This window comes from Homarus americanus, unplaced genomic scaffold, assembly GCF_018991925.1.
Source record: "Homarus americanus isolate GMGI-L3 unplaced genomic scaffold, GMGI_Hamer_2.0 scaffold6317, whole genome shotgun sequence".
Taxonomy (NCBI): Eukaryota; Metazoa; Arthropoda; class Malacostraca; order Decapoda; family Nephropidae; genus Homarus; species Homarus americanus.
In genome coordinates this window covers 967,567-1,111,745 of record NW_024730668.1, presented here as the reverse complement: position 1 = coordinate 1,111,745, position 144,179 = coordinate 967,567, and the positions used below count along the sequence as shown (strand labels likewise).

General features: G+C 38.4%; 3 protein-coding genes across 8 annotated transcripts; 1 reads left to right on the top strand and 2 right to left on the bottom strand.

The window, feature by feature from the left end:
- Nucleotides 1-23,318: 23,318 nt before the first annotated feature.
- LOC121867157 (tigger transposable element-derived protein 3-like) lies at nt 23,319-45,913 on the bottom strand. 4 transcript variants are annotated; one of them, XM_042366917.1, is made up of 4 exons: nt 45,873-45,913; nt 37,857-38,150; nt 31,371-31,487; nt 23,319-27,862 (listed from the first exon to the last, which is right to left on the bottom strand). In XM_042366917.1, the coding sequence occupies exons 2-4, from the start codon at nt 38,118-38,120 to the stop codon at nt 25,685-25,687; spliced, it is 2,559 nt and encodes an 852-aa protein (XP_042222851.1). In that variant the 5' UTR covers nt 38,121-38,150; nt 45,873-45,913; the 3' UTR covers nt 23,319-25,684. The 4 variants fall into 4 exon arrangements, with proteins under 4 accessions (XP_042222851.1, XP_042222850.1, XP_042222852.1 ...); XM_042366916.1 differs by lacking the exon at nt 45,873-45,913 and adding an exon at nt 45,613-45,842; XM_042366918.1 differs by lacking the exon at nt 45,873-45,913 and adding an exon at nt 38,752-38,770.
- A 22,999-nt stretch (nt 45,914-68,912) lies between these two features.
- On the bottom strand, nt 68,913-117,910 carry LOC121867156 (cullin-4A-like). Its single transcript, XM_042366915.1, has 14 exons — nt 117,450-117,910; nt 107,134-107,313; nt 106,012-106,201; nt 103,018-103,206; nt 102,359-102,505; nt 89,842-90,028; nt 87,490-87,682; nt 83,808-83,944; nt 83,031-83,195; nt 81,678-81,845; nt 77,640-77,795; nt 75,820-75,990; nt 74,566-74,718; nt 68,913-71,242 (listed from the first exon to the last, which is right to left on the bottom strand). Exons 1-14 carry the CDS (start codon nt 117,691-117,693, stop codon nt 71,147-71,149), a joined length of 2,376 nt encoding a protein of 791 aa, XP_042222849.1. The 5' UTR covers nt 117,694-117,910; the 3' UTR covers nt 68,913-71,146.
- A 623-nt stretch (nt 117,911-118,533) lies between these two features.
- LOC121867155 (ORM1-like protein 2) lies at nt 118,534-142,507 on the top strand. Of its 3 annotated transcripts, none has more exons than XM_042366912.1 (4): nt 118,534-118,667; nt 127,401-127,630; nt 133,385-133,536; nt 136,073-142,507. In XM_042366912.1, exons 1-4 carry the CDS (start codon nt 118,568-118,570, stop codon nt 136,206-136,208), a joined length of 618 nt encoding a protein of 205 aa, XP_042222846.1. In that variant the 5' UTR covers nt 118,534-118,567; the 3' UTR covers nt 136,209-142,507. The 3 variants fall into 3 exon arrangements, with proteins under 3 accessions (XP_042222846.1, XP_042222847.1, XP_042222848.1); XM_042366913.1 differs by lacking the exon at nt 118,534-118,667 and adding an exon at nt 122,658-122,811; XM_042366914.1 differs by lacking the exon at nt 118,534-118,667 and adding an exon at nt 123,614-123,668.
- Nucleotides 142,508-144,179: the final 1,672 nt, after the last annotated feature.

Here is a 144,179-nt window from a genome sequence, read left to right as displayed (position 1 = left end):
GGGAATTCGAGAAGGTTCGGCTACTCAGCGACAAACGGCGCCTGTAGAGGAATCCACTACAAGCCCACTCCCATGGAAGCACACACTCACCGCCCAGTTGATTTGAATGTAATTTTTGTCATTGCGTGAGTAGCCACGTCTGGCAACTCACGGGTATATAAACCCCTGCGAGGAGGAGATTCAGCCTTCCTTGACGCCCTCCAAATTTGTCTCAGGTATGTAAGCCAGTGTTCCCCGATATAGCCATTCAGTTTAACTTAGTCAATTTTGTGAGTATCCGTGTTCATGTTGTAACAGTGAAATTGTCATTTACTCAGTGTAAATGTCGTCTGTCGTTGCTAGACGAAAGATTGTTTGTGATTGAGTCATCATCATGCCTTCCCTTGACGCTTCTCCAAATTTATCTCAGATCCAGTGTGTGGGTTATTTGAACACCCCACCGACTGCCCAGAGTCGGTGGATACCTAACAGTTAGCTGTAGTGGACGATGTCGCCGACTCGGCAGGATTCAAATTGCTCCAGTCTGCATTCTGGGAAGTAGATCCTAGGCTCTCGCCACGTGTTAAACTACCACCAATCATAACAGCGGTCGTCAGTTGGAGACGCCAGTGTTCTACCCTGGGACACTCCTGGAAGTTATATGGTCCACAGTGTTTGTTGTACTGTATATGTTTGGGGATAATTAACGGAATATAATTATCCCATGTTGGGTAGTGAATCCATGTAAATTGTTGGTATCAGTAATAACGTGTTGTGTTGTGAGTGCATCCTCCATATGTACTAACAACAGTCTAGTGAAGGTATCAGATGTAAGTTTGTCTTGTAATGTAATGTAATGTCATGTATCACTAGTAATGTTGTAAGAAGCGAGAGTATCTGATTGGAGTTGCAGCTGAGAAGCCAAGGAGTTGATCCTGGTAGCTGTATGTAATGTACCACCAGTAATGTTGTAGAAGCCAGGGTATCTAAGTGAATTGCAATGGAGTAAAGCCAAGGGGTCTGAACCTTGGAGTTGTATGTTAATGACATCTTTTTCCCTACTTTGATTTCATATTAATAAACCATTTCTTAGAGAATATTAGGGGTATTTCTTTTTCCCAGTATCCACCTTTATTTTGTCCAAGTGACCTTGATACCAGAATTACAGTACCCATGTGCCTACCCTAGCCATGCTACCAAAGGTCTGAGGTGTTGAAGGAACTATGAAATAAACTATTTAGACAAAACACTTGAAGGAACTAAGACAGAGAGAGAAGTATAAAATAAGAATATAAGGGAGGAAGAAAATCTCCGCCCTTAGTGGTGGCAGCGTGTTTGCCGCCCTTAATGGTGGCCTCGGTGGTTCAGTGGTAGAGCCCCCGCCCTTACACTCTGGGCTTTGGAATGGGCTGTATATCTGCCTTCTTCCATTCCGGTGGAAGTCTCTGTGCTATCCACGAAGCATTGATGACTTGTAGCAAAGCCTCGTGCCCGGCTTCTCCGGCATGGGAAAGCATGGAGTAGGTTATCCTGTCGGCCCCTGGTGCTGTGTCCTTGCTTCATTTTATCGACTTCTGGAGTTCTTGCTGGTTGAAGGGTCTGTCGGTGTCATCTTCAACATTGCAGGCCTCTTCGATCATCTGGAGTCTGGTCTGTCGCAGACGCTGTTGTGTCTCCTCCGCATGTCTCGGTCGGTTTTTCGTTGCTGCTCGGTCGGAGAAGAGTTTTGCAAGTCTCTCGGCTTCCTCTTCTGGGTTGGGATGGGTTGGTGGTGGTGGTGTTGCCTTCCCAGATGCCCTTCGGATCTGGGCCCACATTTTGCCGAGGGAGGTGTGCTCGTTCAGTTCGGAGCACCACTTGAGCCAGCTTGCACTTTTGATTTCTTCCTTCTCTTCCCTGGTATCCTTGACTATGTCTTGCAGGAGATGGCTGTTTGTGTAAATGGGATGTCTTCTGTAGTTTCTTCGGGCCATGTTCACTCTGTGGTTGAATTCTTTCACCCTGGGACAGTAGTACCAGTAATCCTTGTACTGTCTTGATGTATGTTTTGTTTTTGGAATAGCCTCTTCTGCCGCTTGGTGAAAGGCCTCGACCAACTGTTGGTGGAGGGTTGTCTCGTCCATTGGTGCTGCACCAGCCGGCTGTGATTTGGCGCGCCTTTTAGCCAGGTGTTTCCTATAGAGTTCCCAGTCCGCCTTTTGGGTATTGTATCTCCATCTCGGCGGGGGGTGGAGTGGGAAGTTTGTTCACGTTCAGTGTTGTTAGGGTGGCAAAGTGGTTGCTGGTCAGCGTGGGGTGTAGCTGCCAGGAGGCCGAAGGCTGTAGTGCACTGGAGACGAAGGTTAGATCTAGCCTTCCTCCCCTAATGCGGGTGGGCTCTCGGGTGTTTAGAAGGATGATCTCGGGTGTGTCTTGAAAGCTGGTGCATAGGTGTAGGCCGTCTTCATTTGTGGGGCTTACCGAGCTTAGGAAGGGATGATGTGCATTGAAATCCCCTCCAATGAGTGTGGCGTGGTCAGCGGTCGAAGCGAATAATTGAGTCACCTCCAGTGAGCCCCTTGGGTTCTTGTAAATGTTGTGGACAGTTATTTCCCGTTCTTGGAGGGTTACTTTGACGGCCTGTGTTTCAATGTTTTCCCCACATGGCAAATGCTGCATGACCTCGGAGGAGGGTATGCTCGACTTGACCAAGATCATACATCCTCTTGTCGACGCCTGCGTGAAATGCCTCCTGTATGTCTTGTAGCCACTGAATTTGAAACAGCGGTGTTCTTGTAGGAGTGTTTCTTGTAGCAGTATAATGTCAAGCTTGTCCTTGGCTGCTGCTTCTTGCAGGAGGTGTTTCTTGTTTTTGATGCCCTGAGCATTCCATGAAAGGATGTTCAGGGGGCTGGTGTTTTCCACCACTGTTTCATCAAAGACTTCTGGTGATCCTCGATGGATATATTCAGGTCTGATTCCGACTGGATCAAATTCATATCGTCTTGTTCTGTGGTGGTTTTTGCCTTCTGGGCCGTGGTTCGGTTCAGGGGAGCTGAAACGTCCAGTTTCTTTCTGGGAGCTGACGGTATCTTTGGTTCCCTGGTGGCCTTTTTCGGTGTCGAGTGACCTAGGCTGTCACTCGTGTGGGGAGCCAGCATGGTGTCGTCCACTGAGGTGGCTGGAGCTGTGGCGACTTGCCCGGGGACGCTCCCCATGAGTATTTAGAGCTGTGTAGGCTGGATCTTGTGGCCCAATAGTCCAATTAGGCCCTCCGCGAAGGTTGTTAGTACCTTGGCTAGGTCTGATACTGTATCATTCCTTCTGGTGCCTTGGTGTGTGCTTTTTTTTTCTTTTTCGTAGTTGTTGTCGTTGTCTGCTGCTTGGGGGTCTGTGGTGTGCCTGTAGGGAGGCCAGGAAACTGGGCTGCACTTTGGGTGTTGACCGGTTGAGGGGGTTGGCTTTGTTGTTTTTGCTTTTGGGTTCCCCACACGAAGGTACTTGTTGGAGCTGGTGTGCAAGCGGTGGGGGCCGGTCTTGCTGCTGGTCGGTTTGCCCGGACCCTCTTTGTCCTCTCTGAGCATCCAGGGTTCCAGGCGTGGTGTTTGCCCCTGCAGTTGGCACACTTGGGGGCAGTTTTTTCCCCATTCTTCAACTTGGTGAGGCAGGAGTGTGTGCCGTGCTTCTGCGCACAGACGGCGCAGATTTCCTTGTATGTGCACCTCGTCTGATGGTGCCCATATTTCTGGCATCTGAAGCACCGCAGGGGCTCCGGAACAAAGGGCCTCACTTCGTAGATCCCCCAGGTTTTGAGGTCTATGGTGCTGGGTAGTGGACCGTAGTGCGTTATGAGCACTTGTTTTGTGGTGGCCGTCTTGACGGTCGTGGGAGAGCATCTCTCGGCTTTTAGGATCTTCGGATGGTTCTCCAGGGGTTCGAGGGGTAGCTCCTTTGGGTATCGGAGGACTACCGACTTCATCAGTTTCTGGGCGGGGTCCAGCTTGGTTGATGCAACGGTGGTGGTGTTTTTCAGGTAAGTGCCGAGGGTGGTGGCGGAGTCCTTGTCTTCGGGGTGAATAATCATCTCCCCCTTTAGGTTGGGCCGCACTGAGAACTTGGCCAGTGGATTTTGTTTCTCCATCTCTGTGATGGCGGCATATGTCGTTTTCATGTCCGTTTTCGAGATCCGGAATTTTGGCAGTGTCGTTGGGGGCGAGCTGGTGCTGTTGATGGGTGCCCCTTGGGCTGCTAGACCGATTTCGTTTTCCGAAAAAGCATGTCGGCGTTTTTTGCTTTCAACCTTCGTCCAGTTGTCGTCCTCAGTGGCGGTGGCAGTGGTGTGGATGGCGTTGTTCTTGGTTTTCAGGGCATCGTGGAAGGCCCGCAGCTGGTCCGCTTTCTCTGTGCAGAGCCTGTCGTGGTTCGGGTAGTCGTGTTGGCGGTTCAGGCGGGGGTCGCAGTTAGGAGGGCGTAGGCACTCCATAACCGGTGGTTAAGTGGTGTTTTCTTCTTCTTTGGAGGTTTTCTGTTGTTCAGAGCCTGCCTATTCCGGTTGAGTAAGTAGCAGAGGAATTTCAACACTCTCCACATGCACTTGATGGCCGGGTGGTCGTAGAGTGGTTCCTGAGCTTCTCTTCCGGAGCCCCGTTTGGGGAAACCTACTTCCTAGTGTATATGACTGCTCACTTATAGACGTGAGCTAAGTGTGCCTATTGTGTAAGGATGAGGATTGCTACCCTCTTTCCAGGTGGACCTGCACGATCACGGTTTTCCTGGAAAGACTCGGCAGAGGGATGGGTTCTTGCTCCAACCCCCTTTCGTGTTCACAATCTCCTGGGAGGGAGGTGAACAGCTACAGGGGGGGTCCGCAGAACGAATACACTTTTGAGGGTGCAGGTCCCTAGGCTAGAGCGAAAAAATGAAAAATAGTAGTAGAAGGAAAAGAGCTCAAACCACGTCGGGAATATCACGCTATTGCTGCTCTCCAGCTGGAGTGTGGGTCACTCTCACCACCAGTGGGGAGGGCAAACTAATGTTCGATAAACCGAAAATGCTTGTGAGATGTTGTCGACGATGTTAGTGGCGGATGGTCCTTTCAGGAAAGTTGGCCAACAATGGCAGCTCCGGGTCCGGCAGTCGAGTGACCTTCACGGTTCAAGTTTAGAAGCTCAAAAAAAGTTGTTGGTAGCGAAAGGCAGAGCGGGGAAGATGACAGAGAAGGTGCAGGAGGTTAGGAAGGGAATTGTAGTGGGAGAGTTAGTGCAGTGGCTTTACACGACTGCGTTTATTTGGTTAGCGCATAGCTCACGTATTTGGTTTTGTCTGTGTTGGGTGTGTGATCCTCGGGTCACCACTCCTCCGGATTGTGTTAGTTCCAAGTTTAGAAGCTCCAACAACTTTCCCTGAATACGAATTCGCAACTTTTCGATTTACAACAGGTACCTACTTTACTGCTAGGTAAACAGGGACCAAGGGGGCTAGGAAGAGTGTCCAAACAACTTCCGCTTGCCCGGGAATCGAACCCGTGACATCTTGCTTGCAAGGCAAGAGCGGTACCGCTTCTACCACCTTCACGGCTGTTGTTGTTGTTGAAATTGTCGGACCGTAGTCCGACACGGGCCCTTGCCTATAGGCGGCCCGTTCGGTGATTCCGGCTGGAGCAGCCAGACAGGATTGGGATTAGAGGTTGTCCTACCTGTAGATATGGAAGGATACTGCAGGTTGCAAGTGAGAGCGGACCCCCGATCAGTGGACGCTTACCACCAACCCCCACTCTTGGACGTGGTCAGTTTCGGAGTGGCGCGCCCCCCGAACTGGGGTCTGCACTTGTTGGGAGAGGATACTTTCTAAGCTATCTGGGTGGTGGGTATCGTGTGATGACCCGGAGAAGGTGGTGAATGTGGTTTGTTTGGGCCTTTCGGGTTAGAGTGGCTGCTGGTGTTGTGTGTGCTTCTTGGGAGTTTTGAGTTCTGTTTCGGAGGCTTTGTGTGACTTCGCAGTCGAGGAGATAGTGTTCAAGTGGGTTGGCTGCTGGCTCCTGACAGTAGGTGCATTCCATGACGTCATTTCCGATCATCTGCCAGGAGCACTTGTACCCTAGTCGTAGTCGATGAACACGAAAGGGAGAAGGAGCAGAACCATCCCTCCGCCGAGCCTTCCTGGGAAACCGTGATCGTGCGGGTCCACCCGGGAAGGGGGTAGCATATCCTGTATCCCCCCCCCCCCAAGTAGGTACACTAGGGCTCACGCCTATAAGTGAGCAGATTAGATAGACACTAGGGAAGTAGGCTCCCCTGACGGGGCTCTGGGAGAGATACACGGGAACCACCTTTCGACCATTCGACCGACAAAAGGCGGTGGGAGGTGTTGTAATTCCTGTGGTAGGTTAACTCACCCAGACTAGGTAGGCTACCTCTCGAATTTCAAAAGGTGGCTTGTCCACCTTGCCCCCTCTACAATGAGGGCACATAGGGTAAGGATATGCTCCCTTGATGGGGATGTAACCGAACCGCGGAAGAGCTCACTAGCCGAACTGCTCGGTGCAAAACTACTAATTAAGATCACGAGCCTTATTACAACCAAGGATTCATTCATCGCCCTCTGCCTGACAGAAGAAGACGTTGACTCCCTACTATCGAATGACAGCATAAAGGAATTGAAGAGGCAGCGATTAGAAGTAGTAATCCCACCACAACTAAGAGCCAGGAAGACTGTAGTAGTTAAAAGACTGGACAAGACCATCACAGAAGAATCGAGCGAACAACAATTGAAACGAGACCTGGAACTAAGAAATCAATGGGCCAAAGTAGAGAGGTAGTTAAACTACCTAAACTATCATCTATGCTGAAAATTAGGTTTCAGGACATAGGAATGGCACAAAAAGCAATACAGGAAGGATTCTGTCTCTCCTACTACCATATAGGCAGCAATCAAGTTGAAGAGGAAGAATTTTTTCCCATCACGCCTTGCTGGAACTGCTACAAATATACCCACTTAGCCACGGACTGCCAGAACAAAAACACAAAATACTGTTCCGAATGCGGGGAGGAGGGACATACATTCCGGGAATGCAAAAGTAGTGTAACTCCTAGGTGCCTTAACTGCCAAGGGAACCACAGAACACTGGCAGCACGCTGTCCAGCAAGGAAAGCGATTGTAAAGGAAAGGAGGAAAATTGAAAAGGAAAGAGCACAGGAAAAGCAAAACAGGACCTACTCGGCTGTAACCAAATTAACAAAGGAAACAACTAAAGTTCTTGAAAAGGTAGCCTCACAACCCCCAGCTCAACCTATAGTGCTCAACCTGGGAAGTCAACTATCGGTTAAAATCATGACGGCAATAATACACGCCCACCTCTTGAATATTGCCAAACCAGGATGCTTTGCTAAAAGGGTAAAGGAAATGTTTGCGGCAAATAACCTCCCAGACATGGAATTCCCCAACGACGTCCCCTCATCAGAAATCTTCAACCTGATCTATAAACCAGCGGAAACCACCAGTCAGGCGCAATTCACCCAATCACAAGCCACTCCCGCCAACCCCCCCAATCAGAAAGTAGCGAAGAGGGAATGGAAGAAGATGAAGAGGAGCAGGAACCCATTTCACAACATGAAACTGTTATACAACCTGAACAAGCATTCGTATATAGCACCCCTAAAAAGACCAAAATGGGAATTGTGGCTCCACCACCGTCACCAAGAAAAATGACTAAGAATCAGGACCTCGGGGAGGAAACCGGTATCAGATTTTACACCTGCTCAGCCCCCCAAATACTCTCAACCGAGAGACTACTGGCGGAGATAAGGGAAGGAAGAGTAAAATATACATATACAGATACGAATATGGAAGATCATCATATAGAAACACTAATAAAGAGAAGAAGAATCCTGACCAAATATAATAGAATAGAAAAGGTGGAGCAATTCAAATACAGTAAAATTCGCCTCGGCCTGCATACGGAGAGGAGGTCTTCAGGAGAACATCGTTCATCCAAAATGCCGCAAACAAGCTCGAGACATCACCATTCATAATCAACAGACTTAAAATCATTCAACATAATGTCCTGGCCTGGACACATACAAGAGCTCACGAATTATACAACATATATCGTACCCTAGACCCAGACGTCATCATACTAAATTCTCACGGCAGGGATAATTCAAATAAAATCAAAATATTTAATTACACAGTATACCAAAAAAACAGCCAAAATCCTTTACAAGATGGAGTTGCCATAGCAATTAAAAGAAGCATAAAACATAAAATCCATGATACATTCCAAGAAAACTTTCTGGCAATAGAAATTAACAGCACAACGGGTCCAATCATAATTGGCACCTGCTACCTCCCTCCAAGACGACCAATTTTTCCAATAGCAGACATGCTCAGATTGATGAGGAGGAACATACCTGCCTACTTTCTGGGTGATCTCAACGCTAGACACCGCATACTAGGACACCATACCAACAACGCAGTTGGCCGGGTCCTGAACACGCTAGTGAGCCACGGCAACGTGGTACACCTCGGACCGGAATTCCCCACGTACATCAGAGCAGGCCACACAGGATACCCAGATCTCGTGTTAACAAATCAACACCACCACCTAAACATACTACTCGAACCCGGCCCAATATCCACTAGTGATCATCTCCCTATCATAGCCACACTCTCCACAGTCCCAATACAGATCCCGGCTAGGCTAAGATTCAACTATAGCCGGGCTAACTGGGAAAACTTCAAACAAGAATTAAATAACCCGCAACCCATACAATTACACAACGGGCATACTTCTCTAATAGACCAATCACTGGATATATGGTATGAGCACGTCGGCCAGGCCATGGAACACAACATACCCAATACCACTTCCCGAACATTACCACACCCTCAATAATCACACCAATCAAGAACCATACAGACACAATTTAGCAACCTAATTAAACTAATCACACAGCAAGGATGGACACCGGAATGCAGAAACATATACAACATAATAAACGAACAACTAAAAAAGATATCAAAAGAAGCATACAACAGGAACTGGCAGAAGCTGATTTCAGAAACGGAAGGAAACTACCATAAACCGAACCAGTTCTGGCAGAAAATAAAGCACTTAATAGGAACCTCAAGCAACGAGTCAAACTATATAATAAATAGTAATCAAGTCAAATTAACAGAACCAACCGAACAAGAACCAGAATTTAGATCTTTCTGGAGTAAGATTTTTCAAATCACCAACGAAGAAAACTAAAACTTTTGCATGACCACAGAGAGGGAAATATCCAACCATATGTCGCAAATAACCCATATTTGGCAACCGAGACCCACGATCGACCTGAATACACTGGATGACATGTCCCCACTAAACAAACCAATCACGGTGGACGAAATAGTAAGAACAATCAATAACTTTAAGAACAAGACTCCTGGAGTCAGCAAAATAAATAAACTCATTTTACAGCAATTACCAAGCAACATGGTACTTCTACTAAGAAATATATTCAATGCATCCATAGCTTCAGGCTATTACCCAAAGAAATTCAAGATAGCAATTATCAGACTGATACCAAAACCGGGAAAAGCCCCCACAGCAGAAGAAAACTACAGACCAATCTCTCTCTTAGAAACACCGGGAAAAATTTGGAAAAAATAATTAACCAACGATTAAGAACACACCTGGAACTGGAATACAAATACAACCCTAGACAACACGGATTCAGGAAACACAGAGGAACAAACACAGCCATAGCCCTTATATACGAAAGTATTGCAAACACAATGCATAATAAAGAACAGTGCAACATAGTTTTAAGGGACGTGGCAAAAGCGTTCGATAAGGCCTGGCACTTGGGACTTAAATATAAAATAACCAATCAAGAACTCCCTAACAACTTCACTTCTCTACTGTGTAATTTCCTGGACAATAGAGAAGCACACATTATAATAGGCAATCACAAAGGCCCAAGCTTCAGACTTTACAGTGGAGTACTACAAGGAAGCAATTTATCCCCAACTCTTTATACAATCTACACTTCAGACATGCCGCCACCAATACACGGTGAATACATCGCATATGCTGATGATGTCACCCAGATCATACGCCATCCAGGCAAGGCCAAACAGATGATGGCATTAAAAACAGCTCGCGCCATAATACAAATAAATAATTACGAGAAGAAATGGAAAATAAAAACTAATACACAGAAACTAAAAATCATACACATTTCAAGGATAAACCCACCACCAATCACAGTAAACAACGAAGAAATACAATACTCAAACGAAGGAAAAATACTGGGGCTAACAATAACAAGAACCGGAATAAAGAAACACATAACAGAGCGCAATGGAAGAGAAAATACAACTACACCTACTTAAAGCACTTGTCCGCCCCCATCTTGAATACCCGCCAATACCATTAAACACGATCAGCCTTACCAACCAATTAAAACTTCAGGCAACACAGAACAAAGCCATCCGCAGAGCCTCCAAACAACGTCCCCCATACACAACCAAAATTAAAGAGCTTCACGAAAAATACAATATTTTACCACTGAACATAAGAACATACAGCCAAGCACAGACAGTATGGTACAAACTAGAAGTAATGGAAGACGAATTATACCATCAACTAAAAACAGAGGACACCAGAAGATCACACAGCTGGTGGCCAAAAAGTCTTCTCCATAACCCTCAAGAGCCAGAACTATTGTACACTAAATAGTACACAAAAGATGAGAGTATTCTACTAGTTACACAAGGACCTAGCAGACCTCTCCAACTTACACAATTATACACCACAGCATAAATAACTTCTTGACGCCAATAAGATAAAAGATGAGAGTTTTCTACTAGTTACACAAGGACCTAGTAGACCTCTCCAACTAACACAATAACAAACACCCCCTTGCTAGCTGGCTTAGCCTCCTCCCCCCCCCCTGTTCCCTTGAGCTCAGGCGACCTCTTAGTGCGGCCTTCACCACAGCCAATCAAATCGTCTCTGCTAGGTGGATAGCCCACCTGCTCTTATTCTCTACTACTTTACTTCCCGTTTCATAACTTTCCTTCTACCTTACCTCTTCTCTCCCTTCCTATGGCAAGCCATTGCCATTTTATCTCCATTATCATCATCATCACCACGCTCTTTCTACCTACAGCCGCAGCAAGCAACACCTCATCCTCCACTCCTGCCTGGCGGTCCTAGCTCCCGCGAGTATGGCGACCCACAAACTGAGCACTCTCACCAACCAGCTCTCTCTACATCACGCTTGTAACCACTCTGCCACTTCCCAGCACCAAGCTGCACTGTTATTCCAATACAACATGTATACAGAGAGCACATTGTGAGTTTCCTTTCCCCATCCCATCCTGAGTGCGAACCCAACACCCCGAACCACACAGTATACGTACAGTAAGTGGGCCGGGCGCAGGGCCCGTTGTGCAGCTGCATCGTGCAGCACCGTTAGTAGGTAAACAGGCGGCGAGTTGAGAGCTTTAGGTCGCTGTCTCAGACGTTCACAATAACGGAAGCAGTGATGCTGTCCGGACGAACGTAACTCTACTGACTGATTATTCGTGTTCTGTCCTCTCGCCATAATATAGTTTTTCTTATCTTTGACTGGGGTGCTGCTGTATAGAAATGAACATTGTGTATAACAGCAGAAATCTGTGAAAAGAAAAATATTCAAGAGGGACCAAGAATAAAAATTCAAGGTTTATAATACTGTGACCCGTGAATGGTGAGATGGCATCAATTTCCCTGGTGGCTTTGCTATTGGTGGTTATCACTCTGGCCACAGAGACACACAATTCTAAACTCCAGTGGGACGATGACAGCAACAACAATCAAGGACGACTCTCCGCACCCTACAACCAACACCCAATGCTTCGTGCTGACCGTAAACTTGTTTTCATCAATAACAAGGCATATGATATGTCCGCTGACCAGCAAACTCGGGCGTGGGATCTCTATCTCAAGAAAGGCTCTATTCCCGACCATCAATTTTTTAACAGAATTTCACATATGGACTCACTTTCGACAGCCATGACGGCACCAGCTGTCGATATACCAGACGACAACGCTGTTGCCCTTGATCAAAACAGTACACAGGAAGCAGAACTGCACAAGCGAGTAAAGGCCCAGGATAGTGAGGTCGGCGACCCCATCGTGGGAGAAGGTACGTTCCGTTTCGTGGCCAACCCAGATAAAATTCACCTGATCGAGGTAGTGGATAAGGAAGAGTTACAGGAGCTTTATAGCACGACTGTTGCACCTGTGGTGGCCACGGAGCCGAATGTCGATGTCTCCACCGTCCATTATGAGGCTACTCAAGTGTCTCTTCTAACCTTCATCTGGACTGAACTGATAAATCTCGGGGAATTGCTGGGTCGAGAGGTGGTGGGTACTGTTTCCGACAAACTGTGGTACTGGTGGAAGTCTCTTGTGAAATTTGTGCAGGCCAGGGGAAGGCGATCCATCAACCACCAGTCTGCAGAACTTTAATTTACAGCTTCATCGCCTCCCCGTCGTCATCTCACTTAATACTATATACTGTATACACTTCATTAATTATTTCCATTGCAACGAATGCATCTTGAATTTCTGAATAACTTGAGGAAATACCACAACGAGTGAAACCCACTGCCGAAAAACAGACAACTCGGCACTGCACTGTACTTCAGCAACGAAGTTTTCAGCTGGCCGAGAAGCAGTGTCGGGTATCAGACACACAACAGGTAGTTAACCGCCGTGCTGCTGGACAGACTTTCGTTCAAAACTGTTGCAATATTTTTCTTAGAAACTATCTGGACATTTCATGAAAATAAGTATATGTGTATAATAGCAGAATAAAATACTTGTTACTTTCAAACTTTTTTAGTTAAACCATTAAAGTCGGTTAAGATAGTTATTATGATACTTTATTAAAATTCAATGGTTTATTCCGAGTGAGGTGCATCCTATGTATTGATGCAGCAGTACAGCACACAACAAATTCTGAAGTAAAACAAGGTATCAGCTTGAAAAAGTACAGTATTGTACTGCTGAAAATAAGGTCTCTCTACATCACGCTTGTAACCATGCTGCCTTCCCAGCACCAAGCTGCATTGTACATCCAATACAACATGTATATAGAGAGCACATTGTGAGTTTCCTTTCTCCATTCCATCCTGAGTGTGAACCAAACAATCTCATACCCCACAAATGGTGACTCCCGGAGATTCGCACTCACACAGGGTGGAGGAGAACTGATCACGCTCCCAGTCTTCAAGCAACATGGAAGACTGGCTTATCCACCCAGAAGCAGCTCTCATCGGCTCTACAGCCACTATCTCTACACCGCAGGTCAGACACCCTAGAGCAGCTCTGCTACTCTAAGCAGACAGTGGCTCCTCTTCCGACCCCAGCACATCCGTCCTGCCTCAGACGCCGACCCCGGCCCAGCAGTAACCCCTGCCGCCCCTGATGCGGCCTCTGTTCCTGAGTGCGGACCCACACACTCCTCTTTTCTCCCTCAGGTACCCCCTGCTAATGTCCTGCACCCTGCTGCTGTCGTGGACCCAGCTGCTGTCACGAGCCCTCATCCACTTCTGCTGACGCAGCCCCTGCTCCTGACCCAGGCCCACACACCCCAGCAGGCGCATCTGACGACTCTGTACCTGCCGTGAGGGAAGCACAACATTCATCGCCTCCACACACCCTTATTCTCCCTCTCTACTCCCACAGATATTGTGTATCTAGACAGTTGTCCCCAGCGACCGGCTCATCCACGCCATCGCCGTTGTCTCACATGAGTCATGCACCGCCCGTTCTGCCTCACATGTGCTAAGCAACTCTGCAGACAACAAGTCTCCTACACCGCCTGGAGGGAAGGGGGAGTATTGTAGTGGAATTCTCCCCTACAAACGCTGTTTGTCGCTGCCTAGCCGACCCCACCAATTCCCCAGTGTATGCCTCGTGGTCTAGGTCAACCAGCGCCGCCATACATCACGGAGCGGGGGTCAACTGCTAAGCCACGCCTACCCCCGCTATTTAAGACCTGACCTCGTGGTGATCTGCCTCATTCTACACTCAGCTACTGGACCAGCAACATCTCTCTCAGCTCCTCACCTAGTCACTCCTAAACACTGCGCTGTACAACAATATATATACAGAAAGCGCATTGTGAGTTTCTGTCCTACCTCATTCCTGAGTGGATACATCTACATGTACGTACGTCTGTGTGCCCATACAACTAAAGAGAATTGACAACTGGCCACATACAGTACGCTACAGTATCGAGGGGAAGTTTTAAATTGGATAAAATCATGGCTTACCGATAGAACGCAGAGGGTCAGCATAGATGGTGTTAAATCTGAGTGGGGCCGTGTAAGCAGTGGGGTTCCCCAGGGGTCAGTACTAGGCCCACTCTTGTTCATAATCTACATAAACGATCTAGATACTGGGATCAGCAGTGACATAAGCAAGTTTGCGGATGACACCAAAATAGGGCGGCAAATTAATTCAGGGCAGAATGCAAATGCATTACAGGAGGATCTAAATAAACTGCAGGGGTGGTCTGAAAAATGGCAAATGAAATTCAACACCAGCAAGTGCAGCGTACTTAATATTGGAAGAACAAATACTTATAATGTATACAGCCTTAACAACATCAACCTAGAGAAGTCGACTTGTGAAAGAGACCTAGGGGTACTTGTAAGCCCGGACCTACGGCCTACAAAACAGTGCGTTATTGTTCGAAATAAGGCAAGTGTTGGGTTTTATAACTAGAAGTGTAAGTAACAAGAGTGCAGAGGTCTTATTGCAACTATATCTTGCGCTAGTCAGGCCACACCTCGATTATGCGGTTCAGTTCTGGTGCCCCTATTATAGAATGGATATAAATTCACTAGAGTCGGTGCAGCGAAGAATGACAAAAATGATTCCGGGACTAAGAAACCTTCCATATCAGGATAGGCTAAAGAAACTTAACTTGCATTCCCTAGAAAGACGAAGAGTGCGGGGAGATATGATAGAAGTATTTAAGTGGGTGAAAGGAATCAATAAAGGGGATATAGATAAAGTTCTTATAATATCCGAGCAGGATAGGACTCGGAGCAACGGATTCAAGCTTGGAAGTTTAGACATCTGGTTCACAAATAGGGTGGTGGACGAGTGGAACAAGCTTAGCAACTTTGTAGTAAGTGCGGGAACTCTGGAAAGTTTCAAAAGGAGGCTAGATAGATTCATGGATGATAGAGAGTGGTAGTAACTCTCGACAGGAGCTGCCATGCACAGGCCAACCGGCCTATTGCAGACTCCTTATTTTCTTATGTTCTTATGTACTGTAATAAGAGGCGCTTTGTGTGACCCAGTGACCTGCTTGGTGAAGCAGAGGCAGCTTGTCACCATTACACATATCGCTCTCCTCGTCATTATCCACCCGTATTTAACCATGACCACAGTTCATCACCTCCCAGTGACTGTATACCAGTCATCATTATAGGGTAATTGCGTCATGTAAGAGTATATGAATAATATTAATACACAAGTCATAACATACAAACCTAACGTGATGGAACGCCTGACCTCTATTAGGAGGCAGACAGCGACACACTGGCAACCAACTGTATTTGATGCGCTCTACTGACAAAGTTCATGCACCGAGTGTTTCAAAACTCATGGGGCCATTATCGTTGCCTTGCCCTCCGGAAGTTCTGGTAAATTTCGTACATATTTTCTTTTAATGGAGTTGTACACACAGATCACTAACCCACATCACTTCGTTCACCGAAGACTCACCGAATCCAGGAAATAAACTCACAAGAAAAGAAGTCACAGAAAAAAGGCACGGAAAAAACCTAACCTAACCTACGTGCAATGCCATCATATATATATATATATATATATATATATATATATATATATATATATATATATATATATATATATATATATATATATATATATATATATATATATATATATATATTTGGGTGGACGGAAATAAAGTCCACAGGAAAAAAAGTCACATGACTTGTACACATTGACAACACAATAGATATATATATATATATGATGGCATTGCCCGTAGGTTAGCTTAGGTTAGGTTATTTCACTGCCTTTTTATTTGTGACTTTTTTTTTTCCTGGATTCATATTGTGTTGTTAATGTGTACAAGTTATGTGACTTTTTTCCTGTGACTTTATTTCCGTTCACAAACTCACCCGCCACCATACACCACCTCACCCCCCCCCACCACCACACCTCAAGGATTAGAGATCTCAATTATGTCCTTAAAACATGTAGTAGGTAGCTATCAAACAAGGGGGTACTACCGCCTGGGAAGATATTGGAAGCATCATGCCTTGTTTCTTGGTAGACCCTGCTGCCATATGGCATCACAATAATTGTAACCAAGTACCCAGGTTGCTGAATTGACTTTTTGCCTCATTTACAAACAATTGCAGGGTCTCAACATGCATACTGTATATCGTTTCTCATGATTTTTTTATGGTTATTATTATTATTTTTTGTTATTTTATTTTATTAATTTTCATTAATTATTATTATTATTGTTATAATTATTATTATATTTTCGCCCACAGGCCCTGATTAGGGTCAGTGACCTGTGCTCGGTGGGCTAATCCCCGTTAAAAAAAAACGCCCACCACCCAACCCACTAACCTCTCCCACGACATAAATCCATACCCATCACTTCACCCACTATCATACATCACCCCACCCACAATACATCACCTCATCTACCAAACACTTCACCCACCTGCCATGCCACCTCACCTACCACCCCCACGTCTCACCCACCGCACGCCACCTCACCTACCAACCACCATCTCTTTCACCACACACCACTTCACCCACGACATGTTTCCATACCTATTACTTCACCCACCACACATCAACTCCCTCACCGGGGGTGGATCCAGGCAGTGTTGCAGTGCCAATTTTTAAGGTACCGGAGCTGTCAAAATAATTTCCGTTTCCTAAACCGCATCTATTGATGCACACACATATATATATATATATATATATATTTATTTATGAGAAAATATCCGAGATATGATGTTGGGAACACAAATACGTACAGGTAATCTGTTGATTAATGGTTGGGATGCATTCTTGAAAACAGATCACTAAGCGAACAGAAACGAGAAATAATATCCTAAACAAGGAATAACGAGGAATTATATCCATGATGATGGCACGTAATTGTGTAGCGGAGTCACTGATCGGCCAACTCACCACCCAGTAACACTCAGAGCGGGTGAGGCTCAGCTATGTTATTGTTCAACATAATTTTGGGTGGATATATGCAAATTTCTTACAGGTACTCCTCGACTTACGACAACCCGGACATACGACCGTCGTGGTCGTGTAAAATATTTTTCACATTACGTATTTTCGAGTCCTGACGTTAGTGATCGTGCTGTGTACTGACAAAATTTTCGTTTGTAATTCCCTTTAAAATGGCTGGCAAGCGTAAAGGAGAGAGTTCTCGTGGTGATGAGAAGAAAAAGAGACACCCATTTTAGAATTTCTATGTATTATTTTCGACTTACGACCTGGTCGTTGGAACGGAACCCCATCGTAAGTCGAGGAGAGACTGCAATCTTTTACATGCACACACAATTGTTCATACAGAATGTGCAAAAAAAAATTATCATAAGGTCAAAAACATAAAAGGAATAAACAGATCTTATATGCTTAGTAGTTAGCCAACAGAGCTGGGAAAAGGAGTGGAGAGCAAGGAGAGACATGAGGGTCTCTCAGCTGTTCTGAATTGAATTGAAACAGTTTATTTAGCCAGAAAAACACAGATACAGAGTGGTTAGTGGTTAATAATAACAGTATCAACATGGCTGAGCCAGTTGAGAACCTGAGCTCTCTTTTAGGCACGTGTTCTGTGAAATGATTGCCAAATACCAATGCAGCATTTTTCCTTTTCTTTTATTTTATTTAATATTATTTTTACTTATTCCTCACATTTTCTGGTACAGTATACATGCAACTCAGTTTATCCAGCTGACATGTGTGGCTGCTAAGGAGGGAGGGAGAGTGCGGCTGTCCAATAACTGCCTCAATACAGACATTCACTTCTCACACATACACACCCATGCTCTTGATTTTATAGTTCTATAGTACAGTACAGTGGTCCCTCGGTTAACGAACACAATTCGTTCCAGAAGGTCGTTCGTTAACCGAATCCATTGCTTCAATGGGATTTTGGGTAATTGGTTCCAGCTCACAGAAAAGTACATACAAAGTAAAAAAAATGCAGTAAAGTACACTTGCTTTGAGGTGTGTATGTAGAAGGTTCCTGGTTGATGATGATGATGGGAATTAGAAGTGGGGGTGGAGGAGAAGGGAGAAGAGAAAGAAGTGGGGATGGAGGAGAAATCACCTATCAGGGGACCCATGCTTGATGCAATAATTTCACCAATAAAAATTTTAGTTCTCTTGGTGTAATTCAAGATTATTTTCTTTAAATCAACACTGCACTGCGCTATATATTATCAATACGTTAACTAAAGTTCAGAATGACCAATAATTTCAATGAAAACTGCAAAAATATTCAAGACACCAACAAAATAGATGCTCTCTCCACTGTTTTCAAAGCCCAACTGACGCCTTGTGACCGACTCACGCATCTGATGGGTGCACAACAAACTAGTTCCCTATACAGTACTGCATATATTATCAATATGTTAAATAAATGTTAATGTGACTAATAATTTTAATGAAACATGCAAAAATATTAAAGAGCACAACTTTATTGATATTTACTCCATTGGAATCGAATGTAAACATAGAACAGATTACTGGCAGACTAGCCCATCAGCTGCAGCTCACAACAAAACGTGATTTTCGTAAGGATTTTGTTAATCAAATTTTTGTTCGTTAACCGAATTGAAGATTCTTATGGAAGGTAATTCGTTAACCGAGGGACCACTGTATACTGTACATACTATAAAACTAGTTTAAAATACTGTACTGTATACTGTAAAGCATTAAGTACAGTATTTTCTCTATTTCTAAACCACATTACAGTATTGTAATGTTGCGCACTTGGAGCACAGAATCCCAAGTTTTTCCAACTTCCCTCCCCCAAATTTTCCCAGCAAGTTGAAAATTGCTCAACCAAAAATTGCAGAGCATTAAACAGCAAAGGATGTTAAGAATTTTAAATTGCTAAACTGAAATACCACTAAGTAAATGACAGACACCTGTATTTTTATTTACTATTTGGAGTGAAAACGTCTCATTTTTTTGGCTTTTGTTAAAGCATAAGCATTAATGAAGCTAGTGATGTATAAATCACAGAATAAAAAAAATGTGGAATAAATACGCCACAGAACGAAGATGCCCAGACCACATGTGAGTAGTGATGACAGGTCCCATAAGCTCAAAATATCTCTACCTACAGTGACTATTTTTCTTTGTTTCCTATACTGTTCTCCCAACTCTACCAACTATTTCGAACTCTTTGACTATCTCACTTCTTGCCATGAGTCATTGCTATCCACACACCCAAACACCGAGATCCTCTACCTAGGGGATTTCAATGTACATCACAGAGAGTGGCTTGGCTCTGCAAGGGATGACCCAGGTGGAGCTGAGGCACTCTCTTTTTCCTTACTTAATGATTTGGAACAAATAATCAAACACCCTACATGCATTCCTGATCGACACGATCAACTTGCTAACATTCTTGATCTTTGTTTTACCTCTAACCCCTCAGACTATTCATACTCAATTTTTGCCCCCTTAGGGTCTTCTCATCACAACCTTATTTCTATTAAATCAAACTGGGCACGGCCACCTCCCCCACCCCCCTCTAAACGTCAACTATGGCACTATCGGAGGGCAAGCTGGCAATCCTTGCGAGAATTCTTCACCGACTTTCCTTGGGATGAATGTTGCTTTTCCACTCGGGATGCCTCAGTATGTGCTGACAGCATTGCTGGGGTTATACAGGGCGGTATGAGTGCATTTATCCCATCTTCTACCAAAACTTTCACATTACAATCATGGTTTGATCGCTCCTGCTCTCTTGCTTGCAGGGTGAGAGATAGGGCATATCGAGCTATGAAACTATCTCCTTCTCCTAGTACCCACACCTCTTTCATTACTTCTAGGAATCGTTGTAGGGCCATCCGGAATTTTATTAAAAGAAAGACCGCTGTCCTGACTAATTCTTCCTCTAGTAAATCTTTCTGGTCCTTAACTAAAAACATCTGTAACAACTTCTGCACGCCTTCTTTTCCTCCCCTCTTCCATCCCAATAACTCTTTAGCCAACTCTCCCCCCTGACAAAGCCAACCTCTTTGGCACCTTATTCTCCTCTAATTCCACCTTAGATGATTCCCACTCTATCCCTCCTACTGAACCTATGCACTTTCCTATAATCTCCACTCGCAGGGTTGCCGGTGCGTTATCCAGGTTGGATGTGAGTAAGGCGCATGGACCGGACGGAATACCCCCTCATGTTCTGAGGGAGTGTGCTGAAGCCCTGGCCCCTGTGCTTGCTCGCCTCTGCCTCAAAACCAAAACTTTTCCTTCTTCTTGGAAGCATGCCTTGGTTCAGCCCATCCCGAAGAAGGGTGACCATTCTAATCCCTCTAACTATCGCCCCATTGCCCTAACTTCATCCCTCTCTAAGATTTTCGAAACTATTTTGAACTCCCATTTTCTCCGTCACCTTGAACGCCTTTCTCTTTTGTCGGATCACCAGTATGGCTTTCGCCAGGCGAGATCTACTGGTGATCTGCTCTCCTATTGCACCCATCTTTGGTCATCCTCTCTTAGGGATTATGGGGAAACTTTTGTCGTGGCCCTCGAGATCTCCAAAGCATTTGACAGGGTATGGCACAAGTCTTTGCTATCTCCAACTTCCCTCTTTTGGTTTCTCTCCCCCACTTTGTTCTCTCATCTCTAGCTTCCTTGAGAATCGATCCATGGCAGTTGTTGTCGAGGGATCGATTTCTCGCTCTTTCTCTACCAATAGTGGCGTCCCACAGGGTTCTGTTCTTTCACCAACTCTCTTCCTTCTTTTTATCAATTATTTACTTCACACTACAACTAATTCTATCCATTCTTACGCCGATGATTCTACTCTTCACTCTTCCTCACATTTTCCCCTTCCTCCTAACTCTCAAACTAGATCTGTTTCTAGAACTGATATCATTACTTCTATCAATGCGGATCTGAGCAGCATCTCTGAATGGGGAGATACAAACTTGGTTAAGTTCAATAGTAACAAAACTCAATGTTTACCAATTACACTTTGTAAATTAGACGATCTCCCACCAATTACATTTCAGGACGCTATCATCCTCCCAAATTCTGAAATAAATATGTTAGGCCTCACCATTTCCTCCAATATGTCCTGGAAATCACACATCCTTAGTATAACTAAAGCTGCCTCCCGAAAGTTGGGAATGCTGTACAGATGCCGCAGCTACTTCACTCCTGAGCAGTTGCTCCAAGTGTATAAGGGATTCATTCGTCCTAACTTGGAGTACTGCTCTCATATCTGGGGTGGCTCTTCTTCGGTCCAACTATTAAATAGGGTGGAATCAAAGGCATTTCGTCTTATTAACTCTCCTCCTTTAGTTGACAATCTCTCTCCCCTTTCTCTTCGCCGCAATGTTGCTTCACTCTCTCTCTTTTACAGGTACTTTAACGGGCAAAGTTCAGTGGATTTGGCATCCTGTGTACCGCCAGCAAGGGCGTGGGTTCGTAACACACGTCTTGCCCGCGGTGCCCACCATTTCTCTGTGGATGTCGGTCATACGAGAATAACCCGTTATAGTACCGCCTTCTTTCCTCACACAGCCAAACTGTGGAATGCTCTGCCTTCTTCTGTGTTTCCATGCTCTTACAATCTGTCTCACTTTAAAAAGCTGGTTTTCCGGCATCTTCGTGGTGTAGATTAATACAGTATAACCTTTTTTTCTATATTTTCAATTTCTTTCCGTTCTTTTTTTTTTCGCCCCCCCAGGCTCCATTGTGGGTCGTTTGACCTGTGCCGGGGTGGGCTAATTCCCGTAAAAAAAAAAAAAAAAAGGTCATGGAGACTTAAAAATTTATTGCGTGCTCGAGAGGGGTACAAAACAAATAAAAAAAAGAGCAAGCAAGTACTGTGATGAAAGCAATGAGATGATGTTACTAGGCCATTTGGAAAAAGTTCAACACAGATGAACTGTACAATGTGTGGGGCTTGAATCTGAATACTAACTGCTGCTCAACTCTTATTTCTTGTTCTTGTAAAATCATCATATGTTTTTCAAATTATTTTCCTTTGCTGATTCACATTCTCTTTAGACTTTTCATATACTCACCAGATATAATAAAACATAGTAGTACAGGATGCATCATTAAATAGGGTTTTAAAATACAGTACTGCTCGCATTGTGGGAATTGCAGAATGGGAGAACGGATTATATTTGGTAAAGTATACTGTATATACTGTAATGGAAGTATTTTATGCAAGACATATGATATATTGTACAATGATTAATGGGATTACTTGACCCTTGAAATAGAGGTACTGTACAGTATTTAACCTAAGGACTCCAGCTTGTTTGTTGCAAATTTAACCCCTACGCCCCGGTTGACATTCGGGAACGTTCATCTAGGGTGCCCCGGTTGACGTTCCGGAATGCGTGCCTTTTTTCGCCGTTGTGTGAATGCCCAGTGCGGGTTATTATGTTCCAGCATGACTATTTGGTGGTCACGCCACACGCAGGGTAGCATTGGTGTGCTCAGTGCGGTTAGAACACATTAGCCTGTCGCTATGGAGAGTCGTTCCTCAACCTCTCATGCTAAAGTAGTGTAGTATTACTGGAAAATAATGCTATGATTATGCTATAAATGTATTTATTTGTGGAATTATTATTCTGATAATTATTTATATGCATTACTTGCTATCCCAAACTCAAAGACAGCCAGACAGCCTGGTGACAGACTGCGTGTGTATTGCCGAGCACTTTTTATTAAAAATAATGCAGATAAAATAAATTCTAAATGAATACTTTACTATAAATAAATATTGATTCAGTAAATATGTGCATTACTGGCCATCCTGGACACAAAGGCAAGCAGAAAATGGTCTCTAAGTGTGTAGTGACCACGAGTGCTCCCTGTCAAAACAAGCTGTCCCATTATCTCCCTCGCCACTGCGACCCCAGGTAAGTTTCTAAAGGGTCAATATATAGTTTTTCTTACCTTTTTTTATTGTTTTATCATTTAAAAAGGTTGAACATAATTTTTGGAAAAGTTGATTTATCTTGATTTACCCCGCATGAGGGGTATGGCCAGCGACGCCCTAGCCCGAGGTGTAGGGGTTAAATATAGAAAGATCTGTTAGGTACATTTTATATACAGAACTATAGAACTGTACCCGAAGTCCTTTCTAGGATGTGACTTGGCTTTGCTCTTAATGGCTATGTAAAAACTTACATGAATACTGATATGGAAATCCTCAATACAGAAGTAGTTTAAAATAGAAGGCTCTTATAATATACAAACACAGAGAGCTATTTCTTATTTCATATAAAAGAATTAAATACATTGGTGATTTGTCACATTAGATATAAGCAGAGTTGTTAAAAGTACAGGACTTTGATACTTAAGTAAAAGTATTGTTACATTGGCAAAATATTACTCAAGTAGAAGTAAAAATATCCAAAGATCAATGTACTCGAGTAGAAGTAAAAAAGTATCTCATTCATAAAGTACGTACTCAAGTACTGAAAGTAAAAAAAGTAACAAGAAAATTATTAATTGTCTCAAATATTAAAATCCACTGTAAATTACAAAAAACTAGTTAAGTAAAGATAAAAATAAAAGACAGCATTACACATGCTTTTTGCAAATATTTATATTGAGATTAATCAACAACTGATTCTCAAAATTATGGCTGTCTAATCAGGATCTTTTAGGCCTAAATATAAGCCCAGCATAACCTATTAAAAGAGATATGTTCAGCCGCTCTTCTTCCTACAATCCATCGCAGGGATAGTGAACAGGCTGAAAATATATCCATCCAACACTACGATCACTTTCTTCCTTATCCATACAAGTTTCGTCGATGTGGACTTATGGTCCGTAGACTGTTGTCTCTGCTCGCATTAGATTAGGATACAAACCTATCTGGCATGTATCTGAGGTGTAGGATGACCCGGACTTCTCTTCCTGTAAACTCTGTATCTGCCCCAGCACTAACACCCTTCAACACTATTTGCCTTGACTGTCCCAATGTCAGGGACCTCCTAGCACAGAACGAGTCACTAACCACTATTTGTCACCACCTACTTATTCGTAATAATTTAATTTAATTCTTGTACGCTTCCCACACTTTGGTGGGTTCTAACTCCTATTGTCCTCAAATCATATCAATATTGTCTCTATATCATAAGTCATAGCATGTCCTGCGAGATGAGTACCAATGTATTAGTGTCTGGCCACATGGTCTTGTGACTAGGTCTGCCGTCACATAATGTCGGGAAAGACCTCAGTAGCTCCTTCAGTTGAGGAGTTTGTGGATGAATGTTGCCTCTAGAGTGACTGATTCTGACTAAGACTCACAGTGAACTGTCCCTCTAATTGGGGTGTGACTGTCGTGATGTCACTTTTCAATTCTAACTAATGAGTAGCTGAATTTTTCACACCATGTAACATTTGATGGGTACTGGGAGGAGGGGCAGTGCTACTTAGTTATTTAAGCAGAATTTTAAATACACTCAGTCTGGCACATATGTATAGATACAGGCTTTACATCTAAGATGGAATTATGTGAAGCATTTTAGAATCACAGCCGCTTTGAAATTCATTTTTGGTACAGGTATTTACAACGAGCAACTGACATCTAATGGGAAGACCAAGCCCCTGAAGGAAAGATGGGGGAGAAGAGAGTGGATTCAATGGAGGATAAGAGGATAGGCTAGGTGAGGTGCGTGGTCAAGGTGCTAATGGACACAAGATCAAAGGGAAAGTCTGCTGTCATGGCCACTGCCACTTGACCTGACCTGACCTGACCTCATGTCACCTCACGAGACCTCTAGGTATGTGACCTTGTGGTGTCTTCCTACACCCACACCTTACCCTTCACGGCTCCACCCAGGCAACTCATTTACTATGGTTAATAATTAATTAATAAAAATTAAAAAAAAAATTATTATTAGTTTGTCACAGACATAAAAACTCTTTGTTTGGGGCATGTAATGAGTAATGATTTTTGTTTTTAATTATATTAAGAGTAAAAGTATTAGCAAATCATATTTAAGTAAAACTATTAGCAAATCATATTTAAGTAAAACTATCAGCAAATCATATTTAAGTAAAACTATTAGCAAATCATATTTAAGTAAAAGTACTGTACTAAAAAATTTGAGTACGTATACCCGTACTTTTTAAAAATACCCAAAAATGTTACCCGGTACTTGAGTACAGTACTCAAGTAAATTTATTTTGTTACTTTACAACTCTGGAAATAAGAAAAACACCATGGCACAACTTACAAAAATATACATGTGTTTTGTTTAAAATTTTTATCTACAGTATATATCAACATGCATTATTCATGCAATGTAGCTGCGAATTTTTTCAACAAAATTTGTACTTGACAGTCAACATCACTGATCATTGTAAATATTTTGTAGGATGATACACTTAACAAAATGAAAATTATGATACCTGTACAATATATACTAAAGTGTCCATAAAGCATCATTTTGGCTGCATGTAATGATGTAGAGGATTTGGTATTGTGTAATAAGGTACTCCGGGGTTTTCCAATCTTGTATCTGGCTGCCGTAGGTTCTGTGTCATGTTTGTTGGGATTCCCTGGTGATGCAGTTCAGCCCCCGTATGGTGATTAGTTACAGGAAGATTGCGTAAATCCGCTGGTATTGCCAATGGATCAGTTTTTATGTCATTCCTGCCCTCATTTCCACCATCTGGATGGACAGGTCTAAAGTTTGACATCTTTACAGCCCTTAATTCTACAAGTGATGTTCGAGAGTTATCCTGAGGAACTTCCTGTCGGTATTCTGGTCTTATCACATCTTGGCGTAGCAGCTCTTGCCTTTGCATGGGATGCTCAAACTCTGGTCTTGCTATTTCTTGTCTCGCCAACTCCTGACCATGCATATCATGTCGTTGCATCCCTAAAAGTTGATTATGCATATTTGTTCTGACCCCTTGTGTTGGTGTGGAGAGGGTACTGTGTGAATTCTGAGATGGTGCCGGTGACTGTGCTGCCTTCTTCATTTCTTTTTTAATTTTTTGCTGTTGAAGTTCATCTTGCACCTTTTGAATGTAGTCCAGCTTTTGCTCATGGGCCACCTGTTGTGCTAATAAGCTATGAACAGAACTTGGATCATGTAAGGGGTCAGATTGGAATTCACTTCTCAAGTCAGGCCTCGTTTCCAGGATCATATCATGATGAATAGCTGACTCCAGTTCTGAAAATTCATCAAATAATCGCCCAGCTTGGTGCTGTAAATATTGCCTCAGAACGTGGCATGCAAAAACTGCTTCACATGCCTTTGGTGGAGTAGGAACATTTTCTACTATAGATTCGATATGTTGGTTAGGTTGCTGGTTTTTAATGTTTGGATTATTAAACACATTTGAATAATGTGGATACTGAACAATGTTAGTGATCATTCCTGCATGCGAGTTCAAGGTTTGGGTTGGTGCTTCCTCATGTTCATCAATATTTAGTCCATCATCAGACAATACAAATGCATCAAAGTCTTGTTGGCTAATCCCAATAGGAGCATTAACCTGGTCATTAACATTCAAGGCATCTACATCTTTACTAAGTCCAGCTTTCACTACTCCTTTCACTATGGTTTCAGGACTAACATGTTTCCAAGCTTTGTAAATCATAAAAACAGCATCCAAAACAGATAAATTTTGAGCCAGTAATGGTGGCTTCAAAATGCTGTGGTTAAACATATTTGTATGATTCATTTGATCATTTGCCTGTGCCTTTGACATAACATAAGTAACTTGTTGGTGTCTATACAAGGCCTTAAAAGTGTGGATGATCCCCAGCCTTAATGGCTGCAAAACTGTTGCTGTACCTGGGGGGAAGAATGTTACATTAATGTTGAAAAGATGTAGATTTTCTGGATGATGGGCTGCTTTATTCAACAACACTATTATTTTAGTTCTCTTTGAACGCAGTTCACGGTCCCATTCCCGTAGCCAAGAGGAAAAGAACTCTATTGTAATAGCAGCTTTGGGATGATGATGGAAAGGCACTGGAAGAGTAAGGGAATTAAGTGACTGAGTTTTGCCAATCACTTCTACGGGTCTACGGTCAGTACCAGCTAGATTGCATGCTAATATAACATACAACCTATCACTTCCATTTGAAGTTCCTTGTACCATATATTCTGGTAGGGAATTATAAGTTAGAGGAATTTCATCAACAACCCATACATTCTGAAGAGTGTATTCTTTAGTTGCTTTGGTAAACATGTATCTTCTCCAGTGGTTTCCAACTTTTGTGACTGATGGAGCTCCATCTTTGTCTTTAAATCTTTTAAGAGTTACTCCATTTCTATCTTTCCATCTTCCAAGCCATCCAGCTGAAGGTTTAAATTCTATTCCCATCTCATTACCAATTGACTTTGCCTTTTCCATAAGAATAGGCCCAGATATGGGTAAGTCTTCCTTTTTTGCTTCCTTATACCAGTCAACCAATTTTTGTTCCAATGCACCAGCTTTACCAAGTCTGCAACGTTTTCGATCAGGAGTGGCAAACCTGTTCCACTGTGACATAATGGATTCCTTGTTCTTCATGATCCGAGAAACCTGGCTCTGACTTACACGAAACATGGAGGCGATTTTACCTTGTGGTACTTTGGGTTCATGGTCAAGCATTTCAAGGACCTGTAAAAAAGAAAAAATACCACTGAATAAATATATACAGGATAAGTACAGCTCCTCCCCGACTTGTGACGGGGTTAGGGACCCAAATCCAGGTCGTAAGTCGAAATGGTCGTAAGTCGAAAATGCTTAAATAATACATAGAAAATCTAAATTGGGTGTCTTTTTCTTCTCAGCACCACAAAACTCTCGCTTTTAAGCTTGCCAGCCATTTTAAAGTGAATTACAAACGAAAATTTTGTCTGTCTACTGACGTTGGACTCGAAAATATGTAATTTGACAAAATTTTGGTACGGCTGAGGCAGGTCGTAAGTGCGGGTGGTCGTAAGTTGAGTAGGTCGTAAGTCAGGGAGGAGCTGTAATATCCCCGTTAGCCGGAACACTGAAATACCTGAAATTGAAACTGGTTCAGAATTGGGGTCTGTGAACGAATTTCTGAAGTTGAAAATCAGGTGCATTTTCTGAAAAATTATGAGAAAATTCCAGAAGATCTCTCCAAGAAATGTTTTTCCTGGTCTGGAAGCAAATTCTGAGGTTGAAGATCAGGCGCATTTTCTGTAAAATTCTGAGAAAACTTCAAGAAACTCTCCAAATTTGTTTTTTCTGGGTCTGGGAGAAAATTCCAAGGATGAAGTACCCTGTAATATGTAATTCTGGAGAATTCCTAGAAACTTTTCCTGGGACCTTGAAAAATTTTGGGGATGTGGGATATTTCCGGGTTTGAGAGAGTAGTCTCGTTACCCAGAAATCTTTCATCCCCGGAAGAGCTCTGCACCAATTGTTCTGGCTAACAGGGATATCAAGTACTATATCTATAGTTTTGCTGACAGCTAGACTTTGATACTGTATGTGAAAAATGTCCCTGCTCTCCATTTTCTCTCCATTCAAATTAACATTTATATCTCCCTGTCACCCTTCCTTATTTATATTAATAACTTTAAAACTTATTCATTTACATTTACAGTACATTAACTTCCTCCAACTGTACACTCTTCCAAATATATTTACTAACATTAACCGCTTAGTGTATTTCTGAAAAACACATCGTTGCAGTAACATGTGTCGTCAGCACTTGGTGACCGGAATCATCTACCATTTGCATCCCCTATTAACCAAACATGCATCCTTCTTCATGAACTAACATGTATTAAAGCACACACAATGAAACAGATCTCTCCAATTGCTACTCCATTATATATCTTTTACACATGACCAAACAAACATATATATAGAAGCCAAGACAACAAATCACAATCTAAGAATAGTCTTATGCCCAGTAGATTAGTACATAGGTGGCACTGAAGGTCAGGCAAAGATGTAAGGAAACTAATATATGGATGGTTTGGGAGATTCAAGATGCATATGGCTGGAGGGGTAGAGGGAGGTCATGATGTACAGTATATAGCTGCTGGGGTAGAGGGAGGTGATGATGTATGTAGCTGGAGGGGTAGAGGGAGGTCATGATGTATATAGATGGAGGGGTAGAGGGAGGTCATGATGTATATAGCTGCTGGGGTAGAGGTAGGTCATGATGTATGTAGCTGCTGGGGTAGAGGGAGGTCATGATGTACAGTATATAGCTGCTGGGGTAGAGGGAGGTCATGATGTATATAGCTGCTGGGTAGAGGAGGTCATGATGTATGTAGCTGGAGGGGTAGAGGGTCATGATGTTTATAACTGGAGGGGTAGAGGGAGGTCATGATGTATATAGCTGCTGGGGGAGGTCAAGATGTATATAGCTGCTGGATAGAGGAGGTCATGATGTATATAGCTGGAGGGGTAGAGGTCATGATGTATATAGCTGGAGGGGTAGAGGGGGTAGCTGGGTAGAGGTCATGATGTATATAGCTGCTGAGGTAGAGGGAGGTCATGAAGTATATAGCTGCTGGGTAGAGGGAGGTCATGATGTATATAGCTGGAGGGGTAGAGGTCATGATGTATATAACTGGAGGGGTAGAGGGGAGGTCATGATGTATATAGCTGGAGGGGTAGAGGGAGGTCATGATGTATATGAGCATGATGTATATAGCTGGAGGGGGTAAGGGAGGTCATGATGTATATAGCTGGAGGGGTGAGGTCATGATGTATATAGCTGGAGGGGTAAAGGGAGGTCATGATGTATATAGCTGGAGGGGTAGAGGAGGTCATGATGTATATAGCTGCTGGGTTAAGGAGGTCATGATGTATATAGCTGGAGGGGGAGAGGTCATGATGTATATAGCTGGAGGGGAGAGGAGGTCATGATGTATATAGCTGCTGGTAGAGGGAGGTCATGATGTATATAGCTGCTGAGAGGGGGAGGTCATGATGTATATAGCTGCTGGGTAGAGGGAGGTCATGATGTATATAGCTGCTGGGTAGAGGTCATGATGTATATAGCTGCATGATGTATGTAGCTGGAGGGGAGGTCATGATGTGTATAGCTGCTGGGTATCATGATGTATATAGCTGCTGGGTAGAGGGAGGTCATGATGTATATAGCTGTGGTAATGGGAGGTCATGATGTATATAGCTGCTGGGTAGAGGAGGTCATGATGTATATAGCTGCTGGGTAGAGGGAGGTCATGATGTATATAGCTGGAGGGGTAGAGGGAGGTCATGATGAATATAGCTGCTGGGTAGAAGGAGGTCATGATGTATATAGCTGCTGGGTAGAGGAGGTCATGATGTATATAGCTGCTGGGTAAGGGAGGTCATGATGCATGTAGCTGGAGGGGTAGAGGGAGGTCATGATGTATATAGCTGGAGGGGTAGGTTATGATGTATATAGCTGCTGGGTAGAGGGAGGTCATGATGTACAGTATAGCTGGAGGGTGAGGGAGGTCATGATGTATATAGCTGGAGGGGTAGAGGGAGGTCATGATGTATATAGCTGCTGGGTAAAGGGATCACGATGTATATAGCTGGAGGGGAGGGGAGGATGTATAGCTGCTGGGTTAAGGGAGGTCATGATGTATATAGCTGGAGGGGTAGAGGTCATGATGTATATAGCTGGAGGGGTGAGGGAGGTCATGATGTATATAGCTGCTGGGTTAAGGAGGTCATGATGTATATAGCTGGAGGGGTAGGGAGGTCATGATGTATATAGCTGGAGGGTCATGATGCATATGGCTAGAAGGAGGCCATGATGCATATGGCTAGAGGGAGGTCATGATGCATATGGCTAGAAGGAGGTCATGATGTATGTGGCTAGAGGGAGGTCATGATGCATATGGCTAGAGGGGTAGAGGGAGGTCATGATGCATATGGCTAGAGGGAGGTCATGATGCATATGGCTAGAAGGAGGTCATGATGTATGTGGCTAGAGGGAGGTCATGATGCATATGGCTAGAGGGGTAGAGGGAGGTCATGATGCATATGGCTAGAGGGGTAAAGGGAGGTCATGATGCATATGGCGAGAGGGGTAGGTCAAACACATATGACTGGAATAAAACTGCAAGGAAAAAAAAAATACAAAAAGAAGTTTCAAGGGTTATTTCCCAATGATTACACTTATAGAAAATATGCCTACCTTCACTTTAGCACCGAGTGTCAGGTCCTGGCGTCTCTTTCTCATGAAGTTGAAAGCTATCGCTACCTGTGCTTCACCATGAGCCACATTCCTTTTTGTTCTACCTTTTTTCTTTATCTGAGGGAAAATAAGTATTTGAATTGGGACACACTTAAACAAGAATTATAATCATTAAAGCTGGGCCATAAAGAATTGATCTTCCATATTTCCATGTGTAAGAGGTTACTCAGAGGGCGTGATAGGGGTACAAACCATGTTACCATACAATGAGTACTGCTAATACTACCTCTAATCAAAAACATTACCCATTCTACTAGCTACATAAATAATAAATTATATCTAAAAAAAAGAAGATAACTACCTTTTGAAAATGCCAGATATTAAAAAAAAAAAAAAATTTAAAGTTAATACAAAAATTAGTAAAGAAGTGTAAAAATCTGTGGCAAATTTAAATATGAAACAGTAAAGGGCTTTAAATGTACTTCTGAAAAACTCCTTTTATTACATGAATATTATGTGAATACTTTGTGTGATTTAAGTCATGCCTAAGGTATATCACAAAATAAATTTGTGCATGGTATGGGAATTACTGTACAGTATACTTATTCAGGGCCCCTTAGAGGGTGGGGGAACCTGGGATAAATCCCCAGGGCTCAGGCCTCTAGAAGGCCTGGGAAAACGGTGATATAAATATTAAATATATATGTAAAGTAGTTAATAAAATTAAATGGAACACTAAAAATAGGTACGTACAACAAAAGTGTTATACAGTAGATAGATATTATTAATCGTTCAAAATCCAAAAGGGGGCCCATAAATCTATCTTTTCCAAGGCCCTGGCCAACTTTCTGGTTCCACTGTATAATAAAATAATAAACAGAGTGTTTTTAAATTTGGGTAATTTCAATTACTTGATGGACCTTTAGATTTTGGGGAATACTGTACAATGAATATCGAAATAGAGCAAGGTTAAAATAATGGATAAATCTCTATGCATTGTCGCTTGCGATGGACAAGAACATAACCTAACCTAACCCCGAGCAAGAGATATTGTAAAAAGATTTATCTGTATGATTAGCCGCAGTTAAAATAAAGGTCTATTTCTTTTATCATTAACTATTAACCTGCATATAATAAACATGATGATGCTTAGGAGTTAACTATCATTTGACTCCCAATGCATGAGGGCCGGATCCAAACCTCAAATTTGACCGATGCAATCTTTCAGTCTTTATAGTTGCGGTTAGTCCAGATTAAAAAAAAAGTATATGGAATTTTACCCCTCATTCTACAACACCGTATTTTTAATTGTTAATTAGCTAATATTTACTTAAATAAATGTATACCTATAGTAGTTTTATTGATTTACAAAATACAGTGATATCTCTGCTAGCTGGAACAATTGGTACAGAGCAATTCCGGGAATGAGAGATTTCCAGGTAACGAGACGACGCTCTCAAAGCCGGAAAAAAAAATCCCCCATCCCCGGAATTTTCTCACAATTTTCTGGAAAATGTGCCCTTGGAAAATCGTCCCCAAAGCCGTAATTTTCCCGAAAATTCCAGCTTTGGGAACGATTTTCCGATAAAATTTCAATTCCGGCTATCAGAGAGTTCCGGGTTTGAGGGATTCCGGCTAACGGAGATATAATTGTACTGTTTATACATTACATAGCTTTGTAAAGTGATTATGTACAGTTAACCCTCACTTTACGCGGTCCCACATTCTGCGTTTCCACGTTTACGCGGTGCCCTGCCGGAACCCAGGATGCTCACATTCCGCGGTGTGTGTACCCCTTTACGCGGAGAGCGGCTGACGAGCCACGCCATTTTTGGATCCAAACCTCCCGCCATCCGCCATGTTGTGCAAGCGGCGCGAACATGGTGCGCACAAGGTCGCCCAGTCATCAAAACATTACCAGTTCTTCACCCGCCACCCACCACAGCCGGCCCAAGTCAGTGATAGTGATAATTATGGTGAGGATATGGACTTATATGGACTTTGGGGAGTTTGACAAAGAGGCCCTGCAAGCCTCTGTGGTGGATAGTGATACAATTGATACAAGTGACACAGGTGAGGGCCAATAATCTGCCCTCTGCCTCGGAACCAACCGCCCATCCCCGTGTGCCCAGCCATTTTTTCTACTAATGTAAGTGTTAAAAAACCTAATATTATTGATATTTCTCTTAATTATTAATTGTGTGTGCATACCATCATAAAGTTAAGATAATATTTTTACTACAACATAGTTGTGTGTCGTCAAAAAGTGGAGTTTGGGGATCGGCCCGGACTCCATTTCAATTAATCCCATACAGTATGTTATGTTATTCACTTTACGCGTTTCTCACTTTACGCGGGACCCTCCGGGTTACATTAACCGCGTAAAGTGAGGGTTAACTGTACATGCCAATAAGACGATTCCCAGATAGACGATTTTTTACCACTCGGAAGATTCCCACTTGGACAATTATAGCTAAAAATTGTCCGTACATCAAAAATTCTATTAGAAACTCTGTTTATTATAGGAATATATTATGAATTATATTTGGATGAATGAATAACATGTATTGGAATATATGAATTATGTACAGTATATTAAGAATTTAAAAAATATACAAAATTTATACAGGTACAGTAAAACCTCGATTAACCGACTTTCTGATTAACCGTCAATCCCGAACCCCTAATTTTTTTTTTTTTACCGGGGATTAGCCCACCAGGGCACAGGTCACTGACTCACATTGGGGCCTGGGGGTGATAATGTAATAATATTAATATTGATAATGCTAATGATGATAATAATAATAATAATAATAATAATAATAATAATAATAATAATAATAATAATAATAATAAAGAACCAAAAAGAAATGCAAAATGAAAAAAAAAATCAAGAGTGGGAAACAATGTACCTGTATGTATGTTGTGTTGTCAATAGTAAGAGAAACAATTGAGACCCTGCAATTGTGCGGAAATGAGGCAGAAAGTCAGATCAGCAACCTGGGACTTGGTCACAATTTTTGTGATATGTTCTTTGACTTTTCCATTTTTTATTCACGGTTTCTGTGCTGGATCATATTTATTTACTAAAGTGGTTAATGTTTTAAAGCAAATTCTATTGAAATATGAATGGCAAATGAACAAAAATGAATAGAGGGACTTAAATGAGGTAGGTTAGGGAAAGGTACTTTGAAAATATGTGTTTTATTTCCGTAGACTTAATGTACTATTAACCGACCTTTTGGATTATACGCCGGCCCCTTCCCCCCATATGTGGTCGGTTAATCGAGGTTTTACTGTATTAGTAATGTTTTATTATAAAGATGACAGAACTGACTGTTTCCTCCCAAACTCATGACTTAACTAAGTGACCTCACTATTTCCATCTGTTTTAGCTTGTCAACCTGACTTACTGATAGGATATACAAATACTTCACTTTTTCATGAATACGAATACAAATACTGCACAAGTATAACATAAAATTCTTTCAATACAAAAGAATAATATTTAATTATCAAATCAACAACAATTAAAATAATAATAATTAAAATAATAATCTTCATTTGTTAATCCTAATATAATTCATATTTTATTCCTATAATTCATTCACGTTAATATATTTAATACAGTGGCTTACCGTGGTTGCACTGATGAGGCATGCAGAACACCCACATACATCAGTTATCAAATCAAATATCAAGTAGGATATGGCCTTCCTCTAAATAAGGGTTGTCAAGCTTTCATTAACACCTAATTTCTTAAATTATATCAATGGCATCTGACAAAGTATCTATTATAAATCATTAAATAATGGGTGCAAAAATACTTACAGCAAAGGAATACTGTATTAAGCTTTCAGTGTGATCTACAGTAATTTAGAAATAAAGTTGTTAAAACAAATGACTAAGCATCATGCACAATGCTGGCCCTGTGTAAAGTTGCCAATGATCTTATTGCTGAACATTTAAATAATTAGTAAATACTTTTATTTTCCGGTATATGAGCCTATTATTATTTCAAGTAAAACAGAAAACTGAATACTTAACTTTCCCAAGTGAAAAAAATATAACTGAAAGCGGACTGTAGGGTTATTTAGAAATTTTAAAAATAATAATGTGGACCAGTTTTGTCCAGCCGGCGGAGAGCCACCGCAGGTCTACATAGCCTCTCGACAAGTGAATGCAGTTTTCGAATTGCATGCATTTGTACCCATTACATTTACAGAAACCTTATTAAATAGCCACTCTTATGGAACAACAACTCTTAGGTAATATAATACAGGTATTACCGTATAACACAAGACTTCATGCTTATTAAGGGAAAAGTATTAAATTTGACTAAAATGGCTCAAATTCCTTATGCTCGAACACAATAAAGTTCATTTTAACATGTTATTGAAAGGATGATTAAGTCTACATGTCCATTGAGGGCATGCGGCTTATCCTTCTGCATGCATTGAGGGACACTGAGTCTCCTCGACTTTCCTGAGTGAAAACTGTGAAGACTAAAATTAAATCTGTATTACTGAAGATACTATTTAAAAATATATTTTGCTTTCTACAAGGCATACAATGCATGCCTTGCATTTATTAAGAGTATGCCACCAATTTAATAATATATTGCTATAATAAATACTGTACAGTATTTCTAACAGAATTTGTGATGTATGGACGATTTTTAGCTATAATCATCCATATGGAAATCGTCCAAATGGGATGGCAAAAATCACACAAAAGACGATTGTCCAAATGGGATAGCACTTTATAGTACAGTATGTATACAGAAACTGACATATGCAAAACACCGCACACACACACACACATCAATAAGCATTAAATGTACATAGCAAGCTAATTATAATACAGGTACAGTGGGGTATGCTATAACGAACGGATCCTACTACGAATATTCCTATAACGAACGGTTTTACCTATAAAATTGAGAATGCTATAACGAACGAAACTCCTACAACGAACATTATTTAATTTTTTTTTTTCTAATTTATTGTTTTTTTATTACAAATATTAATGATATTCTTTATTTCAGGGGTTTAGATGCATATTTATGCACTTTTTTACAATTTTTACAATTTTATATTATATTTTTCAGTGTTAAGTGGTTGTATTTGGGGGCCTGGAACGGATTAATCCTATAACGAACGAATGCTATAACGAACAAGGTTCTAGAACCAATTAGATTTGTTATAGCATACCCCACTGTATGTCATAATTCTTCATAATGTCAACTTGTTCCATCCTAAGAGGATGTACTTTAGCAAACTTGTCCACAATGATGTTCACATCAAGCTCCATAGATTAATGAACATTCATGAGAAGAAGTCCATTAAGACTCCTTATATTCAGTACACTGACGTCACCTCTCACATCACCCGAACTCCATCTGGCGGAGGTTACCTTTGACAATGTCAGGTAACACATTCGCCACTTTAGGTTAAAACTCCCTCAGATATAAGTACTGTAAACCCTATATATCTTTGCCCTAGGTACAAAACCTTAGTGTTACTAATTCAGCAAACCAGGATCCCAATGTAAATATTGCTTCAGATACACTTCCAACCTTAAATTTATGCTGATAAAAAATAAAACTATCAGTGATTCTACAGTAGTTGTGCACAGAAAAACATATAAGGAAGCCTTTGGCCCTCGAGTTTAGGCCTTAATTTGTGTTTCTTAAACTTAAATCTTTGTCACAAGTTCACAAGGTGGCTAAGTAAATGACCTTTGTTATGTTTATTAAGGCTCTATAGTTATTATATACCAGATTAAATATCCCCTTTTTTATGCATATAATATACAGTAGTACAGTAGCACATACTGTATATAGGCCCTTCCCTCTTATCATCTTTAGGCCCCTCAAAACCTTAATCTGGCCCTGGTTACCTGACACTGTCAAAAGTGACTGCCGTGTGATGCCTCAATGGGGAATCCCGGCTGGAGTTCAGGTGATGTGGGTCAGGAGGTGATGTGAGTGTAACCTTACCTGTGATGTTACCCAACCCCCAGGCCTCGCTTCGATTATCCTATCCCTGGGTACAGTTTGTCAAACCTGCCACTCCGGTATGGAGAGTGACAGCTACGGTCAGAAGCTGGTGGGCCAAGCAGGTCAACACTGACAATGAGATCAAGTTACCGATAGGTCAATTATTTGACTGATGCATATACCTTTGCATAGGTCAGAATTTTTTGAGTGATGAAAGCGCATCGGTTGCATCGGCCTGTGCATTATTAAGGACAATCTAGATGAAACACAGCTCAAGGTATTTAGAAACTTACAAAACATCAGTAGATCACCTTCAGATTAAATACCAGCTTATTTCACCTTAAGATTAGCCACCCGTGAGCTAACCTATCTTAACTTAGCCTAATCTAACCCCCTCTGGTAGAGTTGAGGTGTTTAATCATTGGGTGAAATAAGTTGGAGGGGGTTAATCTTTATGTGATTCCCTCTAGTACTAGGTTAAGTACCTTTGTTCTGCCACGTCTTGCTCGTTTCTTTGGTTGTTCATCCAGTTCTAGCACCCCTTCATCATCTTCTGCATCCCCTTCCTCCTTCTGCTCAACAATTACCTCCACTGAAAGACAGGGCTCTGAATCTTGGTTAACTATGGCCTGTTTCTCTATGGGAGCTTTGGGCGGTGGTGTAATAGCTTCAGGATGGGTCATATGCTGTAGCTCTGGGGCCTCTGACAGCAAATTCATGGCCATATTCCCATAAGGTTGAGAATCCATTACTTAGGTATTCCGTATACTCATCATTGCCTGAAATTTTTTAGAAATAAGTAACAAGTTGATATGAATAAAAAAAAATCAAGTGAGAACAACCCTTTTATCACTAATAAGAATATGATCATAATTTACTATGCTATCTGGGAATTGGGTTAAATTTATGTAATATATCTTTTGATATGTTAAATTTTATTTTTAAACAAGCAAGATTAAATGTTTTTTGTAAGTCTTTCTCTACCATATAGACCTACCACAGCTAAGCTTTAGTATTTAACCTAACTTAACCTATCCTACTAAGTAACACAAAATAATTACTATATACTTTTATCATCTGTTATGCACTGTTGGCATGCACTGGCTCTTGAATGTAACTGAACCTGCTCCATTGCTGGTCAAGTTTGGTCTTGAAACAGCTCACACTCGGTGCCGTCCCAAAATTCTCTGGCAGGTTGTTCCATGAGTTCACAACTCTCACTCCAAAAAAGTAAGCCCTCATAGTTTTATGAACTTGCGGCTTCTTCAACCTTGAGCTGTGACCCCTTGTGGGACAAGCGTCCGCCAGCTCCCGGTAAGAATACTTGACTGAGTAGTGCCCTTTGAGATATTTATACACCTCAATTAGGTCCCCCCTTACCTGTCTGTAGTATAAGCTTGGCAATTGAAGGAGCTCTAATCTCTCTGGGCAGCTGAGGTGCCGAAGTGCCGGCACCAGTCTGGTGGCCCTCCTTAGGACATTTTCAATCAACTGACAGTCCCCAGCATATCTCGGGAACCAGACGGGGTGACAGTGCTCCAGGCGGGGAAGCACCTCGCTCCTGAAGATAGTTATGAGGGATGGACCACCTAGATATCTGAACTACCTTCTCATAAGACCTAATAATTTGGTTGCTTGGTTCACCTTCTCACAATGGCCCGAGAATTTCAGTTCATTGTCAACATACACACCGAGGCCCTTTTCGCATTTAGTCTCAATTAATGCAGTTTCTTCGTTCTGTTGGGACATATGATATGCCTGCTTACCGTTGGTATGTTCCAGGTACATCCTCTTACACTTTGTGACATTGAATCATAGCAGCCATTTCTTTGACCATTCTTGAAGCTCACAGAGATCTTTTTCTGCAGCTCTTCACAGTCTGCTTGGTTCTTAATTTCCCTAAATAACTTGGCATTGTTCACAGACATTTGTATGGAGGAGTGTACAGCTTCTGGCATGTTATTTATAAAGCAAACAAACAACAGCGGGCCCAATACACTGCCCTGTGGTACCCCGCTTGTCATGGGTACACATTACGATTTTTGTCCAACTGTTAGATAAGGTAGAATCAAAGGCATTTCATCTTATTAACTCTCCTCCTTTAGTTGATAATCTCTCTTTCCTTTCTCTTTGCCACAATGATGTTTCACTCTCTCTCTTTTACAGGCACTTTAATGGGCAATGTTCGGTGGATTTGGCAGCCTGTGTACCGCCAGCAAGACCGTGGGCTCGTAACACACGTCTTGCATGCGGTGCCCACCGTTTCTCTGTGGATGTAGGTCACACTAGAATAACCCGTTATAGTACATCCTTCTTTCCTCACACAACCAAACTGTGGAATGCTCTGCCTTCTTCCGTGTTTACAGTCATACAATCTATCTCACTTCAAAAAGCCTCACCCTCATGGTACGTTATTTACACCTGCCACATCACAGCTGATGTTGCGCCTGTGAGAATGCTATCTTAACTCGCCTATATCTAGAAAACTAAGCACTTACTCCAGAAAATGACTATTAGTTAAAGTAATCACCATACAAAACTGTCTAAAAAAACTATAAATAAATAAATAAAATTACCGAACTGCTGATGGCCACGAGTCATATATTAGTCCTATCTTTACCTAACCTTAACTAACTTCCTAATCTGTGCATTGTCGTTTCGATTTTCGTACTTACTATCATCCAAACAACATCTCTAGAAAAAATTAAAGATTTCAATCCAATATAAACTGTACTAAACACACCCGATGAGATTGTCGTTGGTTTCTTGACATGTAAACAAAGATGGCAGATGCTACTGCATAGCAGACGGCGAGAACCAAAACATGGTCACCACAAAAGATCCGAAGGCGCCAAAATTACAGTAAATATTGTATTTTTTGCCTACGAGAGGATGTAGACGTGAAATTATTGCCATATAATCAGTGTTTGCAGTGGTTTTTACCCCGTTATTTCTCTTTTCTTTTACGCCTTGTCCACTAACAAGTAATTTATGGTCGACAGATAGACTAAAAAGAAACAATACTATAATGTTGTTGCCTCAATTGGTTAAAATTCATTTTAACCTTCTCGCCAGTTTCTATAGAATGAGTTAATATTTTGCTATTTGGACTTTAGATATAAGTTATGGTACCTTTCCACCTTCTTGGATAGTTGAATAATTTACCATACATTGCCCCTCAGAAAAATCTGCCAAGTCGCTGCATGTCATCAATTTGTTTACAACCGACCCACTCAGTCCGGGCATACTTTCGTTTCCACTAAAAACATAAAATTACACTATAACGCTTCACCAGAGTTGCTTTCATTGGTACCAGATATCAAAATAAGTACTTTCTGTTAAATATGGCAAGTGGTCCTGGGGGTGGAGCCCCCCGGCTAGGAAGACGTTAAAATGGATCTTTACTCCTCAATTTTATTACTCAGTATTATCCGAACAACATCTTCTGAAAATTTGGTGCAATTTCATAAAAATGGTTCATTCCTACTGTATAAAGTGCACTGATGATTTAATCATTTTGCTAAAGGTGTGGAGGTGTGCTGTTTCCCGTAGAGGATATTTTGCTGTGACCGGCTTAGTTCCTACTAATGCTACTTTATCTTGAGTGTGCTCTGATTGGCAAAGTACTTTCTGTTTAATATGATGGGGAGGACCACCACCCCCCCTCCAGTTACCAAGTTAGGTTAAGTTAGGTAGGTTTCTTTGGTTGATTAGGTCGCCTCTTTTATAATGATAAGAACATATGTGGAAGAAATGAACAAAATCAAACAACTCCTTCTGGTGGTAGTGGTGGTCTCAGACATTACCATACGTATTTTTTAATTTTTTTACAAGTTAGGTAAGGTTTTCAAAGGCATGTTTGCTGTTCTTTTCAGTACTTTACCCAGTATTTTCCCTCTACTGCCCATTTTGAACAACCAATATTGCTGGTAATTGGGGAGGTCTTATCGGTTAAATTTATTAAAATACACTACCAAAAAAATATACTGTAAATAGAAATATCAAATTCCATGTTCAACCTAAAACGAATCTTTATCTCTATTTTTGGTAATAGTTTCCATGCACAAAAGCTACACAACAACCGACTCACGGCAAAATACTGTAAAGGCCAAATGCCGCCAGAGTCAAAGTCATATATAGTTCTTGCGTTGTTTGCCAGTAATGGATGATTAGCCAATCAGAGTTAATAAGAACTTAGCCAGTCATGGTAAAATATCCACTACCGCTGTTTCCTAAATAAATTCAAAGGCATTATTTTCATTACCTTTCACCCACCACTGGGCTGAATTTCTATGCATTTGGATAAAGATTTGAAAAACCTTAAGAAAATAAAGTACACTAACTGTACATGATCATTATGAATTTACCAAGAGATCAGGGAGAAAGACTAAGTATATACAATATTAACATTCCTGCAATAAACATATTAACATTACTCATGTTTTCTTCTGTAGGGTGATATGAGAAATTAAATACCGTAATGTAAGGCTTATATGGAAGACTTCACAGCCACTTCTCCCATCTCAGTAGCATTAAGTTAGCCCACGGCAGGTGTTATGTTAGGTTAAGGTTAGGTTAGGTTAAGTTAACTTAACTTACCTTGAATTTTTAAATAAACACTTTTTAAAACATTTGCTATAACTACAACAGTGTCCCCTATAAAACACAAGTGAAATTGCAACATTTTTATATTAATTTTCTATGAAAAATCAGCAGCTGTGAGGTCGTAAACAATGACCCAATGTAATGTAAGTGAACTAATAGCACTAAACTTTACCACGATAATACAAATTATATTCGGTTAAAACTAGTGTGTTTATAATCACATTTCCTGAACATCAGAATGTCCCATATCAAACTCTAGCTACACCTTTGAAATGAGAGAAAGGAAAATTGACGGTAAACTTGCTTTTAATTGCCCTAGTCCACAATGGCCACAAGATTATGTTTTTTGGTGAATTTCATTCAAAATTAATCAAAAATCATTGGAAAAACATTATTTTGCTATACTAATATAGCTCTCTTACAATGTTTGGGGAGTCTTTTTTTTGGGGGGGAGTTTGCCGTTTAAACCCAACAACCTACCCTAACCTTATCCCCCAGGTTTTGCCATCGGAACCTAACAACCTAACCTAACCTAACCTGGGCCTTCACCCCAGGCCCCAGTGGCTGCAGCTGTGGCTTTGCTCCAAACCATAACCTAACCCATCCCTAACCTAACCTATCCCTAACCCTAACCCAATACAACCTAACCCCCCAAATTTAGATTTTGAAGCAAAATAGGTAAACATTGGTTTGGAAATATAGTGGATGAATGGAACAAGTTACCAAACATCATCTTTAATTCGAATACGCTGGATAGTTTCATACATAGGTTGGATGGATATATGAGCAATAGGGGTTGGGTTAAATGGGACTGCCCAGTATGGGCCAATAGGCCTGCTGCAGTTTCCTCCATTCTTCTGTTCTTATGTTTTGCCATCAGAACCTAACCTAACCTGGGCCCAGTAGTCTCCAGCTGTGGCTTCACCCCAGACCCCAGTGGCCACAGCTGGGACTTTGCCACAGACTCTAACCTAACCCACCCCTAATCTAACCCCCACTTTTTGCCATCAGAACCTAACACTAACCTAACCTGGGGTGAGATCCCAGTGGCTCCAGCTGTCCCCCCCCGGACCCCCTAGGTTTTGCCATTAAAACCGGTTGATATTCGTCCATTGCCTGTCCACAGGTTCCCGCCATGTTTACCTGAGGTTATACTCCTCACTTAGAGTCAGTTGTCTCCTCCTTTCCTCCTTGTATGTTAGGTTAGGTTAGGTTAGGCAGGTTGGTTCCTTTGGCATGAGAATAGGCTTTTTTTTGTGTATTTTGGTGTGTTTTGCTCAAATTTTACCTCCAATTTTCTGCAAATTAGCTGTTTCTGTTAAAAACTAAACTGTTCAAAAATTTTGGGGAGCAAAACCGCTAATTTGTACAAGAAATGTAAGTCAGATTTGAGTAAAACATTGAAAACCGTACCAAAGCCCAAGAACAGCCAATGAGCGAATAGTTACCTCAGAACCTAACAACCTAACCTAACCTGCATCTCGGTAATCATTTGTTTCCAACGAAAATGTCATACTGGGTAGAAGAAAAGTGTTTTACATTTATCCTCTTAGCCACTGATCGTCTGAACTACAAGATAGATACCCTGTATATTAAAAAAGCCATAAGTTGTGGAGCAATTAAAGGCAATAATACCATATTGACTGCCTCTTGCAAACGACATATTGCTCAACAGGGTGTACCCATTTCGTCACCACATTGTTTACCCGTTTCGTCACCGCGTTCATTTCAATCAACATTTCAAGGGCAATACATTCCAGAAAATTCTTACACAATTAATACATCAATATATGCACAATAATTTCACCAAATTTGCCAAAATAACTGTTGTTTGGGATAGAAAATATACAAAACACCTAGTTTACAAAATTGTATTACAAAATTATGCCTTGGCATAACAATACATTGAATCATGCAAGACGAAAATAAAAAGTAACAACGTTATTACTCATGCAAGCATCTCACTTAAACAATTTATTAAAGACTAAAACGAAACCAAAATAAAAACACTGTTAATACTCATGCAAGCTTGGAAGAGAATGACAATTTTTTAGAAAATTAAAAGTGGTGATATCTTTTTCTTCATATTCGTCCCACGGCTTCCAGAGACAGTCTTATTTGTCATGATTTGCTTTCTTGTGCACGATTTTAGCTTCCGCTCAGCAACTAGTTGCAATTGCAAATCAACCAAGGTGGCGAAGAAGAATCACCTTCATTTGTTCTGTATTTTGTTTACCAATGTTTTAATCGTTTTCTTTATTAAATAATTAATATTCATGTATAATAATGACAATAATTCTCAAGTCGTCTGTATATATGTGTAATTTCTATTCGTGTAAAATAATAGCTAACAATTTATCACTCTAATACCAGCAAGCGACTAACGGTCTGTTAGTGGTGACGAAACGGATTTAATATTGGTGACGAAATGGGGTGTATCCTGCCGGCGGCCATATTGTGATTGGCAAAAGAGGCTAGTCGCGGCAGTGTCCCGCCAGTCACCAGCTCATAGGTGCACATATTTCTCTTTGTATACACAACATATAAAATTGCCAGTATCATGTGCTGCTTATTGATGTGCTGCTAGGTTCGACAAGACCTTAGATCCCCATCTTACATTTCATCGGTAAGTAATTTCTTAAATGATATAGAACTTTCACCAGTAAGTAATTTCTTAAGTGATATAGAACTTTCATCGGTAAGTAATTTCTTAAATGATATAGAACTATGTATAAAGTGGAAAAAAAAACGATCATGTGGCAAGCGTGTGTAACCAGACAAGAGGGGTTATATTAAAGGATTCATTCATAAATGACGAGTGTTATTCTTAGATTTTAATTTCTTTGAGCTATAAAAACGACCTGCTTCATAGTAATATCAGCCATATAGCATTCAGTATCAATACATGCAGTGAAAATTTATATTGTTTCTTAACATGAAAAATTAAGCTTATGCATATTGCCAGCCATGTGCGGCATGTCGCAATAAAGATCATTGTGTCTCAGGATACTATATATTTTTTCTTAATAGCTTTCATTCTAGAAGTAGTTTTTCTCTCTTAATTTACAGTTTTCCTAAAGATGAGGCCTTAAGACAGGAATAGGTTCGGGCAACAAGTCGTGAACATTTTGTTGCATCTAAGCATACACGTCTGTGCTCAAAGCACTTCAGAGACAAGGACATGACCGAACATCTTTATCATATGTTCGGCTTCGTAGTGGAGCTGTTCCTAGTATATTTGAAGCTTATTCCAAACATCTACAGAAAAATGTTAAAAGGAAAAGAAAATCTCCACCTAAACGTGTCCCTACTTTGGTTCACAGTCGAGGTAAAGATAACCCCTCTTCATCAGTTCACATCAACGAAACTACAGTAACTGAACATATTTCACGTGAATGACACGCTAAAAAGAAAACTTAGTCACAGAGAAGCTTAGCTTGTTAACCCCAAGAAAGAAAATCAAAGTTCTAAAACAGTCTAAAAGACGTCTCACGAAGAAAAACAGTGATTTAAAAAAATGTAATATCTAGCGCCATGGATGAAGGAGACAGGCTGATGAAACTTAAGGATTAGCGAGCAGCGTTCACCACCCCCTAGTTGTGAGGCAATTAAAGGCAATAATACCACATTGACTACCTCTTGTGAACGACATATTGCCCAACAGGACAAATGAAGCAGACAGGCAGTTAACTAGAACTACAGCGAGCAGCGTTTACCACCCCCTCCCAGCCTCCCTGCTGTCAAACTCGCTTATTGGCATCATGTTATCCTACGTCAATAGAGAACGATAAAACTACAAGAACAACCATATGCTTATAGTACAGGAGGGGATCAGTATACAAAAGTAAGACATTGACCGAAACAAGGAGGACTACACTAAAAACAGAAAATCTTACTTTGGCAAACGTCACAGGTCGGACTCCAATATGGCGGTCCGTAAACAAAGGCAGGCATCTTATACACATCCCAATATACTTATTCTACACCCTCCGTGGTCTCTAAATATGTGCTAATTATTTAATTATTTTACTTTATTCTAATAGCATGTAATTTGTTGATCAGCCATATTCTGATGTAATTGCGTAAAATGCGCAACCGAGCTGGTGCCATTGAGCTACAAAGATACAACCTAAATACAACTTTGTTTGTGCACCTGCAGAAGTGCACACAAGGATAATAATTACTAGTGGAATGCCAACAGCCATCCTGACCAGAATCCCATTACATCATAGTAAGTCATATACAATCACCAAGGTCACGGTCAAATAGCCGATGGTTATTCGGGAGGCCAGCCTGGTCAAATAACCACTTCGACGAGATAATTAAGTCAGTCTTAACCGTGTAGATAGAATGCACTTTATTTGTTGAACTAAGACTTCTAAATACAGTATTCCAAATGATGTGCAATATGTCTTATGATGCGAAGGAAGTGTTCATGTATTTCAAATACTGAATTATTAATTAGCACATCAGACCCTTAGCCCATTTGTTTAATAATTCATGACTTTTTTTTGTAACACCAGTACAGTAGTTAAGGTAGAGTGCCTATAATAAGTGTATTATGTGTTTTTCTTATTTGTTAAAATTATATTTTCAGAGAGTAAATGAGTATTATTTCTGACAGGAATAATGATGTAAGAATATCACTTAATTCTTATAATTGAAGCTGCAAATCCTTACCTCAGTATAGTACCTGTAAGGTGATTGAAGAATATGTATAGTAATAATTAGGGAAACTGGGTAACTATTGGCTTGCTGGAATACATTTTATATAAGAACATAAGAAAATAAGGAGTCTGCAATAGACCGGTTGGCCTGTGCATGGCAGCTCCTGTCTAGAGTTACAACCACTCCTATCATCCATGAATCTATCTAGCCTCCTTTTATAACTTTCCAGCATTCCAGCACTTACCAAAAAGTTGCTAAGCTTGTTCCACTCATCTACCACCCTATTTGTGAACCAGTTCCTTCCCATCTCCCTCCTAAACCTAAACTTATCCAACTTAAATCCGTTGCTACGAGTCCTATCCTGCTCGGATATTATAAGAACTTTATCTATATCCCCTTTATTGATTCCTTTCACCCACTTCAATACTTCTATCATATCTCCCAGCATTCTTCATCTTTCTAGGGAATGCAAGTTTAGTTTCTTTAATCTATCTTGATATGGAAGGTTTCTAAGTCCCGGAATCATTTTCGTCATTCTTCGCTTTACGTGAATAAATAGGTCTTGGTGTATTTTCAACTTGCACCTTATTGGTTGAACATATACAGTACCTGACATTATATTATTTTGATGTTCTGCATGTTATTATATTGTTTTTAGGAGTGAGGTACAGTATTTATAGTGGCAGACCCCGAGTTCTGACCGCCCGACTTACGATCATCTGCACTTGTGAACCAGGATCCCAATACAACTACATTAATTGCATAAAATTGTAATTAAAATCCCATTTTTTACACTATTTGCAATATTCTATATTGTTTAACAACACTATTTACATTATTTGTTATGTATGGGACATTAATGTTGTTTGTAATCTTTTGTGTGAATATTATATTAATGTGAGTTTTATGAGTCATGTGTGATTCTTGATAAGATCTTCATGGACTATTTTTAATACTGTATACAGTTACATAGTTTGTGAAGATGAAAAGTCTTTTTTTTTCTTCTTTTTTAGAAATTTACCTGTGACTTTTTCATACCCAATTCCAAAAATACCAGTCATGGTTACAAATATATACAGTACAGTACTATATAATATGTGTAGTGTGTACAATATAAATACTGTACAGTATATGTTTTATTATGCAGATCTTGTATTCTGAGGGATTCCTCCACTGTGTTATTATCAACCCCAATATGAAACAAACAGCCATAGCTTGGTAGCACAGAGTAAAATTGCTTGACTGGTAATTTTGGAAATTGTGAGATTAAGCTACAATTGTACAATCATGTCATCATGTCAGGGCTTGAATTTATGTTGGTTAACACATCGATTCTGGATGTACAGTACTTACATGGGTTAGCTGCATACTAGTAACTGTGCGTGTGTGTGTGCTTAGAGTGGAAAAGCAGATTGGAATTAGAAAATGAATCAAAGGTGAATCTGGAAACTGACAGTGACCTAACTGCCATGGAAGGTGTAACTGAAGTGGGAGTTAGTTGTGACAGGCAGAAAATACAGGATAAGCATAGTGTGTCAAGCGTTAGGAATGAAGACAGAATTAGGCAGCGAGAAAGGGACTATGAAGGTCATCAAACAAATAAGGGAGGCTCATGGTGTTAAACTGTGGAAACTACAGGCAGCTTGGGATGCCTGTAGTAAATGGCAAATTGAAGAGCATGGAAATCAGGTCTAGCAATTTAAGGAAGAGCATCAGGCATACATTGAACAATTAATGAAAGAGCATCAGGCACACAATAAACAATCAAGGAAAGAACATCAGACACACATACACTAAACAATTAAGGGAGGCCCATGATGTTAGACTGACGGAACTACAGGTAGCTTGGGAATCCAGCATTAAACGGGAAATTGAGATCCATGAAAATCAAGTCAGACAATTAAAGAAAGAAAATCAGGTTCACATATAACAGTTAAAAGGAAAAATATCAGTCACACAGTAAACAATTAAGAGAAAAAACATTACATAGTAGTTACCGTAGACATTAAACAATTAGGACAAGTGCTTATGGATATAGAAGTAGCATACCAATCCAGAGTAGATACATTAAGACAGCAAGGTAGCTCAGGTAAGATAATTTATCACAAGGCAGAGCCGTCAATTTCCAAGTTCAATTGAAAACAGGGTAGTGATGTTAGAAAGTGGTTAAGGGAAGTGGACCAAACCCTCAGACAAATGGAGGCTGATGAGGTAGAAAAAATAAGAGTTTATAATAAGGAATCTCATAGGCCCTGCAGCAGATAGAGTATATTATGCGAAATGATTGTGGGTAAGCGTAGATGAGCTGACAGGCTATCTGAAGCAAGTCTACAGACCCTGGTTAAATGGTACCATTGCAAGCCTTAATCTATTGAAGAGGCAGCAGAAGGCTAATGAAAGTCTCCTAGAATTCTGTGATGCAGTGTTAGAATTAAATGAAATTGTAGGTGAGTTTGGTGGGAAGTGTGATGACCTGATGTAAAACAGTTAAAACAGGCTCAAAGCTGTGAATAGCATATACAAGAGATGCAAATAAATATGGGGAAAAGCTTGTATGAGTGGATAATGGGGCTAGAGAATGAAGAAAGAAGGGTGGAAGCATTCGATAATTGGACACAGAGCCAGTTCCCAGTCTTGGTTGGTGGATAACAGGTAAAGATCACTCTTCAAGGTTTCCCCCACAGAGTAGTGGAGCGATTCCAGTTTATGTCCCATCATTAAGGCAAAGTATGAGGTAAAGTCTTGTAGTGGAGTCTTACCTCAGCATTTGTTACAAGATGATTGTCATTACCTGTTATGATTTTAAGGTGCTATTTTATATTACATTATGTACCTGATGAGGGGGACCACTCAGGTTCATCTTTCTGTGAATATTATAAAGGTGTAATTTAACGAGTCATTTGTGACTTGAGATTCTCATATAGCATAAATTCTGTATAAGTATTTGTGGTAATACTAATTCTTGTAAAAAATTACATGTGACTATTCATTGTAACCCCACTCCCCAATACACTAGCATCTATCATTTCACTGCATTTCCCATCAAAACCCCATAATAAATAAGTAGTAGGCAGCTATCAAACAGGGAAGTACTACAGCTCGGGAAGATATTGGAATCAGTGACCTGTGAAAATTATTATTATTATTATTATTATTATCCCCCCCCCCCCACCCACCAGGCCCTGACATAATGAACAATGATGGCCATTTACCAGTTTCCATACTAGTGCAGTTTTTTGGCCATTATGAGACTGTGAAGAGATTTCTGTTTGATTAGCCAAGGTGTAATTCTTGATAGTTGATGACTTTAGTATTTCCAAGCAAACCTGTCCCATAAGCCACACCCCTCTTCTATACTAATAGCTTATTAGTTCATATAAAATTTTAACTAAATGTGTTCACAATTGGTAAGCAGACCTGTTATTATCTAAAATAATGTTTAATATCTGAACTATCAAAATGCCGATGATTTCAAGGCATTAGGCTGGGTGGGCTAATACCCGTAAAAAATGAGAAAAAAGGAGATGATGTTAGAAAACTTTAAATATTTATCATTTAAAAGGTTGATATAAATACTCGCTTGTACATGCACAGTCCGGGGGGAGGGTAAGACACTCAGGGGAACCAAGCAGCTATTTGTAGCTGTAGACGAGGGGCAGGGCTTATGGGCCAGCTTAGCGTGGAAAGGGTAAGTGCATTTATTAACCAAGAATATTCACTAAAATATTTTAGGTGCTGAAGTATGATAATACATCATAACAACAACGATGGCTCACTGCACAAGGAGGAAAATGACATGTGGACACAAGCTCCAAAACCTGCATTAGAAAAAGTCCTACTGAAAATAGGAACTGCAAAACTTTTTCTTGAGACCATCATAACTTTAAAAGATTTCAACAGTCTTCAGAAAAGAAGATTTCTAAAGGTTGCTAAATGCTGTGAAGGAGAGATGGCAAAGAAAGGCCTCTGCCAGAGATGTGACCAATTAAGCTTTGAATTTTAGTGCGCCAAGCCAGAAAATAGCTGCCTAAAGTGGTTGAAAATGAATTAAGATTATCCAATTCAAATAATGTTGGTAGTGCTTCCATACCAATTCGCACTTCCCTTTTGTATGTATCTTCCCACATAGAATCTGCCAAAAAGCCTAAAATATTGGCATTGTGTCCAACAATAAGCGATTGCCTTTGGAATTTCAATTTAGAATTCTGTTCCACAGCAGTTTATGGATAATAAACTAACCTTCTTAAAGTGGGGAAAATACATCAGACCTGACACAACTCTGGCAGAGATGGAGGGCAAGAATGAGTAAAATAGACTATTTAAGAGCCTTGGGTTTTCTACTACAGTAATTCCTTAACCACACCTTCTTGGTCCTACACTGGGAGAGCCTTTCATAGATGTTGGTAGCATCTCCTGATAACTTATCGACTCCTGTGACAAAAAAAAATTAAGGAATGGTCCCGAATGTTCAGTACAGTATCTCTGCAATCTTAAATCATGGAAAAACCAACCTTTGTCACAATGATTTTATGAAATACATGCTACTGAAAGCTTTCATTTTCAATACTTTCTCGACTGTGTCAGTTTTAATAAACTGTGTTATGCTGCCCAGAGGATGGTTTGAGTGTGGGAGGAACTATTTTTTGTGCATAAAATATGTGTATGTATTTTATGATATGCTATGTGTCAGTTTTAGCGTTCGTCATAGCAATTTTTTTTTTTTTTTTTTTACATGTACTCGTAATTGAAAAAAAAATTGAATTAGGCCCACCTAGAACTCACGTAATCATTTAATCCTGAATCACTTCATTTATTTACAGGAGAAGTTTGGTGTTCATAAATCAATCACTTAACTTCAAAAACCGCTAATAACAAACTTGTTTATTACTATTACTAAGCAGTACTGTACTCAATGTTTACCGCCCTGCCGTTTGTGGTTGTCCTCCAGGCTTCAGTGTTATATCTCGTTTCGCAATAATTTTGTTTAATTTTAGGTTTTCAGGAATGCAACCCCATTGTTAAATGAGGGATACCTGTACAGTATTTTGAATTCAGAATACATAAATCTGTTGTTGGTCGAGGGCTCTTCAGTGGGATGGAAAGTCATCATCATCTGTATTTTATGGTCATGTTGTACAGTAGCATCCACTCATGTCCTTTTTTTTTTTTTAATTTTGCTACCCACACAAGTAATAGCCTCACCTAATGGTTAGAAAATCTTGATCACAAGACAACTATGTCAAAGCATGGAAAATGTGTAAAGGGGAGAGATATGAGGTGGTACAAAATCTAGACACAAATCCAATTTGGTAATAAAACTCAAACTTCCAACAAAGTTTATTGACAAGAACATCTGACAGAGGAACTGTTAGACAGTAGACGAGTATCAAGCCACGCAGCTTACATAACCACATTTAGTATCCCATCTTCAAAGTACAGTACTTCCCATTGGATGGCAAAAATAATGACCTATACAACTATAATTAATTTTTATATTAAAGTCTCACCACTCATTTAACAAGAAGGCTAAAAAAAAAAGAAAAAGAAGCTAAACTAGAAATAATAAAATTGGTGTATCTCAATCCTTTAACAAATCCTGGCTGCTCCTAGTACTTTAGTGGCATTGGCTAATCGTTCTAAACTTTCACTTGCTGTAAGAACTCTGGTCAAAAATACAATTTATTAACTACTGAAATTTACTGTCAAGATTTCACTACAAATAAGAAAACAGTTTTGAAGTGCTTGACATGGAAATATCCTCCATAATATATGAAGTATTTTACAATATTTACCCGTGAACATTGTTTATTAAGTAACTTACTTAATAGTGACCCAGCATCTTTTTTATGTTTCATTTTTTAAAAGCATCACACTTTCCTTACAGAGTAACTGAAAAAAAAAAAAACAGAACTGCAATACATGAAATATAATCCTTTGGATAGAGTAGTCTTGTTAGGCATACAGTAATGTATTAGGTTTCCATCCCTAACTGGTAATTAACTTATGAGCCATTATTTTTTCATTTAGCTTTCCTGGAAATGTCTTAAAATCACATGTTTTGGTTTCTGACATATAATTACACTATACAAAATGAAGAATTTAAAGCATTGCAAATACCTGTATATGGCACATTCTTGCCAAATACGAGTCACCCATTGTAAATGTCCTTGTGAATGCTTGTTTTCAATAATTTCTCTCAATTTTATTACCATGAAAAAGGTAAGCATGCACATACATACATACATACGAGGGGGACCTTGTATTAAAAAGTTCTTGTGCTGTACAGTGAGGTTTGTTTGCTCACCTCATTTTACACCAAGATCTTCATTACAGTACATTTTCCTTTTCTGAATTTTACTGTGATGATCTTCTCGTAGCATCAAGGCTCACCTCAAAACATTGTGCTTTTACAATAGTACCCTGTGATTAAGGTAACCAGAGAGTTTAATCTGTATACAGGTACTGCATAAAAACTTTCAAGATCATACACTATCAAAGCAGCCATACTCTGATCACAAACCACTGTTTTAAATATACTATTAACAAATGCAAATACAGGTATAGAAAATAGCACCTTTCATGTTAAGTTTTAAAAGTATAATTCTTGCTGTAATTTGGTCACCATTCAAGGAACAGCAATGTGAACTGACTTATAATCTTCAGTGGGTTTTGTTATGAAGTGTTTGGAAATCAAATACCCTGTACAGTATTTAGCGAACATTACATTTTAAAATGCTCTTCTATGTTCCGTTAATGTGAACAACACTGGGTTTCAATTGGGTTAATTTTCTTTTGGCTTCTGATGAAAAAAAATTAAAAAGTTTTTATGGACAGATTGTGTGGAGTATAAGGGATCTTGAGTTACTAACTCTTTCATTATTAAAAAACAAAAGAAAAAAATACAGGACATCACTAATGACTCATATTCTTCATTCTTCCTAAAATCAGTCACATGAGAAAACTAACAAATAATTAAATTTTTTATTACATCTTTCTTTCCTCCCTTACCGGTTCTAACTTAGAAGGAAAGCTAAGTGTTGTCGTCAAAAATTGCAACACTTATAAGTAAACTCAGTGCATGCATTTGGCAATACAGTAGTTCAATGTGACATACCCTGATGCCTTTAAATCTAAAGTAAAAATAACCAGATTATGCTTGTTATCAAATTTGTCCCTGCTCGATGGGTGCAAATGTCCCTGTCTGTCAAGTTTCAGGAATATTTGTTCAGTCTTTCAAGAATTATTGTGTATACTCACTACTGAAAGTATCTGCAAGGTGGGGTCCAATAGATGTCAAAATGAACAATATGACTCCTGTCATCTCGGTAGGGTTGTCAAAATCCTTCAGCTGTTGTGTCATATTGTCTAGCAAAAATTTTTGCAGATACTGTACTTCTTGTAGAGTGTACATAAAGTACTCAGAATAGTCCACACACACACACACAGGACTTTAATGCTGGGATGCACGCAATGTGCACTTTCATAAGATTCCACAAACCTGTTCCCCAAAATGATTAGGCATACTTTATTTTATTTTTTTCAACTAGAATACCTGTACATGGATCACAAGGCCAATTAGCAAATCTTTAGACAAAAGAAATCACACTTTCCGAATCTCATTTTAGTAAATACAGAATTTAAGATAATTCAATTTTTTTTCAAATATCCAATTACAGTATATGCTTTAGTAACTATAAATTGTTTATGTCACCACAAGTTTAGAAGAAACATAAGACTACAGGTATTGCTTCCTTTCATCATTTACTTGGGATAAATTCTCCTTATCCATTTGATACTTTTGACACCTATGACAATGCAAATGTGAACACAATTCACCTGTACAGTACAGTACAGGTATATCTAAACCATCCAACTTTTAGATGTTTTCCAAATATGAACTCCTCATGAATTGTGACAGAGATGTTCGAGATTTTCTTGTGTACTGGCCAGATGTGTGTTAAGCTAAACCCACTTTGTTCTGTCACTCAAAAGCTTTTTTCCACATTACCTACTGTACCTCCCTCCCTACCACAACTCGGCTATCCAGTTTTTGTCATTTGTAAGCACGAGTTTGACTCTTCTTTACTGTATGGGTATTTATTAGTAATCAGATTCAGTTAACGATAGGAATAAGCAGCAGTAAGAAATAAGTAGCGAACATTGCTGAAAGAGTGATGAGGGTTAGGTGTCTATATCAGTAAATATTGCAGTTAATAATTAATGGATACAGGAGGCAAGAAAAACTGAAGCCACAATATGGATGCCAATATTCCTCACTTTATGCAAGAAAAGTTGTGTGTCCATTTTATGCTATATTATCGAGTTCAATGCTACTGAATTTACAATAGTTGAAGGATACTGTATTTGTCAATGAATTCTGTTTAAAATTAGCTGCAAATTTTGAAGGATACCCACTCAACCAGTCTGTTCAAAATTATGAATGTGACCTCAGATCCCCAAAATATAGTCGTACCTGTATTGACAAATTTTGGGTAAATACAATACCCCAGACTGACAACAGCATGATAGACGACAATACCCTGACAACCAAAATTAGCCAATTATTTGATACGAACAGTATTTTATCTCTCTCTCTCTCTCTCTAAGTAAAACCTTGATAAATCGGACTTCAATATATATATATATATATATATATATATATATATACACACAGTGGGGTATGCTATAACGAATCTAATTGGTTCTAGAACCTTGTTCGTTATAGCATTCGTTCGTTATAGGATTAATCTGTTCCAGGCCCCCAAATACAACCACTTAACACTGAAAAATATAATATAAAATTGTAAAAATTGTAAAAAAGTGCATAAATATGCATCTAAACCCCTGAAATAAAGAATATCATTAATACTTGTAATAAAAAAACAATAAATTAGTAAAAAAAAAAAAAATTGTTGTTTAGGAGTTTCATTCGTTATAGCATTCTCAATTTTATAGCTAAAATCGTTCGTTATAGGAATATTCGTAGTAGAATCCATTCGTTATAATACCCCACTATATATATATATATATATATATATATATATATATATATATATATATATATATATATATATATATATATATATATATACTTTATCATGTAGGTCTGTACAGTACTGTATATTTTTCGATTAGAATAGGAATTAACAATTATTCACATTTTCTGCCTCATGATTTCTATACTTTTTTTCTTACCTTACACTTTTTCAGTTCCTGGTTAGGTTAAAAAATTATGTTTCAAAAAATTATTTTACAACTAAACACATAATACCTTCATATCTCATAATAATACGAGCAGAAAGTATCAGTCAGATTAATTATGTGAAAGCCAAACTAATAAAGTGATCTGTGTCATTGATGGGGTTAGGTTCCTGAAAAATCCATCAGCTAAGTGGAATATCTTAGACCGGATCATAATAACATAGGGTTCAATGGGATATGTTCCCAGCCAGTTCCCAAACACACTTGTATCACCGACAAAAAAATTCCTACACCCATAAAAAAAAAAAAAAAAAAAAGTTAACAACACTCACCACATCATATTGGATAAGTCTGGTCATCATCACATGTCCCCTTCACAGCTAAGGGGACTCTTGTAGGTGGAGTGGAGACGTCACTCTGACTCCCACACAGCCTCTGGAGAGGCCGACACAATCACATGTTCACGAAAACTGAAAATATCACTTCACAATCACCATAACACAGTTCAATCTAAATGTTAGTGTTGTTCTCTCATTATAAGAAAAAAAGAGATAAGTACAATGTACATATAGCCAATGATGCTGAACGATAATCATGGAGCTACGCAATAACAGGCAGATGCGATCGAAAAAGAACCAAGCGTAGGACTGTAGTGAACGGGTTGACCATGTGGCTGTGCACGGGTAGATGTTGCCGCTGTTGACAACTGCATTGCTGGAATCCTTGCAAGACATCGATTAATTTGAGTATATACAACCCACTAGAATACAAAAAAAAAATTCCAAACAATGCAAATCAATAGATATTTGATGGTTATTGTTAAAGTACTGTACTGGGTAATTTTTTTTTATCACATACGTACTACAGTACAGTATAGCGAAATGGCCTTAATTCATGACCAACATTAAAGCAGAATATCGCTGAATGGGACATCGTTTATTGAGGTTTACCTGTATTCTAGGCACAATAACTACCTTCATAACCTCAATTAGTATGTTTTCAGCCATAAACTATGGTTGATTGTTGTTGGTAGAGACTTCTGAATCTAATAAATAAAATAATAGTAGTATACATAACATTTGAATAAAAATAAAACACGTAAAGAAATAGAGAATATTAAAACAAATACACACTGTGGCCACGTGGGTATTGCAGAGATGTGGAAGCCCTTAAGAGCCTTAGGAGAATAACATAGTGGGAAGTGAATAGTGCGCAGATAATAAAATAAAACCCTACAGTAATTGTCGGGTATTGTCTAATGCAGACCCTGCAGTAAATGATGTCAAAGGGTCAATGAGAATATATATAGAGATTTAATGTAGGAAGTTTTACATAAGATTTACACTTACTCCATTTTCAATGCGAGAATTGAAACATCAATAAACACACATAATTTTATAACTTTACTCAAAACTTTGTTTTTTCAAGCAGATACTTCAAGGTGTCTGGTACAGTACTGTATACATACAGTATTTCTATCTAGATTATAAGTGGTAATATTAAGCTTTATACTGTAGTGAAGTTTCCTTATATGACTTGTCCAAAAATTTATAGGCTACCTGCATAGTATATAGATTGCAGTACTATAAAATCAACCATCAATATCATTACAGTACAGTACCTTACTACTGGTAACTGTATGAAAACACTCTTGAAAAGTTCAAATAAAATTGAATTCTACTTTTTCAGTATTATGATCAAATATCATTATGTAAAGGATTGAGCAGATCATTTTGTATGTGAATAAGGTTTATGGCAAAATACAAGGCAAAAAGCACATTAACATCTAACTTTAAGCAGGCAAAATATATTCTGGGAAAGCTAATTACATCTGTACTGTATAACTGTATTCCATGATTTTAACTTAACTAGAGTAGAGTTCACCTGAAAAATTTTGTATTGATGGTTTTAATTTCTAGATTATCAATATAATGTTACTCTTTTATTCATAAAATATTGAAATTGCTTGCAAGCCACTGCAGTAACTTCCTTATATCACCACTGTATGTGTTGACCTGAGTTTGGCAGATTCTATACCATTTATTCACCTTGCAATATGACATTTACTAATTCGATACAGACTCTCATTAGTACAGTCGACCCTCGTTAATTCGGACCCATTTAATCCGGATTTCGGATAAATCGGACGAAATCTGAATTAAGCGAATGACTGTCCGTATCAAATTTCTGGTTCTGGGATTGTCCCAGTTGCAATTGGGGTTGCAATTTCAAATTCTGTGTCATTACTAAGGAATAACGAAGTCTCTGGTGCACTGCACTCCAAGATTTAGAGAAAACGGAGGACTCGGGCGTCCTGAAACGAGAGAAAACGGACTCCTATGACGGGGCACTCAAATAAACATACAGTGAGTTCTGCTATAACGCGTGTTTTGATAACTCGAATTTGCTCTAACGCGATTTATGAATAGAGGAACGATATTTGTATAACGCGAACGCTTGTTTGCTGTAACACGATTTTTGCTTACTAGTTCTCCAATTTTGTGGTATTAACTGTGAATATGGTAAAGAAGAATATCTCCAAGAAGCGTTCTGGTGATCGAATTCCCGGTGATGATCGTAAAAGAAAGGATATAACACTTGAAGAGAAGCTCGATGTTATCAACCTCAAAATCACCCTTCTCCCCCATCAAGTTATATTCATATTTTTTCAAGGTAAAGTGTTACATTTACTGTATGATTTCATTATTAGATATGAATGTAACATTTATTTAGACTGTGCTATCCTTTGTGTTAGGCTAACTACTAATTTTTTTTCGATGTCGAGTAGTAATCTGCATCTAACCCTATTTTCTCCATAAGCCGTGTTATTTCTATTACGCGATTTTCTATAACACGATATTTTACAAGAACACAACTATCGCGTTATAGCAGAACTGACTGTACACATAGCTACATGTTTTGTGGACTACCCACACTGTACAGTATCCTTTTCATCACTTTTGTAATAAACCTAGTCATGCCTATGTGTGTTTCTGATAATTACCATAACATTATATCTTTAATGGGTCTGGATGAAAGCGCTTGTACAAACACAAGCACGTATCTAGGACGTTAACCAGCGCATGACTGTATAATGCAATATTAACCCCTAAATCGGTTAATTCGGACAATTGGCTAAAACGGACACCCTTCCCCCCCTATTAGTCCGTTTTAACGAGGGTCGACTGTAATATGAAGCAAATCACATTGGATTTTAATATAACCTATACTAATGGTAAACAATTCATGTTCTGACAGTGAGTGGCTACAGTTGTTCTTTAATGCATAACTATTTCCAAGCCCATCACAATAAAAGGCACTAATCATTTTTTTTTACCTTGATAGAAGACATGATGAAACCTACACTATTTTTTTTTTTCATAATTTCTACACAGGTGAAGAAGTGAATCAGATGTAACAGATATGATGTGGCTGAGAGCAGTATGAGAGGGTAAATAGGAAGCAGAGAAACAAGAAAATAATATGGAAAGGAAAGCACTGTGCAGCAGAAAATAGATTAGAATCTAAGTGATGCACAGAAAAGGATGAAATTTGGAGTTAAACACAAGGAGGGAAAGGAGAAGACCAAGAATATGGATGGATGGATTGAAAGATGCACTAGAGATGAGGGGACTAGAATTTCAGGAAGTGGGATGGTGTGCAAATGCGCAGAATCTGGCAACTTGATTTTCAGAGTTAAAGATGTGTAGCTTATGGTTGATATTGACTGGCTTGTGTGAAGCAACATGGGTAAATCAGATATGGACCTTGTTGTGAAAGAGGAGTACCATAACAGAGCACATCTTTTACAGGAAAAGGAGAAAAGAGGAGAGAGAGAGACACTCATTATGACTCACTGAGAGCAATGTGAAGTTTAGGGGTCAATCAACCTTTGTTACAGGACACCACTTTTAATATTCTATTTGTCTAATTCCAGACGATTTTATGCAGCTCAGATAGACCCCCCCCCCCCCATAGACAAGGTGTTAAATATTCCCTTCAGGGTACTTCTCTGGGTAAAGGTCTCAGAATTGACCACCATGTGGAGCCCATGATGGGGTTTGTATGTGACAAAGGGCCAAAACTCAACTTTTAGGGGAAACAGGTCAGAAAAGATGGAGAACAAAGGCCACTCAACAAGATTCTTAACTAATCTTCACTGGGATGGAGTACAATATGGTAAACGAATGAAAAGCTTCAGAACCAGACTGCTCTCACTGAATAACCCAACCTGATTTAGCCAGCTAACACCTATTTTCAGCTAAAGAACACAGAAGAACCCATAAAAGCCTTTAAAAAGATGTTAAACTTAGGTCTGTTTAATCTTGTTTGTTTTCCCAGTGCATCCCAAACCCGTCTTCCAAAATAAAACATAAAATTTCTTTTAAAAATGCCAGACAAGACCTGCAGCACTCCTGGAAACTGACAAATATAATGGACTGAGTTATTCACCATGAAACCATATACTGTACATAAACAACTCAAACCACACAAAAACAACAAAGCAAGAAATCTTTTACTTGTAATATTATTGCTGGGGATTGTGTAGCCCAAACTTTCCAAGTGTTGAAAATCAATGAAAAAGGCACTCATCTCCATACTAGGTGTACCTGATTATGACATCCAGACAGTGTTAGTAAGTGGCTGGAACTGGACAGTTCTGTTAATGGCCACTTTAAAACCAGATCTTCAGTTGCCTAAAGCAATGTAACCTTCTATGTGATATAATTATCAAGTGGCAGCCTTTGTTTCAGTCTTCCTTTTTAAAGATAACAGTTGCACTAGGATTTTCCTCATTCTGCAATGTAAAGTAGTTAAAGATATGCTGATATTAGCATTCAGCAGCTTGTGGATGACTACAGCCCCTTGGAAGGAAGGTAGTCAACCATAAGGTTGTTCCACAGCAAGAACACTGGACAATTTATTAATTTATTGCCGAGTGTACAAGGGCCATTATACATGGATGGAACCCAATCCCCAAACAGGTCTGAAATTGAACATGAGACATTCACTTGGAAGGTGAACACACTACCATCTGATCTAAGAGAAAGTATGGCTAATTAATATATTAGTTCCAAGCCAAAATTTGAAGGACTTACTGGGTTTTCAACTTTTAAAAGTTAATGGGCATACGAGTATACTGTACATAAACAAATTTCTTAGTGTAAGGTGCCAGATCATAAAATCTCTGAAATTAGGATACAATTATAAATCCAACGAAGAAAGGCATAATGTTCAAGAGCATGAGTATAACTCATCACTTAAATTTAGGCCCTGAAATAAGGTAATCCACATCTTCCAAGAACATGCAACCCTATGAAGTAAATGATAGCATTATCTATTTTTTTATAAATTTCACATCATGTAAATTTAGGCTATGCAATTATAAGTTGCAAATACAACTTTTAATTATTATTATAATAATAATAACAGCAATTTGTTAATGAAAAAAAAATTCTGAAGGAACTGCATGAAGCCTTTATTGGCAGGTACTGTACTGCACAGTATACTGTATTTACGTGCACTGTCCACCCAGGATGGGTGCACTGTACAGTATTTTGCTATGTAGAAAACAGTGCTAATCCCATTGGATAGTGTTCTTCAAATACCTGTACATGTAGAACATGCCTTAAATCAGATTTTTTTTTTTGCAAAATTAGAAAGCTTACTAATTTTTCAAAAAATTCATACTGCTGTGCCATATTTGTTTACAAATCTGTCAATCACTTGATTGTCAATAATTATTTCCAGTTCTGGAATAATCAGAGATACAATTTAAGACACCCAGAGCTACTAAAACCACCCCCCATGCACACCTCTCAGTCCCAGACCAATATCATGGTGTGAAGGTGTGAAACAACTTACCCCCACCCATCCAAGCATCCTTCCTTTAAATCATTTCTTAAAAAATATCCATTGTCTTAGGTATTCATATTTTTGTAATGCCTACTTTAAATTTCTACTTTTATTGTACCACCAAAACCATTATATCAGAAACTGTCATGTAGATAGATAGAAATTACCACTGCAATAATTATAAATTTGCTGACAAGACATGATACCGACAGCTCTTATTTCACCTTAATACAACCCATGTTGTATTGCTTCACTCCCTTATCATATTAATGTACATCAACTCCATTGTAAAATATGTATATACATACTGTATTCTTATAATATAAATGTAAAAAAATTAATAACAAATAAATAAATAAATAAGGAAGTGATAACCGTGGAAACATTCTGTTATGTTCATACTACCACTGTTCCAGATGATACTAAATGCTACATAATACTTCCTTGAGATAAATGTACAGTATATACAGTATATAACAGGTGCCTTCAAGAGAGCTCAGGCTCTCATCTGGCTTAGCCATGTCATTATTGGTATTATCATTGACTCTGTATCTGTGTTCTTCTAGTTAAATAAACTGTTTCAATATCAATATAATATAATCATTTCTTGGAGAAATCATGAGTTGAACTGGGGGGGTAGATAGGTGGTGTCTGGAGTGAGCTGCCAGCATTGTCATAGTAACCAGACACCAACACAGCCATGAGCACAACCTAACAATAGCACAAAAAACCTAAACATCATATGAAGTCCAACGCCATTTACGCATTTTCCGCCCTTTAAGGGTTAAAATGATAAAAATTTTCTTCCTTCAAATATAAAGGATCTATGCAATACTCACAGACTTTCAAACTATAAACATGTATAGGTACAGTATTAATAAATATCTGGATTAAAAAACATACAGCAAACACATTATTGAATTTTGTTTTGATTTCTCAAACAAAACAGTAACAGTACTCTCTGCTTGTATTCCAGAGAATAGTTTAATTTTGATAATGACACCATACCATAATCATTGATACACAGTGAAATTTTAGATGGCATAAAATCAGAGATATGATGCTAAATATCATAGATGATACAAAATTCAATTTTAGATGGCTGATACATTTCTATTAGAGAAAATTGTTTGAAAAAACTTTTAAGACTTACCATTCCCCCAAAGCAAACATCACCCATTTTTATGGTTACCCCTGTCCATAGTCATTAAGAATAGTTTCAATTGAAGGTTTAACAAACTGTCAGACATAAACTCTAGCATGGAATGTGTACTGTACAAACATGTGCAAGTTATAATAGTCATAAATGTGCAGACTAAAAAGAATATGAAGCCCAATTTCAGAACCTGTAAGTACATCACTAAATTGTTTTTTTATTTGTTTAAATTTTGATCATAAAAATGTGTCTTCTGCAATGACAGGATGAACACAAAAGAATTGTTTCAGGATAAGCAAATAACAACTTAGATAAATGTTCATCAACTACATACACTAACATTCCATCATTCTGTTGTAATTTATTACATAGGGTTTCTGGACAAGGGAAATTTTCAGACTACCAGTTCTTTCCTACAGCCTGGTGCCTATTGCTGACAACACTAGCAATGCTTCTCATCTATATTAGAATAATTAGGTTAAAAAGGTTGGGAAGGCCTTTGGTCTTTGGCTGTCTAGCTCTCTCACCATTGGTTTGAAATTACTTGCTGGGGAATCATTTGTGACACTCATCAGAGAAGGTATTCATATGTACAACATTATTGGAGAAAGAGAGAATAAAAATGTATGGGTAGTGCAGCAGCAGGGGCACAACCAAACTGATTAAGTTTGATGAGGAAGCAACATCTTTGCTAATTCAGTCAATGGCAAGCCAGTATTATCAGCACAAAGGGAGCCTCAGGAATCAGAGGTTGGGGATTTTCACTCCACAGAATATAACAGAGTTGGGCTGGTAGAGTGTAAGAAGTTTAATATATTATTTGGTTATTTATAGCATGGTGCCAGACTAATGGAGAGTACTGCTGAAATGAACATTTTAAATTGCCTTCGGTGTGTTTGTTCTGCATAAATTTTAAGTATTTACACCAATATACTATTACAAAGGACATTCAATCACTGAACTATAAGATTCAATTAAACACATCTGTTTTATCCAATGAAAGGTATGTAGCTGCAAAATTTTTGGCTATTCACAAGCAATAGGCCAATACAGTACACACACACATACTACAGCAGGCACTGGTAAAATTCTTTGTGAAATATTAACTTTTACAATCAGAAATATTATTTTAACTCTGAAAATATTTGACAAAATAACTTAAAACAACTCAGTGTCACACTCACAACATACAATACTAACAACAAATGTCTTTCCCATGGTAAAGAAGTGTGCTAAACGACCAAGTTGTAATTACCATTCATTGCAGAATTCAGTCTGCATAAAACTTAAGTACACGACAGGATGCACTTAAAAAATCCGAAATGCTTGGGACCAGAGCCATTTTGGATAACTTTAGGTCATTATAAAAAATCCTAAATACATGTATTTCACTAAGCACCAAATAAATTACTGTATGATAATTACAAACTTAATAACAAAAACAATTGTTGTGCTTACACTGTATGACTCACACACCTGGCAAACCGACATGCCTTAACTAGCTCTACTTTCTCCTGGATACTTAATAAGTGGCGCCTGCACTTGTATCCTGCTTAGTGTGTGCTCCAGTATTTGAAGACATACCATAATTGGGCTTTAGTGAAGGCAATCTAATACCATAAACATATGCCCAGTGAAGATAGCTTTGTTTATTTACCTCTGCAGTCAGCTGAGTGTGCTACAACGGCATCACTCGGTGGGTCAGCAAACTAGCTTGAGCGCGGAAAATTAACAATAGTTATATCACTCAAAATTTTCTTCGGATTTTTTAAGTTTTCAGATAAGTGATGTTTGGATTTTTGAAGCATAACCTGTGTAGCACACTACTTTTGTTTTGTCCACCCAAGGTAGGACTGAAATAAAAAATTACAATCGACAGTAATATAGGTATTTCCTTTAGCCAGAACTCTCAAATACTGGTATCCCCGGGTCACAGAAGAGTTCCGTTCCTGAAAATCTTTCCGTAACGCAAAGCCATTTTTCCCATATAACCCATACTTTCATTTAAAAGTTGAGATGCTTTCCAGAAAAAAAAAATTGAGGTCCAAAAATGTGACACAAGCACATATAAGTATGAAATTAGATGGTTTTAACCACATACAATGAGTCATTCATGATGTAACATGATAATAAATGAATAAAATGCTCTAATTTTACTTACTAGAAACAATGTTGAGTGCTGCAGAAGGTGGTGAGGTGAGGTTGTGGGATCAGTTACTGGGAGTTACCTCCTTAAAACATCAAGTTTAATGTCCAATTGAATTTCATTATGGAATCTTTTATCACCACTGCTTTCACTTAAACTTATGGCCTTGAATAAGGATACACAGGAACACAGACACATAACTGAACACAAACTGGAAGAATTCAAACTGAGCAGTGCCAATTGTTGTGGCTGCTACCAACTGGAGAGGCAGGAGAGCGGAGCCAGCATTTACACGAAATAAATGTTATAATTTTGGTGAAATTTTTAGTTCTATTTCGTGATTTTTTTATTTTGAAAATATTAATAAATTAACCAAAACTCCAAAAGGGCAAATAAAGTCCTAAACACAGATGCATAACTGAACACAAGCTGGGGAAAGAACTCTACCTGAGCAGCTCCATTGTTGTGGTGAATGCCGGCAACTGGGGAGGTGAGCGGCCTTCCAACCACCTTGTGGCCACCACAGATGCATTCACACAACATTTTTTACTATTTTTTTTTTTTTTAATATTTAAAAATAGTTTTTTTTTTTAATTTGAATTTTTTTCAAAATTCCGTACGGGTGAAATTTTTTCTGTAACCCAAAATTTAAGTCTAAACTTGTAAATTCCATAACCCGGAGGATACTTATACCCAGAATTGAAATTGGCTCGTAATTTTTGCAGAAAAATTCTCCCAATTCCAGGTCTGTGAATGAGTTTCTGAGGGTGAAAATCAGGTTAATTTTCTTAGAAAATTCCCAAAAGTCTCTTCCCCCCCCCATTTTTTTCCCTTGGCCTGGGAGCAAATTCTGAGGGTGAAAATCAGGCACATTTTCTGGGAAAGTCTCAAATTTTTCTCTCTAGGCCTGGAAGAAAATTCCGTGGATGAAATAATGCGTAATTATGGAAAATTCCTGGAAAATCAGGAAACTCTCTCCAATTTTTTTTCTTTCAAGTTTGGGAGTAAATTCCAAGGAAAATAATGTGTAATTCTGGAAAAATCAGACTCTCTTAATTTTTTCCAGGTCTGGGAGCAAATTCCAAGGATGAAATACAGTACAGTAAAGTGCATTTTTTGCAAAATTCTGAGAAACTTTTCCCAGCACCCGGAAAAACTCCAGGATGTGGGCTTTTTCCGGATTTGAAAGTCATCTTGTTACCCCAGAAATCTCTCATCCCCAGAAAAGCTCTGCACCAATTATTCCGGCTAACAGGGATATCACTTTCATAAGCAACATGGAAGTACAGTACTGTATCACTACATTTTACTTTTTATTAATTGCGATTACCATAAGTAATACGGGATTTTACTTTGAACTTTATTATCAAAATATTGAAATTTAATCAAAACATGTATCGAAAGATAAGTTGTTTCACAGAATATTTATGTTTGTTAAATAGACTTGTTTTATAACTGGAATGATTAAAAACTCTTAACTGAGTTCTGTAAATGGGTACAACAGTAGGTCTGTATATTTTAACTCCAAACAAAGTACATTACATACAGTACAGTACTCAAATGCTGTTACTTAAAGTGTTAAGAGACCCCCTGGAGAAGATTCGAGTATCTAGTCTTCAGCTTTTCACGTGTGGCCTGGAGAAAAGAGCACAGAGTTTCTGCTATATTGTACATAACTTTGTTAAATTTTATTGTAACAGTTTTTTATCATGTTTTGTTACTCTAGTAATTTATTTGCCAATTATTACAAACTGTGATATTAAATACCCCAAATTATTGTAATGGTGATTTAAAGATAATTTTATAAATATAGTGCATTTTGTTCTCTTGTGAGTAAGTCAAACATGTGCTGCTAATGTAAAGACAGTTTGAGTATAATGCATCAATATTTCACAGGCTTTTAATAAAAACCCATACAGTACTAGTTAAAAATAATCTGCTTGTGAGTATAACTCAAATTTAGCGAATATACAGCACGCAATTAAGCACAATCCTTTCTCAGTCAGTACATGACTGTTTTCATACACAATTTAACCTTAAGTTAATACACGGTCTTTGCCATTTTGAAAATTTTTGCAATGCAATATGAATCACAATCTACTTACAGATCGCTTTTCAGGGGATCCTTACTAACTGCTGCCTATTATTAAGTACGTACTGTAATGCAATGGTTAACCTCAAGTCACTCAGAAGGTTGTGCCTTTTGGTTCTTTCTTTGGCCTCATTCACTTCAACTCATTATCATCTGAAGAATTACCGACTTCCCAATCTTAATTACATCTTTTGTTGTTTTTGCCTCGTGTATATATAATGAGAAAATGCTCACATTTCCCTCAGCTTCTACCTATTAATCAAGGATAATTTGCTTCATAAATATGACAGTTAAACTGCTTCACACAATCTCGATGTGTGTGGGTGATTCCACTTACTGATATTTAAGCATCCAGCACAATTAGCTTGAGAAGAAAGGTTGATATATTTTAACAATACACATTTCAACTTTGTATACTTGGATATAAACTAATGTTTAGCCTTTAACCCCCAGTACAGTAAAACCTCGATTAACCGACCACATATGGGGGGAAGCGGCCGACGGATAATCCGAAAGGTCGGTTAATAGTACATTAAGTCTACGGAAATAAAACATACATTTTCAAAGTACCTTTCCCTAACCTTCCTCATTTAATTCCCTCTATTCCTTTTTGTTCATTTGCCATTCATATTTCAATAGAATTTGCTTTAAAACATTAACCACTTTAGTAAATAAATATGAACCAGCACAGAAACTGAATAAAAAATGGAAAAGTCAAAGAACATGTCATCACAAAAATTGTGACCAAGTCCCAGGTTGCTCATCTGACTTTCTACCTCATTTACACACAATTGCAGGGTCTCAATTGCTTCTCTTACTATTGACAACACAACATACATATATTGTTTCTCACTATTGATTTTTTTTTCATTTTTTATTTCTTATGGGTCTTTATTACTATTATAATTATCATTATTGATATTATTACATTATCGCCTCCCCAGGCCCAGATGTGGGTCAGTGACCTGTGCCCGGGTGGGCTAATCCCCGTGGAGAGAAAAATAAAAATAAAAAATAAAAATTAGGAGTTCGGGATTGACGGTTAATCCGAGAGTTGGTTAATCGAAGTTTTACTGTATGTGCAAAATAGGAAGGCAAGAAGCATGAAACACCCACAGATGGTGGTCATCATCCCTACAGCTAACTTCCACAGATGAGGGTTGCCGTCCCTCCAGCTAACCTCTACACATGATGGTCACTGTTCCTACAGCTAACTTCCACAGATGATGGCTGCCATCCCTACAGCTAACTTCCACTGATGATTGCCATTGCTTAAGGGTTAAATAAGTCTCTCTCACTGCACTATAATATATATATAATATAATATATATATATATATATATATATATATATATATATATATATATATATATATATATATATATATATATATATATATATATATATATATATATATATATATATATAATATATATATATATATATATATATTATATATATATATATATATATATATATATATATATACATATATATATAAGCATATATATGTTATATCTGTTGAAGAATGTTCTGTCATATTTCTGTGTGAGCATAGTCTGTACTCACCCTGAAGATGTGAATTGCACTCTAAAGTCATTGGGGAACTTTCGTGTTTCTTTTTCCTTGTGGTTATCAGTATATATATATATATATATATATATATATATATATAATATCGTAAAGGTAACTGCCAAGTACTAAGAAGAGCAAATTTGGCTGCAAAACACAAGTGTAATATGGCATTTATATTAATCTGTTTCGTTCACATCTACAAGTAATTACAAGTGCCCAGTAGGTATCTAAAAACTACAATACTGTACTGCAGGCACTCTTTGATATATCATACATACTACTGTAGTTACAAAGCCTCCTCACCTAGAAATGTATTAATTTTTAGTGTTATAATTTACCTTTAAGGTGCAGTAATAAAATTACTCATTACCACTGCTTAACATCAGATAAAAGATAAAAAAGTCAAAGTTCTTTTTGAAATGTCACAAATGTTTAGGTAGCTGACTGATTGTGGCTGATACATAAATTACCGGTACTAAAACTACTGTATCTTAAATTTGTACAAGTGCATAAAGCTGCTGAGAGCCAATTCAATAACCAGGCTATCATCATACATAAGACACACAATGAAGAGATACACTAATTTACTTCTATAACTCCTTATTTCATTCCAAGTAACTCAGATGTTTCACTGCGATTATGTTTATCACTAAATTGAAAAATAAATAAATAAATAAATAAACGAATTACCACACATTTTTTTCTGATTATTCACAAAGCACTATCTGGATGCAATACACAAATGGCACACCACATGGGCTAAATTTAATAAGGTCCCCAAATAAACTTGTAACCATAACTCATGTTCAACAGTCTTAACAAGTCCCTCTGTCCAGACATCCAAAGAGGAAATGAAAAGAAACTTTTATGTTATTGGGGGAAGTGGGTTAATGATGGCTAAAGCATTGTCAATGACTCCATGGATCGGTGCAAGATGAGAATGATGGTTCACAACCACCACAAGGTTGTTTCAATGCAGTACGAGTGGGTGGAGAGTTATGATGAAATGCTGCCAGGCCACAGCACTCAGGGGCTACAAAAACACAACAGGTTATTGCCCCTCTTTCTAGCAAGAAGTCCCAACATGATATATAAGACTCAGTTTTAAGGTCTTTCTGACATCTGATGAAGCAGCCAAGCTTAGTTCCAGATTCTCACGAGGTTTGTAAGATGATTATTCCTCATAAATAAAAGTGTAAGAATGCACCTAACCTAAGGCACAAAAATACTGTCTACAAATAGCATTAAAATGTTCATTTAGCCGTGGTCAGGGAGCGAAATTAATGCGAAGAATCACCGAAATGCTACTGCAGATGAGTTTTGTCTATTGACAGGTGCTAAGTGACTGTATCCAGTTAAGGTAAGTACTAATTTTAATGCCATTTTTGTTGAAAGGGTATTTCTGTATTTCAACTTATGTCAACCAGTTAAGTGCATTCTTACATGTTCACTTATGAGAAATATATCATTGTATGAACTCCGAGAACCTGGACCCTGACTTTAAACAATGTATAAGATGGTCTAATAGCTATTTTGCCATAACAGAAATCTAGAAAAAGTTGTAATAATCTACATTACCATAATGCAGCCATGGTTAAGCACACACAAGTAATTTATGAAGGTCAAGAGATAATACCTGATTTAACTTCCTCTGCATACATTTCATGTACAATATTTTATTCATGTAGATGCTACAACTCAAAAAATTATATCCAGTGATTAAGCATTTATATACCTGCATCACTGACATTATAAAGATTTATATATAGTTGTGGAGCTTTATGCTTATGTATCCTGTTGCATTAATTGTACTTGTATATTTTATTTGACTTTCAGAGAACTGTCATCAGAGTCCATATTTCAAAGTTTAGATAACCTATATGGATAGGGCCAAAATGAGCATAGAAATATGAGCAAATACAAGGAATTCATCCTTAATTACTCTGTAATAAGAAACTGAAACATAATAATGTAATCATGTAATGCAGTCCTGTTCCAATAATACCAAAGAAAAATTTATTTTTCATGGTGTTTTCCCTTCAAGAAAACATAAAACTGGGTTTATCACTTAAAAGTTCAAACTTAATGATGTTGTTCCTTCAGTAAATAACTCAAAAAGGGCCAATCACTTTTCACCATATGTGCTAACTTGTACACTGGGGGGCAGTGGGAAGCTTCAAAGACCACGTTTTGCAGACGGGTAAAGGCCTCCCATTCAGTAATATTGCAACATTGTCGAGAGTGAGTTTTTTCTATGGCAAAGAAGTGCTGCAATTGATTTTAACAGTCTCATGGCAATTGGGAACATGTCAGCTAAACAGTCTACAAAGTGTCACATTCTGTGATGCACAGTAAATATCACAATCCATGGCTCCCAACTCCTATCACCGACAATTAGAATGTCAGAGGCAAAAATTAAAGTTATAGTGTAATAGAAATATCACAAGGATACCAGGAGTAAGCATTGTAGTGGTAATTATGCCACATAGTTGTAGGTATTAGGGTTGTCCTTGTCTCGTTCCATGTAGTCACGGTCAATGAGAGACTCTATCCTCTTTTTCAGGTCAGCAGGCTAGAAAAAAATATTTGAACAGGTTAGTGCAATACAGGAATAAAAATGAAGTTCATAAATACAGTATACAGTCAACCCTCACTTTACGTGTTTACACGTTTACGCGGTACCCTGCCGAACACGGAATGCTCACTTTCCGCGGTGTGTGTACCCCTTTATGCGGAGGGCGGCTAGCGGTCCTCTTGCGCCGCGCCATTTTTGGATCCAAACCTCCCGCCATGTTGTGTAAGGGGCGCGAGTAGTTGCGCAGTGTATGTCTTTGTTGCGTTATCGGTGACGTCATATGACGTAGCGGACTGTGACTGGGCAAAGCATCCTTACCTCCCTCCCCGCTAGCTGTGATTGGTTTAATGTACTATGACGTGCCCCGCCGCGGGAGCATTCAAGCCCCTTGACCTACCCGCGTCAGTTACACCCCTCCCGGCTACACCGTGTATATCGGTATCCATTGTTCCATAAGAATGGCTTCCACCGGACCACCACCACCACAAAGAAACCTTGCATTACCTGGACCCAGCCGCCCTAAGCCAAAGAAGACACGACGTTCCTTAAGCTACGAAATCAAATATAAGATCATACAAGAGTTGGAGAAAGGAACAAGACAGGTTGATCTCGCGCGCCAGCATGGTGTTAACGAATCAACTATCAGGACAATTAAGAAGGATGCAGCCAAGATAAAGGAGCACATGAACATCACAAAGTCTACAGGTGCTTCTATGATCAAGCATTTCCACAACCAGGTGCTTCTAAACGGAAAAATTACTTGTGAGCTACTTGGTGCGTCAGGCGCAACGGAACATGGCAGTGGACACGCGCTCAGTTAAGGAGTATGCACATGAACTGTATGCTGCAGTGTCACGAAAGATGGGAATTACAGAGCCCAAACCCTTTAATGCTTCCTCTGGGTGGTTACAGAGGTTTAAGAAGAGGAACAAGATCACCAATATCAACATTGGGTGAAGAAGCTAGTGCTGACCGTGTTGAGGCTAGGGAATTTCCTCCGTTTTTACGTGAGATTATGGAGGAAGGACAGTACACCGACGACCAGGTGTTTAACATGGACGAATCTGGACTTTTTTGGAAAAAGCTACCTTCCAAGACCTTCGGTGTGAAGAATGCCAGCAAGTGTCGGGGCCAGAAGTTGCAGAAGGAGCGCATCACCATCCTGTTTACCACCAATGCCTCCGGTACCTGTAAGCTCAAGTTATCGGAGATCCACACAGCACGCAAGCCGCACGCCTACAAGAGCATGGACATGACCAAGCTAAATGTCCACTGGTGACCGCACGTAAGGCGTGGATGTTCTCTACACTGTCCCTCTCCTGGTTTGATAACTGTTTCGTTCCCGATGCGAAGAAATTCTGTGAGCAACAGAATGTGCGATTCAAGATTTTGTTGCTGCTGGACAACGGACCAGGACACTCGCCCCTACTGTTAGATCGTCACCCCAACGTAAAAGTGGTCTTCCTTCCTCCCAACATTACGTCTATATTACAGCCCATGGACCAAGAGTTAATCTGTAATGTAAAAGCTGCATTCTCTACTAAAAAATTCAAGCTCCTGAACGACTACACCAACACCGATAACAAGAGCGAAGACAACGAGGATCAACAGTTGGCAGAGCAAGAAGTACTTTTAAAACAATTTTGGAGAACATTCAACGTCAAGAAAGCTGTGGACTTCTTGGTGGAGGCATGGGATCAGCTGTCTGCAGCAACCGTTCGTCACGCATGGAGACATGTGTTGCAAGGCATTCCGGCCGTTAGGCAGAGTCAATCTGTGACTGGTGAGGTTCAGACTGTTGCAGTAGCAGTGGACCTTGCCAGAGAAGCTGCGCAGAGTGTTACAGCTGCAGGCTTCTCCGAGACCACCAACGATGACATCCTGGAGGTGATAAGGGATCCTGATGTGACTACCAACGAGATGGTAGATGATGATGACGTCAGTGAAGAGGCAGGTGGTGCGTCATCCCAAGAAGAACGCCGCTTATCCCATAATAATGTTAGGGGTGCCATCGAGTGTATCGAGAAAGCCAAGCTCCTCCTTTCCGACGACCCTGACGCAAACAGGTATGAAATCTTCACTACCCAGCTGTTGCAGACTATGGAGCCCTACATCGAGGTTTATCACGACAACATAAACACCAGCCGTCAGCAAAGCATAACAGAGTTCTTCGCCCGCAACCCACCAAAGCCAGCCCAAGCCAGTGATAGTGACAGAGGTGGAGACAGTGATGATGACTTAGAGGGATTTGTCAGGGAGGCACTAGTAAGTGTGGATGACACCGATGAAGACTCACCTGAGGGCCAGTAGCCTGCCCTCTGCCTCGGAACCAGCCTCCATTCCCCTACGCCGACCCATCTCTTCTACTGACGTAAGTGTTAACCCCAGCCTTGTTTTTTTCTAACCTAACCTTCATTATATTCTTCTCTTATTGACTGTTCCCTTCTATATTATGTGTGGGTGAATACCATCATAAAGTTAAGAGGTTATTTTTAGTAAAACATTCGTATTGTGTCGGGAAAAGGTGGAGTTTGGGGGTCGGCCAGGTCTCTATTTCAATTAATCCCATATGTTATGTTGTTCACTTTACGCGTTTCTCACTTTACACGGGCCGCCGTGGGTTCAATTAACCGCGTAAAGTGAGGGTTCACTGTATTCATAAACAAGGTCTTGTTACACACACAAAAAAAAAAAAAATACAGTACTGAATTTTTAATACAGTACGGTATATTGTAATTTTTCTATCATAATTTGCTGTCCATTGATTAATTCAATCAAGATGATTGGCACACAGTTACAGAACATATGTATATTCTTGACAATTGTTACAGTGTTGCATTTTGATTTTTATGGCAATGGTTTAAAATTTCCCATTCTCATCTATGGTTCCTGCCATGTCTAAGCTTATCAGACTTCTGGGATACACATGTACTGTACAGCTAGTCAACCCATCCCTACAATATAGTTTTTTCTCTGCCATATAAAAGAGGCTTTGCAGGGTTGAACCCTCACTTCTCCATATAATACATGTGGAAGGATGCCAACACTGGCAAGTTATTTTGTTTTTTAGTATTAATCATACTGAGACCTTTTTGCAAAAAGCATTCAATATAGACTTACCAGTTAAAGGACACATTAATCGGAACATTCATATTAGTAAAAATTAAGGAAAGACAGGTTTATCTTTTTGACTTTCTTACATTTTGTTGACAGTATTTATAAAACCTTGTTTTAAAAACAAAACCCACTGCAACCATTGCTTTGTATTGCAAAAAACCCAGCATATGGGTTGTAGATGATCATAATACAAAATAGCATACCTTAACAGGGAATTTCAGTTGGTTGTAAAGTTCAGTAATGAGAAGATTGTGAGGCAGAACTTTCCTCATCTTCATGATACGAACAATGGCTGCATCAATCTGGTACTGGCGATCCTGGAAAACTCGCTCCTCTGTCTGTTGCTGCTCTTCACTCTGACAAATATAAATAAAACACCAAATTGAGCTGACCATCCAATTTTAATAATATATAAAAATAATTTTCAGATGACAATGATGAACAAGGAAGTATAGATCTTCATTCATTATCATCATGTGTTTTGCCTGCAGTCAGGTTTACAGCGCAGATCCTTCCACCTTTAAGAACAATAAGCTTGGGTATTCTCTTCCTATTGAATGGCCTATCTCTAATGTTCTCAATCAGCTTATTCCATTCTTCAAATACTGTATATACTGTACTCGTATATAAGCCTATCCACATGTTTAATTCAATCCCTCATTTTTTCGGTAAAAAAGTTTTTTTTTCATATACCTCGTGTATAGTTCAACCCTAGCTTTTGAGATATACAGTACCAGGTAATCCTAGACATATTTTGTAACAAGATACCAAACTCTCACCAACACATCTTGGCAGTGATCACACAATTACAGGGTCTCAAATGTTTCTCTTACTTTGACAACACAACTTGCATACATATATTATTTCTCACTCTTGATCTTTTATTATTAATATTATTATTTTTTTTATAAATTACAATTATTAATATAATTATTATTATATTTTTGCCCTCCAGGCCCAGAGTTACCATTGTCTATTTATAATTTGCTACATTCACCCCTAAAAGTAGCTTTAACACTGTAACATCAAACCATAAAATTGTAGGCATATATACAGTAACAATGAAAGCATATAAATAGCGATGATGAAAGATTTTTTTTATTTATTTATTTATTTATTTTTACAAGTTAGTGTAAACATGATAACAGCCCCCAGCTGGGACATTGCCTCTCCTAGCAATGGTACTCAATACCGTGGAAGGTGTACGGTATAATAATGGTGGTATATGCCTTTATAATGCTCCCCAATTAGTGTTAATTTATAAGGATATTATTACTGTATAAATAAACTTTTAATAAAGCCACTAAAATTTTAATATTTTTATTACTGCACAGGTACATCCTGTGCTGTGATGATTCACATTGTTTGTTATAATGTTATTACTACACCATCTAGCTCATAGTTTGCTTTGTTGAATATCAAACATTTCTGCTTACATGTACTGTACTAGATCTTACCGTTTCCTTCATCTGGATCTGATTGATTCTGATGCGGAACAGCTGGTTGGTAAAGTCTTTGTTGTAGGTAAACTTATCCTCATCGTTAACATCCTTACTACGTGGCATCTTCTGTAGAACTCTTGCTTTACCACAGGCCAAGGACTGCAGAGTACGGCGAAGCTCTCCATCCTAAGGTTGAATGAAAAGGACATCATCATATCTAGTGAGGTAAACACTGGATAAATGGATATACAGTATACACCCCAAGTTTGCGGATCTCGGTTATTCGCGGATGACACCCTGGATGTACCCAAGAATGTCTGTGGGCAGTTTTAAAGTTGCCGGAATTTTCGCGGCTGGGACAGGGAGCCATTCGTTCTAGAGACAGTAATTTCCTTTACACGCACGCACACGCACACACACATCCTTGACCACCTACGGGTCAAGACGGGTCAGACGCACCTGGCGCTGCTCAGCAGGCCACGTCAACTGTTATGTTGGCCCATACCAACTCCCTACCCTCAACCCTCCTCCCCCCCGGAATATCAACAAGTTCTCGCCAGAAGTTACCATTTCATTTGGGAAAGGAATGGAACCAGTGTTGAATAGTGGTGAACAGTGCTTAAGTCAGTGAAAAACAACTCGGCAGTTGAGTCTTACCCAAGCTAACCTTCACACAGTGAGGTCCCAGGTGCCCAGTGATAATTCCCCTGAGACTCCACGATAGAGAGGCCTGGGACCACACCTCAGACCACGTGGTGTCCCCATGATGCTAAGACACCACATAGTGAATGAGTTGCTACAGCATCATGTGAAGTTCCTCATAACACCATCTGTGAGGGAATTACTACACCACGTGATGCCCCTCATAACACCATCTGTAAGGGAATTACTACGCCATGTGATGCTCCTCATAACACCATCTGTGAGGGAATTACTACACCACATCAGGCCCCTCATACACCATCTGTGAGGGAATTACTACACCACATCAGGCCCCTCATAACACCATCTGTGAGGGAATTACTACATCATGAGGCCCCTCATACACCATCTGTGAGGTGACTACTACATCATCAGGCCCCTCGTAACACCATCTGTGAGGGAATCACTACACCACGTCAAGCCCCTCATAACACCACCTGTGAGGGAACTAGTACTCCACGTGATGCCCCTCATAAAGCCATCTGTGAGGGAGTTACTACACTACGTGTCTGCTGTTCAACACCTCAGCTTACATGATCTACGTGTGTAAACATTAATCTGTATGTTCACTGTATGTTCCTTCACCTTTCTCTAATGAAGGCTTTTGTTAAACCACCAATGTATGTAATAAGTCATTTGTGTCCAATGTATATTTTCAGCCTTTGGGCTGCAAACTTTTTCAATAAACCGATTATTATTATTATTATTATTATTATTATTATTATTATTATTATTATTATTATTACACACACACACTACTACAGATAAAAGACATAATTGTCCTAAGGGCAGACACATAAAGGGAATATACATTTCTTTGTACACAACTAAAAATGTACACCCTGGTCCGCAAATGTTATTCGCGGATTTGGAGATTTGAGGCCATTTTGAGAACCTAATCCCCGCAATTTTTTTTTTTGTGGGGATGGGGGGGGGGGGGAGGCCTGTACCATTAAAATGTTTACAGAAGGTGGGTAATGATAAGCTATAAAGAGGGAAAGGGATGGACAGTGCGAGATGGTGGAGAGAGCCTGTTGTACCTTATAAAATATTTGCATTAAAAAAGTTCACTATACATATATGCAATAAGCCCGTATAAACACATCTGAGTGTAAAACGAGCCACTAACTTACCTCAATATTTGTTCCAGACGTTATATCTGCTAAAGCGAGTGTGTCTGCTTTATTAAACAGCAGTAGGACAAGAGCCTGAAAAAGTGATACCTGGAGCTCCTTTGCCCCTGGAGCAAATGCTGCCTTAAGAACACAGTGACCTAGTGTTGGCTGCCACTGAAAAAGAATAAATAGGAAAATTTAGTTGTAAATTTTAGTAAGCAGTTGACTGAAATACCTATTCAATATTTCATCATTTGAGTTAGTGTGTAATGTACTGTACAGTCAACAAAATTTTCTGCACCCTTGGGTCTGATGGCATTTGCAACAATCACTGACTGAGGCCATGTTCAATAGGCAAGGTTGGTATATCTGATTGTGTGATACTTTGTGTAATCAATACAATGTCACATTTAGTTAATACAGAGAAACTAACAGGAAAACATATAAAACCTGTAACTAATCACTGTTGTTCAGAATTCTTAGTCCAGCGTGTCATATCGTATAAAACCGTTATGGTTCAGAAATTTTGTTTGTTGACTACCTGAGAAGTGTAGATGTGTGGAATTTAACTAGGCTGCTACCACAAAAAGAATCCAAGAGAAAGAATCTCATTCTAACATCCATTTAGATGGAATCACACAGTTCCTTAGCAATGTTGAGTAACAGTTGTGTTGGTGATGAAGTTCCCAAGAACAAAGTGGATTTTGTGAACATATCCACTTCATTGCCAGAGGTATATTGTACACATCCACATCATCCACTTTATCTCACACCACACTTTCTCGGGTTTCTTACAGCATTTTTGCATCCCTATTCAACATGAGCAAGAGAGCAAGTGATGGTAGTGTTGTTTCAAAAGCTAATAGAAAGTGTATAAGCTTAGCCAAGAAAATAGATGTGTTAAAATGATATGAAAAAGGTGAGAGGTCTGTGGATATTATATGGAGCAAGAAATGAACATATTTTCTGAAGTGGATCCATTAACAGAACAAAGCATTAAAATTTAAATAAACGCAAATGACCTCTACATAAAGATGCATAATGAAAAAAGAAAGCAGCTGTGCCTAAACCATCAACTTGAGCTACACCATCAAATTCAGCATCATAAGCAGCTTTACCATCAACTTCAGGTTCAGTAACAGTTTCAGCAACAGCTTTATGGAAAGCTACAGCTTCAGCCAGAGTTGAACCTGATGACTTCATCATCTGAGTAAAAACTTGCACAATATTCATTGGCTGTCCTTATGTTTTAGACTTTACCACCATTGGCGAGTAGAATTTGTGTTTTACATTCGTAAATATTATTTAAAACATATATGAACAGTAAATAAGTGTTGCTTTCATATTCATATGTAGAGAAATGACGATATGTTTTCACATGTACGCACTAACTGTTCATACGTTGGTGTTCCCAATCGTCTCACTTTATTTCTTTACCATTAGTGGTTAGCTACTTCCAGTGCTCCATTTATTAACATTAAAGAACATTACTTAAAACATACATACAGGTATTCAATTTTTTTTAAATTAAGTTCACTACAGCTACAACCAGGGTCTTATTTTCTTCGGTTTCTTATGTAGAACCATCGTCACTCACGAAAACAATGCTGTCTTGTCTCCTCGTGTGTTTTAATATTCTATGTATTATTAATGAATTGCATTGCTCATTTGCACATATATAAACATTAATGCAATCAAATACATATTCAGTAACAAACAATAATGAATCTTTGGTACATATTCTTGATAAATGACTGTTTCCTTGAGTGCGCACGTATACATTGGCGTCCCACTATCGGTCTCACTTTTCTTTAATATTAATGGTTACTTCTACTGTAAATTAAATAACATTACTTAAAACATAAATATTTTTTACATTAATTTTACTACAACAACAACCAGGGTCTGATTTTCTTCAGTTTCAGGTGGATAACTGACATGGGTGTAAACATGGACAACAATGCCGTCTCTTATCCTCTTGTGTGTTTTAATATTCCACGTATTATTAATGAATTGTATTGTTCATTTCTATGTATAAAGAATAATTCAATCAAATACATATTCAGTAATAAACAATAATGAATCTTTTGTACATATTCTTAAAAAGATAAATGACGCAGTATCCTTAAATGTTCACGTATATGTTGGCGTTCCCAATCCATCTCTCTTTTTTTTTATTTGTCATTAGTGGTTAGCTACTTCTATCGTTCCATTTATTTACATTAAATAACGTTACTTAAAACATATATATTCATCGTTTTACATTAATTTTACTACAGCTACAACCAGGGTCTTATTTTCTTCATTTTCTCCTGTAGAACTATCGTCCCGGACTCTCGGCTGTAAACACAAATGAAAACAATGGCGTCCCATCTCCTCTTGTGTGACCATATTATTATTCATTTATATTGTATAAGGTGCATTCAGAAACATTATCTAAAGAATAGAGTTTGCAATTTTCATTAATTGTATTGTTTTGGGGGGAAAAGAGGGTAAAAAGCCACACAAAAGATATGAAAAGGTCACACTTGGGAGCCCATCTCATTATTATTGCTTTATTTTAATGGTAATTAATGATTCGCGATAAGACGATTCACCTTACACTGCAATATTGGAGGACACATTAACGTCGTTATTCGAGGCTTTACTTTATCACCATTTTCTGCATGGATATCTATTGTACTGTCTTGACATGAAAATAATGGCCATCTTGTATACAATGTGCCAATGACCAGAATCAATCGTAATCAACCAACTTTAAAATCCTACGGAAGACCAATTAAAAAAATCCTAGTAACTAGTTATAATATTTATCTATTATACAAAACTTAACACTAGTTTTAAAACATACTTATTATATGAAACTTACAAACACAAGACTGACTCACACTCACCTGTAACTAAAAGGTACCTTAAATAGGCAGGTCAATTGCTCAGTGGCTGGATTAGTTACTGGGTACACTAACCATCACAGGCACATAACTGTGTGCAAGGTGAATTGGCCTTGTATATGGAACATTTCCCTCTGCAGTTTGTTTTGCAGTTGCATTTCACTAGTTCACGACATGCCTTGGATGCCGCAGGAAGTGAGCTCCAAAGAGGACACCAGTTTTCTTCCTCTCTAGTCCAGCCCCAGTCTGCCAGGGAAGGAAGAACATGACCTGCTTGATAGACTACTCTCTTCAACTGTTGCTGTAGATTAGCCTTGCTAGGTGGGAAGTTTTCTAGCAGGCAATTACCAGAAGAAAAGAATTTCTTTCTTGCCTCATTGACTGTCGATAGAACAGATGTCCTACTGTATAGCAGGACCACATATTTTTCTAGTACTTCCATGTCAGCAGTGCTAATTTGGTCAAGAGAATTTGACAGTCTGTTGAATAGGTCTCAAAATGAGATGAAGACTCCAAATCTCCCAAGCTGTCTTTTTGCCTATCCCAGAGAGAGCAGACGGTGTCACAACCCGACACAGCATGAAGGAATAACAAGCCATTGGACTTCACTGGACCAAGGATTGATGCTATAATATATAATGCGTGTTGCTATGCAACAAAATGTTTTTCCATGGCTGAAAGCAACCCAAAATTCACAATTGTGAAGGACACTTGCTGTTGCAATTGCAAGTACAATAACATCTGTATTTTTAGCCTGAATGAGAATTTTGTTAGGGCCATGTCTGAATGCCTGTGCTGCATGTAACATCATTCGACTGTCGGCATATTCCTGGGTACAGGATTGAATCTGCGATACATCAGACTGAGGCATTGAGAGGATACTTTCTTGATGTCAGAGTGAGGTAAAAAAAATAAATGAATAATAAATACATAACTTAATAGTTTTACTTAAAAGAATTTAACCGCCAAGTTTTTTACCCCTTTTTCTAAAGGGTGATTTTATTGTAACCAATATCTACCTTTCTCATTGGATTCAGCACTCTTACAAAACCCAGTATGCAAAATTTGGTGCTTTTGCCAGAAGTGAACATGTTTTTTTTTTTTTTTTTTTTACATATTTGCCTTACTAATATGTTGAGGGACTTCAATAGTGTAATGAACTGACCTGCAGTTTTCTATTACTGTGTTTAGCTAGGTAAAATTTTGTGAAGATCTGTTGGTAATTGACCATCTCTGGTGGCATGTTGACTTCCATTACTGGGTAGTTTGGCCAGTAACCCATTGTCAAGATGTTTACATTGAGCTCCATTGGTGTGCTGCCCAGCTGTGAATTCTGGAAATGTTAATAAGAATTAGATCATTTTTGAGGAATGCAGAATGTCCTTTGACAAAATGCATACTTTTAATACACTTGTGATTATATTCTCAATCCTGTGATACACACACACAAAGTGGGAAATTAATTTATATCTACCTACGGGGACCCTTCAATAACTAACAGCAAAGGGGAGGGGAAAGTGCAACGATCATGTTACGACTTCAATATGGAAGCAATTGCATCAGTTGAACGAACATTTACAAGTGGGTTGAACAATTCAAGAATGGTCAAACAAGAGTTGTGGATGAAGATCGTGTCAGACGACCTGTCGAATTTTCAACACCTACATTGCACCAGTACAATGAGCAAAATTTTTTGTGAAGATCTTGCCGCACCCCGCACACAGTTTAGATCTTACATCATCAGACTACCACATGTTTGGTTTCCACTCAAAACAGCCACAGGAGGAATATACACACAAAGATATGGACAATCGGCTTTTCCGGACAGGTGGTCCCCCCCCTTTTAGTCAGGATCTTCTAGGGTTCACTGTACAGTAATGTAGGTTTGCTTCCTGGCACCCATATCTTTACTTCAAAGTTTTCATACATCTTATAAAAACAATTGCATTTTTTATTTCAACATTTACAGTACAGGCTGCTCCATATTCTTTGATTTACAACTGGTGATATCTACAATCAGCAGGGTTTGCCTAAATTTATCCTTGATGACTGAGAAAGAATCATGTGCACTTTACTTACATTGTCTCATAACTGTTCTAGAATATAAAATATAAAGAAGGTATTGAACTGTCTGCTGATGGTGTGGTCAGCAGCACAATGGTCTGATGCTAAATGTGTTGCAAGGTTATATCACAAAATTAAAGGGTAAAAATGCTACATACAAAACAGAGTACCTGTATACCATAACCTTTAAGGATATAAGTTCAATGTACTTTCTCCATGTATATGTTCAATGTACTTTCCCATTGTATAAATTTAATGTACATTCCCATTATAGCAAATACTCTTCACAGAGCTTCTGAAATATATACAGTAGAGGTGTTCATCATCCATCACTCCTTCCCTTACATTAAAATATCTACTCTCTCATGACAGACTGATAAATCTGTCCTCATTACAACCAAGAATCATTATTCATATGGCATCCATGGTAATACTAAAGTTACATTATCCTCACCTGCTTGAAGGCCAACATTATATCTTTGGACAATTCCATGTCTTTAAACATGCCTTCTAATTTGCTAGTAAAGCCAGGACCACATTCTTGTTTTAGTTTACTCAGCATACTCTTTTCTGCATCTACACTGGCAGATTTGCCCACTAACAATCGCTTAGCAAGATCCTGAAAAAATAAAAATATATAATAATAATAATAATAATAATAATAATAATAATAATAATAATAATAATAATAATAATAATAATAATAATAATAATAACAACAATAACAACTTTGTCAAGTAGCAAAATAGTTTTGAAAAAATAGCAAAAGCTGTTAAGCAATCATGAATACCCCATACATCCTTTGCACTAAGAGCTTTTTGCACAATGCAATATAATACCAACTGCTGCAACCCATTCTTCATTAAATTATATATCCATTTTCATTTAAGTCCTATAAATAGTGTAATATTAACTCTGCAAAAACAGTTAAATAGTTAATGATAATAATAAGAAAATATATATTTAATTCTAATATGTATGTTGAACTGTCTTTTTTCCTCCAAGACTCTAAGATTAGGGGTTGGCATGATAGAATGAAAATCAAGAAATATGTATGCAAGTACAGTGTGTTTACAGAAGAATTTAAAAAATGCCTTGATCAGAGGACTCATAAGTTATTAATGGCCTCTGTATTATCATCAAACAAGTAGTAGTTTGACACTTTATTAAAAAATAATCTTCATGCATGAGATGTAGGGTTAGTATTATGAAAGAAGCTTTATAAACTTACTTTCTTATAAAAAGCTTCAAATACATCTTTCCCATGAATAAATCTAAAAAGAACCATAATCTTATCTAGGAGTCGCTCAAGTTCATCTTCAGTTGCTTCTTTGTTACCTGCACGTAGCTTACCATCAACAAACTTGGCTGTGAATGAGAAAAGAGTTACGATTAACCCATTAAGTGTGACCTCCGTTTTAAAACAGCAGGACGGCATTGTTTTAAAACACTTGTATTTACAAATTTTCTGTGCTTACTAGTAACAGGTTTACAGCCTAAATAAGTGAAAATGGGACTAGTGGCAACTGTCCTGGGCATCTGAGTGGGGTGGGGAGAGGGTGGAGGAGGTTGGGGGTTGTAGGTCTAGGTGCGGGTGTGAGGGACACAGCTCTCCCACCAAGCACACTACCTCCCTATAACATTTCTTAGATGACACCTTTATGTGAATATGTGGTATTTACACTTGATTCTACTTTTTAAAAATAGTCATTATTATCCATTGCCTTATATGATTGGTGTCATTTGTCTTTATATATACATAATAATTAGTGAAAAGAGAAGTAGTGGCAAATGTGTTTATGACCTTGACAGCAAAAATTCTTTACATTCCATGTTTTTTCCACTCATATCTTGAAAGTTAATGTTTTCAAGCAATTTCATCTTTACAGACATTAATATCAGCATTAAAGTGTGCCAGAACTGGGTATCCTTAATAGTTGCACGTGGATTTATTTGTGATATATCAAATATTATTCGAACATTATGTACAGTAGACCCTTGGCATTTGCGGGTTTGCGATTCACGGTAAGCAGATGGTGGTCTAGCTTGTGAGCCTTTTCCCGCAGCACAATGAGTCATCACACGCAGCATCTCGTGTTGTACTCTCAAAACTTTAGTGTTTCTGTGTGAAAATGGCCCTTAAAAGACTGCCTAGTGTTAGTGCTAGTGGAGTGAAACGTAAAAGGCAGAAGTCAGTGATGACCCCCTGACAAAGAAAGTTGAATTATTAGATAAGTTAAAAGAGGGGATGAGTACTGCTGCGGCTGGTCTGTTGTTTGGTACAGTATAGGTACAAGGTATACAGTAGTGCACTAAGGTAGTATAAGTTGCTATTCGCAGTTTTGCCTATTCGTGCCATTCCTTGGAACCTAACCTCCACGAATAACAAGGGTTTACTGTATAAGTTAATAAGCTGCAAGGGATGGGGGAAGATTCTTAGCCTATTACCATCAGCTAAAAAAAAAGAAACAAATGGCCAGAGCTATCCAAACGAAAGATCTCTATATAATATATGTTTGACAAGGTATTGTTTTTCTTACAAAATTACATTGAAAAGAGTACTTGTACTTATCCCCCCCGGATTTGTGAATTCACTTATTGACGAAAAATTATTAGTGACCCTTCATTTGAAATTTGCAATTGGAATTCAGCTATCTGTGGAGTTATTAGGTTTTTTAGACCGACCATTGGCAGATGCGCATCTCCCGTACACACTCAGAGGTTAGTTAGTTCTCTTGTGTGTGCCACACCATCCTCCCCCTCTCACTCCACCTAATACATGGATGCAGGAGGGGAGGGTGCTGTAGCACCCCAATATTTTGGGTAGGTGCTATACAGTACATTGCACCACAGAATATCTAGGGCACCAGAATTAATATTCAGCACTCCCTGGTAAAATTTGGTTCTTGTGGTACTGACCCATTAACACCCAACAACCTCCTCCATTCATGTCAGACAAACTGTACATAGAACATCTCCACTTTTATGATAAGTCCAATGCCGTAGACTTTATTTAATTTTTAGTGAAATTCCCTTTATCCAAATTCTAACTATAATTTTCTGGGTATCTGAACTTTGTCCCCTTTGGTCTTGTTCAGTAAAAATTCTAATCTAGTCCAACAATCCAAATGCAACTTAAGTAATTCATTCGCATGTCTGCCACCATTAGTACTATAACCGCTTCGTGAACAAAAATTTTTATGATGAATAATAAAATTGATATATATCATAAAATACAATAACACATACATTATGTACAAAAAATAGCTTCTTCCACACTCAAACCATCATCTGGGTGATGCCACACAATTCAGCCAGGCATTCAACCAGCTGATTCCGAGACCTGTGTGTGTGTACTGTGACATCACACTGGGGGAGGGACACAGGCGAGCTAGCGATCCTTGGCAACGCAATACAGCTCACTGCCTCCGCATATACACACCAATGCTCTTTATTTATCTTATTCTATATTTTTTTAGTATATTATCTTTATTTCTAAGTTCAAGAGTACAGTAGGCCCTTTCCATTCGCGGGTTTGCGATTCACAATTTCGACGATTCGCGGTAAGCAGATGGTGACAAGCTTGCAAGCTTTTTTCCCCCAGCACAAAGAATTAACCCCCGCAGCATCTCGTGTTGTACTCTCAAAACTTTAGTGTTTCTGCGTGAAATGGCCCCTAAAAGACTGCCTAGTGTCAGTGCTAGTGATGCTAGTGGAGTGAAATGTAAAAAGCAGAAGTCAGTGATGACCCTGACAAAGAAAGTTGAATTATTAGACAAGTTAAAAAAAAAAAGGGGGGTGGGGGGGAGGGGGGGGTATGAGTGGTGCCAGGCTGGTCGGTTGTTTGGTATAGGTATACAGTAAGTCCGCGCTTAACGTCGTCCCGCTTAACATTGTTTCGGTATTACGTAGCTAAAGTTTAAGAGACCAAAAATTCATTTAACGTCCCGGTGATCCGATACTACTTTCTACAGCGCATCCACTCGTCTGGGTGCGCTAAACTCTCTTGGCTTGTCGCAGAGTCTCAGTGACTCACCTCCCTCCTCCTCTCCCGCCCTCCTCCTTTGCTCTCGCCATCCACCTCCTCTGCTTCACTACCCACCACACGCTCGCTCTACCACCTCTGACCATCGGTGAGTACTAATAAAAACTTGCTAGTTGTATATGTATGCACTATTTTCTATAGAAATGGCAATGATTTTCTGTATATGTTATGTATTTCATGGGGCAGAGGGAGGCTCAGGAAAATTGATCCACATAACGTTGTTTTGTATAACGTTGCATTTTTAGAAACGTAACCCCGACGCTAAGCAAGGACTTACTGAGGTATAAGTTGCTATTCGCACCATTCCTTGGAACCTATCCCTCGCGAATAACAAGGGTTTACTGTACAGTATAGTAATTTTTACTTCTTTACTGTACTAAAGAAAACGATTTTAGTAGGGTAGACTGTAATATCCAGCGTGATAAAAGTTACGTGTTTATTTACATTCTCTAAGAGTTTAATTTTATGAATTTATATTACAAAAACCCACTCCATATAAACATCAACACCATCTCTGAAACATTTATCATTTCTAACACAAAGTATTGACAAAAGTTAATCTTGGTAGCCATGGTACCATAACCTATTTTTGCCATAACATATTAAATTCAATATTCTTATTGATTTTATCAAAATTCAACTTTTTTATTGATTTTATCAAACGCTTTTGTGAAAAATATGAGACATGCTTTGATCAGGAAGTAGCAGTTTGAGAACACTTCAAAAGCTCCAGCAATCTGGACATAATGGAATAACTATTCAAAGATGATTAAGATAATGATAAAGAGGAAACCTAAATTTAAATTGTGTGAATAAAAAAGAAGACTATCAACAACATACAACTTGTAACACAACACTTTAAACATACCTATTAACTCAGCTGGTTTGTTGAGTCTCTGATTTATAAAATGCTCAAATGCTTCCTTAAGAGCTAAGACAAACTTATCAGAAGAGTTGAAACATTCTGAGACGATACCATCCATCTTGTCCTTAAAGTCCAACAGCTCTTGTACCATTCCCTTATCTTTTTCAGGGTTGATTACAATTGTTTTCCCATATGACTGAAAATGCAAGAATACCCTGAATAAGAATTTATGCATGAGTCACATATGAAGTTGTCAAGATGATATTAATCATGGTAAAACAATGAAATGAGCTGTCTGAGCTAAAGCAAACTCTCAAACTTTATAAAAAAAAAAAAAAATCTATATCCAGATGTTCAAATTTAAGGGAACATAACTTCTGGGAGGTTACCTAATTCATTCTCAGATATAAATGTGCTATACAGTACAGTGGTCCCTCGGTTAACAAACGCCTCAGTTAAAAAAATTTTGGTTAACGAATTACCTTCCATAAGAATATTCAATTCGGTTAACAAAATTCTTACGAAAATGTTTCGACATGCTTTGGCTTGCTCACCAGCTGGAAGATTAGTCCGCCAATACAGAAATCGGTTCTAGGGCTTACATTTGTTAAAATTGGAGTAAATATCAAGAAGGTTGTACTATTCAATAATTTTCCAAGTTTTTATATTAAATTTTTTAGTCATTTTAACACTTATCTAACATAATTGCAGTACAGGGAACTAGTTTTTGGTGCACCCAACAGCCACTTCACTCACCAACCAAGGCCTCAGTTTGTATCTCTGTTCAGTGGAGGAAACATCTTGCTTGTGGGTCTCTTGAACACAGAGCATTTTTACGTTTTTACAGTACAATTATTGGTCATTCTGAAATTTATTTAACATATTGACAATATATAGTGCAGTGCAGTGTTGATTTAAAGAAAATAATCTTGAATTACACCTAGTGAACTTAAAATTTTATGGGTGAAATGACGGCATGAAGCATGGGGTGATTTCTCTTCCACCCCCACTTCCTTCTCTTCTCCCTTCTCCTCCACCCCCACTTCTAATTCCCATCATCATCATCATCATCATCATCATCAACCAGGAGCCTTCTACATACACACCTCAAAGTAAGTGTACTTTACTGCATTTTTTTTACTTTGTATGTAATTTTCAGTGAGCTGGAACCAATTACCCAAAATCCCATTGAAACAATGGTTTCGGTTAACGAACGACCTTCTGGAACGAATTGTGTTCGTTAACTGAGGGACCACTGTATATAGTATTCACACCAAATTACAAAAAGTCTCAGGCACAAAAGAAACACACATGACTGCTGGTCTCCACTGTTGTAAGTTGTAAATAAAAAGCAATGAGGGAGGGAGATAGGAAGAAACTGGTTCGCAAATAGGGTGGTGGACGAGTGGAACAAGCTTAGCAACTTTGTAGTAAGTGCTGGAGCTCTGGAAAGTTTCAAAAGGAGACTGGATAGATTCATGGATGATAGAGAGTGGTTGTAACTCTCGACAGGAGCTGCCATGCACAGGCCAACCGGCCTATTGCAGACTCCTTATTTTCTTATGTTCTTATGTAATATATCAGAGAGATTATTAATAGATTACAATATATTCAAAGCTTCTAGATGGATTTCCTAAGATATCAAGAATTTAATACACAATTTCATTTTCACAGTATGGGAAATTCCTATAGCTAGCTATATATGACTTCATTTTTTTCCCTAAATTCTGAACAAGACTTCTCATGGGAGAGATCAGACCAACTCTATTAAGCCCTTGACTCTCCTGCATCACCTGTGATCTTATTCTTCTTTATCAAACCCCTTCCAAGGTTTTTGTTTTCTGTAACCAAAATCTACTTTATACTAGAAATTGTCATGTAAATAGACTTGCTATTCCACAAGATGTGCATTATATAATGAAGTGTGAGATTTTTCTACCAGTTACATTTGCCATGTTATACAAGCACTTTCATATTGCTGCAACATGAGCAGCTAAAACAAAAGCAAATCTCCAAATAAAGCTGGCCAGCCATTTTTCATGAATTCAGAGTTTGAGTAATATGTAGCACATGTAAATGTGACCAATAGAAGTGAGAACAATGGTTAAAATATTGCTTTTTTACTTACGTTGCTTCCATAACAAGTCAAGGCTACCAAATCAACTGAGTAAAAATCAATAGTAATAGTCTTATAATTTGGGCAGGTAGTTAACTCTGAAATATAACAAGTAAAAAAGCAAAATCAGGAGTGTTTCAGAAGAACTTACTATGGCAATCTCTGTAAAAAATATGCAGGTAGGCAACAGGAACATAATGGCAAATTGTGAAAATTTAAGAGTACAGGTATACACTCACCTTAATATATGCATTAAAGTGGGTACAAAGGTCCTCCAATCCTCCCTTAATGCGAGCAAAAAGATTATATAGGAGGGAGAGGTCGTGACGGCGGTTCTGAACTAAGAGTGAGTCTAACCCCTTCTGTAGCAGAATGGTTTTGTGTTCACTCAGGAGCTGTTTCTCCACGCAGTATATCAACTGCCGCCTGTAAAATATATGCAAATATGTACTAGTAAAGTCATACTTCTACAAATCCCTACAAGTGAAATTACATCTTATTAAAATACTTTAGAGGACTGTCTTTATACTGTATATTAAGCATAATAAACAAATATTTCTCTGATGCAATCATCTTTCCTTCCGTTACACATAACAGGGGGCTTACTGTGAGAGATCACTCACAGTGAAATTAACTTCTTGGACAGAAACCCATCAATTACAGGAGTGTCTCTCTAACTAAGACTAACTATGTTAGCACTCAGATCCAAGTACAGTATATCAGATTCTGAGCAACAAATGTGAAACCCTGACCTGCAAAAATCATTATCATCATACTGAAATCCTATAGCTGGAAATGGTGTTCACTGATAATACCATGGTGCTCTTGTGGGGTAACCTAGGTGTACATAGACATAACTTGGTGAACTTCAGCATATCTAGGTGTAACATCAATGCTGGATTAAAGAGGGGGTAACCTAGGTTAGAGACCGCAGGCCCACAAAAAGCAGATCGAGTTCTGGGCATTCATTTTGGCAAAGCGTGGGAGGGTAAAGCCAAAAGAAAAAAGCTGTGTTACACATACCATGACTTATGTTCTGAAACCCATGACGAAGAATTTTGGTAATGTTCCCCAATCAGATTAGAACCTCAAAGTTGGCTTTGTAACACGACTTTATACATATACTGTATATATATATTTTTTTTTTACTGTACTTGGAGGAGTTAACCAGGATTTGGCAAAACAAGAAGTAGAGTTGTGTGGATACTGGTGTAAACCTCTCAAGCATGTTATGCTTTCCATCAAATTTATTACTGAACATGGATTGACTTTTCGTGGAAGATGATGAAGTGATTGGATCACAAACAAATGGAAACTATCTTGCCATTTTGGAATTGCTCAGAGCATAAGCCATTTCTCGCTGCTCATACCAAGCTCAACGCAAATGAAGGACATGGTCATACGAATTACCTCTTATCCACAGTTTGTGGAGAAATAATTGGGATAATGGACGAACACATCTTAAAGCAGATAATTGTAACAATTAAGGAATCAAAGTATTATTCTGTGTCACATGATTCCATCCCTGATGAGCCTCACATGACCAGTTGACTTTGGTTATATGTTAGAGGAAGTGCACATCTCCAAAACTAAAGGTTTCTGACATTCATGTTCAAATGTGGGCACACAGGTGTTGTTATGGCTAATGCACTGCTTGGATTTTGCACTGTCACAATGACTGCCAAGTACCAAGGAATGCAAGCCTTCATAGAACAAAATAATTTGTCAGTACTTGTACTATGTTGTGGACATTCTCTTAATTTAGTTGGGAAAGCTGTAGCCAATATTTGCTCTGCAGCTGTATGCTATTTTGATTTCATACATCTTTATGTAATTTTCACATTATCTCAAGCACGTTATGCAGTTCTGAAGCAAAAGTTGTCCCACGCCGACACTTGATTGTATGTGCTCAAAAGGTTGAGTGAAACTCGTTGGTCTTACCGAGCTGATGCAACGAAAGATAGGCGAAGCATTAGATAAAGTAAAAAGAAGTCGCTCACAATGAAACCAACAGTCTTAATGAGAAGATGGAAAAACTTGAAATCTTATTGTATACTTCATTATGGAATGATATTTTGGAAAGGTTCAATGCAACATACCACTAACTACAGGTCCCTAAAATGGGTCTCAGTTCTGCAGTATTGGCACTGAAATCTTTTAAAACATTTGTACAGTCAAAGAGAGAGAAATTTTTTGAATATAAGGGTGTAGGGAAGAAACTGTTTGAAACAGCAGAATATGCTCTGGTTCTACCTCATATGAGAAATGTGTACGGGCCTATCTCAGATCATTGGATCATGGTAAATATACCATCAGACCCCCAAAAAAATTCTAACAAAAGATCTGCTAATGGTTTTGGCCCTACTGGGTGTAGTGAATGACAGAAAAAAGTCTACCAAAATCTGACCACTGGAAGTGGGTTAAAACTGGGTCAGTTCCAAGACAGCCACTGCTGACCCTGAAAATCAGGAAGGTGGCTGTAACATCCTTATTATTAGGTGTAGAACAATCATTTTTGTATCTAATCTAGGGTTTTTAAGGGTCAAGGAATTCATTGGTGCCAATAAAATTTCAATCCGACTATTCAGACCCTTAAATCAAAGATTGCGGCCAACAATCATGAATGAAGGCACCAATACCAATAACTCCCATATTATTTCACCTGAAAAGCAGTTTTAGGGCCAAAGAATGCAAATATCCATTTTTTTAGAGTAAATTTTATTGACACGTTTCAGATTTATTTATTTCAGAGAGTACACTGAAAGATTCAGTGAAAATTCTTATACATACTAAATGCAATAGTAAAAAAAAAAATATAATAATAATTCACTCTTTCACCGTCTCCTTTTATCCTCAAAACTGTCCTCTAGTTCCTCTAAAAGCTGGTTGTGCGGATTGCCACAGGACGCAAGTTGGCATGATCCACATGCAGAGGTATATGGAAGCCCATATCTTCTGCAACTGCAATGGGGGTTACTGCAACCAGTTGTGCAATTGCAATGTACCATTTTCAATAGGTGTCAGGTGCAGCATTCATATCAGACATTATGGGTACAAGTTGATTGTCTTCAAGTCTCCAACCCCAGTTCAAAGGATCAATATCACTCCATCCCCATCCATGTCATGGTCTGAAAGTACACCCTGAGACAATGGAATTTGGTGGAAGACTCAGTTGGGGGAAGACGTTCGGGCATAACAAATGATTTTGCAGAGACGACTTTCTTAGTGAGTATGTCATAACACAAGGCTGCCAGAGAACAAGTGCTTTTCCCACCAAACATAACATCCATCGCTTGGCTGCAAAGGTTTTCTATGTCAGTGCGGTTCTTGCCTGGTAAAGTGAATGCGTTTGCACAGGATTGGCGGACTGGATCACTTTCACAAGTTTTTGGAAGGCCGATTTCTTTCCAATACCATAAACATGAGACGTTGAATCGTATCCTGTGAAAGCATGAAGAAATAACAATTGTGTACACAACTCACTGCCAAGAACACTCTTTATGCAATTGATGTTGTACACTTTTGGAATACCTCTTGACTGACTGTCCGATCTAAAATACAGTGGTTTGCCATCAGCTGTGGCGTAATGGAGAAGAAGAATTAACAAGTCAGTGTCCTCTCCAATCAGCGTGGTGGAATGTGCATTTGTAGTGTTAACTGCGGCCTTTGTGATGTCCACATCAGCGTCCCCTTCTGCCTGAATGACCGTACAGTCATCAGTTCATCACTTATTAAGCTGATTAGTTGTTGCTTGTTAGTTCCCCTTGGAAGGAATTCTTCCTGCATCCCTTCAAATTCGGTTTCACTGGTGAAGTTCACAACCGGATACTCGATAGTTTGTTCCCATCTCTGGTGTGCGTTATCCTTAATCAAGGGACCTGCCCCATACCCATCAAACACAGCAGTTGCTGCCCCATAGTGCTTACTTGTAAAGTCAGCATATGCCTTGGCTATTTTACCATAGGTATCTCCCCTCCTCCACTTCAGCCTGTGTAGTAAGGAGCCTCAGTCAAGCACATAACTTTCAATCTTCAGGATAGCATCTGATGTTGCTTCACTTGATGGTATCTTGTTACAATGGTCATCAATGGCTTGGGCTAGTTGAGGCTTGTTGGCCTTTTTCAAGATGTTTTGTCCTCAAAAAGGGATGACGGGTACAGACTCCGCTCATATCTCATCACCTCCTCTGGAGACAAATGTCCTGTCCTGAACACTACAAGGAATCGCTGGAACAGTAGACCAGGATCAATGGCTCTGTCAGGAGCAACCTTGATAGCAGATGAATTTCCCAGGGTCTTGGCTTTGTCTTTCCTCTTGAAAGAGAAGGAAAATACAGGCTGTCCAATCATTCTGTCAATGATGTTCCTTCCAATGGATTCGTATTCGTGCACATTGACGTCTTCTTTCGCCACCATACCATTGATGATATTTCTCAATGAAGGGTCAGAGGAGAAAGGTGAACATGAAATCAGCTTTGTGCTTATCTTAGAAAGGTCTGATATGTCTCTTTCAATTCTGGCATCAGTTGAATCTTTGTGTTGTTCACCTTTGGAGGATGTGAGATCATTGAACTCCTGCATGGCAGTGTTGAACTCAGACATTATGGAGGCTGACATTGTCCACAATGCTCGCTGTTCTTCCGTCATCTTACTGCCATGAGTCAGGCCACCTGTGCTTTTTAATGACTTAAGTGTTTGTTCGATGACTAGATCGCAACCGAGGCCTGCCCAAGACCGATTTGTTCGACGAATGACATGGAAGCCTTCTTGAAACTTCCTGTCGACATCTGGGTGTTTGCTCTCCAGTTCACTCATTTCTTGGATGTAGAGAGAGGCAGACTTCAGGAAGTTGTAGTGTCCTGCTGCAGCAAATATTGTCAAGGCGTCGGAAACAGCAGGCAAGTGATTCAGCCAAGACCCAGTGCGCTCTGCTTTGATCAGCACTCATGCAGTACAAAGCATCCACTGATATCCTAGCCACAACTGACTCATTTTATATTGAAATAGAGATAAAAATCATCAATATTCAAGAAAACACTGTACGAAGGTCAAAATAACTAATATCTAATGAAGAAAAAAAAATGAAGCCAAAACCACTGGCCTATATCAAATCGTTTGGGAGTGTTGGCCTCCATTTTACCACCATCTTCGATTTATGTTTTTGATGGACCAAGTCATAAATCCATTGGCACCAATAAATTCCTTGACCCTTAAAACCCTAGGTTAGATACAAAAATTATTGTTCTACATCTAATAAGGAAGTTAGAGCCACCCTTCCTGATTTTCAGGGTCAGCGGCGGCCACCTTGGAACTGACTCGGTTTTAACCCACTTCCGGTTTACAGATTTTGGTAGACTTTCTTCTGTCGTTTACAACACTGAAAAACCCTGTTAGAATTTTTTGAGGGTTAGGGCGGTTTTTTTTAATAAATTGACCCGCCTACAGATGACCCTCATGGAGAAGTTTCTCACAGGAAGCTTCATTCCAGTTGATGATCAGTTTATTCTATCCTTAACTGACAGAATAGCTGCTTATGATATTGTCTGAGTGGTTCAGATTCCTTAATCAGCTAGAAAATTTGGATGCTTCTGAGCTTTGTTCAGCTGCAGCCAGCCTTATCAGCATATAAAAGGAATAACTTAAGAGCACAGCCTTGGTACCGTAATGAATTAGTGCATTTTGCTTCCATTATCAAACTTTACAAGAACACAATAACGATATACAGTACCAGGAAACTGTTCTTCTATAAAATTCTTGTTGAGAAAGATATAAAAGCAACCTTTCCAAATTTTTAAGTTGTTCTAAGAATATACTTCATTGGTGCTGTTGGTGTCCAATTGCTGTGGCAAACGGTCTTTTTCTAAGATGAAGATAATAAAGAACAGACTAAGAACAACAATGAATCGAAGTTCTCTCTCTTGGCTCGCAATAATGAGCATTGAACGTGACATACTGCGTGAGTTGGATATCAAATATACAAATGAAATATTCGTCTCTCAGAAAGTATATAAACCCCCTTTATTTTACTTTAGGTAGTACTGTACTGTATATGGTTTACGTATACGTACTGTAAACAGAAATTAATATTTCATTAAGCTGTTTCCAATTACGAAAGCTTTTTTCTGTTCGGTCTTATATGATTCAAGTAATTGAAGTACCGCATGCCCCTACAATTCGCGGATTTTTAATTCGATTATTCGCGGATGACACCTTGGATATACCCAAGAATGTCTGCAGGTAGTTTTAAAGAACACGGAATTTTCACGGCCGGGATGGGAAACCCACGAGTTTTATGGCGCCCTGCAAGGTGTCTCTCTTGTTCTAGGTGGCTGGGCCATATGTGCTCACTCCGCTTCAGTGGCAGTCTGGGTTAAACACTTGTCCGTTTCGAGCGTGTGCTACTCTGCTCTCTTAACAACTGTGTTTCTTGTGCTTGTGATGGCTCCCAAACGCCCTCAACCACCTTCACCCAGCCGTGGGAAGGTGCCCAAACAAGTGAAGAGAGAAAAGGTCGTGTATTTCTCCCATATGTACGCCTGGCTACGCCTGGCAACGGGAGCGGGTAACGGGGTTGAGTAACTGCTAGTTAGCGCATCATTTGCAGTTGTAACTCTCCTCACTCCCTGCCATATTTCACTGGATTTACTGTTATTAGTGTTTACTGATAGAATAGTGTTTAATACTGTACTGATTAATCATAGCATTGTGGCTAGGTTAGCTAATCATTGTAACCACCAGGCTACTGGGCCAAGCTGTGAGGTGGTATGGTTTTTCAACTCGAATTTTCAGGTAGATATACGCAACTTTCTTCATTTATTTTTACCCTGTTACATGCACACACCATCGTAAATACATATCATGAAAAAAGGTAAAATAAATAATTGTCCTCAGGGCAAACACGTAATGGGAGGAGAGTGCAGTGTGTAGCTGGTGCGGAGCGTTGCTAGGGAATTGGCATCCCAGCTGATCTTCGTTACTCTGATGGAGCAGGCAGTGTATGAAAATGGCAACTGTGTTAAACTTTCATTTGGCTTTTATTTAATGATTTGGCAATAGTATTTTTTGTTGTAACTTATTTATTGTAATTGTTTTTATTTATTCCTCACATTTCCTGGTACCGTATGTATTATTTTAACAAAACTATGGCTGTGAGGTGTTAGGGTTGGTTTTCAGTTAGTATTTTTGGGTATATGTACGAAACTTTCTTCATTTATTTTACTCAGTTACATGGACATGACATACCATCCTACATGCAGTGAAAAATTTCAGTATTACACCACAATTACCGACATCCTTCATGTTGGGTTGGCTAGATGACTACGAAAGAAATTTTATAAGTTTGATCTGTGTGTCAACCCAACTGGTGCTCAGATGCCATTCTTTCTAGACAGTAATTTTATGAGGAAAAAATTGCTGTATGACAACCCAAGAAACCCATCTTTTATAACAAAGCATGGAGTTGACTTGAGGGTAGACTCAAATTTTTTAGACATTTCCATAAATTTTGTTGTCTTGTTTCTGATTTGTGAGAGGATTTTCCTATTACAGTGAGTTCTGCTATAACGCGTGTTTTGACAACGCGAATTTGCTCGAACGCGATTTATGAATTGAGGAACGATATTTGTAAAACGCGAACTCGTTTGCTCTAACGCGATTCCACTCGAACGGTTGTTGTGGCTTCAGTTCACGTTCGACATCACATGTTCAATTGAGTTATGTGTTTTGTTTGTGAACAATTGCAGAAATAATGTATGTAATATTTATGTATACAGTATACCTATATATTATAAGTAAATTGTAAAATTTTACATAAAAGAGAAAATCAAATTACATAGCGTTTTACACCCGCGCTCTCTTTACATCACACACAGTGTTTACAGTTCACGTTCGACATCACATATTCAATTGATTTATGTGTTTTGTTTGTGAAGAATTGCAGAAATAATTTATGTAATATTTATGTATACAGTAAACCACTCACAAGGTCCTACAGTACCACTAATTATTTTATACTGAAACTTACGTTTGGGAAGCTGGATTAAAATGAAGATTACCGGTATATTAAAATAATAAAAATGTATTATAAACCAGTCTAACATACCGTAATAAACACAGCTGCTATTATCATCCCCCCCACCCCCATTTGCCAGTGACAAGAAAGGGAAAGTGACCTTGACTGTGACCGCCTGTGGCTATTTTTAGCCGTCCTTGTGTTCGGAGGTGGTCAGTAATGCATATCTGTATATTTACTGATCATAATACTTATCTCTTATAAATAATTCAAATTCCCTTATCATCCTGCGTCATATACAGAAAAACTTGAGTCCCTGAGCGAGTACACAAAAAGAAAACGGAGGACTAAGACATCCTGAAGTGGATAGAGAACGGACATCTCTACTGGGGGACTCAAACGTTTCTTATGTTTTGTGGGCGCTCTAGCATAATATGAATAATATGTAAATTACAATTTACTTATACAGGTATATATATATATATATATACTGACACTCGGTTAACGAACTCAATCCGTTCCAGAAGGTCGATTTAAATTGAAACGTTAGATTAACGAAACCATTGTTTCAATGGGTTTTTGAATTATGGTTCCAGCTCACCGAAAATTTCCTAAATTCAACAAAATGGTAGAAAAGTTCACTTACTTTGAGGTGTGTATGTAGAGGCTCCTGGATGATGATGATGATGATGGGATTTAGAATGGGGGTGGAGAAGGAAGAAGAGAGGCATTGGTGGAAGAGAGTCACCCCATGGTGCCTTCACCCATAAAATTTTAGCTCTCTGGTTTAATTAAGATTATTTTCTTTAAATCAATGCTGCACTGCATTATATATTGTCAATATATAAAATATATTTCAAAATGACCAATAATTTGCTTGGAAACACAGAAAAAAAAGCATTTAGTTAGAGAGTCTCAAGCAGATGTTACCTCCAGTAGAAAACAGAGACTAACGCCTGTTTGCTGTGTTGAGCTGGATGCCCGCATTAAACTAGTCACTTTACCTTCAATTATGTTCAATAATTGTTAAAATGATTAAAAAGTTAACATTAAACTTTTAAAATTATTGAATAAGTATAAACTTCTTGATATTTACAAAATAGTAAAGAATTTAAGCCTAGAACCGATTAATGTATTGGGACTGATACTAAAGCTGGTTGCGGTCAGTAAGCGAAAACATGTTGGTGGTTAAATGAAGTTAGATTAGCGAATTTTTTTTTAGATTAACGAATTGAAGATCCTTATGGAAGGCAGTTCGTTAATCGAAATTAGAATTAACCGAGGTGTTAGATTAAGCGAGGGTCTGTATATATATATATATATATATATATATATATATATATATATATATATATATATATATATATATATATATATATATATATATATATATATATATATATATGTAAATTGTAAAAATATAAATAAAAGAGAAAAACTAAATACGTAGCGTTTAAAGTGTTAAAGTGTACTGTACAGTGTTGTGGCTTGGCTCAATGTTTACAGTTCACGTTCGACATCACTTGTTCAATTGATTTATGTGTTTTGTTTGTGAAGAAATACCTGTACAGTATATGTAAATTGTAAAATTTTAAATAAGAGAGAAAAACAAAATAAGTAGCGTTTAAAGTGTACTGTACATTGTGGCTTGGCGCGGGGTTATGCAGTGTTTACAGTTCACGTTCGACATCACATGTTAATTGATTTATGTGTTTTGTTTGTGAAGAATTGCAGAAATAATTTATGTAATATTTATGTATACAGTATACCTGTACAGTATATGTAAAATGTAAAATTTTAAATAAGAGAAAAACAAAATACATAGCGTTTTAGACCCGCGCGCTCTGTTTACTCCACACTTTGTTTGAAACACGTGTGAAGTTTTTAAGTGTCCTCAGTGAATTCTGATTACTGTTTCTCCAATTTTGTGACTATGGAAAGGAAGAATATCTCTGGGAAGCACTCTGGTGATCGCATTTCCGGTGGTGATCGTAAAAGAAAGGCTATAACACTTGAAGAAAAGCTTGATGTTTCATGACTCCTCAGCCTCAACATCAACCTTCTCCCCCATCAAGTTATATTCATATTTTTTCAAGGTAAAGTGTAACATTTACTGTATGATTTCATTATTAGATATGAATGTAACATTTATTTAGACTGTGCTGTCCTTTGTGTTAGGCTAACTACGAAATTTTTTTTCGATTTGGAGTAATCTGCACCTAACCCTATTTTCTCCATAAGCCCTGTTATTTCTATTACACGAATTTCTATAACACGATGTTTTACAAGAACACAACTATCGCGTTATAGCAGAACTACCTGTATAGGTACTCCTCGACTTACAACAACCCGCACATACAACCGCCGTAGTCGTATAAAATATTTTTCAAATTACGTACAGTATTTTTAAGTACCGAAACGTTTCCGTCCCATACAACAGCGTGGGCCGGGCCGCCTCGTGGTGTACAGCATCCACGCCGTAGCCCGCTCAGTTAGTGTTTGGCCGTCGTTGTTGTTAGTGATCGCGCTGTGTACTAACAAAATTTTCGTTTCTAATTCCCTTTAAAATGGCTGGCAAGCATAAAAGTGAGAGTTATCGTGGTGCTGATAAGAAAAGGAGACAGTCAATTACTTTTGAGATGAAATGAAAATAATAATGCAATATGAAAATGGAAAAACGGTAGCAACCATTTCACGCAACCTTGGCTTCTCTCACTCGACGATATCAACAATTTTGAAGGACAAGGCAGAGGCATTTGCTACTATTAATAAGGGGATGCAAATGTTTGAAGAAATGGATCAAAATGTTGAGCGTTTTGCAAAAGTTGACAGACTGATCCAAGATGCACTTGCTTACTACTGGGAGATTTACAATGAAAAGAAAAGGCAAACTGTGCAGTCTAAATTGGACATATATTTCAAGAAGTCCCCCACTGTTGTCTCCTTACGCCCCACCACTGCTGCCTCTTCACTCCCTGAAGATGATCCAATACCTTCAACAAGCAAGTATGTTAGCCTGTCTGAAGAAAGCAAAATTGATGACCCAGCCCCGTCTCCTCCTCTGCTTCATCCAATTAATGTAGTCTCCATGTTTAATTAAAAAATTATTGAGGTCCCGTGTGCATTCAGCTGACTACATTAAAGGTAAGTGCACAGTAACACTTTATTCATTTTTCATTATTGATTACTTTTACTGTACCGTATTTCATTTTATAATTTCTATGTATTATTTTCGCATTTTCGACTTACGACCAGGTCGTCGGTCCGGAACCCCGTCGTAAGTCAAGGAGAGACTGTATTATTTATTTGTGTTAATGTGTGTGTGCGAGTACACACACACATATGCAGTACAGGTAAAAGAATTAATTGTCCTAAGGGCAAACACATAAATGGAATATACATTTCTTTGCTCACGAGTAAAAATGTATCCCCGGTCAGCAAATGATACTTGCGGTTCTGGTAATTCACGGCCATTTTGAGACCCAAACCGCCGCAAATTTTAAGGGCATGCTGTACACAGAGATAATACTGTAGTTTGTTAAGCTGGTTGGAGTATGGGCAACTTTTCTGGTCTGCTAAGTACTGTATCCTGTATCTAGTATAAATCATTTACTGTTTTACGGACATCAAGTTAAAGAGTCGTTTGTGATATAATTACAGTAATATTATTTTCCTAATGGAAAGCAAGTAAATTAGTACCGTAAACAAAATAAAATTATTTTCTTATATACCATGATACTGTATATGAAAGGTTGAAGCATATCTGTTTTGTTTCGTATACTACACAGAGTATTTATATTATATTAATCTTTGTAAAGTTGGTAGACCTATTATATAATAACACTCATATGTGATTTGATAATGAAGTTTTAATGGCAAGGGCCCCATAACTCTTAATCCAACCCTGTTTAACATGGTGTACCTAGATCCACCTCCATGTTCCTTGTTGTATCTTTCTGTATCAAAATGTATCCTGGTATATCTACTAATACCCTCATTAACTTATAGTAGGTTTACCCTGACATCTTCAATTCAGGGGCAGTGAGTTATTCAGAAAAATTTCCTTCCAAAAATCACAAAGTATTTCTGTGACTTGGAAAAGGAATTTGCTCTGCCAGAACAATGCAGTGTGAAAACTTACAAATTTACTGTGACAGGCATAAATACAGTAAATGTGAAGTGGTCCTGTAAACACGGCAAGTGTAACCGACTTGTGATGAAAGACAATGTGAGCCAACCAAACCAAATATATTCAAATGAAAGAGATATTGTAAGACTATTTGGTAGATTTGGTTTCATTATCATCATCAATGTTGTAAGGCCAACTTCCATGCATAAACGGGTTAGCCATGAAACCTGATGACAGTTTCCAGACCTGCATGGATTTTTGGAGCTTCTCTCGTCAGGTTCTTATCTCTGAGAATTGGTTTCATTATTTAATTTTATCTGCTGTAATACATGGTAGTAGTGGGAAGGTATTGTTGGAGGTCCTAGACAGGGGTGGTAGAGGAAGGAGCTGCTCACCATGGGTCCACTGCTATCTTGGAGCAGTAGGGTTTAGTGCTCAGAATTCTTTTATTTTTTTTATTTTATCACTGCACAAAGTTTTGTGGTTTAATCATTTCTATAACAGAAGTATTAATTTACTACCTTGTGCAATTTGTGTCATGCATGAGATATTGTGAAATGTATGACAATTCTGTATACACAACCCTACATAAAAAAAAAAAAGGAATTTAAACTTACTTAGTAGACATATCTAAGTAATGAAGGACTCTGTTATTCTCCTCAGTGAGTCTCTTGTCAACATGTAGAAGATACTGAGGGACATCACGGTCTTGTGTGAGTCGTTGACCCTCACGGAGGTAAAGTTGTTCTGTTGCCACCAAAAACCTACAGATTCAAATACATAACTGACAGGGAATCAATTTATTTCTACAGTAAAATACATGTACTGCAGACACATTCCATTGGGAAAACCATTTACATAAAGCAGAAAAAAAAACATTACTTTTATGAAAATATGTAAAACAAACTTGCTTTCATTTCCAAAGCAAGAATAAATTAGAAAGAAGTTAAGCAAAGTTACATCTTTTTTGGCCACAGCACAATGTTTCAATAATAAACATGCTTCCATAATCCTTCATGAAGTGCTTAGCTGCACATCCATACCTAAATAATATTGCCATCAACAAAGCACACACTTTTACTGAAGATTACAAGGTAACATTAAAACAATATGTGATTAAATATTCCAATCATGATTAAATTTAAAGCTGTTGCTTCAATGGAATAAAGTTTCTCCTACTTAACACTTTTTTCCTTCCTAATCAACAGCAGAAATAATAGTGCAAGGAACATACAGCAAACTCTTGAAGTCTGATGTACAGCTCAAAAGGACTTACTTGTTTTCAAAAACTTTATGATACACTTGTAGTGAAGAGAGCATTCTAAGAAGGGATTTGACGAGGGATCTGTCAATAGTCTCTCCAGACCGCTCTTTTTCTATCATCATTAGTAAACCATCGACACATCGATTTTCTACAACTACTTCCTCTAAAATATGTTGCCTGAACAATTCCAATCCCATGTCCCTGTGGAGAAGATTACACTGTTTAAACACACTGAATAGTTATGTAAGTGATCAACGAACCTACAAACTTACCAATTTTTAAGTACAGTGCAGTACTGTACAGTAAACCCTTGCCATTCGCGAGGGATAAGGTTCCAAGAAATGGCGCGAATTGGCAAAACCGCAAATAGACACTTATATAGTACCTTAGCGCACTAATATACAGGTATACCTATACTGTGGAGAAACTTAAGGCACAATACTGTACTTACATTCGCATGTGGAAGTCTGGAGCTTTCTCAGTTTTCACTTTAGCACTTGCAGGAGCACATGCTTGAACAGAATCACGAATTGCTTGTTCATTCTTTCTTTTGTACCGCACTGTGGATGCGTTCACACCAAACAACTGACCAACCACGGCAGTACACATCCTCTCCTTTAACTTGTCTATATTTCAACTTTCTTTGCCAGAGTCATCAATGACTTTTGCTTTTTATGTTTCACTCCACTAGCATTACTTGCACTGACACTAGGCAGTCTTTTCGGGGCCATTTTCACAAAGAAACACAAAAGTTTTGAGAGTATGACACGAGATGCTTGGTTGTGGGTACTGGGCGAGAGCAAACAGAGCGAGTAGTGCTGCCGTGGACGCGTGGGGTAACTCGTTGTGCTGAGGAAGAAGGCTCGCATGCTAGTCACCCGAGCCACCAGCTGCTTACCGCGAATCGTAAACCCGCGAATGGGAAGGGTTTACTGTATATAAAACATTTACATGTAAATGATGGGAGAGTAAAATACTACCTTAAAAGAATCAAATAAGAAATTTTTGCCCAAAATCTAATATGGATGTGATAATTGCATTGTCTACTTACTACATTTATACTGTACATATAAAGGACAGTGTATTTGTTTGTTTGGGGAGTTGGCCCCAGTGGTCAGTCCCCAATACCCAAAGGTGAAGCCCCTCTCATACCCATAGTTTATAACATATGAAATCTGAATTTTGGTATGGTTATATTTTGCATATTAAAGTGGATGTAGTAGATGTAGCATAAATAGTGTAGTAAATGTATTGTACAGTAGATTGTGTAGTGGATAGTGTTGCTGAGTGTAGTCACAGACATAGGTTATGAGTTGCAACTTTAAGACAAACCCGTGCAACACCTCAGGTAATAATAAATATTAGAAATGTGTCTACTGACATGGATGCCCTGATAAATTGTCGAAGAAAATCAGCAAACATAACACCCAAACAATATAGTATGCATGTTTGATACGATGGCAGAATGGTCTTCCCTTAAAAATTTAAATTTTCTCAAGAACTCATCATTATTATTCCATGGCCATTTTCCACCTTTGCGTGGGTTAGCTGTGATTAACTGATGACAGCTATCCATGTTGCATGGACTTTTGCAGCCTCTCTCATTAGGTTCTTATCTTTGAAGCAATTTTTTTTACAACATCTTCCCATGTAATTCTTTGCCTACCTCTAGCTCTCCTTCCCTACACAATCAAACTTACGCATCTCTTGACCCAGCTGGTCTCCCCTATTCTCTCTATATGCCCAAACTATATCAGCCTACCTTTAAGCACAACCTCACCATTACTCTCAATACCCAGTCACCCTCTTAGCTCTGATCAGTATCTTATCTTTAACTGTTATATTAAACATAAATCACACCATTTTCATTTCCGCTTGCTCATGTCTACGCATGCCATCCTTTTTCACTACCTATGTTTCATTGTCACACATTACACAGGTTGATTACATATTTCCTTTCACATAAATAGGAAGTCCTCTTGCCATCTCTAAACCTCTTCCAGCTACTTCTGACTCTTGCAACTGAGCTAACTTCAGCACCACTTACAGCACTACTCATGTCATCCAGTTAGTACTGTATAATCTTTATCACATTCCAGGGATGTATCCCTAATGTCAGGTTTTTTCAAGCCCTGCTAAGATGGAAAGACAACATCATTACCAGTACACACAACACACTTAAGGTCAACAACATCCTGAAGTCTGCCATTTACACCACTGCATCTCCTGTGTACCCATCTTCTACACTCGCTATACATTACTGAGTTGCTGCCAACACTTTTCTTGTGGACTTCACAAGACTATTTCAACTTTCACGGAGGGTCTTTCACCCACACCACTTGTCATTACTTTTGCCACATTCACTCTCATGCCATTGAACTCCATTCAATCCCTCCATTTCTTAAATTTATCAACTACCTCTTCAATACTATCGGCTATCAACACTATGTCATCAGCATACAACAATTCCTAAGGCAGACTAATACTGAAAAGCTCACAATAGTGTCTGTACCACCTTGCTGAATAGTACCTGTAGTTCTTGAGCCCCCATACAGTACAATGCCATAAATGCTTGAACCCTAACTTCCTCATTGTCCACTGCACTACTCCACAAGATATATACCTTCTCTAAGTCTACAAATACAAAATACAGTGCAGCTTTCTCTCCTTCTCCAAATGTTTCCCTTGTAATTGTCTGACAATAAATACTGCCAGACCTGACATGAAATGGAGCATAAAAATATGTTTTGATGGATAAAACAATCATTATAGTATAATATATTGTAATATTGCATATAATACAATATTATTTAGGGGTCTAAAGATTGCCACTCAAAAATCAAAGTGAGGAAATGGGCAAAGATCTGAGATGTGGTGGAGGAACAATCAGGTTAAGTGAGCTTGATGGACTTGAGTTACACAGCATTTTGGATAAGCACAGTTTTACAATGCACAAAAAGTTAAGGACACTATTCAATGCATAACAGGTGCTGATTAATTCCTTACCATATGGAAGAAACCTGAGCATTCTGTAGTACATAACCTCTGTCAAGAGCCAGGAAGATGTTACAAACCATCTTCATCTGGTGACAGTGGTGAGTCCAGCAGTCATTTAGTTGCCTTAAGAACGTCAAGCGATCACTAGTACCACTTAAAAATTGATTCAACCGGGATTTAATGTGCTTCTCTGTCAGATCTGAAAAATAATGAGTAAATGTAGAGCACAGTATAATTACCTACACCAAATCAAAAAATTATTAGACTTCGCTACTGATGACAACTGTCATTATCATAAGTCTAACATTATGTTACAATCTTACCAGAAACTGAAGATGTTTACTGTCTAGTGGAATTTGGAATTAATACTATATTTTTTACTCCAGCTTGAGCATGCAAAATTTTTCAGCTAGAAAATAAACTTTAAAAATACTTGTCCCATTTTCCACAAAATGCAAATTTTTGGATCACAGGAATTAGAAAATAAAAGGTTTAATACAATTATCTATTTTGTCTCACATGTAAAAATGACAAAAACATTAATAACTAGCTAGATGGACATAGACAAATAAATAGCATGTGTCATGACAGTAACCCTGATGGTCACCTGTCCATAGGTTGGTGGGTAATAGTTAATTGTTTCAGGGAGTTGAAACCCTGCCTTACCAGCTAAGCGGGTATTGAAATTCTACAAATACTAATGCCCAGTTCCCACTATGTAAAATGGGGTTGGTGATAGGAAGAGTATCAAGCATCAAATGGCTAAACCACATAAGTATGGAAAATGGTGGTGCCTGTAGTGACAAAAACAGACTAATTAGGGAGTGTAGTTGGAGTGCCAAATGAGGTGATGCAGTAGAAGTGAAATGACTATGGAGTTCATAATTGGCAGCACGGAGAATATGACCGGTACTGGTTGGGATATCTAAGAAATCACCTTAACTGTATAGGGAGTAAGAGTGAAGGCAATAACTAACATAAAGAGTAAAATGAGAGGTATACTAAAGTTTATAAAGACATGACCATGCATTTGCTTTAAAGCCCTGAGCTTGACTAACAGTAAAGGTACTCTACTATAAAAGTACAGTACTGTACATCACTGATGCTTCCTGTTTCAAGATAATAACCTACCTCTAAGGTCAGCATACAACAGTGCTGGAGGCCGTTGTGTGATAAGGTTGTCAACATAACGATAGAGATCCTCCTGGGTGAGGTTGTCTCTTAACTTTCTTGACTCCTGAATTGCAACCACTGCTTCCCTCAAAAACCGCCATGATTCAGCAATATGGTCAACAGCAGGCTGGTTGTGCACTGTAAGAGAGGTAAATATCAGCAATGAAATATGGGTGACAATATATCGTATTAAATAATACAAGTTCATGAAAAATAACTAGGGGTGCACTGATTAGACTACAGTATCTGGTTGACAGAAAAAATATTTAATATCCAGTATCATTAATTTTATTTAGTGTGCCTTTTTGTTGTGTGTTCAGTATATTGAGTCAATTTAGGCTCTTAATATTTTATACTGTATGCTTCATGCTTTTATTAGTAATAATAATAATAATAATAATAATAATTAACGGTTTATTGAAAGAGCTTGGCAGCCAGAAGGCTGAAAATATACAGTTACATATTTGGGGAATGGGTTACGAATTACAAATAATATACAAGTAACATAAGTGACACAAATAAGACATATAATAACTAGATGGGGAAAAGCTCAAACTACAGTTCATTTCAACATAGTGACAGTGTAAGGAGCAGTGTTTACTAGGAGTGAATACACTGATTTATTACAAGTTATTGATAATTTTTACAATGGTTGGGACTGGGCTGTTCTTATAGCGATCAGTTCGTGCACGTATGGGCTGGATGCGGTTGTGGTGTCGAACAGCAATTCTCGGACAAGGGATCTCAGGTGGTAGTAGGAGCCGGTGTCGGGGATGGTGTAGAAGCTTCTTACCAAATTTGCAGATGAGGTCGTGGTGATGGTCAGTGAGAGTCGAAAGGGTCAGTGTGTTGAGCGCTTCTTGATATGTGGAGTAGGAAGGGGAGAGAATAATCTTGCATGCCCTCTTTTGCACTTTTTCTAGGTGTTTACGTTGTGTGGCATTTAGGGGAGGAAGACCAGGTGGGGGAGGCATAGGTGAGCTTGGGAAGTATGAATGTTGTGTAAACACTGAGGAGCTCGGGTGCAGGAACTCCGAGGGACTTGAGTCGGCAGAGGAGGTGGAGACGGAAACTGGAGGGGATTTGACAACTTCACTGACGTGTGGTTTCAATTTAGTTGTTGTCTATGGTGACGCCGAGGAGCTTCGTGGAATCTACAACCTGGAGTGTGTTAGGACCTAGAGTAATGGAAGGAGGTGGGACAATGTCGGAGGAGTTGATGTGCATAACCATGGTCTTGGTATGGTTGATGGTGACATGGTTGTTGGTGGCCCAGTTTTGGAGACTGTTCAATAAATCCTGAAGGCGGTATAGTTGGGAGCAAGAATTGTTGGCCTTCAGTCCCAATGGTGGAGTCGTCGACATATTTCCAGCGAGCAGGGAGGTTTCTCTTAGGGCATCATTGATGAGCATAAGGAGCAGAGTGGTCCCATCTTGGTGCCTTGGGGGCGCACAGGTGAGTGACTGAAAGGTGGAGACAGCCCCTCGGAAGCGTACAGCTTGGCGTCGGTCACTGAGGAAGTCTGTAAGCCATGGTATAAGACTTCTCCGAAGCCCGAGGTCAATAGCTTTGTTGATGATTATATTGTGGTTGACTAGGTCGAACGCTTTAGTGAAATCAATGAAGGCGACAGCTACAGACGTTTTTCGTTTCTCGAGATGGCGGTATATGTAATCAAGAAAGCTGACAAGACAGTGAGTGTGTGTGTGTGAGTGTGCATATACTGTATATGAGGCCATCAGAGTAGTGACATTTTTTAAAAATAAGAGAAAAAGGCAACTTTCGTGAAACACCCATCGGCACATGGGAGGGGGCCTACCTGCCTTGCTGGCAGTAATTTTTTGGTTATACAACTGGTGTATGCCTTGCTTTCATTACGAAGCCTTTATACAACATTACTCTTCCATGCGATTTACACGGTCAATTGAACCCGCGGAGTAGCGTGTAAAACGAGAAACGCGTAAATGGAATAACAGAACATATGGGATTAATTGAAATAGAGACCGGGCCGACTCCCAAACTACACTTTTTCAGACACAATACCTACGTTGTAGTAAAAATAACATCTTCATTTTATGATGGTATGCACACACAATTAATATTTAAGAGAAATATCAATAATATTAGGTTTTTTAACACTTAGGTTAGTAGAAAAGATGGCTGGGCACACGGGGATGGGGGTTTGGTTCCGAGGCAGAGGGCAGATTATTGGCCCTCACCTGTATCACTTGTATCAATTGTATCACTATCCACCACAGAGGCTTGCAGGGCCTCTTTGTCAAACCCCCTCAAAGTCCATATAAGTCCATATCCTCACTATCACTGACTTGGGCCGGCTGTGGTGGGTGGCGGGTGAAGAACTCGGTAATGTTTTGATGACTGGGCGACCTTGTGCGCACCCTGCCCGCGCCGCTTCCCGCGTATATGAGTAGATGCACCGCGTAAATCGGGCATTCCAGTTCTGGCGGGGTACCGCGTAAATGTAGAAACGCATAAACGAGAACCGCATAAACCGAGGTACAATATTACTGTATGTATATATATATATATATATATATATATATATATATATATATATATATATATATATATATATATATATATATATATATATATATATATATATATATATATATATATATATATATACACACACACACACACACACACACACACACACACAGGTAGTCCCCGACTTACGACTGCTTGGACTTACGACCGTCGGGACTTACGACCGCTGCAGTTGTGACCATTTTTTTTCAAATGACGCACGCATTTTCTATACAAAACGTTTCCATTTAATGTAGTCTCCATGTATAATTAGAAAATTATGGGGGCCCCATGTGCATTCAGTTGACTACATTAAAGGTAAGTGCTCAGTCACACTGCATCCATTCCTCATTATTTATTACTTTTACTGTACTGTATTTCATTGTAGATTTTTTATTTAAAAAAAAAATTGATTTTTTTATCTATGTCGAACTTACGACCATTCGGACTTACGACCTGGATTTGGGTCCCTAACCCCGTCGTAAGTCGGGGTTTAGCTGTTTATATATGTATGTATATATATATATATATATATATATATATATATATATATATATATATATATATATATATATATATATATATATATATAACCATATATCATCTCTATTAACCACAAGGAAAGAAGAAAACACGAAGTTCCCAAGCGCTTTAGCGTAATTCACATCTTCAGGGGTGAGTACAGACTAAGGAGAAGTACAAAACAAGGTGTTTATATACAGAGGAGGGTGAGATCAGGTCCACAATGGTCAGGTATTAGGTAATGACCCTACTAATCTTTAAAAAGCAACGGTCGGTAGTCAGGTCAGAGGGGAAGGTGACCCAACCTTCTTACCTGGTTACAAATCTTCTTAATTACAAAATTGTCCAGTTTGTACATGCCATTACTCAAATTCATGTTGACTACTTCGGTATGTTTAATGAGACTAGATTCTATAATGTTCCTACTGTCAATTGAATTACAAGGTAATATTGAGGAGGCATTATCCCAGTCAATGCAATGCTTGTTATCCCTCAGATTCCTGGCCTGTCCTAACACTATATTTATGTTGTTTAAGTCTAGTTACAAGATCTTTACCTGTCTGGCCTAAGTAAAACATATTACATTTCTTGCAAGGAACTTTATAAATGCAACCAATTGTGTTGTTGGGGGAGTTCTTGATTAACATATGTTTAACAGTGCATGAGTTTTTAAATGCCACATTGATGTTCCAGGTTTTTAGTTGTAAAGGAATTTGAGATAAATTTTTTTGAAATGGTAATACTAAGAGATTCTTATGGTCATGGGTGGGCTTGGGATCAGTTCTATAAAAAGATTTCTTAGTAATGTTCAGGCATTTGTCTATGAAAGATCTAGGGTATTTAAGGTTTGAGCCAACATTATAGATATATTTATATTCCTCATCAATGAATTCCAGGCTGCAAATTCTCAAAGCACGTAAAAACATTGTTGAAAATACTGACTGTTTGACTATTATGGTGGGCAGAATAATAATGAATGTATGAACATACATTAGTCGGTTTTCTATAAATACTGAACTTAAAGGTGTTATCTATTCTGTGTATCAGACAGTCTAGGAATGGCAATTTACAGTCATGCTCTAATTCTACAGTGAATTTGATCGAGGGGGCTAAGTTATTAAGTTGTGGCAGGAAAGCTTGTAGGTCCTCATTACGTGGCCAGAGACATAATACATCATCTACATATTTAAACGAGACTGCTGAAGGTGGTAAAATATTAGTTTCTTTTCAAAGAATTCCATATATAGGTTGCTTAATACAGGTGAGAGTGGATTACCCATTGCCATACCAAATTTTTGAGCAAAATATTCTCCATTGAATTCAAATTTACAATCCTTAATACATAGTTTGATGAGTTCGATGACCCTCCTCACCCTCCTCTGTATATATACACCTTGTCTTGTACTTCTCCTTAGTCTGTACTCAACCCTGAAGATGTGGATTACACGAAAGCGCTTGGGAACTTCGTGTTTTCTTCTTTCCTTGTGGTTATCAGTATATATATATATATATATATATATATATATATATATATATATATATATATATATATATATATATATATATATATATATATAGTTACGCCGTCTCTTAATTTACTTTAATATCCAGGTTCTAGGCGAAACCAAACCAAAAAAGTGAAGTAAACCTTTAAGAATTTAATTAAATTAAATACTAACACAATAAAGAGCCTCGTAGGCTGTCACAACAAATTGATTCACTATCGAAACTTTTAAGACACAATTGATACTAAAACATGGAAACATCAAAAGAACTGCTTAAGCATATAGAATAAAAATAAAGCACTGGATTACGTTAACACTGCATATACATATAAAATAACTAACACTGAAATTAACTATCGTGAAACAACACTGAATCGTCTTGCTCTTGCGCAGCTATTAAAGCAACTCTCCCGGTCACAGCATTAACTGCGGAAGAAATGTCTTGGGAAGCAATCGGGTTAGCAAAAAGTCCTTCTTACGAAAGTGAATCATCTACATCAGGAGTTACATTATGATCATTAGTCATTGACATAGAACGAGTCACAGCACACAAAGGGAAAACACCGGGCATATCATCTTCAAGTTGTTGCAGCTCTGCGGTAGAGTCTGGTCTTTCCCGCAGCACAGGAGGTGGGGTTACGTTCCCCATTTGACCTCCCGCCAAATCGTTACCGAGTATGAGGTCCACTCCATTCCAGTCCTCCTGTCATTCAGTCCACGTTCTTTTGAGTGACACCCGTCACCTGTTACTTATACCTTATTTTATTTCTGTGTTGTTCCTGTCGCCACCAATGTGGTATATCTATGTGAGTACCTACTCATGTCTCTTATGTGTCCATCAGTGCTTGCTTAGTTACATTTAAGTAATTCAGTGTTGTTTCACGATAGTTAATTTCAGTGTTAATTATTTTATATGTTTATGCAGTGTTAACGTAATCCAGTGCTTTATTTTTATTCTATATGTTTAAGCAGTTCTTTTAATGTTTCGATGTTTTAGTATCATTTGTGTCTTAAAAGTTTCGATAGTGAATCAATTTGTTGTGAAAGCCTACGAGGCTCTTTTTTGTGTTTAATTTAATTAAATTCTTAAAGGTTTACTTTATTTATTTTTATTCCCTTTTGATTTACTTCACTTTTTTTGTTTGGTTACGCTTAGAGCCTGGATAATAAAGTAAATTAAGTGACGGCGTAACAATATATACTGTGTATATATATATATATATATATATATATATATATATATATATATATATATATATATATATATATATATATATATATATATATATATATATATATATATATATATATACATACATACATACATACATACATACATACATACATACATACATACATACATACATACATACATACATACTGTACACACGAAGTGTGATTCAAAACTTCCTGGACTGGCTTCATAAAATCTTTATTTTTCAAGATATTACACTGAAACTCTAGTCACACCTAAAATATTCTTCAGAGGCCTTAATGCAGTGCTGAATCCCCTCCTCCCACTTCTGGAAGCAGATCTGGAAGTCCTTGTTGGTGAGGCTGGAGAACACCTTCTGCAATGTGTCCTGGATCTCCATTCTGTCCATGATCTTCCCCTTGAGGTTCAACTTGAACTTCGGAAACAGCATGGCATCCCAGTGGCCCCCCACCCTCCATACTCTCCAGATCTGGTCCCCTGTGACTTCTGGCTGTTTCCAAAGTCTCTCCTGTCAGGTTCTTAATTCAAATGTCATTTCCTACAACCTTTCCCTATGTAATTTTGACCTGCCCCTGGCTCTTCTCCCCTCCACATTTAGGCTCCTACTCCTCTTGACTCAATTGGTCTCATCCTTTCTCTTAACATACCCAGACCATCTCGGCCTATGTCTATGCAGAACTTCACCAATGTACTGTACTTTCAATACCCAGCTGCCTTCTTAGTCATGGACAGGGCCTCCTGTCTTTCAGTGGCACATTGCACATTTACCTAACTATATTGTATTAAATCTTACATGTACTACAGTTAATTTTAATTGAATCTTATAAAGCAGCAAGTGGGTTGTGGCCTACAGAAATTTTGCAAAAAGCTATTTTGAGTAGGCAGCTATCAAACAGTGAGGTACCACTGACTGGAAAGATATTGGAAGCATAATATTTTGTCTATTGGTAGAACCTGCTGCCATATGGCATTACAAAAATTGTGACCAAGTCCCAGGTTGCTGATCTGACTGACTTTCTGCCTGATTAACACACATTGCAGGGTCTCAATGGCTTATCTTTGACAACATAACATACAGAATACTGTATATTGTTTCTCACTCTATGTGTTTTATTTTTTATTATTTTTTATTTACGTGTATATTTTTTTCACCCCCAGGCCCTGAGTGGGTCAGTGAACTGTGCCTGGGTGGGCTAATCCACAAAAATAAAAATAAAAATAAATAAATAAAAATCAAATGCCTTATCACGGTGAATGTGCTATCCACATAAGGGTCACCACATCTTGTAAAAGATGTAGAGGCGGGTGTACCCATTTCGTCAACACTTTTTTTACCCTTTTCGTCACCGAGTTCATTCCCATCACCATTTCAAGGGCTTTGGGCCTTCATTATGTATTCACTGAAGCAGTAAAGACGTAATGGCTGGTTTACTATCTTTGTGTACATACATTGGATCATGCAAGCATCTTACTAAGACATTTTATTAAAGAAGGGACGTATGGGCAGTAACTGATAAAATGCTTTTCATACTATTCTTAATGTTCCATCTCCATCTTGCGGAACTTAAAATGTGAAGCTGATTATCGGTGACCATGACTATGTGGTGTTCAGTAGTCTGGTTATCATCATTGCATATCTGTACAGTATGTCTGTTCTAATGAAATCAGGTGGCAGGCTGTCAGACATGAGTTCAAAGTTGAGTTGGGTTGGGTGGTGTGGTCTTTGAGCTTGGCAATGTCAGTTACCTTGTTTGACAATGCTGCTTGGTTTAGGCAACTGTTGGGCATAAGGGTGGCTCAGTTTGTAGCTAGTTAATTCCTCTTCAACAAGAAGGCCTGGTGTTCCAGGGTGGTTGTGAGCGTGTAGACCTGGCTTGAATGTTGTCCCTCGCTGAATTACACTTGCTGGACACTTGTTATTCTTCTGGCGGATGCTGCAAGTTCAGTACGTTATAGACTCCTTTTCTTTTCTTATTGTGTATGTATAACCATCAGAGCTGTGCAACCATAGCTTCCCAGGGCTTGTACCAGTGGGAACAACTTCCCAAATAACTGGTTGATCATCTGGAAGGTTTTCTGGGAACGGTTCATCTTGAAGAGATGTTTCTTGTACTGGGGTGACTGGCTCAATAGGAAAATTAACTGTGAACGAAATGTCAGCACTAGTAGAAGACTCATCCATGGGGAGGTCAGCAGCAGTAGAAGAAGATTCATCCAAGGGGAGGTCAACAGTCGTAGGGCATTCTGGACAGTGCCGGACAAATGATCCACCTTCCTTTAAATGTTTGCCTGTACATATCCTGGGTGATGGTTGTGCCACACTTCCAGTCTCCACTGATGGCAATAATCACAGGAGAGAGCCTGCACCCATGATCGTACTTCCTTGCCACATCCAGAACAAAACTGAATACTGCTTGTAGAAGCCATGCTGAGTTGAAGGGCAAGCTTGGTGTTGTAGGTGGCAGTGTTCAGTAACTAGTGTGCTTTTTACGAGTGTTAAGATCGCCCATATCCACTTTGGTAAGGTTGGCCAGTTAGTCACGTGACAATTTCAACCAGTCTTATCACCGATGTAAGATGCAATTAAAATAAACATTAGTTATTTACTTGCTAGTAGTAATCACAAATAACTGGTTTTAACATACAACAGGCTATGTGGCCCGGTAAACCTGGGCATACCAAAAAGATCAAATAATCAAAAAGCTGTAAATTAACTGCCAGTCATTTCCATCGAGTGATTTACCTGATAATTGCCCGTTGTTTAAAGAAATCACCTGACAGTCTAACCATAACCTGCGCTGAAGGTGGTGAAGAGATTATCACCTTCATTTGTTCTGTATTTTGTTTATTTACCAATGTTTTAATAATTTTCTTTATTAAATAATTAATATTCACGTATAATAATAACACAATAATTCTCGAGTCGTCTGTAAACATGTGTAATTTCTATTCATGTTAAATAATAACTTGCAATTTGTCACTCTAATATCAGCGACTGTTTCATCACCAGACTGTTAGTGGTGACCGAATTGATTTGATATTGGTGACGAACCGGGTGGTGACAAAATGGGGTGTATCCGTAGAGGCAATAAAAAAATGTCCAATGATGAGCTACCAGGTTGGTGCCATCATTAAAAGGACAAACATATGAAGAAAGATCGAAAAAGATGGAACTTTCCACACTAACATACAGAAGGTCTAGAGGTGGTATCATTGAGTGCTTCAAGATCATAAGTACTGTAATAAATATGGCAGAGAAGTAGCTATGTTAATATATATTTGAAGAGCTGACCTCAATTACAAGAGAACATAAGAAAAATATAAAGAACAAGATAGAACTTAAAAAGAAATCTGTCTTCTCTAATAGTGGTTGACAACTTTAACAGCTTGCCTGCAAAACTGTAGTGGTAAACTCTAAATCATTGACTATTTTGAAACAGGTTAGATGTGCTGTACATGATTGGAGTAATGTTCAACTTTACACCCAAGAATGATAACATGTTGGGACTGAAGCAGTGTCATGACCATGTAGTGCATCGAGAGGGTGATAAAGGTGTAAAGCCATACATCTGTGAGTACAGGGTATCACTGAACTATATTTGATTATTGCATGAACAAACTACTGAACAATATACTGTATAACGTATCAAGCTTGGCAGTACTCAGTGGTTCAATCCTGACAAAATCAGACATACAGTACATAGTTCAGTGAAGATTTTTGTCAGTTCATTGATTAACAGGAATTTGAAATCAAATAATGACACCTACAGTACAGTATTGTATATATCTTGATAAAACCAAACCACAGGACAAGGGAAGCACTAGAGCACATACTGTATATGCACACACTATGGCTCCTAGTATAAATTCATATATATATATATATATATATATATATATATATATATATATATATATATATATATATATATATATATATATATATATATATATATATATATATATATATATATATATATATATATTGTAGCAAGGTAGTTAATAAGTTCACTCAGCTAAACTTGAACTAGCTATTGAGATTGTTTGTTTAATCAATTATTGAGAAGACGACTAAACTACACCATTGACAGTACACTTTCCAGGATTTATATAAGTACTATACCTGAAGTTTTATCTAGTGGCCTTAATGTGAAGGTCACCAAAGGCCCTAATAATGAATTAGCAAGTCTGTGAAAGTAAGTTAAAAAGATTGTCATTTTCTGGCTGGTACAGCTAACCGTTTCCTCCACTACTATCCAATAAAGTGAGGTTAACATGAAGTAAGATCTCTCTTTAGCTATAATTGTACAAATCTGGGATTGTCCTAATGCCTACTTGGCATATGGCATTTAACACTGGCACCCCATATTGTCCAGGTGCTGTATGTACACCCAGTAGAACTGGGTCTACTGTAAGTTTTACCATATTACAAACACCTGACACATACTTTAAAACATGCAAAATATTGTTATTATCTTACCTTTAAAATTCTTGATGGCCAAAACCTTCTTCTCCGTGCCCTGCTTCTTCCCGAGGACCGTGTTTTTACTCACGCCATTGGGAGCAACAGAAAAATTAGCGAGTTTTTGACTTTCCATCATGTCTGTCTGTCGGCAAATTTTCTTTTGCAAGTGAGGACAATCCGGGGAACCTGACGAAAACCTTTTTCTCTGGCCGTTTGTAACACTCTCACTGACAAAGCTTTGCCTCTGAGAAGACATCATATTCTAAGTCTTCATAAGAATCGGTGGCCAGAGCCACTTTAACGCACTAGTTGGACCTCTGACACCACCCACTGTTTGCCCAGGTCATCTGCACGTCCTCCCCATGGATGCAGTCCACCAAGACATGTCGAAATCACAAAATTAGGTGGAGGACCGAGGTGTACAAGAGGCGGTATATTCCGTGAGACCTCCTCGTGTGTTCGGACTTTTTCAACTCACATTTACACTCACACATACGGAAAATATAATCTCACAATCAGATAAAAAATACATATATCACATTTTTCCCAGATGATGGAAATTATGATTATTTTATCGATCGTTTTTAACTATCTGTACATTAAAAACAAATACATAAGGACCACGTGAAATTCTTACACCATAGGAATCGAACAGTTTAGGACATTCCGCCTGTTCGTCCTACCTCACCTTACTCAATAACAAGTATATATATCCTCTACCCTCCTGTTATCCTATTATCTATAAGCTGGAAAGTTAAAATACACCTAAAGTATTATAAGAATGACTAATGATAAGTAGTGTTTTCAGTTGGCATCTGTAAGGAATAAGTTAAAGAAGAAGTGGTATAAGTGGTATTGATACACATTTATTACATCCCAATACCGTGTAAGAGAGAGTCTGAGCCTATGTGTGGCGCCCAACACTCTCCTCCTCACCACCACCTTTGTGTACTATAGTTACTTATATTTCCTCAACACTTCAGCAGAATATATTAGTAGGAATTTTTTGTAAGAATATCAATATATTTTTCCTTATAATAGTTGTCAAAATATGTGTGTAATATATTGTGATGGTTGTTAGTGTGTGATTGGTGAGTAGTTATTGTAGTTTAAAGTAGTACGTCGCCTATTCAATGAGGTCAAGGCCAAGTGGTGTGATAATTTATGGTGATGGTTGTGTTGGATACCCTCTAATATATCCACAGCTTACCACACTGTGTTTACTGAGGAAAGGTTTGTTTAATGTGTGTGTCACTGCCAGGCTGCTGAGTAATAGTTGACATTACCTTTCTTCACATCTGTATGTTTGAAAGTTTTAATTTGGCTTTGTACTACACATGACTAAACTCTTAAAGCAGTCTGAGTCATAATTGCCTTTACCTAGTATACATGTTGTGAAATGCAAAAATGGTGTAAGTGTTGGTATATCACTATGAATGGATTGTTTTCTTTGTGTTTTGGTAAAATTCCATAAGAGCCTCACCAAGTTATCAGATTTACATGAAAGTTGCCTTGAGAATATAAAATTGCTTAAAAATTTTAGGGGTGAAAATTGGTTAAGCTGATATCACACTAGCCAGTAATATCCATAGACTAGGCAATTTTGTAAATATTTAGAAATTTCCATGCATGGAAAATAGGGTAAATTTGCATTGTCACACCATTCACTTTAAGCAAGTAAAAAATTTATTTTTCTAGTGTATTTGTGTATGTTTAGACAATATGACCTTCATTTTGGGCGGAAATTAGCCGGGTTTTTTAGCGATTTTTTTTCTTTTGACGTTTTCCAAAAAAAAAAGTGGCTAAGCGACTAAAAAATACACAAAAAAAAACACTAGAAAAACAAAAACCTAGCCTAACTTAACTGACTCTCACCATATGATGGAATCACCTATTTCTTACCTTATTGGCCTGGTTCTTGTTCGTCGTTGCATGGGATTCTTACACAACGCCACATATGTTGGTCTTTGCGATATTTACACTCAGTCTTGCTCTTAGTACACTTTACAGAGGTTGGAAGAACACCATGCGATCGAAAAAATGCTATAGTTTCTATGTTTTTTTTCCAAAAACTCGCAATCAGCTCCATATACTTTGAGTGACATCCATCGCAGACTTCCATGGTAGGAACTGAACTTGAATTTCAAAATATGAGAGACCCAAAATAAAACTCGATTTTGATTGGGCCAAATATACTCTGAATTAATCCCAAAACCATTTTAATTGGTTCCAAAAGCAAAAACGCTTTTGATTGGCCGCGTGACGTGTACGGGTACGCATGCGCGTCATGATTTTTGAAGGAGACGCGAGAGACATGCAGTGTTGGGTGAGAGGCAGACAATAATGGCGGGAGGTTAATGGAAGAAAATAGAAATTTTTTGGAAAAGCTATCTCCGTTATACATTTCCGCCGGTAATGTAATAGATGAAAATTATCTTATAATTAGACGTCTTATTCGAATATGATAATAGATTAGTGGTAGGAATGAACGGTGTGGAAACGCAATAATACCGAAAATAGGGTACTGTATTCTTGTATTTTCAACCAATATAAAGCCAAAGGTTTTTTACTTAAAAATTAAAAGATCTCGTTGAGAGCCACCTTTTGAACTCTACTTTTGCTTGTCGCAATCTTTGTTGGAAATCAAATTTTTGGTAGTGGGGAGGGCCAAGCTCAAATATGAGTAATTTCCCACAAAAACCAATGTCAAAATCGAATAAAACACATTAAAAAACTCCTGAAAACACATTGCTCAACTCGAAAGCCATATTGGCTGAAAATGCAAATTTACCCATTCTATGGGGATGTGCCCATTTCGTCACCACATTTTCTACCCATTTCGTCACCATTTATTTTTTTTACCCTTTTCGTCACCGAGTTCATTCCCATCACCATTTCAAGGGCTTTGGGCCTTCATTATATATTCACTGAAGTAGTAAAGACGTAATGGCTGGTTTACTATCTTTGTGTACATACATTGGATCATGCAAGCATCTTACTAAGACATTTTTTTAAAGAAGGGACGTATGGACAGTAACTGATAAAATGCTTTTTATACTATTCTTAATGTTCCATCTCCATCTTGCAGAACTTATAATGTGAAGCTGATTATCGGTGACCATGACTATGTGGTGTTCAGCAGTCTGGTTATCGTCATTGCATATCTGTACAGTATGTCTGTTCAAATGAAATCAGGTGGCAGGCTGTCAGACATGAGTTCAAAGTTGAGTTGGGTTGGGTGGTGTGGTCTTTGAGCTTGGCAATGTCTGTTACCTTGTTTGACAATGCTGCTTGGTTTATGCAACTGTTGGGCATAAGGGTGGCTCAGTTTGTAGCTAGTTAATTCCTCTTCAACAAGAAGGCCTGGTGTTCCAGGGTGGTTGTGAGCGTGTAGACCTGGCTTGAATGTTGTCCCTCGCTGAATTACACTTGCTGGACACTTGTTATTCTTCTGGCGTATGCTGCAAGTTCAGGACGTCATAGACTCCTTTTCTTTTCTTACTGTGTTAGTGGTGATGAAACAAATTTGATATTGGTGACGAACCGGGTGGTGACTAACCGGATTGGTGACGAAATGAAGTGAATCCATTCTTCGTTAGGTTGGTTTTGAGTTGAGCAATGTGTTTTTCCTGTTTTTGTTTTGTTTTTTTTTATTCGATTTTGATATTGATTTTTGTTGGAAATCACTTATTTGGTAGTAGGGGGGATATCTCAAAAACGAGTGATTTCTGAAAAAAATCTATATCAAAATCGAGTAAAACATCAAAAACCACCGGAAAAAAACCGCACAACTTGAGAGCCATATTGGTTGAAAATGCAAATTTACCAAAAAATAGGTTACTTTTAGCTACGTATAGTGTTTCATACGAACTTGACCTATATTTCCGGCGGAAATGAATAGTTATGGAGATATGACCCCCAATTACCAACATTGTTAGTTGCACACAGTCGGCAGGGCCTTAAAGTTGAGGGAAATTGTGGGGTAAAGACATGCAAAAAACAAAAGCTGCTAACCAGAGAAACAAGAAGGACTTGACCTAATCTCAATGTGTAAACAATTTACCTTAATTAACAGTTGTAGGCAGTGGTGTATATAAGTTTCTGGAAAGGTGGGGGGGGGCCAAGAATTGAAGATAGGGACATTATTTTATTTCAATTCAGTGGTACTATAAGAAGGGGTGAGTGTAATACTGTACTTCATCCTATAATGCACATTGCCATCCTTGGATGCAGTGAGGCGAAGTTTAAGTATAATTAACCTCTATCCACACTGAGTTTTGTGTGTGAGAAAAAATTATTAATATTGTGTAATCTGCACAGTGAGAAAATTTTAATGTGGCAGAACTCTCGGTAATTATATAGGCCTAACCCGCGAGCGAAAGTGGTTGAAAACCATTATAAAAATGCCGGATTTTCATTGTTTTATTATAGTGGACACTGTTGTAGTTTGTGGAGATATGTTAAAAATTTGATATTTTTAAAATAAACGCTACTGGCATAATGAATTTCCTTTTCGAGACAATTTCTATACCTCCCAATATTCACATTCCTTTCACTTCATGGCCATGATTGTATTTAGACTTCCCAAACTTGCTTTCATCCACTTCAACTGCAACACCAAGGCCACTGATGAGTTCTTGGCTATCCACCCAATGTTCGCAGACATCCGAACAAAAGTTTTTCCAGTTGACAAATGTTGTAAATGATATTTCCAAATTTCCTGTTGCTTAGCACTGAGAGAATTATTATTTTGATGAACGTATTGCAGAACAAGTTTTTCCACGCTGGCATGTGTACTTTGTCCAACCTAGTGGCTTTAAATGCAGACACCATATGCTGTACCCATAATTACAAGATCACTTCAACTCCTTCTTGGCCACGGTCTGTCTCTTACAACAATACTGTACCATGTACAGTATGCCGATCATCCCGATACAGTACTGTACTAACAGTCATAATCATACCTTGGACACTTGACTGAAGAAGCAAGTAGTAGCTACCTAGGTTAGGTATGTAAGTTGTTTTGTTGGTTCGTGTATATTGCCATATAAATACATGTACGTATACCCATACTATACATACTATCATTAGGAAAATTGAAAATTCTAACTACAGTAAACTCAGCATTTGATATCTTGGAATTTCATATAACTCGGCATGGATACTCTGTAGTATAACTCGGGAAATGCCGAGATATATAAAATTATCTGGGAAAATCTCGGCATATCTGGCCACCTGCATCACCTACCATGCCTCTGTCACGTACCTTGCTTCTGTGTCGCCTACCATGCTTCCGTGTCACCTACCATGCTTCTGTGTCGCATAACATGCTTCTGTGTCACCTACCATGATGCTTCATTCTTCACTTGCAGTGCTGGTAAGTGTTACGTTTTACATTCAGTAATTATATGTACTGTACACATATATGGGTCAATAATTTTTTATTGTTGTATTTTTGTAGGAGGGGGAAGTGCCTCGATAAGTCAGAATTTGGGATAACTCGGCAAGGCCAGAGCCCCATCTGTGCCGAGTTATCAAGGGTTTACTGTACCGACTGTTATTCAAAATAAGGGTCATTGGCAAGGCCATGAAAGTTATCCCACACAATTTCCTGATGATGTGGTTGGACGTTCATTTCCTATACTGTGCTGTATACTGTACTGTACCAACTTTACACTAAATTGACAAATGGCTCATCTCAAGCAAAAGTAAACAAGCATTGTTTTACATTCCACACTGTCTTTTTCAGTACGGTAAGCTCCTGCTGCCAAGTCACTCCTCACTACAGTAGCTTCAACTTCAGGCTACAGTACTTCTTTTGACATAAATAGAAGAGGCTGCACAAAATGATTCCTAAACACCAAAACAATAGTAGCCACAAAATGTGTTGCAAGGAATAGTGTAACTTGGAGAAGCACCTCGAGTGTGATTATACCATTGGTCAGCTACTCAGAGTCAGGCAACACATTGGAAACGAATACTATGCAGATTTCTAGATGTGACGTTCTTGGGTGAATGGTACACAATATAATTTTTGTGGTATTTTGGAGTTGATCAACTATTATGATGCAATTCTTGAAGAATATTTAAGTAAAATAAAGAAATCTCAGATGACACATTTCTGATTTCTATTTACTTGCCTGTTTACAGAAAATAGAAATGAATTTCTATAATAGGGGGTCCTGGACTTATGAATGCCCGCCGATACGAACGGGGTTAAACTTGAAATTTACAGTACGTACGTACACTGTATTTTATTTACCTGATAACTTATTTTTTACTTTAATTTACTATATTTTGTCATTCTAGTTTTATTTCTTCTTTTGTCATAAATTAAGTGAATTTAGCTGTTTATAAGGACTTAGGCTATGATATAGTGGGATTTTAAACATTGTTCTGTAAGTACAGTATGCACATAGCATGTGTTTTGACTTGTGTACAAATCCGACTTAAGAACGTCCTCGTGAACAGAACCCGTTTGTTACCCGGGGACGCCCTGTACTGCATGAATACTGTGACAAATACTATCTTAAACTAACTGGAATCCTCAAAGTACTGTACTGTACTAATCTCTATTCTTCATTTAGCGTACATCGAACAACTGTTAATTTGCGCTATGTTCACTTGAATCAAGAAATAAGAAATACGAAAAAGATTTCTTGAGTTTGTGGACTGCAATAAAAAATGGGAAAAGCAATTGCAGGACTGATCCATAATACCCTTAGGAAGCCCAATCCATGTACAGAGCAGACTGCTGTGGCAAAGGGTTTACCAATGGTAGCAACATAAGTGGCTTTTACAAAGACAATCAAGCTATACAGTACTGTACAGTACAGAAAGTCAACCCACAAGTCACATACTCACCCAATTGGTGTTCATGCCACTGAATATTACCAGGAGATGATAATGTTCTTTGCATTTGTTCTGGAACTTTACAATGTGTTCTGGTCTAGCCTGCAAGGATTGGAAAATTTGAAGGAACATGTTGGTTGCTCTCTGTACAGCATGTTGGGGACACATCCTGGGATAAAGAAGGCTATTGAAATTGCACGGGATTTGAATCTGACAGCAGAGATTTGATTGGATGTTAACAGCATTCAAACATATGTGAGTTTGTGCCTCATAGCTTCCACTTGGCTTAAAGTCCTCACAACTATCAACTTCACAAACACATTTCTGCAAGCCAGAGTTGTGATATTGGATGTGGACATTGGCACTAAAAATTCTTCCATAATTGAACATCAAACATTTGAAAGAGAGTTGGGATGCAGTTTTGGCTGAGAAAGGAGATGGTGGCTGGGATCCTTGGTGTGGTATGGCAACCTGATACTGTAATGTTGCTTGAGAAAGGCCTGAACCAAGAAAACTTGCATGAACAAGCTGGAGTACTTAGTGAGAAGTACAGTGTTGATGTAGTGGAAGAAATCGAACCCATGACAACTTCACTATGGTGATGCCAGTCTTAATATTTTATTTGGTTAACACCAAACAGTTTTATTAAGCTCAGATGAGATCCCAAACAGGAGTGGTTAAAGGCGATATGTGCAGCTTATCTGGGTGAACACCTCTATCACTACTTCAACTGTTGAAGAGTCTCCACAAGTTGAAACTCGACACCTAGTTCCCTTGATCCTGAGATCAACTATGTGTAAAGATTGACTGGGGAGTTTGGTAATGCTGGTGGTGGAGGTGGCTTTAGCATGGGAATTGGGCTTGGTTGTTGTTATTGAACTAATTGATGCCATGAAGCCCGTAAAGGACCTTTGGTCTGTAACTTTATTTAATAATAAAAAGCAAACTGTTTGGAATTAAATTTTTTATCATATTTATGAGTGATACATGGTTGAATAATACAGTGTAATTAGAATGATATTCATAATTTTTAGTTATTGGACTTTTGAACTGTATTTTAGTCACAAAGCCCATGAAGCACCTTTAGGGACTTACTGTAGTACTTCATTTAATCATAAAAAGGAGTGTTTGGTTTTATTTTGTTTACCGTAAGTATCTTTGATACCTTAAGAATGACTTAAATAATAAATCGAGTAGCTAATGATATATTTTTGTTACTTTATAGACGTAATAGATACTGTACAGTATTTGTTGATATTTTTTTCCTTTATTTGTATATGAGTACTGTGCTGTACTGTACTGTAGTACTGTACTATGATTTAAAACTTGTTGTTGCTGTTTTTTAGTTCTTTATGGTCCTAATTTAGGATCTTTTTGGTAAGTTCTTAACCCTTTGGCTCCTGGAGGTTTCCCTAACCAGGGCGAATCCAGGAATATCAAAAAGGAGGGGGGGAAGATGGCGAGCACAGTGAGCCCACCCAGCTTGGGGGGGGGGGGGCTGTAAGCCCCCCCCTGGAAGATTTTTTGAAATCTGATCACTATCATAGGCTTTTTGAGGTCAATTTAAAGCTATGTGCACTTGATATTAGGGGATATTCTGAAGTTAATAGTAATTACTTTTTGCTATATAAAGATGCCTGAGTACAATACTGTACTGCAATTTTCTGGTGAAAATGAGGGGTTTCAACCCCCCGGGACCCCCCCCCCCTCGATTTACCCCTGCCTAAGCTGAATAAAATAGTCTGGCAGTACAGTATAGTCAGAGTATAATTCTAAAGTGCAAAAATCAGAGAAAGAGGGTGGGAGGGGGGCTTTGTTTACCTGAGTCTCATGCTGGCACTTAACACATCTGATTGGAGATTCATGTCTGGGCCAAATTTTCATATAACTTCACCTATCCTAAGCCTCATTTAACTTATCTTAATACTGTACAGTAAAGTATTAAAGAAAAAATCAACATCAATACAGAACAAATGAAAAGTATAAATACTGTACTTAGACAATTAAATGAATACGGTTTCATGGGTACTCAACAAAATAAAACCAAAATTGCATACACCTTGATGGATGTACTTGCAGGCAATGATTTCCACTCACGGTTAAGGGTCCTTAAAAAGTTGATGCAAGATTATCACTCTGTGCTTTCTGACTGTGGTGGGGGTGTGGCATTGGTATTTTAAATACTCAGCTGTCAGCAATGTTGTTTCTGGTATGCAGTGTAAATGTTTTTACTTTTCATCGTGGAAAATTTATGTTATATATGGTAGGCATGACTTGTTCAGAACATTTGTCCATAATTTTTAAATGGCATTTTATCAAAACAATGTGAATAGAACCTACATAAGTCGGTGACTTGCTGTAATAAGAATACTGTACTGTAAATGCATGTACAGTACTGTAATCATAAAAGTAATTGAACAGTGGAATTGATTGTACGGGAGGTATTCAATTTTGATTACAGATTACAGCTGCTCCTTGACTTACAGCGGGGCTAGGGACCCAAATCCAGGTCATAAGTCAAATTGGTTGTAAGTCGAAAATGCAAAGATAATACATAGAAAATCTAAAATGGGTGTCTCTTTTTCTTCTCAGCACCACAAAACTCTCACTTTTAAGCATGCCAGCCATTTTAAATGGAATTACAAACGAAAATTTTGTCAGTACACAGCGCAATCACTTACGTCGGGACTCGAAAATACGTATAATTACTCCATGCCTGGTAGTACAGTGTCCTGTATCCACATTGTCCCTAACAAGCAGTCATGCCTGTGGAACCCACTTTCACTTTCTTTCATGTCTGGCATTTTAAGCCTTTGGTACACATGAAGGCACTGAGACCACCAATGAGCTCAACTCCCTTCATTATCCCACCTGTAAGTTTAAGTACCGTACCAGTACCCATATGCAGCTGGGTCAACTGGGGTGCCCCAGGCATGAACCAGCCACCTGTAAGACAATAGGCAAGTCCTGTATCCATTTGACTGCCACACCCCTTGCAAATTTAGTGAGTATGTTGAAAAATAAAAATATACACATGTGGACACATGTGTATTTTACAAACCACATCAACAGTGCAGACACTCATTCTTTATTTAAAGTTGGACTTTATTTCAGGTCGTGACTATTTTGTCTCTACACCCAAACGATTGGAGCTGATAAGTGTTTGTATTAAAATGCTATCCGGAGGTCACGGAGAAGTAAACCCCAACTCATCATGGCACAGCAGTCGGGGAGCTTGGCTGTCTTACCTGGCTGGAGTATTGGCTCTACACCTGTTCCTTCTCTCCATACCACTGATTTCCATACCTACAGCTTGGACTCTCACTAATGTTATACACAACCTGGTGAGTCCCTTACATTGTTTGTGACATCGCTCTTAGCCATGCTTCAAAGATGATTTGTTCTGGAATGTAATTTTTCTTTGGATTTTAATAAATATTCTCCTGTGTTGTATTATATCTTACCTTACATATTGATGCATTGAAGAGTCAGACACACACAGATATACATCCTCATTCTAAATACAGGTATCACAAAAAAAATTTCAGTGTTGGTTTGACAAAAGAAGGCAGCATTAACTGTCCTATAATTTAAAGTGATACAAGGAGACAAGAAAAGTGAAGGAAATCAGGAGTGGTTGTGTATAAAAAGTGGTTGGATATTAAGAATCTGCCATAGAAATCTGGTGAATGTTGTAAAGGATTGAGAACCTCTGAAAGGAAGATAATTATTATTATTATTATTATTATTATTATTATTATTATTATTGTTTTGTTTTTACAAGTCAACACTTTAAGTTTCTTGGCTTAAAAGATTGTGAAGAATGTACAGTATACAGTATTACCTCTCTACCAAAATAATTGACGAGCAGCCAGTTCGGTATTGAGAGTTTTCGGTATACCGTAAAACGAATCCAAAAAATTTGTCCAATACTGTACAGTACTGTACTGAACTTCGTTAAGTGTATAGTACTGTACTGTATATGAAGAAGTTTCGTATTTTTAGTCCAGATAAATTGTCACAATACCATGCAGAATCTGTATGAGTTTATCTTGTTTGAGTTAAGGTAAATAGTTTGTTAATTTCTATAATATCTGAGATAGGAGAATGACTCCCAGTCTGAACTAGGTTAAAAAAAATAATAAATAAAACGACAGAAAACTAATGGAATCCATTAAGAATGTATCACTATGGATGTTTGTTTTGTTTCAGCCAATCAGAATAAGGTGCGCAACTCAAAACATAATGCATCACCGTTCAGCTGTATCCTCAGAGATGGTTTTGCATGTTGATATTGTTACATATAATGAAACTATAAAAGTTGTGGAAAAATAATTTCATCACTCTTGTGATTTAGAAATACCAGGTAAAGAAAATATAATACAGTTTAAGATTATAAAATAAGATAAAGGAAGTGCATTGTGTTTATTCTGTGTGGGAGGTAAACATATATTATTTGCCGAGTCACTGGATGGTTGTCAATAGTGCGTGTGGTGACATATCTAGTTAGGCCTATTTCATTTAAACAGTGCACCTCGCACACACTTGTGCAATATGTTTATCCTTTTTGCTAGCTTGGACAACTAAAAATCTCCCCAAAGGTTCTAGCTTCCCAGGTGCAGCAGGTTGTATAGTGTGAGAAGAAATAGATGTGGAATGGATATGACGTGGATGCGTTGTAAAGATTATGTAGATGTACAGTGGAGATGATGTGGGCATTCAGTGAAGATGGTATGCATGTGTTAGTGGACAAGTTTTTGAAGGTTTATTAAATATATATTGAATAAAGAAAGTCGATATGCTTTCTGAAATGGCATAGTTTTCTCGCCCTCAATAAATGTCAACACGAGTGATGCTTCATCGGCCTATCATGGGGATACTGCCACCTTATAATGTGTTGTGACTCGGTTACTCGCAAGATATTATGGATGGATGACAAAGCACTGTTTAAGCATATTACTAATAAATAATAATACAAATAAGACATAATTAGTTAAGCATATAGAAGTAATCAATTGTTTATGAAAAGTAAGATACTGTACCATAATCATTAAATGAAGCTAAATTTAAAGTTATGATGATGTGTAATTATAGTGAGACCGATAATGGATGCGACTTACTTGACCTTGATTACTTATCCACATATCCACTGAACATCCACATCACTTTCACCGAACATCAACATCATATCCACTACAGATCCACCTTCATCTCCACAAAACATCCACGGAACATCCTCATCATATGCACTACAGATCCATAAACATGCACAGAGTCATTGAGGATTATATAATAATCATAGGTTTTATGATTTTATAAAACCTTAATTGTATTACCACATCTTTTAGTCAATGTTTTGTGTTCATATCCTCTGTCATTATGCAATTACTACCTTTGATGTTGACCTAGTTAGATTGGGAAGTTTATTTTGTAGATACTGAACTGTAATCCAAATGTTAACGGTAAGATTATATAGGTTGCTTAACAAATGGGTTATGTTCCTGAGAAATCATTCATAAAGTGATTTTTTGTATCTTGAATAACAGAAAATATTGAAAAATAGTTCAGTTCCCCAATAACAAGAAAACCCCAATATCATACCCCAAAAACATGAAATTGGTTCACGAACATATAAAACCTAACTAAGCAGTGGGCCCCAGAGGGACGGCGCATAGGCCCACTGGCATGTGGACACGTCCTGGCGCCTACCAACCATTGCCCCACTACCTTGTGGATTAACCTTGGTAGGTATAAGGCCACGGGAGTAAACCCCGAACGAAAAATCTGCGGTGGAGCCCCGCATCAGGCAGACATGCTTACAGAGCTCCAACAAGACCCCAACAGTGGTATAGGCGGAAGAGGTGACCAACATGGGAACCCAACGACTACACTGGCGGAAGAAGACAATGCATGATGGACAGGCTATGAAGGCGAAACCCAACAAACTGGGCTATCGGCAGTCCATTGCATCTCTCTTCTCTCCCCAGTCGTTGCAACACTTGCACCACTGGATCGGGAAAAGGGAGAGCCAAGATGTATGGTTGCAGTTTGCGCTCCTGCCTCACCACATAAATCAACTCATGCTCAGCTATCATCCAGCTGTGAACGACTCTGCTGGTCCTGTATCAGCCTCTTTAGTCACCTTAACCCATATGCCCCGGGCTAGGGTGCCGCTGGCTGACCCCTCCCCATGCTGGGTAAATCGAGAAAAAGCAATTTTTCCAAAATTAGTTTTTAACCTTTTTAAATGATAAAACAATAAAAAAGAAGTAATAAAAACTATATATTGACCCTCTAGAACTTTCCTGGAGCCGCAGTGGCGAGGGAGTTAAGGGGACAGCTTGTTTTAATGGCGAGCGCTCGTGGTCACGTATGCACCTAGTGGCCAATTTCTGCTTGCCTTCGTGTCCGGGATGGTCATCTGTAAAAAAAAATGGTCTAACAGGTTTTCTTCCTTTCTCATTTATCTACCCATAGAAGCATTGGTTATACAAATACAACAAGAAACAGGGAAGATAGGATCATTTCCTTCCCCATCTCGGGAAATGGACCCCTCCCCTCTTGGGAGGAGGACAGCAGAACCTCACATCAGCCACCCTTCCATAAATCACATCTAGGGAAGTCTCACCCACTATTGTAAGTGGTGTACCTAATAGGCCTCTAAGAGAGATGTTTGCTGGGGGTTTTAAGGGTTTTTGGTGATCTTTCCAGACATTTCTTTTGGAATAAACCTTTGAAAAGATATGGATGTGACATATTCTTTGGAATCAATCACATATTTCTTAAACTCAGTACAATTTTCTGGGGAAGCTTGGATGATACCCTCTATAAAATCACTCTTTCTTACTCTTACCTTAGGGAAATGGGTCTCTGAACTACATGCTTTTGGAAGGTGCAATGGTTCATTTCTTATAACCCACCTGTCCTTTATTCCAGTGTTGACCAAGCTTGAAATTCTTATCAAAGACTCATACATCAATTTTTGACCAAAGGTTATATTTGATGAAGGCAGGTAATAAATATGCAAGGATAATGTCTCACTTTACAAAGCATTCCTTGCTGTAAGTTGTTATTGTAGGATGGGAGCAAGCAAGGCTTGTATTTCCAATATTCTAATTAAGGCTGTTAAGGTCACATCATTCTTGACCTTCCTGTACTCGATAACAGCTGAAGCATATATTAGCCAATGTCTGAATAAATAAACTCCTGCTGTAGATCTTCTGGCATTCAGGAATCTATCTGGTTAGTTCTCTTGCTACCACCTTTATTACAGTCAGTAGTGAGACTCTGAATCGGTACAATGGTACAGGATAACTAGGAGTTTATTGATATCTCTTACATCCTTATTCTTGCTGGCTTGGGTATACATGAGTCACCAGAGACCTGTACATGCTTAGAAATGAAACTTTTATTCTGAATTACTTTGGTATTTTTTAACTGAGCTACGATTAGGGCACATATATCCCCTCCCTCCTCCCACTGGGGTAACCGAATTAGCTGGAGATAAGATTTTATTGTGGACAAGCCAAGCAAAACTGGGTTGAGGAGCACACTTGCTTATGTGGTGGTGGTGAAGTCTCTTAACCTTCACCACTTAGGATTTTAGCAGAACCTGCCTTACCAAGTGTACCCTTTTGAGGTTCTGGTTTGGTTGGGAAGGATTATCTAAATATCAAAGTAAATCAATATTCATATTTCCAGTCACAGGTTTTGGGTTCTAGCAAACTAAGTTTTTACCCCATATACATGCAGATTATAGATGAGTCATCCAATCCTGGCAGTTTGAAAATTTACTTGGGGACCAATCATTCATTTCTGGAGAATTTTCAGTGAGGAGAGGACTTATGGTAACATTCTCATCTTACCTCTTCACTCAGTCCTTTTCTTCCGTTTTATTGTACTGTATACTGTACAGTGAATCTCCATTAGCTGGAACAATTGGTGTAGAGCACTTCCGGGAATGAGAGATTTCTGGGTAACGAGGCGACTTTCTCAAAGCCGGAAAAAATCCCTTATCCCCTGAATTTTCAGAGTAACAGAAAAATTTTCTCAGAAGTTTCAGAAATTGCCCATTACATCATCTCACAAACCCGGAAAAATAGCCCCCATCCTCGGAATTTTCCGGGTACTGGAAAAATTTTATCGGAATTTCCGGATAAAGCGCCTGGTTTTCATCTCTCAAGCCCGGAAAAAATCCCCCATCCCTGGAATTTTCTGGGTATTGGGAACATTTTCTTGGAATTTTCCGAGAAAATTTCAATTCCGGCTATCGGAGAGTTCCGGGTTTGAGGGATTCTGGCTAATGGAGATATTACTATAACAATAACCTTTATGACTGACTCTAAAATTATGACATTTGAATTGATTGTTTCTTCCTTAGTCATCATTGAATTTTAATTGGAATAATTAATCTCTAGCCTTGCTGAAAAGTATGTTTTTTTTACCTGTATTTAGGGTAAAACTCCTCTACAATATTGTACCTGTACAGGTCTTTGGTCATTTGTGTTAACTTAAGGCTTGCTTCTGGATTTACCCCAAACTATTGCACATTGTATTATTTATAATAATTAATAGGAAGAACCAGTGTATTTTATTTTCATAAAAAATCTGGTTGTACACCATGAGTTTTCAGGTTTTAAACTTCATTCTTTTGTTTCTTCACTTGTACCTATGTCATCTCATAGCTTTATTTAGGAGGCTTTATTCTCTTTTCATGTCGTGATGAATAAGGAGTCGTTGAACTGAAACTCTGACCTCACTATTCCTGCTGGTCTTTCAGACAACTACCAGATTCATGCAGATATGAGTGGATAGAAAGGCTACATTGCATTTATTTATTGCAGTGGTGCCTTATCCATTAGATTGTATCTCATGTCATGCATTGCACCTTATGAGCAGTGACAACTTTCGCTGGTGAAGCAGTGCATCTCCTTGGCAATTAATGATTTCTTGTTCCTCACCTTCATTTATTGATCATACCCATTATGTTTCTGTCTCCTTGTCACTGTCATCTCGCCAAAGTTCACATCCATTTACATAATTTTTTTTCTGTGCCTACCTTCTACAAAATATTAACTCTCATTTTTTTTCTTTTTCAGGCAAATTACCTGTTTCTTCATCAGATTAAGGGGACCCCTTGGCAGTTACTAGATCAAGGGAAGTCTCGGCTGATGACTGCGTGGGAACAGATTGACTATGGCCAACAGTTTACTACAACTCGCAAATTTATCACCATCATTCCTATTGTCTTGTAAGTGCAATATGAGTTGAAAATTATATCTTGGGATTTCATTGCTTTTTCATTGATTCAGAAAATGCTTTTGGTTCAAAGAGACAAGTATGAGAACTGGTAAAGTTTTTTTTTTTTAAGGAATAATTATATTTTTATAGTAACATTGAATCAAGTAAATGGACTAGGATGTGTTCAAAAACTATATTGGTAATAAAAAAGTTTATGATCAGGAGTGAAGATGAAGCTGTAAAATTGAGACAATGCAAGAGAAGATGGGAATACATGGAGGCATAATAAATGTTTGTTTGTGCAGAGTAAAATCTTAGGCAGAGAGAGAAAGTGTGTATTTTCTGGAGTTACCGACATTATAAAGGAGGAACTGAGAAGAGCAGTAATACACCTAGAATAATGGAAACTCAGGAAGTATCGGTGAACAAGCATCAGTGAGCAAGATGGTTGAGACTGAAGTTGAAGAATTTGTGTGATTATGGAGGTTGTGTAATATGTATGATACAGTTGTGTACCTGATGACTGTGTAAGTGTATTGGATGAAAATGTTGCAGAATAAAAAATGAATTACAGAACTTAAAGTTATCTTAGTGTGGCTAAAAAGGAAACAGTTAATGTTTCAGAGTGATTAATATTATGAGTGAGCTACTTGGAATAAACACAGAGGTGTGATTGATGTACATTTTCTACAATAATTAGTGAAACCAATACAGCCCCTTGTTAAGCCTTGAACTTAGGACCTAAGATATGAATCCCAGGTACATGTAATAATGACTTGGCACCCAGCAGGTTATAAGTAACAGCTGTTTGTGGAAACTTTTTCTACTACCAGATAAAAACCATTGTCGTCTGGAATTGGATGTGACTCCTTACTATCCAAGTTTTGTGGAAATCATTTAATCAAAATTATCTAATTTTTACAAAGATATTAACATCTGAAACAACCCTATGTTGAGATTCAAATTCAAGACATCCAGTATGTGAAACCCCAACCAGATTAACTGGTTTTTAGAACAAATTCTTATACTATTGGCATCTATTAGTCTATATTTGTCAAAAGATTTTAGGTGTTTTCAACAAATGTTGCCTGTCTTCTCACATTAACATCAAGAAGGAGAGTTTTCTACCCCATACCTTGAATCATGGTGGTTTTGTTTCTTTTTTATTCATCTACAGGCTTGATGAATTTGAGGCAGTCTTAAGGTCTTTGTTAACTATGTGACTCCGTAACTTTCGACCAGTGTGTGCTCTTGTCTCGCCTGAGAATTAGTAGATGGTTATTATCAATCTCTATGCCCTGTCAGTCTGGTACATTGTTATATTTCAGTGACTGAATTATCAACATTGTTCTTAAATCTAGTTTAGTACATATAGTACTGGTACTCAATATGCAGCCTCCAGGATTATGTATTTCATCTGATTGTCAAGACCATTAGACTGTCTCAGCCAGATTGCACAACTCGAGCTCATAACTTCAGGTACCTTATATTGTATTTTCTATAGCTTTGCTGAAGAGGATGTCCATTACCTCAATCCTAAAAGAGGCACCTTATCCTCAGGTTGTGTTTTTGTGAACTGTTGCTTGGATGAGGAAACCTCATTTATGGACTCTGTAGAGCCTTGGGAAGTTATTATGAGGTTAATATCTAATATCCTTTTGTCCTCATATTGTGATAAAGTGGAGTTGACTTTGCTTAAAGGATGCAGCGTCACATTAACTGTTGTAATATTTAGTTTCACTTCCTGCCAGTTTCTAGCTGGCATCAGTTGCATGAGCTGTGTAGTGAAGGGTAGCTAGCCACAAATGATGGTTTGTTTTTAAATTCCATTTGATGGTTGAATCCAGAACTAGGCAGCTTGTAGTCCTCCCTCCCTCATATGGATAAGTGTGGAAGTATATTGGGAATGAAATGGAGTTGATGCTTGAAGTTAATTGTGGTTTACCTCAAGAAGAAGGGTGATTTGCCCACTAAATGATGTGATGTCACTTGCTCAACAGGTCTCCTCTTTTTAATCTACTAGATAAAAAAAAAATTGTGCTTCTATTGTTCTCTCCAGGGGGAGTTACACTAAGAGGGGATAGACTGATTGTAAGAGTATTCTTAACTGCTTTTGTCAGGTCTCCAGGACTTTGAAGGATTACACCTAGCTCCAAGGTCAGCCATAGAATGGGATTTCAGGATCAGTCCGCCATTTTTACTGTCTTAGTTCGTTCATAGCATGCCTGATTAAGAGAGAAAAATTTACCTGTGTCTGGCTTCTTTTGCCATGAGCTCCTCACTGAAAATTTGCTTGTGCCAAGCAGGCATTTTTCCCTACCTGTTCATGGAGTGCTGCTTGTGTATGACCAACCCTGCCCTAATTCAGTTTATTACCAGATTTTTTTTTTTTTATCGGTACTTAGGATTCATTATGGTACAAAATTTTTCATTTGCTTTATAACATCTGTTTCCGTGAACAAGTGTACCCATATTGATTGCTAATCTGTATTTTGTCTTGAGAGTTGATTATTAATTGTTACTTAATTTTTTATTTTTTTTTGCAGATTTCTCCTAACCAGCTTTTACACCAAGTATGAGTTCAATCACTTTGCCATCAACTTTGCCACACTCCTTCTGGTACTTATTCCAAAACTGCCACAATTCCACATGGTCCGGTTGTTTGGCATAAACAAGTATTAAGCTTACCATAGCACCAGGCACAACTGAGGGATCCTCAGTGATAACTAATGTGCTGTGAGGGTGTTATTGATGTCTGAATAATGTTGTGCTGAACAAAGGTATCAGTTATGTACACAAATGAGATTAGTTTTGACCCCACAGTTTAGAGAGGAATAAATAGGAAAAGAGGTACAATATCTGTTGATGTGTTAAGATAGAGAATGCACAAAAGTAAATTGATTTCTGTGAGAGAGAGTATCAGATACAGTGTTGGAAACAGGTAAATTAATATTAATGTGGATCAACATCTGTGTTTCCTTACCCATTCAACATTTTCCTAAACACTTTTTGTAATTGTCACTGCTAACAAGTTATAAAATATTTCATAAAGATAATTGCATTATTTGACCTTTACCAGTTCTATTTTCATTGATTATCAGAACTTATCTAAAATCAAAATTTGTGGGTTAATAGCATTGTATATAAAATAATTAATTTTAAGTAGATGTTGAGAGTATTTATGTATAAAGTGATTTTAAGCTGTTTACAACTGTTCACTGGACCTGCTATATACAGTATATTTGGTCAGTCTTGTGATTTTGATGGAAAAACTTTCTCAGCTTCAGCAGTCAATACTTGAGCCTTTCTGAGTTTCAAACAATGGACTTAAGAAAGTAATATGAACAGGCATTCATTATGAAAAAAAAAAAACTTAAATAATTTAAGTTTTAAAAGCACTTTATAAATCAGTTCTTTTAAGAATACGTATGCTCAATCATCTTTAAAAACTGTGTTTTTAAGAAGAGTTTATACAGGTAACAGATAAATTGTATTAAGTTTCCAGATTAAAGGTAATAAGTTATAGTTATTATCATCCTGATTAATATGTTTTTTTATATATGAGATGTAATACTATGCAATTGGCTATACTTTACTACTTGGTAAGGAAATGTAGTCATGTAACTCTTCTACTTTTGTGCATATTTATTGTGTAGTTAACTAAGTTTCTTTGTAACTTGAAGAAATAGTTTGCACAGACAAGTTAAGTATAGAAGACAATTAAATTCTATATGTTAATGTAATTATTTCATCATTACAATATCCCTCCAGATGCAAGCTGTCACACACAAAACCTTCTAACTTACCAGTACATTTTTCATTCCATATTTACTGATTTGTTTTGCCCCTCTTATTTGTCTCCCCATCTCTCTCCTTCATTGTTTAAAATACCTTAAAAGTTTCACCAGCACTGCATTAGGTGAACCCTTCAGTAAGAGATGTATATACCTAATGTAGGTATGGAATATAGGCTACTGGTCTGATGGGTTCCAAACGTAACCTAACATTTCCATTGTGCTTTAGACCCCTAGGACTGGGATCTATTAGGCTTGTGCCCTGAAATTAGTTAAGGTTGGGACCTACAGTATTAGGACTTGGGGCTCACTTGATCAGTCACTTGGTTGGTAGAAATGGAAACTTTGATGTAAAAGTTTGACTTAAGTGATTGAATGCCCCCATCTCAGAAGGAAAACCTAGCTCTTTCTCTTCTGCAGTCATAATTTAGTATACTACTCTGACCAGTTGTAAATGTTGCTTTATCCATCATAAAAGACAGTGTGGTTGGAACTTCTTGATATTGATCTTGTTGGTGGTGAGGATGTTATGAATTGTGTCTTGCTAAGTTAATGGAAGACATTAGTCGAGGTATATGGAGTGATACACTTAGAAAAGATCTTGTTAAAGAGGTGGATTAAACACGCCAAGGAGGCAAGTCTAGATATTTCTTTTGATCTTACTTCCGGTAGGATTCAGGTTTCAGAACTGTAGCTGCCGGTAGTAAGTGACTGTGTCTTGTGGATGGAGATATAGGTAATCCCAGTGGAAAATTATGAGAATGAGGGAAACTTGTGAAACATATGGAGCAAAAATAGCAAAGTTTGTGAGTGATGTTACAATGTTGATTACTTATGTGTATTCAAGCACTTTGTTTCTGTTGGCACAAGTTGATTGTAGATGAATTTACATGAATTAGGTGAGTTACGGTTAGTACAGGGTACTGTATTGTACTGTGTTTGTGTGTTTGCAAGCTTAGGATGGAATACATCTGTTTAGAGTATATAGACTTGCCTTATGCTTAGACCTTCCCTACACATGTCTTCTGCAATGATCCATGTCTGTTTCCTCTACTAAAGTTTCTGTAACCCTTGATCCAATCCACACACGTGTAGGAAAGGAATAAAGATATTAAATAGAAAGCTGATAGAGAGGTAAAGCAAGTATCATCATGATTGTGGGGGTGTTTTTTTAGTCATTTTTTTGGGGGGGGGGGGGATTATTTTAGTTATATCTTTTGTGGATATATAATAGAAGGGGTATTTGCACTGATATGGCTGTGCTCCTCAAACCTTTTACTGCTCCTTCAGTAGGTTGGCTGTGCCTGCTTTGTTGACAAGAATGTCATCAGTTGAATGTCACTTTCTCCTACTTATTAAAATGTTATAACTTGTTAGTGACCATTTAATTCATATATAATTTTCCTTTGCACATACAATCTGACCAGGTGTTGATGCCATGATTCCTAGCATTCAGTTGGTTACTTCACCCCTTTGGTAGGATGTTAGTCTCCCAAATGTTTATTCAGTGTACAGAACTGTACTGTACTGTACTAGGGTAATTTATAAGGAAGGAACCCAGTCCTCCACTCCAGATGGAAATCAAACCCAGGAACCTTCACTTGCAAAATAAATGCTCTTCCACTTTTGTGTGTCCATAATACTGTTACTATATTCTTGACAAGTATCATTCAAATAGTAGTTCCTCTGGGAGTTAAAGATGTAAGCTTTATTAAGACTCTGCCTTTTCCTATTTGATGCAGAGTAGCCAGAAACTAGGGTAAATGATTTGATATACAGTACGGTACTTGTAAAAATGGTTGCCATAGATCTGACAGCCCATTTGGATTAGTGTTGATACAGCTCACTGTAGATAAAGGCTTTTTTCTGTACATAAGGAGACAGTGTGGCCAGCACTGCACTCAACCACCTTGTTAGTTTTCCATTCACAGCTGGGTAGAATGAGGGTGTTCTCGGGTGTGAACCAGCTTTCCATAGAATGGGAGGCAAGTGTTGTTCCCACTTTGCCACCACACTTGTACATATTCAGAAAGCAGTGAAATGTTTATTGTATGATATATATATATATATATATATATATATATATATATATATATATATATACACACACATACACACAGTACCTCTGTTATAGAAATAGTCACGTCCAAAATTTCTACCAGACCAAGAAATAGACTTCTTTCTTTATCATTAATTAATATCTGGTACTAATTATAGCATTATTTTGCATATTCTAAACAGCGTAGTGTTTGTTGTGCATCTTTTGTCACCGCTACATGTCTTCTACAAACAAAATTTCCCTAGTTTCTTGCATATCAAATTTTTTTACCTTATAATATTCCCATACTCTTTCATGGTTTACAAAGTAGAAAGCTTGTGGATAAACTGTGACCAAACAAAGAGCATTGCTTACATCACAGCAGCTGGAGAGTGTTAACATGTTTGGTGAAGACTGAATCTTGTGCACAGTCATTGGAGGAGAAGGTTATTAAAACAATTTACCAATTTGTCATTAAATCACTGTCGGTACTATTGTTTGTAAAATGTTTTAAGCCTGGATCGTATAACTTGTATTGCACAACTGCTGTAATGCCAGTACAGTACCTTATACCTGTATGTAACTCCTATATTATGGCCTTCAGCCAATGTGTCACAGGTTATATATACTGTACCCCAATGTGTGGTGTCAGATTTGAGTTTTGGACAATATGTATATACAGTATGTCGAATTAACCTACATGGCACAATAACAGATTGTAGTTAAACAATACTTAATTGATAACAAGTAGAGTGGAGAATTTTTAGTATGTGGCTGAAGTGTTACTTTTGCTTGCTCTGAAGCATAATACAGTATGTACTGTACTGAACAGTAATTTGAAAACTTGTTTAGCTAAAATGTGCAAAGAATACATAATGCACTGCAGATATGCTTTATTATTTAAGGACCAATGAGACTTGTGAAATGCTAACTTGTTTGTAAGATAGTAGAACAACTACCTGTTGTGCCATTTTTGTAAAGTAGTTGAAGTGTTGTGAATTTCATATCAAATTTACTGTAGTACAGTATCATTGAATAATATTTTGGCCTTTTCTGATAATTTTATTGGTACCCTCTAGAAATTTGAGTGTTAGAGGTACTGTAACACGAGATAATACATTACAGCGTATATGGAAATTATGTCTTATAATATCTAAGCCTGAAGTTAAAAAGACATTATTTGTGATGGCACAGCATATGTGTAGGTGGTCACTTGTAATGTAAATGTTCTGCACTAAAGCAGACATTTTTTATCTTTGTTAATAAGAGATTTAAACGGATTTTTACTAGCTCTAACCAGGAAGGGTTTTTCCTATCCACGGAGCACTAAATAATTGTGTTTAATATCCTAATAAAGATTTATGTGGGGCCAGAAAATGGAGTACCTGTACTGTAATCAGTTTTATTAAATTTAGTAAGTTTGTTTGTGATAGATGACTTAAATAGCAGAGAGGATTATGTCAGTAGTACAGTTTGTAATACTCTTAAGGATGGAACAATAAATTTCTTTTCTGAATTACAGTATGATAATATGGGTTTGCATTGTAGTATGTATATGAATAATAATCAGATGTGATGTGTGTGATTAGGGAATTTATGACTTGTAGGTCTGTTGATGGCTAACATAAATTCATTTACTGTTGTCTTGTAATCAGTTGAGTGCTAATAATCACACATGATTCTTTGCATTACATGAATCTTGAACTTTCCTGTAGCTTAAGGAATTTGAATATTGATGCAGTACATTGCCATTTCAGTATTTGCAGTAGTTGTTAAACTTGTCTGTTTTGAGATTAAGTTGTATGTAAATTCCTTTAAATAATTTGTCAAAATATTGCATGTGATTTTGAGCTATTAGTTGCCGGTGTAAGTGTAAAAGAGATGACAATATATACAGTACTGTATCTTAGTAAGTACCTAAAAGAGAGTATTGCTGTGAACCTCACAAGCATTACTATAACCCAACGACCCATAGAGGTGGTTCAAGAATGTGAAGCTGTCCAATAGGTTATGCATAGAATATGAAACCTGAAGCATCAACCATTTTTTTGTGCCAGTAGATACGGTATGTTAAGATAAGGCAGTCTTTTATTGCCATGCCTCCTACTGATAACTGTGTGTATTAAAGGCTTGTAACATTTTCAAATAGATTTTTCAGCATCCTTGCTGTATGCTCATGCTTATAATTGTATTAAAAGAAAAACCATTTTTCCATTTGTATTCAGATGATTCAATTATCTATCATTGAAATCTCTTCTGTTGTCCCTCCCAGTTACATCACACAGTAACATTGTGTATGAACCGTTCCTCTGTTAGCTAAGTTCCAATCCCATCATCTGGATAAGCTTACCATATTGTATGAATTGCCTTTCTGTTATTCCTTCTTAGCCCATCATATGGTTAATATCAGCACCCTGTGTGGAGTGTCCCTTGTTCATCCCAATTCCATCACACTAGTACCCTATGTGATCATCACAACCAGTAGTTCAGCAATACTAAATGGGGAGTAAACTGTGTGCCAATCTAACAAGTGTGTCGATATTTTTTTTTAGCAGGTGCCTGGTCAAATGGGCCTCAGTCTAGTAGACCCGACCCAAATTACCATAGTAAAACAACATACCTGTATTAAAGTTCAAGCCACTCCTAGTGGGTGCAGGAGTTAATTAAAATAATTATACTGAGTTCAAATCCTTATAACCCACAATCCTAAGGGTTAGGTAAAGTTGGGTTTGGGCCCATTTGAACTGGGGCCCAATCTCACCTGTCACCTGTATAACTGACTTATTTTTCAGGGTTGTCATTCCATTATATATTATGACAATTAGATAATGCTATAAATATACAGTATATATATTTAATGTGATTTCATACAGTAATATTTCTTTAATACTATATAAAGTTCTTCTGCTACAAGGTATGTTTTGGTTATGGTGTTGTTGGCAAATGAGCTCAACTTGGTATGTGACAGCATTATAATTTTCAGACTGGTGGCATTGACTGTGTGTAATATATCTTTATAAAGCTTCAATATATTTTATGACAGTGGATAGCATCACTAGTGGAAGTGTGATTTTCTCTCCAGGTTTTTCTTGCACTAGTCATATGATGAAGTAATTCTTTGTAGAGAATAATATTGTGTATGTAAGCAATCGTGTGTGTTCTTTAACCTGTTATTGGATTAATTTTTATTTAATTTTTTTTACATTGCCTTTTCTGTTTTAGCAAGGTGGTGGTCATATTCTAAACAAACACAGGCCGTCCTTCATTTACCTCGGTCGTTAGTCTTTTTTTTTTTTTATTATTTTTTGAGGTGGATGAGGCATAAAATTTAGTTCCGTAAATAAATCTATTTGATTCCCGGATATAAGCGATGGTGGTAATGAGATGCAACAGTGTTTCACGATTACAGTAACTGTTTAAAACTGCAAATGTAGATCATTTGTGACATTGCCCATACTCAGAAAAGGGTGATAGTTACTGGAGTGTCAATTATATAGACATTTGAAATGCTGTACTGTATATGGCATCTCCCCCACCTTAAAGAGTCAAAATACACAGTAGCTGCAGATTAATTAATTATGCACACACACACATATATATATATATATATATATATATATATATATATATATATATATATATATATATATACACACACACACACACACACACACACTGTACAGGTACTCCCCGACTTACGACTGGGTTAGGGACCGACATCCAGGTCGTAAGTCGGAAATGCTTAAATAACACATAGAAAATCGAAAATTAGGGTCTCCTTTTCTTCTCGGCACCACAAAACACTCACTTTTAAGCTTGCCAGCCATTTTAAAGTGAATTACAGATGAAAATTTTGTCTGTACTGACTTTGGGACTCAAAAATAAATAATTTGACCACATTTTGGTACGACTGAGTAAGTGCGGGTGGACGTAAGTCGTAACCTCAAATGGGGACCACCCGTGCCTCTTAGGTGATCAGAGCAATGTTTTACCAAATCCGGCTTCGAAACACGAGGATCCATATGTATTTTATTAGCCCATTTGAGGTTTACGGCACCATAAGCTCGTTGAACAGGCTTTGTGTGAAATATAACAGAGTCTAGGACTGCTTTTGGTGTCCTGGTGGCCTTGAGGTAGCGTTCCCCGGTACAATTATAAGACCGTGGGTTCGAATCCTGGCAGGGTGAGGTGTTGATTATATATATATATACTGTATATATATATATTTTTTTTTCCAGTCCCCGACTTACTACGGGGTTAGGGACCGACGACCAAGTCGTAAGTCAAAAATGCAAAAATAATACATAGAAAATCTAAAATGGGTGTCTCTTTTTCTTCTCAGCACAACGAGAACTCTCACTTTATGCTTGCCAGCCATTTTAAAGGGAATTACAAACGAAAATTTTGTCAGTACACAGCGCGATCACTAACGTCGGGACTCAAAAAATAAGTAATTTGAAAAATATTTTGTACGACTGCGGCAGTCGTATGTCCGGGTGGTCGTAAGTCAAGTAGGTCGTAAGTCGAGGAGTGCCTGAATACAATATATATAAAACAGTCCACTCTTGCTTATAGTGGGAGATAATTCAGTGGAGGAGAGTAAAATCAAGGAGTCAGGTAAAAGTGAAGAGAAAAATAAAGATAGCCATAAATTAGCAAACATTTTTTATGTATACCTACAATATATACAATACAGTACCGTACTGTACTTAATTTTCATGCTTTTCAAGGTCAGGGGAATGCACAGTCACTGCACTGTTGATTGGTCCAACTCTCATAGCATTTTGTTCCTAACTTTATAATAGAAACTCAAATGAAACT

Excerpts from the sequence above, each read along its gene's own strand:
- LOC121867157 (XM_042366917.1), bottom strand. The coding sequence starts at position 38,120 with ATGGATTCTCAACCTTATGGGAATATGGCCATGAATTTGCTGTCAGAG. Across the intron at positions 31,488-37,856 it reads CAAGACGTGGCAGAACAAAG|ATAAAGAAAAAAGGTAGAAC; the intron begins GTACTTAACCTA and ends ATTTTCCCTCAG. Across the intron at positions 27,863-31,370 it reads CACTCGGTGCTAAAGTGAAG|GTCCTTGAAATGCTTGACCA; the intron begins GTAGGCATATTT and ends TCTTTTTTACAG.
- LOC121867155 (XM_042366912.1), top strand. The coding sequence starts at position 118,568 with ATGAGGTCAAGGCCAAGTGGTGTGATAATTTATGGTGATGGTTGTGTT. Across the intron at positions 127,631-133,384 it reads CTAATGTTATACACAACCTG|GCAAATTACCTGTTTCTTCA; the intron begins GTGAGTCCCTTA and ends TTTCTTTTTCAG. Across the intron at positions 133,537-136,072 it reads ACCATCATTCCTATTGTCTT|ATTTCTCCTAACCAGCTTTT; the intron begins GTAAGTGCAATA and ends TTTTTTTTGCAG.
- LOC121867156 (XM_042366915.1), bottom strand. The coding sequence starts at position 117,693 with ATGATGTCTTCTCAGAGGCAAAGCTTTGTCAGTGAGAGTGTTACAAAC. Across the intron at positions 106,202-107,133 it reads GTTGTATGCTGACCTTAGAG|ATCTGACAGAGAAGCACATT; the intron begins GTAGGTTATTAT and ends ATTATTTTTCAG. Across the intron at positions 77,796-81,677 it reads ACAGTAATAGAAAACTGCAG|TGGCAGCCAACACTAGGTCA; the intron begins GTCAGTTCATTA and ends ATTCTTTTTCAG.